The sequence below is a fragment of the Diplotaxodon limnothrissa genome, linkage group LG18 (assembly GCF_057381915.1).
Source record: "Diplotaxodon limnothrissa isolate DT_005_m linkage group LG18, D_limnothrissa_male_GT1.1, whole genome shotgun sequence".
In the NCBI taxonomy this organism is placed as follows: domain Eukaryota; kingdom Metazoa; phylum Chordata; class Actinopteri; order Cichliformes; family Cichlidae; genus Diplotaxodon; species Diplotaxodon limnothrissa.
Genome location: NC_140613.1, coordinates 17,465,522 through 17,609,700, shown reverse-complemented (window position 1 = coordinate 17,609,700; position 144,179 = coordinate 17,465,522). Strand labels below are relative to the sequence as shown.

Here is a 144,179-nt window from a genome sequence, read left to right as displayed (position 1 = left end):
GGCTGCATTATTCATCAAACAAGAATTGCCTCTGGTAAAATTCTCAACCCTGCAACTTTGAAAGTTGTTTTTGTTTGTGGAAAAACCTCTCTATCGCTTACAACCACATCCTCTCAGGCACTGCTTGCTTTGGGCCAATAACACAGTGTGTCAGATTCATAGTGTGTTTCATTGGATCAATTACAGCTCTTTGGGAAAAGAGTTGAACAAACCCGTATTGTATTAAAATCAGCATGTTGCCGTTATTGGTATATTGTTATTGGTAATTCTTATCATATAGAATGGGTATTTAAACTAATAAAGGTTTTTAGGGTTTACTTTCAGCTATCTCTCTTTTCTACTAGCTTCTACTCTCATAAACATATTCTCATGTACACACAGATATACACATTGTACTCATCAAATCAAGCCATGTCTCCATGGAAACTGGAGTTGAATAAAGAGATTGCCTTAATCACTTGATAAGTAGTACAAACTCTGCTCTCGTCTTGCCAAAGACATTCACTTTCCAATATAATTTCAAATTCACTGTGTGAAATATGTGGAGCCATTTCATTCTATTACCCAGAGTTATACATGGTGACATCTGGGACAGCTCTCCAATATGTTGTACTTGAGGTTAATTAAAAATGTAATGGTCAAGTCTGTATTTCTAATAGAGCTGACAGGAGCTCATAATTCATTCAGATTGATTAGATATTAAACCACTGATCTGTATAACAGTAGTTGCAGATTAGGATATATATATCCTAATCTGCAACTACTGTTATATATATATATATATATATATATATATATATATCCTAATTGTGCATTAGTATCTAGTTGTATATAACAAGATGCTTTTCAAGTAGTGCCTGCTCAGGATTTTTGCATAAACGATCACCTCCAGTTTAAACCACAAACAAAGGTACTTTGCATAAAATTGCTTCTTTGCATCTACTTTAGAAGCTACTTGATGTTGAACTTAGAGGCTAAAAACATACTGGTAAGCAATCAAGACAAATTTCTCCAAGGCCCCAGATGGCAAATTGCACTGTCAAATCTTTAGGTATAAAATAGTGGTTAATGATTTGTCACATTTCTATTGTGCTGAGCTGATAATTGAACAGAGCTCTCTGAATTTAACTGACTGTTACAAATGCTTATTATGAGAAATGACAACCTAGGTGCTGTTGACCCTTTTATTAGAATTGTTAATGTGCAAGTGTGTATTATGAGAAAGTAACAAACGTGATTTACTGCTTTTAGCAGGCAAAAAATAAAATAAAAATAAAAAAACACTGATTGATGTGCCAGTTTTTAAAGTCTTTCTACACATCACAAACAGAACTACACAGACTCTATCTGTGGTACCCATCTCCCTCCCCTGAGGCATTGCTCTGATGTGGATAAAGTGAAGAATTATCACTTGCCTGCTGTACCTGGGTTTCATTGCATATTTTCATTCCGGTGTGATTTATTGCATTAAAAGGAGAAAGAATGACAAGTAATGAAAAGGGAGGGCTGAATTTCTGGTTTGCACATTAACAAAATTTCGCAAATCCTTTTCAGACATAGATAACAACATTGGGGTAATCCTAAAACCAGTCTCAAAGATTTAGAAAGGCAATTCTGCAAGTGTCTTCACACTTGTTCACCATGTTTGCTTGTTTTTTTAACTATTATACATTTGAATATGGAGAATGCAGCAGAAGTCCATTTTTATTTTAATTTACCTTTTATTTGTAATCAAACTGTCAAAAGCCCACAGTAGTTTTTTTCATTCTTTATGCTTGTGAATGGTTATTGTTTATTCTGAAAACAGATTTAACACGACTTGATAAACCAAAGGATAAGATATGGAAGTTTGAAGGCTAAAATTAATTCCTCTTTGAAATGCTGTGCTTCTTTTCTTCTGAAAGGCAAAAGAGAAAATATCGTTTGTTTCATGTAAACACTGCAAGACACATTTCCTTCTTCGCCACTAAGATTTAGTCATGGAAGCTTGCACTTCTGAGCAGAGTGATTTCAGGCACAAGCTCATATTTTCTTCCGCTCATGCTTTGGCAAAAGACATTATACCTGTCCAAATATAAGTAAAACAACATTTTACGTGTATGGAAAAACTCATGAACAATAACAGGGAAAATACCTCCACTAAAATCCACTAAAAGCATAAATATCAGGCCACATTTCCAAAGTGATTATAGCATTGTAAAAATATGCCTTTTTCTTCATGCTAGTGGCAAACACTAGAATATTGTTAACGCTTCATTAAAATACTGTCCTGAGCATAGACCATTTAAAAGATGGATGTAGCTAGTATGAGTCACCCACTGGTTTGTGAAATCCCATTTCGAAGCATTGAGGTGAACGTCTTCACTGCTGCTGCTTTTGGTGTTTCGATGTGATGAGAAGGGGAAAGCCTGAGTGTAAAACTGCGTGCTCATTGGTTAAAGACTTGTTAATCACAAGTTGTTACCCAGTGGACATACCCCGGATAGTCCTCCTTTCCAAGACACAATATGACCAAAATTTTAAAATTAGACTTTTTATGACCTGAACTGAGCAACTGAACCCACAAACTCATTATAAGTGTTTACCACATGTATCACCCACTGGTGATCATTAAAAAGAATATAGGTTTAAGGCACATTCTTGTCAAGCGACCAGATCAGTTCCAGAGTTTGAACTTCCTGGGATTCTGATTAATAGATTTTACAGTCTTCATGTAAAGAGTGTAAGAAATGAAGTCCTGAGTAAAAGAAAAAGTAAACTAATTACTAACTAAAAGTATCATATTTGCGAAAATCAGGCTTATAGTTCATTGAAGCAAACTATAAATTCACCTCTAACTTCAGTCTGTAGGCAGCACTGCAAAATTTGAGGCACATACACCAAATTTTAATGGGTTCTTTCCCTTTCTCATCTCTCCATTAACTTCCATGTAAATAAGTTGAGTACTTTTTGTGTAATCCTACTAGAAGTCAATGTGGCAAACAAATAGTAATGCAAACATAACCTCCTTGGCAGAAGCAATAAAAACTCCCATTAAGTCAAGGAGTGAAATGGATCTGCAGCACTTAAGCTTAAACCCGAAAAAGACGGAAGACAAATCATGAATAACAAGTAATATCGTAAATAACATTTGGGAATGAATGAAGCTGTCCGTCTTCACTAAAAGTTAGATGAGCATAAAAACCAAAAATCTAAGCTGACAAGCTTGAACAGGTGACACATTTTACTTATGCAAAGTGTTCATTTAGTGGAATAATAGGCAGCGCCTTCTCAGTGATCTGATCCTGTATTCAGCATGTGTCTACAACAGCGTCACTTTGCAACCATGCAAAACATTTTTAGTTCTTCATCAATTTTTTCAAGTGTCTGCACCTCAAGCAGCCCAGTGACAACAATGGACTGAAATGAGAGGTAAGTAACCTTTTTAACTGTACATACCAGTTTTCTAAAACTGAGGTACTCTGTGATCAAACCAGGTTCAAAGAAATGTTAATCAGTCTTATCAAACACCTCAGTTATCTCAAATCATATTAAAATGTTCAGTGGCATTGTCACTGTCACTGTAATTTCATTATGCTTGTATAATGGCACTGTAAAGTCTTGATCATAATCTTTTTTTGTGAGTTTTTGCCATAATTAAAATGGGCACAAATGATCTATTACCATCTGCACGCCACTGTTGTCCCCTCTTTGTTCACAAAAACATGTCCGAGTTATCTGTTATTCCTAAAGCTAGCAAATTTTTTTCCCCTGAACAACACATTTGTTGCCAAATTGTTGTGGCCAAAATCATCTCCAAGATGCAAGGACAGCAAAAGTGTCTGCATGTTGTGTGCTTATCTTTTTATTTTATGTTGATGTGATTTTGCTTAGTTGTTTTTTGTGGCATGTACATATGTCAGGTGACTTATGTTGCAAGCCAATTTCCCCAAGAAGACAAATAACTGTAACCATCTATCTGATCGTCAGACCAAGATTAAAGAAATCTACTACTTCTTACAAGCTACACTCAAATTCAAATGCATGTATTGTGATACTGACTATTTTATTTATTAATAAATCTACGTAGAGTGCACACACACATGCATTCACAGCAAAAGATGCTAATGGTAATGACAGTAGTCTCTATATAATCCCACCTAGCTCACATTTTGTAACATGTCTATTGCTGCACTGACAAGATTTGCTTTTGAGAACACTGTGTTTGGAGCACTGCTACATTATTTTCAGACTTAGGGGTGCTTACAGATGCAAGGCAATCCCCAGTTTCCCACTCTCCTGCCCCCACCATTCATTTGAAAGACAAACAGACTTTCCATCTGTCTAAAAGAAGCTGTCCACTCTAATCAATGTCTATGTGACACCTTCTCCCTCTTCTTAGCTTAGTCTTAGCAAAGACAGGACATCTGTGAGAAAGAACAGGTGGAAGACACAGTAAATGCCCTCAGGGTGGAATCAAACCCCGGACTCTGCATTAGCTTCATGGCATATGGCTAATGGCCACTGGTATACTTCACCCCAGTGAGCTGTACCAGTGCCCATGAATATACATATTAGGCCATAAAACTATCCAATAACTTATTTATGCACATATTACAAAATGCAGCACCTTATCATTAAGGTTCTCTTAGGGAACTAAACCCAACTGTATAAAGTTAGTCACGCTAGGCTATCCTACTAGCTAAGTTAACTAAAGTAAACAAAATAAACAATGTGATGCTACTGGGAGTCACAAAGTTCGACCGTTTGGGAGTGATGGGAAAGAGAAGAGAGCAGGGAGAGACAGGACAAAATAGGAGAGAGACAGAGCCAGAGTTTCATAATTGCTAATGATTAAATACAGCAGTGGTGTGTAAACACACAGGGAGTGAAAAGAGGTAATGGCTTCACGAGAAGCCCTCCCAGCAGCCTATTGCAACATAACTAAGGTATGGTTAAGGGTCACCTGATCCAGCCCTACCTATAAGCTTTATCAAAAAGAGAAGTTTTAAGCTTAATCTCAACAGCACAGAGTGTTTGTCTCCTCAATCCAAACTGGGAGCTTGTTTCATAGTTAAGCCCCCTATAGTTAAAGGCTGGTTATTGAACTTTTACAAACTCCAGAAATCACCAGTAAGCCAGCACTGTGAGAGCGATTTGCTTTGTTTGGATTATTATAATGTACTGTGAGGTCTTTAAGATATGAAAGGGGCATTAATATTCAATCTTTTATATGTGAAGCTAAAGATATTAAATTGAAGTCTGAATGTAACGGGGAGCTAATAAAGGGAAGTTAACATGGGAGATGTATGATCTCTCTTTTTAGTCTGACATAATACTGTCAGTGTAGCATTCTGGATCAACCAAAAACTTTTCAGGAAACTAAATAACTAATCTTGACTGGTTTCTCTTTTTTTGTTTTACTGCAATCATACAATCAATTCCTTTTGAAGGGAAACCTCTTGCAGTGGCAGTTACAAAGTTTCAATAAAAAAATAAATAGCTATATTTAAACACATGGAGACACAAAAGTATATAGACACTCAGTCACACAAAGTTTCCCCTTTGTGTGAAAAATTATTCCATATTACTAAAAATGTAACTAGCTCCTGTGAGCTTTTCAAGGTTTTAAGGCATTCTGAAGATTTTAGGATCATTTTTGCCTTTTTCATCAGTCTAAAATTAAATCCAAGCGCAGTCAGCTGACTCATGCTTTCCTTTACAAATCACGCAAAGCAACTTCCAGCGTGTCACCATGCATGAGTACATCAGCAATGTACATTCTATATTTTCTAAATCACAAATGTTTAAAGTGCTTTAAAATTTGTTCAGTTTCAAACACAAATGTTTGACGCGAAGCTTCAGCATATAAATAACACCAACATAACACTCGCAGTCTGCTACGCAGCAGCTGTAGTAGCAACAGGACACAGCAATATAGCTGTAAGTTTAGACAGGTCATTTATCACATGTAACACAGCATGTGCTCGTCATCTGTATGTGGCTGGTAGAGTAATGGTTAGAAAAAGATATTGCAGCAATTAAGAGCTTCTTTTATGTAGCTGAAAATCACGCAAGCCTCAAGGCACGCTCACAATAAGTTCGGGTCTTCCAGTCAATTCCATGGCCACAGGTGTGAAAACCAAACACGTAGGCGTGCAGACTGCTTCTACAAACATTTGCAAATGAATGGGTCGCTCTCAGGAGCTCAGTGAATTCCAGCATGGTGCTCTGATAGGATGCCACCTGTGCAACAAGTCCAGTTGTGAAATTTCCTCGCTACTAAATATTTCACAGTCAGCTGTTAGTGGTATTACAACAAAGTGGAAAAGACTGGGCCAACTCAGCCACAAAGTCATAGGCCATGTAAATCACAGAGCGGGCTCAACGGATGCTGAGGTGCATAGTGTGCAAATTTGACCAACTTTTCCAAACTTCATGTGACCTTCACATTAGCTCAATAACAGTTTGTAGAGAAATTCATGGAATGGGTTTCCATGGCTGAGCAGCTGCATTCATGCCTTACATCACCAAGTGCAAGGATAGCGTCGGCTGCAGTGGTATAAAGCACTCTGCCAAGGGACACTAGAGCAGTGGAGACTTGTTCTATGGAAGGATAAATCATGCTTCTCCATCTACTCTAATCTGATGGCCGAGTCTGGGTTTGGTGGTTGCTAGGCAATGGCACTAGTCTGACTGTATTGTGCCAAGTGTAAAGTAAGGTGAAGGGAGATTTATGGGGTTGTTTTTTTAGGAGTTGGGCCCGGCCCCTTAGATACAGTGAAAGGAACTCTTAACGGTTCAGCATACCAAGAACTTTTGGACAATTTCATGGTCCAAACTTTGTGGGAATAGTTTGGGGATGGCCACTTCCTGTTCCAACATTACTGCGCACCAGTGCACAAAGTAAGATCCATAAAGACATGAATGAGAAGTTTAGTGTGGAAGAACTTGACTGGCCTGCACAGAGTCCTGATCGCAACCTGACAGAACAGCTTTGGGATGAATTAGAGCAGAAACTGAAAGTCAGGCCTTCTCGTCCAACATCAGTGACTCACCTCACAAATGTGCTTCTGGAAGAAAGACCTAAAATTCCCCTAAACACTCCAAAATCTTGTGGAAAGCTTTCCCAGAAAGGTTGAAGCTCTTATAGATGCAAAGCGTGGGCACACACCATATTAAACCCTATGGATTAAGAATGGAAGTTCATATACATGTAAAGGCAGACGTGTATATGAACATTTTTATTTATGTAATGTTTTCTGTGGGATAGCGTTCCTGTCTGAAGTGATGGGAAAATATTTTAATAACCTGTCTGAGAAATGTGGTGGTAAAAAAACGCTTAACTTGTAGTATGTGAGAAAATATCTGAGTAGCTTTATTCTGTGGAAATTCTGCCAAATTGAGTTTTCTTATAAGCTTTGGTATCACCTGGGAAACGAGGGCTATCTGTCGACTCAACAATTGGTTGTTTTAATTGGTATTCGCCCAACAGCGCTGTCAGACTCAAGGATTTAAAAGAGAATCACAAATCATAATCCTGCTTTTACAAGATTTTAAGTTGTTGAAAGCCCCGGTGATTCTTTCTGTACAAGCAGACACCTCAGTGGATGCATACTACGCAGGGCCTCGAGAGCCCTCGCCACAGGGCTTCGACAGCATGCGCTTTGATGTGTGGTTAGATGCATAGACACTGAGAGAAGAAGACAGGCAGAGAGAGGGAACAAGCAAGTATTAAGTTGAAGGCCATGTTAGTTTGAATCTACACTCCCAAGCCTGAGAAAAGCCTTTCAAGTAAAGGAGTACTGAAGAAAAGTCACTGGAGGAAAAACTGCACTATCAACAAAGTGTAATCGGGTCATCTTCATAATTAGTCATTTACTGATGTTTAGCAACCAACAGACAACAAGATGAGCCTTGCATAGCCCCTAATAATGTGTATGCTCTAAATAAAATGCTTTGCATTTTGGGGGGGGGGGGGGGGGGGGTGCTGCCAGAGATTCAGTGTATTAATAAGGAAGAGTTATTTTTTTAACTTGCAACATTTTTATTTTTAAAAATCTATGAACAGCTAATGTCTATTCTCTGTAAAAAAAAAACAACCAACCAACCAAACAAACAAACAAACAAACAAAAACAAAACCCCGAAAACTATTTAATAAATAAAAGTAATAAGTGAAGAAAAAAAAGCAGTAAAATATTTTGTGATTTGTAAACAATCGAGAATCCAAACGTGTCCTCTCTTCAATATGTGGCCTGAAATATATAAATATACTGTTTTTTGTTTTGCTTTTAATATATGATTTCTTAATATACAAACATCATATGAGTTTTAAGAGATGATGCATGAGCAGCATAGCTAAGCAATGACTCCCCTAATTTGTGAGACATATGTTCCACTCACTCACATTTATAGCAATATGTCACTGCTAGTAGGACAGGTCTTGCCAACCCTTCGAGATAAAAAATATGAGGAGGGTGATTTTATTTAAAAGCTCATTTAGCATTCATGTATAGTACCTTTAGCCCAGGTTCCTAATGGCCTGTATCCCCTTGGATTTGTAAGAAGATGTATGAAAATGCAAATATATCAGCAGGAAGTGCACTCAGCTGTCTTGGCATACAAAAAGATTTGATAGAATTGCATTAAAAACTCAGACTTCAGGGGGGAACCTTTAGCTTATTTTAAACATTTAACCACTGGTTGTGTGTAATGTTAGGAGAATTGAAAAATATGACTATTCAGTACTGTTTTGATTTTATTCTAACTGATCATGTCAAATTAAAATGCAACATTCTTCTCTGACAGTTCTTTACATATCGAAAACGCCTGCAGAAAAGCTATATAAGTGCACTTTTATTTGCAACAGTACCCTTTAGATAGGCATGCAATCTATCTATCTATAAGTATTCAAGGAGAAGCTAATGCTAACATGTGTATAATGATTGAGACAAAACTCTGGAATGGAGATGCTTGAATATGAGATCTCATTATCTAATTCCTATTTCAGGCTGTTTGCAAAGCTTCTTTGCTACATTTTTCAAATAGTTGCTGTGTGGCCAAAACACACCGATTATTCCTCCTTTTTCCCTTCTCAACATTTCAGTTACCTCTAAAGCACCTAGTGCACCACTACGATGTGTGCTGGGGTATTTAAAGAGAGAAATTAATTGTTTTTCTTTCATTTTGGTGAATTAATGAAGTTTGCAGGAAACAAAGAAACTCCAGAGAATATATGTTCACAGATTATGTTATTGGGTTGTAATATTCTTTCTGACATGGAGTTTTACAGAGACACACACATCCAAATGCACTGTTCCTCCACTTTCTGTGTTTACCCAATTCAATAATGAACCTCCAGTTATATGACAGATTAAAATTGTGGGTATACTTTGCTGTGCAAAACCAGTTTAACCCTTATATATTGTAAGTGATCCAAAATACACAAAAATGAAAATATGTTAAAGTTCTAGATTGCGCTGCACATAATACAATTTTTTGTACGTTGAGGGTGTTTTGCTTCGTATTTCACAAGTATCCATTCATATGGATTTTTGATCCCCCAGACCAGTGATGGTTTTTTGTGAATTCTGAAACACTGTACATGTCATATGTGTATTTTTATGAGACAGTGGAGACAGAATTCAAGGATGAACTTGGCACTATCAGAAGACAGTGTTTTTGTTCCCATGACATTTGCCCAGATTCCCACAGAGACAGGCACCTGCTGATCTTTGAAGGATCACGGAGGAAATTTGAAACAGTGAAAGAGTAAAACAGCATAAAGGATGCTTCACATGCAATGCAACAACAGTATCGCTGCACTCTGAAACCCATTATTTCCTACGGTTTGCCCCACCCATGCACAGTTTGCACTGAGCAAAGCATGGAGCAGTACAAGCATGCTGTCCAGAGAGCACTCACACATTCAGCGACTGTGGCACACTGTGATGCATGACCATTTAAAACCAAATGTGCAGAGGCCATAAGAGCGATTATATATGGTGCATCTGCACTTAAAAGAACCTGCAATTTAACAAAATAGCCTTAAAAAAGAATGAATTTATTCTGACCTAACTGAGATTAAACCAACTGAGAGCTAATTGAGATTAAAATAGACATCAAAAGAGGGGTTAGAGGGTCATGAGAGTATAAAGGCAGCTGAGAAGCCATTTCAATGAGTGTAGGAAACCAAGTCCCACACACACACACACACACAGTTTCCTACCACTGCTGCTGCACAAAACAAGTGTTTCATTAAGTATTATTTGTTTTCTAAGTGTTGATTATTACACATGATATTTATGATGATTTTTATGATATAGCAGTTAGAACATCACTGTAACGGTCATACATGATTGTATGAAAAGATCCAACAGCTTTAGAATTTGTTTGCCATTTTCTTTAAAATATATTTCAGTCATCGCGGCAATTATCTTTTCATGTCTTAAGTAAAACAGTACATGTATGATAATAGATGTTTTACCTCAAAAATGACCATTCCAAAGTCTAAAAAATAGACTCTCCCAGATCACTAATGCATTTATAGATTATAAATCAATATATAGTTTAAAATTTGGTATAGACACATGACCTAGACCTATACTGTGAAAGCATTGAGTACTTATCAGGGTTATAAATGGTACTAGTGTACTAGTGGCTTGTTAAGGATTTATCCCAGAGTACTCTCTGGCTTCATACTGCTAATTACTCCAACCCTAACCAGAGGTAATACAATCCCAAATGATTTCCTTTGGACAGCTGGGACCGAATGTAGGAAACACGCTTATCAGGTGCTGTAATGTGTCTTCGCTAAGAGTTGGTTCGTGAATGTGTGGAAGTCCACTGTCTCCTTGTCAGCAGATGTCAGCTGGACGTCTGCCAAGCCGGCCCAAGCAAGCCTTTTTGTTTTTTCCTCTTTTTCTTTCTTGTTCCTTTTCACAGCAATCTCACTGTAGAGCTATGCAGAGAGAAAAAATGCAGTATTATTTCAACATAAGTTAACTTTCTTTATTGAAACAAAGCTACAAGGAACCGCTATGCATATCCAGAGTGACAAACAGACACGGTCAATTGTTACAGTATATGACTCATGTCGGAAACTCACATATTTAATGTTTTCTTGTGAGTGGACTTAAGTTAGCAAAGTAAGAGTGAACATACACCACAGAGAGCCTAATATTTGCTTGAAGTCTAGAGTTTCCCACGGTTTTCACAAGCTGTCTGATAAATGAGAGCACGCTGTGGGAGGCATATTAATCACTAAAGCTCAACACTGAGACACAAAATCCTCTTTTGTTTTTATACTCAGCCCACCTAGCTAGGTTTTATAGTACTAAGGGTCAGTCTTTAGTAACACCAGGCACACTGTTTTTTGGGGATTTCTTTTTATTTACAGCACTCAAAGGATGAGCATGTGTGCATATGTGTCTGTGTTTGTGTAAAGTTCAGGCCTCGGGTTTGTGAGCTTAAACCTTTTTCTTCTTGCGCACATACTGTCAGAAACTCTGGTAAGATAAACACCTTCCATGCCTGGCATATATCACACCTTCTGCATCGCATCTGCACTTCTTAAAGTGGGAACTTGTAAGGAGAGATGAGCAGTGCAATAATGTATAATAACCCATTTAACACTGGTGTAAAGGATCATTTCCTTGTATTTAATTTGCTGGAAAGCTGCACCAGATAAAAAAAAAGATCAGAACCAATCACCACAGGCCAATACATTCAATTTGAGCACAACTCAGTTAGGGGCACGCTGATGTTAACTGCAGAGTTGAACCTTCACCACAGATGATGATTATGAGCTGTGATTACTTATAATTCTTCAGCGGCTGATTCGAGTGCTATAAACATATTTTCCGAGTTTCTCTAAAAATAACCGTGCACTTTCTTTTTCTTCCTCTTTTCCTTCCCTTGTTTTGTCAAGTAGGAGGACCTTTACTTTCTTTTTTTTTGATTGCTTGAGCATGGCCCCTGAGTTGGGAGCTTGCTCAACTTGATCCGCTTTTTTATTCTCACTGCTTGCCAATTTTCCTGACAACTGAAGCAGAATACAGACGGAGAGGGAGAAAAGGAGGTTTGAGGCTGACGCAAAAGCATGACAGTCTGTCTCTGCCCTTTGTGATGGCTGTGGTCACCCTTTAAGCAACACCCCCAACATCCCCTCCTTTTTTCCTCCCGCTAGCCTTACCAGAACAGGGTTTATCATCTGTGATGAAGTACCCGTGGTCTGGGAGGGATCAGCCCTGGATGCTTATTACATTAGGTCAGCATGTACTAATGGAGAAACTCCTGCAGACCATGTCATCATCACAGGGCAAAAACCGATACTAAGCAGTATTACCTCTTCCTCTTCTTGCCCTTTCTGTTCTTTTCTTTTTTCTTTTCAAAAGGTTAAAAAAAGCGCACACATACACACACACATTCACATTAACACAAGAAGGGTCATAAACAGAAACAATTTTTTTATATTACAGTGTTTACTTCTGTAAATGTTTCATTATATATGAATATATAGTCCCTTTCTCTCATATGCAGTATTGCACAAAGACTTTATTTCACTAATTCATATTTTGTTAGAATAATGATAAACAGGTTTTGTGTCATGGTCCTGGGCCATGTTGGCCCAGTATTCTTGGTTCCTTGTATTTTCGCTCCTTATTTAGGCCATGTTTTCTGAGGTGTCCTGTTGTGGTGTTCCCTAAGTGTTTTCCCTTTGTGACTCTTACCCCCTTTGTGCCCCTCTGTGTATTTATGAGCTCTCGTCTCTCTTTGTGTTTATTCCATGTTTCCCCCAGCCTGTTATGTCTGTGTTCTCCCCATGCTCTCTCTCCTCCTGTCTGAACCTCTGTGTACTTCCTGTTTTACTTTGACAGTCTCTCGTCAGTATGCGTCATGTTGTGTTCACTCCTGCCCTGTCTCGTTATGTTTATCAGTGTCACCTGTGTTCCCCACCTGTGTGTAATCTCCCTGTGTTCTCTGAGTGTATTTAAGTTGTGTCTTCTGTCATGGTAGTTGCTGGTTCGTCTGTGTTGTTTCCCCTCGGTCTCCCTGCGTCTCTCCATATGTTTTTCCCCGGACCTCCCTGCATCTTCGTTTCTGGTTTGTCTTATTAGTTTACCCAGTTTAGGTTTCTAGTTTCATGTTTTGCCACCCTTGCTGTTTGTATTGACCCACTATCATAAATAAACACTCACCTGCACCAGAACTGCCGCCCTTTTGGTCCTTACTACAAATCCACACGGCTTGCCCCGCAAACTGTGACATTTTGGGTCATTCTTATAAAAAAAATAATCATGATGCCAGTCAATCATTTTCCAGATTCTGTTGTGCAGTGGATCAAAATCTGCTCTGCATTCATCAGTTTTGATAAGATCCCCTCAAACAAGCCTCAGACCATGACAGAGCCTCCACCGTGCTTTATAGATGGCTGTAGACACTCACTGTTGTACCTCTCTCCTGACCTCCACACAGAGGGACAGCAATTTCAAATTTAGATTCATCACTCAATCTAAATTTCCATTCTCATCAGGCTTCAGCAAACAGTAGTTCTTAAGGATATAATTTTCAGATGCCGTTCATAAATAGTTCTCACTACTTCATTGGTCCTCCTTATCTGGTTTCCTTAGATTTTTTAACGACACAATGTACACCGTGCTGAGAAGTTTTTGTTAGGTGTCTTTTTATGCTAGAATGTTTCATAGGTCAGTGTTAAGTGGCATAACAAACAGAAAACATGATCAGGTACAAGGACTAGACTGAAAATAATATTTAAAAAGAAAAAAAAACACCTAATGTCTAGGTGAAAGTGCAACTAGTCAAGACCACGTCAAAAAAAAAAATTTACAAGAAAGTGCTTAGAAGTAACACATAAACTCTATATGGTCTACTATAGACTGTCTATTATAATTTTTCACAATACTCTAAGATTCTAAATATTTGGCATGAAGTAATGAAAGAATCAGGTAAAATATTTTAAAAATCTGTGTTTAGTATACTATTGTGTTTGTCTGCTTATGTTAAATGAGAATGCACCTGTATAAGATATGCATGTGCTTTGCTCCAGCAGTGACTTTACTCTGACTTGTGCTGTTCAGGTGTTTGACAAAGAATAAGCTGCCAACTCACCGGAGGCCCACAATTAGCGCTGAGCAGCTGCTAAGCTTTCTGTGCCATAACAATTCACACTCTGTGGACACAGACTGTCAGCCTTGCAAGATCAGCTGTACAGAGCCATAAGCTTACTTGTCTTCGTTCCTAGTTTCAGTCTCCTCTCCTAGATTTGTGAATGTATGCAAAAAGGCAGTACACCTTCTACTTTTATGCTGAATGCTAAGTGCCAGTGATCCATCCCGGAGCAGGCCACACATTAAAGTGACTTTCATTCATTTTCATCAGTGTGCCTTAGGATGGACACACTCCTTCAATTTCAACTGCTTGTTGACCCTCCGCAGAACTGGCCCATAGGTAACCCTGGCCAGTGCAACATCAATAGCCATGGTGGCACCATTAATGAGACACGCTAGCTGTGTGTGATGTGAATCATAGAGAGGGCTGTAGGGTGCCTGCGCTGTGCTAGGCACACCATGTTTAATGAATATTAGGAAAGTCAGAAAAAGCCTGGACAGATGGTATCTCTTGAGGCATTTCCTGTTGGGAGCAACTGTCACAAGCAAAACTAGTTACCTTAAATCATCCAGTCAGATACTGTGGATCTGCACCAACATCATTATAAAAGTGCACAGAAAGGCATATACAGTAGCCACATGATTTTTTCTCCTGCTTAATTTAGCTGTAGTCTTTATAATATCTGACATTCTTTCAAGACATTTAGAAAGCAGCACCTCAGTTAATACGTGTAGAGTCCAGCGCTGTGGCCAAGCTGTCTCCAGGGTTACAATTCTCTCTGTTAAGAGTCAAGTCAGAATAATCCTTGTCCATGTTTCAACCACTAATACCATAAAATAAAGTAATATATTTTAAGTAATAAACAGGAATGACACTGTTTCTTCTGAAAAAGATTTGAGATGCTTTGCAAGAAATGTTAACTAGCTTGTCCAGTCTGCTTTGGTGGATGAAAGTCTGCTCAAAAGAGCGAGCACACTGAGCAACATGTCTTTTTTTTTTTTTTTAAATATGCAGTCGGCTTCCACACAATCATCTACAATAGCAGAAGCTAAGTAATCCCAAAAGCAGCTGAATGACATTTAATCGCTGGTGAAGGTACGATGCAAAACATTTGAGCTTTAAATATGCCGAAATGTATTAACAAAGACTTTATATTCAAATACCGCTTACACACACAGACATTGGATTCTGTGACACACACCGGAATAACGTGTAGTACCAGTGAGCCCGACATCATGGAGCATGAGTTACAGTAGCAATTTATGCTGGCGCTGCCAGGTGTTACTGTATAAGCCAATGTTTACATAAGTGTGTGGTGTGGAAATATCTTCAAAGCAGAACAGATAAAGGAACGCGGAATGTGTTATGCACTGTATATTGCGGTGAAAAGTATTTCCTGGAAGCAGGACAAGTACCTGCCTCGACGCCTCTTATTTTCTGTGAATTTTCTCTCGAAGGTGTGAAGGTGCGTATCTGCTCAGAGAGAGAAAACATGTTGCTACCGTAGCAAAACAAACAGGATAAATCTCACCAGCAGAGGCAGTCGTGCAGAGACGAGCCTGACAACAGCCACAGGGCCCAGCGACTACTGCACTCTGCCTAATCAAGCAGTCATTTGAAAACGTTATCACTTGTAACATGGTAAAAAGAAGAGTGTGGAAATACAGTTTCGGGTGTCCTTGCAAACAATAGAAAGATATTTAAAAAAGAGTGAGGGCTTTGTTTGTTTCTTTGTTTTATGAGCAGCAGCAGAGCAGAGCTTAGAAAAGAGGAATACAAGCATGATTAGTAGAAAACTGGGCCCGATTCATTGCAATGAGCATTTCAAGAAAAACAAAGTGTGCAAAGTTTTGAATGTCGTCATGTGACCACTGAATAGCAGTTTTCAGGGCAATTAACAGCGCCTCTGCCAGTTAGTGTAGACTTACCCCGTCTCTTTATCTACTGTAAAATCTAAATGGCAACGAATGAGCATCGGAATATGCCAAATGTGGATTTAGACAAAAAAAAATGTTTAAAACCTTGAAAGCTAACCTTAGTGACCAAAAATCCTCAATATGGCTCCAAAAAGTATTCTTAAATGACTTTAAGATAAAAAAAAAAAAAAGAAGAACTTGTGATGAAGGACAGTCATTCTTTTCATTGACATGTCCTCTCTGTAGCCATGAGACGAGGTTCAACCTTTCATCTTCAACACAGAAATAATTCTCTACCTTGGGGAGATATTTTATTGTCGCTCCCAAACACATCACTGAGATGTTCATTGTAATGTTATGGGAAGATGACTGGTTCAGTCATGTGCTATTTTGTATATTATCACCGTTTAGAGACTATGAATTGGAAAAAGGTCCCATACTTGGCACAGAAATATATAATGAAGATTTTAAAATAGATCACATTGACTTTCCTGACGGTTTAAAAACAATACCACTGTTACAATTCTGCGTGAATTATTTCATTTCTTTTGGTACACCTGCATTCCTGTAAAGCATTTATTCCTTCAGTGTTTTTTTTTTCTAGTGTTGCATGATGCAGTGAGACAGCAATAGCAAATGACCTTCTACTTTTTTTCTTTCCCCTCAGTTAAGGGTCTCATAATTACTGGCCTTTACTGCCACTGCATTTCAATGACTCTCTTTCAAGTCAAAATAACTCAAGGTTTAAGTTTAATCATTTATTCTAAATAATTTCATTAAACCCATCATGGTGAAAAGTCCACAATTACATTAAAAGGAAGGAAATTCATTGAAAGAGAAAAAGAAATAGTAAAAGTGGGAACTGTGGAAGAATGTTCAGTACAGTCCACCTTCTTTGAATCTTAACAATAAAGCTTTAAAGTCTGTCTGCTTCATATTTTGCTACATTCCCTCTTAGCTGTAGTATTGAATCTATACACTTTCATAGTCTAAGACCAAGCCAAGAATTTTCTAACTTGTGCTAAAAAAAAAAAAAAGATAAATACAAAGAGGATAAGCTGGCTGTAAACCATTACTTAGCCAGCTGTCTAAGCCCCAGTCACACAGGCCTAGAGACCAGTCGGTGACCATCTGGTGGCCACTGGTTACGATGTTAAAAATGTTTATTCCCCAGCTGATTAGCGAGTGGTTGCTAGAAGTTGTTGGCAATTTCTAGGGTAAAATTGGTCAAAAAGAGGTACATAGTGCTGCACTGAAAAAATGTACAATTAATTTGGTTGCTAGCAGACAACTTGTATGTAAACTGAATCTGTGAAAAGTGTGATGCAAACCAGAAACAGACAACTGCTCTCAAAATAAAAGCTGAGCAACTAGCACTTTTAAAAAGGAGAGTGGTCTTTTAGTTTGTTAAGCTACTGCTCAGAGAATTAATGGCAAGCGTTTTGTAGACAAATAGGGGTCTTCCATCAGATGACCCTGAGCCACCTTTGGCTATGCTGCTATAGGCTAAGGCTGCTATGGGACTGCCCATGATGCGCAGATATTCTTCTTCAGTTAGGGATATTCAAACACTTGGGGAGTGAAAAGATCTATTGCCATTTTTTTTCCTTCTCGCTCCTGTTGTTTGTTTCTCCTTTATTTCTTTCCCCTCACTCCCCAAGCAGATAACTACCCCCTCACTGAGCCTAGTACTTGCTCACAGGGTTGTGCACCACTGTTGTTATTTGGTGCTACATTTTAGCATTTGTTATGCGAAGCACTTTGTGATATTTATCCTGAAGCCTATAATATTTTTTTCCCTCAATTACTTACTTTACTTGCTATGTAAATAAAAGTATAGGGGGCAGCCCACATCATATCCAAATAACACATTTATTTGGTTTAAAAGCAGGCACTGGGATATTTCAATCTCATTTGAATGCCATTCTCCTTGCCTATAACCAAAGCTAGCATCATAAGATAAATCATTCACACGATAAAATGTTGTCAAAAGAGCAGCGCTCAACTTGGGGACATGATGTTGCTGACACAATATATGAGGCCAAACCTCTGCATGTTGTACTCATTCATATCTTAATTATCCATTGAAGAGACCGTATTATACTTTTTTATTATTGTATTTTCTTCTCTTTCATGCAGCACACTCTCTTTGGAGTCAAGAGATTTCCCACTTCCTTTCTGCAATGTATCCTTGTGCTAAATGAAAAAGAAAATTACTTTAAATAACTATTAGCCATCATTAGCAATCAGCTAGTAAGTAATCCAAAGGAAACACGTCTGTTAGAATAACAGACATTGGGGAGAAAAAAAAAATCTTGCATGTGTAGATGCATTCGCCAAAGCTGAGGACTTAATGGAAACCATGTTTATAGCTCCCAGTTCTTGTGTCTGTGGTACCAGTGTTTCCATCAAGTACGCCTCTCTGCAGAAAATCCTTCAGCCTTACCAAGCTTTGTAGGGCAAATTAAACAATGTTCAAATTTAGCCTCTCCACCCTCCAGCTGAAGAAAGACGACTTTTGTTCTTCTCCCACCCGTGAAAAACGTAGAGCAACAAACTTGCTGTGAAAATTAAAATAAGGTTCATGTGAGGAGATGAAAGAAAAACTCGGGAACATCTGGCAAGCAGATGATGGCAGGTTAAGGTAAACAGAATGTCCTTTTATGGTAGTACTCCTACTCTCCTCAGAATCAGAGGTATGATGTGGAACACCTTCAAAGGAGCGAGGGGCCAGCACATCTTGTTTCAATTTTTCCTCTCACTGGCAGACATGCTCTTTGGCCATAATACACCCCTCTAAAGAGTACACTAGACATAGTCTCATACAACTGTGCACTTAATAGGGAGCCGTGCCTGCTTTTCCCCAAAACAAACGCTTTAGTCAAAATATGCATGTGATACAATGCAGACATTCCCAGCCTTGCATATTTTCAGTGTGACCTTCTGAGGGACCGGAGCGGGAGTAGATTAATTAGTTCACGGCCAGCCCTGGAAACCTCATGCCAGACCTGCATGTCAGCCTGTACAACATCTGGCAGCAGGCATCTGGTGCCATACATCAAACTAGCTCCTCCACGTTCCACGCCCAACACACTGAATGCTGGCCCGATCAAACTAACTTCTAAAACTAACATTTGTTTTACAGAGGAAAAGGGGCACTGAAGGGTCCAGAGGCAGAACAAGAATCTTTTTAAAGGTCGATGCCAGTCCAAGAAGTGCAAGTCTACTGCATCTGCCTGGTTTTAGGCGAAATATTGAAAAAGAGGAAATGTGTGCATAGGAATGCTTGTTCATCTAGTTTGCGTGTGTGCGTGCATGTGTAGGTGTGTATGCAACCAATTCCAAGCTAAGGCTCCCACCCCGATACCCCCAGCTGCTCCGTGTATCCCCCGTGCCAAAGCCTTTGATTTGACTAGCAGAAATGTCATGAACCTACAAGCACTCCAACCGCTTAGAAAGCTCTAATGAACAGAATAAAAACACAACCCCTAAATCAGTGAGCAGGCAGCAGCATCCCTGTAGCTGTCACACTGATATCAGAGCAGGTCTGCCCTCCATGCCGAAGCTGCAGGAGAAAAAACCCTTCCCCTGTGATAATAGGTAGCAGGCTTAGGGCTGTTAAACTGGGTCATTTAGTGGCACGTGTAACAGTAGAGTTCTCCTCTCCTTTGTCTCATTTTTCTCATTTTCGCTCTTCACCCCATAGTCCTTTTATTGCTTCAGCAGAGCAACACCACCCACTATCGCCCCCAACCCCTGATAAAATTAACTACATTCCTCTCCAGTGATACCACCAAGTATTGCTGCTGGTTATAGAGAACATGTCTGACTGCCGTGTTTTTTATCATCACGAAGCGCCGTGCTGAATGGAGCGGCCTGTCTGTCTCCTCGTGTGTGGTATTCCATTATCATATTCCATTGAGTTATGGCTTTCTTATTCTGTAATGGGGGAAAAAAGAGATTGTTACCTCTGCTGCTTTTTCCTGGTGTGCATGGTGCTATACTCAGCGGTGGAGTATAATTGAATGATTTTGTGAGGGGATCAATGAGATTAGGGATTGTGTTTATTCCTCTGTCACTCTGGATTAGTGGTCGTTTTATATCTGTCTTGAAGAATACTAGGTACAGTACACACATTTAACACACACATACACATATGTACAATGGTTGATAGCAATGAGGTGCTAAAGCTATACATGTGCTTTTCAAAGAGCAAAGGAATTTCTTTTTAAATTACAGCAAATTATGAGTCATCTTCATGTTTATGTAAGAAACCTATACATTTTTATTTTGGTTGTATTTGTACGTCGAGGCTTTCCGTATGCTTTGTTATTGTGCTTGTATGTACCTTGGTACACGTGTTAGCATTCTCCGGGGTATCAAAGCAGCTTTAGAGAGAGCGTTCTGGGAATTTTTCTCATGGACTGCATTCTAAAAGACTGGGGTAGGCTCAGACGTTTATAATGTAGGGAAAGCCCCGAGGCCGGTCTATCTGGTGTTATACGGGTAAAAGGAGAGTTTGCTATTATTAACCTTGCTATGAATCACTTTCCTTCTATCAATCCACCAGTAATCCTAATAATCCAAGCTTGTGCTCCCATCCCTGTGTAATAAGTGCCAGATGCCGATAGTACAGATAAACAGCAAACCTGTGTTTTTATCCAAGAAAAATAAAGCAGAGAGGCCCACTGGAATCCACATGCTGTGATGAAAGAATGTGAAAACAAAAGCACGCATAAGAGGAGAAAATCTCTCAATACTGAGAAAATAACCCTCATAACACTCATGTGGACAGATTTGTTTTTAAGTGGCACTAAATTATTTGAGAATATTTTGGTTTTTACAACCCCAGTTTCTGGGAACCAGTGATGTTAAAGATCATATCTTAGCAATAGGCATCAGCTCTTACTTAAATAGCATTCATTATGTTTAAGTAAGCAAGTTATGGCAAGTTAAGAGAGTTTAGCTGAAGTTGGACCAGCTAAACAAGGAAACCTAAAGGGAAAAAGAGAAAAAGAGGAAAAAAAGAGGGCACATTTGCACTTTAGGCAAAAAATGTGCGCATTAAGAAACATACTTGATGGTGCTTAAATATTATAGTGATTTGTGTGATTCTGTACTGCAGGCACTTGAACAGCTACTCAGAATCTACAATTTAAAGAGACAGTATTAGCCACAAATGTAACTGATTATCACCTGGGTCAAAAAAGTGTAGGTAATGTATTTGTGCAATTTTTGTGAATACGGACGCTGATTTTAGGGCATGTGGATTTCTGGCTTAGCAATCACTCACCTGCTATGTCCTTTGTCCTCTCCAGGGTCTGGGGAAATGTGTCCCTGGGGGTCTAACCTTATTTAAAGATCATGGGATAAACCAAGTAGGAAGTTGGGCGGGGGGAGTTGCTTGGCATTTCTAAGTGCTGTTTGAGATTTGTAGGATTATATTGTTTAAATGAAAATATAGGGTTTATGGGTGCTTTTGGCTGATTGTCTTAATTATAAATTATAATATACAAAATGGTTATATGGCTTAATTGCCTGTTTGGGAATTTTGGAAACACCCCTGGCATATTATGAGCAAAATGTTGCCCATCAGCAGCAGGGTATAAAAGGCTGCCAATTACAGCGGAATTTCTTTTTTGCTGCTGGTATAGGGCACCAGTGCTCCACAGAGCTGTCATGTTAAGCTTTGTAAATTAAAGCTTTGATAAATAAAATAGCAAACTTGGGCTGTATTAAATCCTGTCTTTGCCTGCAGTGATTATAGCCTGGCTGCTCAATGTGGGTGTAACACATCTAATGCTTACTATAATCACATTTTCCAACAATGCAAAAATGCATTACTGTACTAGATTTTAGTAATCACAATACATCTACACTTATGTCACTCCTGGCAGTACAAAGATTCTTCAGTTATATGCACAGTGGGTAGATAAAATACATAAAGAAATAAAAATAAAGAAACCAAACATGCCCTTCTCTTCCTTCTGACTTTCACTGCAAACAGCTGATTTCAGCTTGTGTGCAGGGAAGAGAAAAATAGTGCAGTGTCTAAAACTTTTGAGGACGGGAGATATGGGCAATGTTTTTTTGTTTTGTTTTGTTTTTATTGCAGGAAAAGATAAGAGCACAGGGGTTGACTGCAAAGTGCATCAAGTACAGAAAATTCAGTCGGAGCTGAGCATAAGCCCATCTCAGCTCAGCACCCAGAGCCTGATCGTCATCAGGTAACAAAGGCAATAATGAACAGCTTGTGGTATTGCGGCCTCCATTTCTCCCTGTAAATGTTGCTATGGTAGAAGCATCACTCTGAAGTCTCTTTGGGCTGGATTTCAGCTTTGCTGAGTGTTGTCAGCTTTGTCTTTAAACTAAAAGAAACACTACAAAAAAGACAGTTTTTATGTCCTCATTAGGATAGTGATTTGTGTAGGTGTGTGGGACTAAGGTTCATATTGTTAACTGGTAATTATGTGCAAGTGCATTTCAGCGCATGTTACAGAGTAATGCAAAAGTATTATAACAGGTAGCGTAACAAATTAACTTCTTCAGAGAGCATTTAAGTCCCATAATGCATTACTGCATAAAAATGTAATGTATTGCATTTTTTTTGAGTGATGACCAAAAAACCCCCAAAACATCTCAAAAAACGACTGACTTGTGCTAGCGTCAAAACCCTGGCACCAGCACAACACCATATAATTGTCAGGGCTAAATTTGGAAAGTTGGAACCGCTGACGTCAGTAGCAACGGGAGCTGCTACTGCAATAAATTCACCCGTAGTTAACAGATGCAGCCTGCAGTTTTTGTCTACCATGATGTTCTTTCCACGGCAATTATCCCAACATCTACTCTGTATGTAACATTTGCTTCAAGAAACTCCAAGTGAGAGTCTCTTGGTTCTCAAAAGGCACCAAAGCAGAACTAGTTCTGGTATGGGCACTGAGTCAGCGCAAAATAGGTAAGACAGAGCGTAAAGCAGTGGAGCATTTTTCAGAGGTCTTTTTGGATTGCCTGTACTGGAGTCCAGTGGGATAGAAGTTTAAAGAGAAGAGTACTTGGGGTGCAACAAAAAAAGAGGACTTTTCTGTTCATATAGCTCACAAACGCTCAACGAGGAATCCTGATGCACAGCTTGTAAAGACAGCGCTTTAGTTCAGTGGAATTCTTTTTGGTTTACACTGAAACAATGAAACATTTCAGTGGGAAAGAAAAAACGAAATGTTAGCTACTTTTATATGGGACCTACAACTAAGTGACACTTTTTCAAGTGAGCCAGTTAATTAAACTAATTCTCAGAAACGTCACTTCAGGAGCACGTCTCAGTAGATGTTATTGAATTGTTTCTTTTGTCTCTTCTGACAGTGATTCATTTTGGGAGGCGAAAGAGGCGAAAGAGTCCATCTGACCCACTTAGAGGAATGCTTTGTTTCCTTTTTCCTTACAGCTGAAAAATACTTTGGCCTTGACTAATACTCCCACACAGTAAGGTTTTTACATGGCCCGTGCTCACACACTGTTCAGCGCTGTCTTGTGATCTGAGACACGCCAACAATGCATTTCCAGCATTTTTTTTTCATCCTTCGTGAATTCAAGGCCCACTGTGTTTAAGGTGAAATATAAGAATTTTAAGTTGTAGAAAGTGCAGCACAATATGGGCGAATTTGCATAAAATAGCTACTTCAAAGTGGGTTGAAGACAAGTTTGATTGCAGTGATGAAGAGGGTAATAATGACATCCAAGCACTGATGTCTATGAAGATGAAATGCAGATGTCTTAATAGTCCCACCGCTGTTTTAATTCCAAATATATCTTTTTAACACAACAGAATGCTAAGTCGCGGTCTTCAGTTTGCATTGTTTAAGCATTAACTACGCCTTTGTTTACCACCTACCAGCCTATCAGCATCCTTCCTCCATAGACAGGAAAAACAAGAGAACGGATAGCGAGGAAGAATCGATCATAGTAATGGTTTTTCCCTGTGGCGAGTGAAGCCCGGGCAGGTGACATATCCACCCCCATCATACACATCACAGCACTCCATCACCTCTGTCAGCCACAACACCAGACTGCTCATTCTATCCAGTATATTGGCCCTTTACCTTATCTCTCTGACCAATCCTTTTTGGTCTTTATCCCACCCCCTCAACCAATTTAAATTCTCAAGCTTCACTTTAACCAAGTCAGAAGCCCTTTATCAAACCAAGCGGTCAAATTAATAGCCGCTACCTTTACATATAACATCAGAAGGATAAGCAAGGCAAGTGGGACAAAGGCATGCCTCCTGCTGCTGTTCTTCAATACCCTTCAAGCACAAGAATCATTTGCACGGTTAAAGAAACATGTAATATTATGGTGTTTTCTTGGTGGACATGGAGTCCACATTGCACTCATTAAAACTCTAAAGTAATTAATCTAGTTTCACATTTTCACACTTTTGCAGCGCTTGTTAACGCTCAGTCATCCTAATCAGCTGAAATAAATTACATTAGACTTGAAAAGAAGTTGTGCAATTAATTCAAGTCGCATTTGGTCCTTTTTATCACATAAGAAAAAATAATCAAAGCAACTTTCTGTCCCTTAAGACATATTTTCAAATAAAATATCAAGAGCTAAATAACTATACTCATTTATAAGATGTAACTTCTCTTTGATCTCACCATTCTGTTAAATAAAATGTATGAGTATGACCGAGCACCGTCTGCTTTGTTGAACGGATGATAATGGCGATGACTTGTTCACATGGTATCTTTATGTCTGGCTAATGGTGGCCCCCATTAGTCAGAAATGTGTAATTGCATGAGTCAGAAAGCTAACAGCTTCTTCATGTCTCCCTTCTTGTCAGTCTGTATATCACACAGACTACAGAAGAGGGCAGTCTGCCAGCTCAAACTGCAGAGTCCTGATTCTTTATCTGATCTGTGTGTGTGTTTGTGCGTGCGTGCGTGCGTGTGTGTATGTGTGAGGGCGCCTCTGTAATTGTGTGCATATGTGCTCATTTCATGCTCACTTCTTATTTATTGATCTTTTTGTCTCATTATTTGTATATTTGTCTTCAGTCCAGCATTATTGCTAATAATTGCCCTCTGGAATAAATCATCCAGGAGGCTATAAAGTAGTCAGCCCATGTACTGTACAATGAAGCATATCTCAGATACATATTAACTAAATTGTGATTAGCACAGTAAGGATAATTGTATAAGCAGCTGACCAATGAGATGAAACCAAACAGGTTCAAGCAGCCTCACAAAGACTGAAAGTGTGCTGAGATTATTTCTATAAGCAGCAGTTTTAGTGACTTTTCAACGGAAAACAAATGAGCTCATTTGTACTTGAAAGCCTCTCTCCAATATTACAAATTACTGGAGTAAAAATAGCATTTATTCATTTATCCCTTGTGAAGATGCGAGATATTACATAAACCTTTCTCAAAGCACATGTAACTGGAGAAGGAGAGCTGCACTCTGTGTTTGTTTGTTTTTTTAAGTTTAATTGTAATTTTAATCAAATGTAATCAGACATCATATAGTGAAAACAATTAGCATGAGTATAACTTTTGTATGCACTCATAATGTGAAATTTTGCTTTTCTAAAAAACATTACTTCATTGCTGCACATTAATCAGTCAGAAAAAGAAACTGTAAAGTTTAAAAGCTGCTCGGGTCCTTTTTGCTTGTTCAGCTTGTGAACGAGTGGCGTTCTCTCTTTTCATCTTTTCAAAGTCGTTTGCAGTTTTGGTCATGTCACGTTACATGTTATTTGGCACTCAGACACAATGGCACCAGTGTCTGCTTACCTTCAAAAATATAGAGGTTGGCATCTACGCCTACTACTTCATCTTATCCCTTCTTAACCCAGTGGTATTGTGAATACTCCTATTACAACCATGTCAGCTACACAAGGAAGCCACATCTGACAGGAGTCCCTATGCAGTTTGAAATAAAACTGTCCCTTAGCTAAAATATTGCTGCTTATAAATAATTAATGTGATGGCATTTCCTATTTTTTTCCTTGTTTTTCTTCCTTTTTTTTTTGAGGCATAATTAAAATCTCAGGAGCCCTCTGACTGTGCTGGGGATTAATCTCCCATGGCAGGTCTCCATCTGCAGACTGGATCATCAGCCATCCCTCTCTGCATTAGCCCCCAACTGTGCAACTGTCTGCCCATCCCTTTATCATCAGGCTTTAGGGTGATGCAGAGGGGCTCACTTGGGAAAGGAGTGGGAGATGCGAGAGAAGGTAATAAGAAGGCAACAGAAAGAAGGAGATGTTGATAGAGGTTGCTGTTGAACAGCAGCAATAAGTCATTATTTTTGAGCTTCATTTTCCCCTAAATGACCTTCTCCACAATGATAGCTTCCTAATAGTAGATACATTTTTTAATGCAAATAGTTGAGAGTGTGATTGTAAATTTCTCTTTCTTGTAATGTTACTCTTAGGGTGGTGAGGCTGGAAGCCTTTCAGAAAGTCCATCTGAACTTGCTATGAAGATATCAATACACCAATAGGGCAATTATTTATTTATCTTTTTTTTAATTGAAAAAAAAAAAAAGATAAAATGGAGCAAATTTTGAGTAAAATGCAAACTTTATCGGTTGAGCTAATTGAGCATAGCATTAGTTCAGGCAGACCACAATCTCAGTTCTTCGGCTGATATTCATGCTGGTGATTGGTACATTTGTGTATTTTTAGTGGCTGAGATAATATTTTTTCCCAGTCCACTGCCAATTCCTCTGCCGGGCAAATTCGGACTCGTTTGGCATCAAAATACACAACGACAGGTTTGCTACATTCAAAACATAGCTACACAATAGCAACAAGCAGTATGTAGGTTTGGTAAATATGTGTAAGTGGAACAGAAAGCATTCCTTAAATGAGCAATGCAATATGACAGCAGTCAGTCACAGGGACTCATGGGTTTATAATTCTCCCAGGCTTTGAATTGGAAACCGTCTCTTCATCTAAATAGCCAAGTATTTGGCTGCATCACAGTCCAGGCGATTTAGCAAGCCCTGGGCTCCAGCATGCAAGATATGGTTGATCCAATTTAGGCCATGCTCAATCAACCTAATTCTACAGGGGACACGGCGGCTGGATACTGCAGTGTGTGCAAGAATGGATTGCTCAACAAAGCAGCTTTTAAAGGTCATGTTTTCGCTGCAGCCATGCCTACAAGATCCTTATAGAAGGCACATTTTGGAAACCGAGTCCTGTATGTAAATTCATTTTAAGTCTCTGTATTAACAGTGATTTATGCTGCGAGCCTAAGGGGCCTCAGTTTTGACTCAGAAAGAAAGTGTGAAATGCTGTATGACATCAGCAAGGCCCCGTTTATGGAAGGCGCACGTCTCTGCGAATAACACTGACACTACAAGTATCCGAAGCACTTCTGAATAAATAAATAAAAGCAGCAAGCTCTTGTTTCCCTGTTTACTCTCGCTTTCTTTCTCCTGTTGACACAACGTAATTACTTGCTAATGCTGTAACTTGTCACAAACGTATGCATGTGCGCACGTCAACAAGGTTTCCACGTTTCTTCCTAAGATCGTCATCTTTCTCATGGGGAGAACGGTGTCATGCTTTTGCTTCTGCCATACAAGGAGCCAATTATATTATCAGCGTGGGACCTCGGCTTGACATCGCATGTCCTGATGGTATAATGAAATAAAAGAGGTTTCACATACATGCCCCCACTGCGTCCTTGACGTTTGGATATGTCTACTTTGCAGTTTCTGTAATTTGCGTGAAAGGTATGTTTTCAAAGATACCGTGGAGATGAGCGTTCTCCACAGGGGAGCGGCGACCCTGGCAACCAATTCGAGGGGCAGCTTGTGGAGGCAGAGAATGCTATACTCCACATTTTGAAATTCGCTTTTGTGGTCCATATTTTTTTTTTAAAGTTGAATTGGAAAGAATATTGTAGGAATGGAAGAGCTGCATGATCAGTATTGTCCTTAACTTGATCTGCTTATAAAACTTAAATAGTCAGTTTAAATAACAAATAAAGAAAGAAATACCTAACATGAACAACAACATATGACATATTACACTGTGTCACATAACAAATATCAAGCCATAATGCAAAAACAGCCTTTGAAAAAACCAAGTACACTCCTACTGCTCCATAGGAATTAAGAGTGTAAATAGCAGCCAGGTACTTCTAATCAGAAGCACTTGTTTAACTGATCATCAGCAAGTGTGAGCACGTCTATAATAGCAGATGTTTTGGCAGGTCTGGAACATTCAGGTGTGTGCCAACACAATGCTAAGGTTATTTACTCATTAAAGACATCAACAGTCGTAGATGGGTTATAAGCCTGTTTCCAAACAATTTCGAGTCCGTCATTCTAAATTGAGAACTATTATTCACAAGTAGAAAACATTTAAGACAGATGCCGATCTTCCTAGGAGTGGATGCTCCAGCAAATTCACCCAAATATCAGACCATAAGAAGAAAATGCAAAATACGAAAAAGCTACATATCAGACTCTACAGGTATGTTAAAATTTAAATTCTTTTAATTTCACAAAGTCTACATATTTGTGGCTTTTTTTGGAAGGTTTATAAGGAGAGTTGCAGCTGAATAAAAAAAAATAACAACTCATAAGATACATAAGATTCCAACTGTCAAGCACAGTGGAGGAGGGGGGATGATTTGGCCTTGTTTCCGAGCCACAGCCTTTGAGACGACTGTAAACCAACGTATTTTAGAGTCAAATGTGAGGCCATCTGTCCAACAGCTAAAGCCGGGCCCAAATTGAGGTCATGTTCTCAAGGACAGTGGTAAATCAAGAACAGAATGGCTAAAAAGGAAAATAATCAAGCTCTTGCAGTTGTCCAGTCAAAGTCCAGACCTCAACATAACTGAAATGCTATGGTTTTAATCTTTAAGACAGCTTATGTGCATAAACGAAAAACTTGAAAAACTCAATGAACTGAAGCGACACCGTAAGGAAAAGTGGGCTAAAGTTTCTCCACACTGATATAATAAGACATGACTAATAAGGTCATGCAGGAAATGATTACTTCGTTTTATTACTGATAAACATGGTCTACAAACTACCAGGCTATGGGTTATACCTAGATTTCCCCAAATAAATTCAGTTTGACTTTCTTAGTTAAATAAATGCCATGGTGTAATATGTCATTTGCTCATTTGAGGTTGTATTTACCTAATATTAAGACCTGGTAAGATACTGACTGGTACTTATGCCAGTCTATGTATTCTACTTTTCTACTGCAGGCTTCATTCACCCAATCACACGCACACAGTCCACAGTTACAGAAGTGCTTTCCTCTATGTCTAAGCACTTTTTTATCTAACATTCACACACACACGCACACACTCCGATGAACATATTCAGCCTTCATTTTCTTCCCCAAAGATACTTTGACATACAGACTATAGAAGAGGGGGATTGAGCCACTGATTGGTGGACGATCTGCTCAAGCTCCTGAACCACAGCTGCCCCTGAGCCAGAACCAGATGATGTTTCATTATGTCCTGATATGTAAAATCTTATTTTTACCATGATTATAATATAGTGCTCTAAATGTTATAAGTCAGTAGGAGTTTCCCAGTTCTGTCCTGCTTTCTGATACTCACTGTTGGATGTTTGTCTTCCTGCAAATTCATCCACTTCACATAGTTTCTGCATTTCTCTCAAAGGTGTCATTCCAAAATTGGTCAATCTCAGCTCTGGCCTTTTTATTTTCTGCCCTTTTTCCCCCCTTGCAGCTGGGAGTTCGCCCAAGATGTTTCTTCTTTTATTTTCTAGGCCCCAGCTTTTTGCATGTATTTTTTCAGCCTATGAGCCAGAGTATGGAGTGGGTTTTTGGCTGTTTCTAAAACATCACTGATAAACATCTTCCTGTAGTTCGTATCCATCCTGGAACCAAGAACATGTCTGTTTTCATCCCTAGTTTATTTACAGTTTCAATTTGTCACTTGCAGAGTACTTGGCTTGCATCTTTTCACAGACAAGTTGTATCTTATAAGGTAAAGTACTGCATAGCAAATCACATTGGCAATTTGAATTTGCAACGTGAAACAAAGGTTGACATCGAAATCATCGTCTTGATGACAAGGAGAATTTTACTGACTGTTGGAAGTCGTTTAATCTAACATACAAAGTTTTACCGCAGTCAGGAATGTTTGTTGTAAATGTTCAACATGCTGCTATAAAATGTGCCAAGCAGTGCTTGGTGCTGGCGCTTAAAACATGCTTGTTATAATGAGATCTCCCACCAACAAACAGATGTGGCGAACCAGCATTATGTGAAGTTAACATCTGTAGATAATTGGATGGTGTAGCTTTTTGTGGAAAACATATTGTGGGCCCCTGTTCCTCAGTGAGAAGTCATTATCAATGTTTATGTTAATAGCTTTGCCATACCAAAGCAGCATGTGTTCTTGGACTGAAGGGGGTTTGGACGACTATTTTTGTTTTCCATTTCTTAGTCATAGGTGCATTGCTGCTTAGATTTTCAAAAGTGCTGAATATCAAATTTCACTTCACTCACTAGATGGCTTGACTTCAAAACTAAACTTACAATTTTAAGTCTTTTTAAAACAGCTATATTAACCTATACTCAAAATGTATGAGGACAGAAACTATTTTAATGGACAGCATCACCCATCTTGTATCCTCTTTTTATGTCTTTCTCAATAAGGTTTGCACTCGACTGTAGTTTTATCACATTTACATTCAGCTTGATGGTAAATTCAATGCATCATTCATCCATTTCACATAATAAGAGTAACCAAGGACTAGGCATGAAACATGAATGCAGCACGATAGGCAATTGAAAATGTTTGCGGTTGAGCTTGGAATGAAGGTAATTTAACATTTCAAGCAATGAAAATGACTTGAAGTGATGAAGGCTGCAATAGGTAATCATTTGTTTTCAGTCTCCTCCTGAACACTAACAGCTCACACATCCATCCAGTCATTTCCTTGTAAATAAACCTCAAGTATAAAGCGTGCAGACAGCTGTGGCCAGTTCATTTCCTGCTTGACTAAATGTTAAGATGGGCAAGTTGTGATATACTGTAAATGATTCAAACTTGTGTTGTGTGTGTAGAGAGGTGGCCAATATGCCTCTAGCATCTCTGAATACTCTGTGACCTCAAGCACCCTTGGGGTTTTCATGCAGCAGATCTTTTAGAAAAACAGAAAAAGATGCCTGAGAGAGAAGTCCTGCTTTGGTGTAGGAAACAAGGGGGAACCGCAGGGCACATTTAAGCTAAACATAGGTAAATAGCTTCATACGCTGATGTTCACAGTGGCAATGTGGAGAAGCCAGAGTGTTATTTTGCTTGTAGACCAAATATGCAATTTTGTATTACTTCATTCAGTCAGTCTGGTAGTGTGTGCACATGCCATTAGCAATTTAGGAGCTTTGTTTCTACTATTAGCTTTAACAGAACTGACCTGTGTGTTGATCACAATGATATCTTGCTATACCGGTAAAATAGAAAGTCATACAACTCTTATTTCAATCAATCCAGCACTCTTAACAGAGGGAGGTAACATCGCAGATTTTACTCCTACTAAATATAAAGTTGGGATCTGGGTGCTTCCCAATCGTGTGTGAGCTAGAAATCCATCCTCAATGCCTCCTGTGTTTATGCAGAGACTAAACTGCTGTTCTTTTGCAGAGATCATTCTCAATCTATGCTGTCTGTGCACACACCCCGCCAGCAGAACTCTTCTGACCATTCAAGGTAAACTAACTGAAAATGGGCACACCACCAAACCCATAATTGTGGGACAAATAAAAAAATAATCTAAGCTGTGATTGAGAGCAGATGCTTTAGTCTACTCTGTGTTAAATATATACAATGGAAGGATAACGCATTAAAACAGGTTTCATCCAAACAGAGTTAAAGACCATGGCAGCAACTTTTGTTTACTCCTGCCCGGCTCACAATCTGAATCCATGCCCGGAAGATTTCAGCCTGTTTTGTAGACAAATGTTGGTTTACATCTTTACCATTCGAAGTAACAGGCGAGCTAATTAAAAGTGAGAACAAGAGACTCCTGAGCTTCAGTGGTTGCTGGCATACTTGAACATGCTTAGTACTCCATACAGCTGTAAAGTGTTATTTAATATGGTTCCATGTATTTCTGATAAATGAAATCAAAACCCTATTTTATGGATTGACAGGCAATTACAAAGATGTGAAGGACAGATTTTTTTTTAACTAGGTTCAAAGTAAACACATTTAACACTTTTAAAAAAGTGCTCCAAATTAATTAGATGTATTAGACAATATATTCACATCAGGTACCAGCCCATCTGGTACCAAGAACCATGCCATGTTCAAAGTCACAAATCACCTTTCTTCTCTATTCTGGTGCTCGGTTTGGACTTCAGTGGGTCATCTTGACTATGCTGACATGCATAAATGCATTGAGTTGCTGCCATGTGTTTGGCTGATTAGACATTTGCATTAACAAGCAGTTGAATAGGCGTACCTAACAAAGTGACTTGTGAGTGTGTGTAAGTATACTGAGTCCGAGTGTAGCTTTAGGTTTAAGTCAGTCTTTAAAGTCTTTCAACAAACTGATACAAAATGACTATATAAATAAAGCAATGAAGTCATATTTCAGTGTTTATCCGTGGTGTTTACACGTTTCATAGTAATGTCATAGAATACACTAAGAAAACAGAAAATTAACAATTTAACAAAAATAATAAATAAATAAAACATTAAGCAGTCACTCAGCCCAAAAGAAGGCAGTACTGAGGTAAAAAAAAAAAAAAAAGAAAGAAAGAAAGAAAGAAAGAAAGAAAGAAAGAAAGAAAGAAAAGAAAAAAAGGTAGTGTTTCTACTGAAGATGTGAATATCACTGGATGAAAATCTAGGTATGTTTAGCTTTTGTGTTCAAGGCAGCCTTTGTGTTTTGCCTAACTTATATTAGTTATATACAATAAATGACTTAAACTTAGTATTTTTTTATTGTAGTGAAAGTTTCTTCATAATCAGGAATGGGTCATATAGTCATCTGCTTTGACACCTATGATGCTGTAACTTGTTCTAAACAGGCAAAGTTTTAATTGTTTTCAACATGAATTATATTGACAGAAGTACCTGAAGAAATGTTTTGTAATGGCAATAGAGTGATAGAGCATGTAATTATCTCCCACTGTCTTGGGCTGATAAGGAAAAAAAAATGCCAAGTGTCAAAAATGTTAATCTGGGTATTAGACGAGAGGGAAGATGCATGTCTCAGTCTGGGAATTAATTTTCAAACACTTTCATTTGGGCGCTGCGATTGAAATAACTCCCTGACTGAAAAAAAGAAACTTTTCAACGAATTTCATTTGTTTTAATAGCAAAAAACACCCAAACAAACAAACTCAGCAGTGTTTGCACTGTAACTGTGTAACTTTATAGTGGTAAAAACTTGTTCAGATTGCAAAGAGTGCAGAGATTGCAGTTTTTGGATATAAACAGGCCATAACTGCTATCGTGGAATATCTGAGAAAATGTGTTGTTATCTGTTAAAGCTTTTAAGCCATTGTCTAAAGCCAATGTTTAATGGCCAAATAAAACTGGAAGGGCAGATTTGAATGTTTTCAGAATAATGTGGTATTACTGATGTATTAATCTTATTTGACAGCAGTTTGAAAAAATCTCAATTAGGCAACACAAAGTGCTTCTGTTAACAAAGAAAGACCACTGAACAATCTGAACAAGCATAAGAGCCTACAATTCAGCAAATGTATTCTATTTTATTCCAGATTTTCTCTCCATGATTATGACCTTTCTTTGGACTTTTCCTATAGCTAAGCAAATAAAAGTATATAGCAATATTTTCTGTGAAGTCTTGCAGTTTTTTTATGCAAGCTATACAAAGCGCATAAAAAAAAATTCTGGCCATAAAATTTATTATCGCAATCGATATCAAAGGGCAGTCCTGGGGGAATACAATGCCAACTGGGAACAAGTATGACTTATTGCCGGCAGCGTAGACCAAGCTCTCACTACAGTTGCACGGGGACTAAATAGCCAATAACAGCATTCCCAGTACTCCATACTCCCATGGCACTTACCACAGGACAACCAGAGTGATACGGTTGATGCTTTTTTCAAGACCACAAATCAGACGGGTTCAGTAAATCTATATATTCCCTCAAGTGTCCTTGAAAGGATAAAGAGTTGCTCCAGTGTTAAATTCAGAACCAGGTGATGATCAGCTGGCAGCTCACTTCCTTTCTTCACTGAGTGTCCAAGACATACAGCTACAGATGTGAAGATATGATTTCAAAATCAGTCATCAGCCTCTGACCTAGGGTGTCCTGGTGCCAACTCGAGACGGCACGATACCACTTTTTAATGTCCGATACCGATTCCGATATCATAAATTTGGATATCTGCCGATACCGATATGAATTCGATATTTTGTAATCAATAAAACAGTTTTTTATATATATCTTGCTGCATTTATATAAGTTTATTATCACGTTTTAAAAAACAAGAGACTGAAGCTATTCTGGCATACCTGTATGCAAAACATACACTGCACCCAAAACATTTTATAGTTCAGCAACACTGATCAATCTGATTGATTATCGTGGCTCAAGAGTTGGGAGTTCGCCTTGTAATCGGAAGGTTGCCGGTTCGAGCCCCGGCTTGGACAGTCTCGGTCGTTGTGTCCTTGGGCAAGACACTTCACCCGTTGCCTACTGGTGGTGGTCAGAGGGCCCGGTGGCGCCAGTGTCCGGCAGCCTCGCCTCTGTCAGTGCGCCCCTGGGTGGCTGTGGCTACAATGTAGCTTGCCATCACCAGTGTGTGAATGGGTGGATGACTGGATATGTAAAGTGCTTTGGGGTCCTTAGGGACTAGTAAAGCGCTATATAAATACAGGCCATTTACCATCAATCTACTAAATTTAAACCTACACCATTCCCCCTATTCTGGTATTTTTCTGGTATTTTAAAGAGTACTTAGTGAAAATATTAAGCAACCTATCTAATAGGGTTGCCAACTCCCAGCAAAAATATTAGGGAACCACCCCCCGCCCTCATCTCATGATGCTTAATCGATGTAATCAACTTTAATTTAATGCAAGTGTAAAACAAATGCACAGGAATGAATTATTTTTCTACAATAATTAAATATATTCAACATCTTTCTTCAACAGAATTGCAGACTACACAGATGGTACCTTCCCAAAGAAAATAGTACTATAGCTTACTGAGGTGTATATATGACTTATTCCTTACTATATACAATAATGGATTTCTATACATTTAATCAGATGACCACTTTTGTTGTAAGATTCAGATAATTATTTATTCAAAGTTTTTAAATGACATAACAAAGAAAAGTATTTCTTTGTGCCCCCCTTTCCCTGTTAATGTCCAACCTGGCCCCCCTGGCAAAACTTTGCTAGACCCGCCCCTGCACAGTTACCAGCTGTCAGGTTAGTGACTCCTGAGATTAGGCACAAAACAGGTTTTAATTTTCTAAAATATATTTTTGGGTTTTTCAAAAACATATTTATATATAATTGTTACACAAAGTTTTGGCTGTCTCACCATGTTTTGGTACAATCTCCCAGGTGTAACATTTTTTAATAATTTATGTTTTTGCTGGAGAAGAGCAAGGTTTTTTGTCAACACCGTCAGACACAAAGAAATGCAAAAATATATATTTTAAATTAAGTTGTTTCAGCTATTTTGGCTATTAGCAGCTTCTCTATTCTATTGTTTATGCACATATGTTTTCAAAGTAATTATACCACATTTAAAAGTAAGATTGTTTTGGGTTTTTATTATTAGAGTTACAGTCATACATATTTTCAGAAGCTTGTATTTAATCTCTATAAGAAACAATCATATTAAGCAGAATGGAAATTACACATTTATTGAGAAAATTACGTATTTTATTGGGAGATCATGAGGGAGGAAACTATATGGTTCTCCAAAAGAGAAAAATAAACCAAAACTCCATATTATGGAGTTGACAAGGTGCTGACGATGGTGACACACTAGTAGAAAACAAGATATTATTTCTTTCAAAATGACCATTAAACCTTAGCAACCTTTGTAATATCACAAGACATATAATAACAATTCTGTTTTTGCACATGTCAAGTTCTACACCTTAACAGTTCACCAGCAAGTAGCTACCTACTACTCCTTGATTCCTAAAGTACTCTGTGGTTGTGTGTTTAGACCCTGCTGGACTTTCTTTCCTTTTGTCTCTCTGTGCTTTCTTCCAAAACCTTCTCTTCTGCCTTTTTTCTCTTTCCTTCAGATCACTGATGTTCTTTATTTTTCTCTTTTTCACTCTATTTCTCCATCTTTCCCTTTCCTTTATGAGAAACTCTTTCTTCAACTTGGGCTGGCTGTTATTTTTTTCTCTCCTTCTTTTTTGATCATCCCTGTTCCTTCTCTTTTGTTCCTCTACTGACAGGTTCCCCTTTGCTATTCTAGCCTGAAATGTACCATTTTGTAATTACTATAATTTTTTGAACCTTATGCTTTTTTACAGATTAAGGATGAATATTCACAACACAATTATGCATTAAGCAATAGAGATGCTATCCGGTCTTTAAGTCTGATGTCATTAGCCGTTTCCAGGTCCAAACTCCGCTGCAGATCCCAAACTCAAAGGAACTCTGCGGCATCACTGAGAGTTACAATCTGTCTAAATTATTTCATCTTTAATAAAATGATCAGTGTGGCTGCTCTACCAGGTGTAACATCCAGGCATCCATGAAAACAGAATATATGAAATTTAACAGAGTTAGAAGGTAGATTGCTTGTTTCCACCTGAACATGATATACCAGCTCTGCTACCACTTCCAACATAAATGGAGACAGAAAACTAAACAGCAGTGACTATTGTCAGGTTACTGAAGTTGGGCTAACTGGTAGATAGTGATGTGCTAGATGATCGCTAGCGACACAGCTATGTTAGCATAATATAAACACAGTGAAGCTGGAGGATGAATGCTAACTTTTTTCCACTTGATAAAAGTTAACGTGAAGGTTCCCAATGGTTAGGCTGACAGTGATCGCTGACTGTTTTTAGGGGCTTGTTCAGATGTAATAGAACAAGATAAAAAGCATTAAAACATTTTAACAGCACAACAGGCTTGATAAACACATGTAGTTTAGGCCCGGAAGCAGGAAACATACATCATCACTTAAAGACCAACTATCGGGGCACAGCTAGCTCAGTAGATGCCACATGATCGGAAGGTTGGGCATTCAAATCCAACGAACAGCGGCTATCCTGGATTTGTAGCTGCCCACTGCATCACTGAGTGAATGGGTTAAATGCAGAGTACTAAGCATTTTCCTACAGGATTAATAATGTATACATAAACAATGAGATTCAAGATTAGACAAATTTGATAATATTTGACACATCTGTGAAGCAGAAATATCAGTAAAATACACAGGAAGTAATATGTCTGAAATATTAGTAAAAAATAACTTAATATAAATGGTGAATAGCACACTTTTGTGGCATTTGTCAACACCATTAGAAAAAGGGTCAACACCGTCAGACAAAAATCCTGATGGTGTTGACAAAATACCCTACTTTCTCTCATAACACATGTTTTTCTGACAGAAGCCATCTTGTTTTTCATCAGTTGCTTATGGCTTCTACAATCTACCTAAATTAAGCTCTTTTTACAAAAAAAATAATTAAATCTTGGATTACATCGACTTTGGTGTTGACGCACTATGGTTGTGACGCAGAGTTTTATCAGAAAGGTGTGCAATAAATGAAATTAAAATTTAAAAAAATTATCACAGCAGTGACCTCATGGCATGTGTATGAAACAGGAAGTGGTAAAGGGGTCCTCAGAGTGTAAGCTACCCACAATAATTCCTGATTTTTTTGTACTTTTAAAAAAATCTGATGGTGTTGACAAAAACTCTGGACACGATTTTAATCACTTAAAAAATATGTAAAAATAAATTTTCAATTGCATATTTTGATATTATATAAGGTATTGACTTAAATACTTAGTGACGAGAGCCATGATGTTTAATTTTACATTACTTTTAATTTTTTTTCTGTATTTTAATATTATCACACCTGCTTCTGGACAATGGATTTTTAAGGTACTGGTAATGTATTGTACCATTTAAAATAAATATATATGTAAAAAAAAAAAGCAAAATCATACTTTTGTTGTATAAAAATTGCCTTGGTTTGTCTTTTAGGCAGTTGGGTTAACACTTGTATGCATATTTTTAACCACAAAATTGGGTTTTATCTGCCGGACATGTTTTGTCCCTTATCTCAAGAATCACTGAGCTACACAGAAAAGGATCCTGGTGTTATTTGTCTCTCAGAAACAGTTCATAACTTCCCTTCAACTCATTCGTGTCACCTAAAAGGTAAACCTGTTTCTCCATCATTGTTCAGCTCTGATGATTCAGTAAGGACATCTCCTGGTTTCATCTTCATGTTTCCCTCTCATCACATATCCAAACCAATGTCATGACCAGCAGCTTTTACAGCCGTGGCTCCAGCAAACCTCAGCTGATACTAGGAAGTAATATTAAATACATTCTAACAACAGCTTATCAAGCTTAAACGTGCTGCTGTTGTTGTGCTGAAGTACGGGACAAAATCGCTTCCTTTTCACCTCAATATGGAACTCCGACAGCCAGTCCAGCTGTGGCTCAATATATCAGTTGTTAAGCTTAACATGGAAATACTGTGCAAACATTCAGGGATGAACTTACACACTTGCTTTACTTCTCTGGGACAGTTTTCGCCGAGATGAAATGCCGCGGTTAGGAAGTATGTAGCGAGGCTCCAAATGCTCCAAGAGACCGCCGACAGGTCACGCTCTATCACGTGACACATACTGCTCCGATGCGCCGAGCTGGGTTGCGCCGAGCTGGGTTACGCCAAGTAGCGCGTTTTGTGAGGTGATTTTGTGATACTTCAGATCGGATTATATTTTTGATTTCTCTCCAATATCCGATCCAGTAATTTAGGTCAGTATCGGACCGATACCGATACGTAATATCGGATCGGTCCATCTCTAGTGCCAACTGCACTTATGAACACCCTTGTGCTCAAACATGCTGTACAGGTAGGGGGCAATGAAGTCCTTACAAGGTGCAAGAGGTGGGAAGTAACAGAGAAGATATATATATATTTCATTTAAGCATTCTCTTAATATCTTTGAGCATTTCCTTTCTACGAAAGTAAACAACTGATCTATAAAGCACTCTTTAGCAAGATTCTTCAAGAGCTAATGAGCAGTTGTGAGGTACCAAATAATAGTATGGCACAGGCAAGAATTTAGACTAGTTGAACATAAATAGCAGTAATCTTATGCTGCCTTTAATTAGACTTAGACAATTTTATACCACCAGCAGTGCTAATAAGTGTTACCGTGGTAAGCGTCGATGTAGACTACATATTATCCACCTACGCACTCTTCATCAGCTCACCAGCACCCTCCACCTACTGATGAAGCTGTCACAGCCACTATCAGTGTTTTTCGTTTTGCAACAGTGAAGGACCTGTGGGAACAGCTGTGCATGCTCACGTGAAATAAAGGCAATATATATGTGCTTGTATGTGAGTGTGTGTGAATGAAAAAATCTAAAGCTCTGTGTTGGCGTGATGAATTAGAGTTGCATGATCTTATGTTTAAGACCTTAAGAAAATCCTGTCATACAACAACGCAGTCTTTTTTTTAATAATCTCCACACTAAGTCATGACAGAGAGATAAAATTAGAGATCCATTATGTGCGGATGTCTCTTTTAAATACTTCTATCTTACTGATGTGTACTCAGCCCGCACTATCGCCCCACTCACCCCGACCCTCCACTCGCACTGCTTCTCTCCGTCTCTTTATTAGACTTAATGCTGATAAATGAGCCGGTTCTTACCCATTTCTCATTCTGAGCAGCTTCGTTGGATTTACTTCACAATATCTTTTCCCTTCTTTAGTTATGTACTTGATCATAAAAGGTTTTCTTAATTTCACCAAAGGTCATGTGTTATACGCCTAACAAGACAAAAATTAGCCTTTTTATACTAGAAGCTGGTGCAAGACAAATCAGATCATTTTAAAAAATATTTTTATTACACAATAGTCTTTTTTTTTCCTGTATGTAACTGTATGGCATGATCATCAGAAAACATTTCAAAATGTTAAAAGGAAAAATACTGGAGTAGTTGCAGATTAGAAAAGAACACTACAATTGCTAATTTTTACCTTGGAGACCTAAACTCTTTAAAGCATTCCCATTTATGTAAATGAACACTATTATTCTCCCAACAGTTTTCGAGAACATTATTATAATTACCATAATTATATACTGTGGAAAAAAGGGGGGGGGGGACTGAAGAAGTGTCTCGACTGCCTCACTGTGCAGTGTACACTTGCACAATTTTCTTCAGATACACTAACTCTTTTCAAAAACTTCTTCTGTCTCTCTGCAGCGTTTTTCTCTGTAGCTCTACAGAAGGCGCAACGGTAACAGAAAGAACTTTGTTCAAGCAAGAGAGAGGTGACGTGCTTTACTGATGTTGCTGGCTGCTGCTGTGTGATGCTGGGATGCCATAACTAGGTCAGGCCTCCCAGCCTGATTTAGGCATCATGTGAGATTCCACGGAGAGTTCTCTTTAATACTAACATGGGTGAGAAGAAGATGGATTTGTGAGAACATCTTGTTCTGCGGGTGTGGCATGGTAGATAAACACTTCCTGGTGAGATAGCTGAGCAGAGATTCATCAGCAGCTCAGTGGGTCTAAGACATTCACAGTCCAGCTGGTATTCTCTCACAGCTAGTGATGCCACAGAATTACACTTGAAATCTTACCACTTGTGTCCACCTTGGTCGGTAGTTTGTTTCTAACACAGATAAAAGGCGGCAGTCTACAACCTTCACCCACCCTACAGCGCCTTGCCCTTGGGTTACCTCTGGGTTGCAGAGCTGTTCATGTACATAGTTTAATCAAACTGGCAGGGCAGCCACTGCTGACAGAGTTGGTTATTTGAGCACACTGTGTTCTGTTGCTGGGTATTCAACTCTCTTCGTTCCTTAACACTGGAATCAACGTTTAGGGTTACAAAGACAGATTAGCTACACCTTCGATCACAGAGTCAAGAGTACACGACAGGAACGTTCTCCTGCGCTTGTTGATCTAACATTTCAGGAAGGTTTCTGCTTCATTACAGTCATCAGACATAGGCGATAGTATAAGAATTTAAACTGCGGTCGCATGCAAGAATCTTCTTTGATTAAAGCTCCTAATAGCATTTTGTCTTCTGTCACTGAGTGAGAATATTTTAGACCTCAAGCACTTTAATTTAAAATGTCACGATTCCTCTCAGTGGTACCTCGAGCTTCTCGTGCATTCAAGTGGAAGCATTTGACTGTATTTGCAAGCAGGCACAGTTTCTGCGCATGATCTGGGTGCCTGCACAGTGGGGAGTGGAAATGTGGGAGAACACATTAACCTATCATGTGTTAGAGCTTCCTGCTGAAGCTCATTGGTAGCAGGTGAAAGGAAGCTGCTGATAACGCCACGTGTCACGTAAATAGCACATGATCGTCTATAGCTCTGCTACAATTACTGCAGGGCACGAGAGACGGAGCACACTTAGAGTGAAACTCTGTGAAGAAAACTGTTTTATTCCTCACTTGTGGGTTGACTGAATGCTGTAGCTTTCCATGTGTTGTTAATTAAAAAATTCTGCTTGACCTTGCCAAACAACAGATTTTGAGAGGAAAAACTATTTCAGAGGCATTGCTTTTTTTCCCCCTTTTTTCAGAAGGGAATGTGTGTGGGCCTTGATATTTATCTGAACTTTAGAAACAGAGGTCTAAAAATAAAGCTAAATGTACTTAGAGCAGAACTGTCATGCATTAACGTATACCCAGGAAGCAAGCTAGGCTATAACTCAGTGTAATCATGTTTGAGGATGTGTATATACAAGCATGTCTCTCCTCTGCCTTTGGGAAACTAGCTTTCTCAGCAAACTGCACAATAAAGGGAAGCTGCTGTTGCTAACAGTTAACACTACAGAATGAGTGGAATGCCTTTCAGTGAAGATGTAACATTTAGGACTAAAAGAATGCAGAAAACAGGCTACTTTAGCTGTCATCCTACCCACGTATTACCAACTGAGGTCCCCAATGTCAAAAAAAAAACAATTTACTGTAAGAAGCAATCATAATAACGAAATAATAGAATAGGAAAACGTATTTCTTCTCAAGCAATATTATTTATGAAGTTAATTCCATGTTAAAAAAAAAAGAAAGAAAGAAAGAGGCTACTGTTATTATTGCAAAGTTTAAATTAATTAAAATCTAGATTTTTCTGTAATAGAACAACCCACATTATTATTTTGCATTATATTTACGATTATTTAGCTCTAATATCACTTAGATTTCAAGTAATTTCAACTAAACATTATTTATCTTGCATTTAAATGATGAAACCAATCAGGGTGATTTTGACCTCAATATAAAATGACTGAAATAAACACACAGCCAGCCCAGAGATGTGTTCTCTCCAGCATGTTCTGGGTTTGCCCCAGGGTCTCTTAGGACATGGCTGAAACCCCTCAACTAAGAAGCACCCGCGAGGCATCCTGGTCACATACTCAACCATTTCAACTGGCTCCTTTTAATGTGGAAGAAAGGAGCCAATTCTGGCTCAATTCTGCGGCCTGGAGGAAGCTGATTTCAGACGCTTGTACCTGCAATCTCCTTCTTTCAGTCACAGTTCACAGCTCGTGGCCATAGGTAAGAGTAGGATCTTTAAATCAACAGCCTCACTCTCTCTTCATCACAACTGACTGGTACAGGGTCCACATTACTGGAGATGTTAAACCAATCCATCTGTCAATCTCCTCCTCCACTTTCTCCTCACAAGACGGAGACACTTAACTCCTCCTCTTGGGGCAGCAACTCGTTTCTGTTCCAAAGCGGCCACTCCGACTCTTTTAGTTGAGAACAGAGGTGTTCATTTTCATCCAAGCTGCTTCATACCACCCAGTGCCATCTGGAGGTCATTTATCAATGAAGCCAAGCAAACCAAATCATCTGCAAAAACCAGAGATGAGAAAGCCCAATTATCTATTTGCCACCCACTGGCAGTGCCTAAAAAATCTTTCAATACATATTATGAACAGAATCTGTTACAAAGGGCAGAGACCCTCAGCAGAGTTATTGACTTTGACTTATTGCTGGCAACGCAAACAAAGCTCTCACTATAATTGTATAGAGACTGGAATCAACTAACAGCTAAAGCTAAACACACACTACAGGCAATTATAGCACAGGATTCTCCTTATGCTATGGTCAGTCCGCGCTGGCATGTGACAGGAGGAGAAAACAGTCACTACCTTCCTATCAAGAGCAAAGGTAACACATCTTTTAAGTAGGTTTTTCCAACCAAGCCTTAGTCACAGCCAACTCACTCGTAGGAGAGTCATTGCTGTTCAGATTGGAGTTTGCAATGTAGCTCTCCTTTTCATATGTGGCATGACCAAGGAAAGCCCCAGCTTAGGTAGATGTCTCCAATGTCCTGATAACTTCCAAGTTCTCTATCTAGAAGGTGAAGGCAGCGATGGTATTTTTGCTTCTTTAAAATGACAACGTGCCCCTGCCATGTTTGATACACGGTTACTTTAATTTAGAAACCAAACATCAACAACATTATTAGTTAAAATTATTTGTGTATGTGCACTGGCTTTTCACTGGGATTCCCTGAGACTGCAAAACATTTCTATTTTTAAAAAAACATGGAAGCAGAAATAGAGAACAAAGGTGATATTATTGAATATTATTGAATTTAGAATTAAATTAACTGATACTGGTATCGGAACAGAATTTGCAGGCCCTGTTCTGTCTTATCTGCCTTGAAATGGCAGATTAGAGGGCCTATTTGAAATTATAAGATATTTTATTCTGCTGTATCATATAGGGCAATTATTTTCTCTATTGTTTTGCAGGTTATTTAGGTAGAACTGCAAAAGTGGCTTCCTTTTTTGCTATCACACCGAGGGGAATTCTACCACGCTGTAGATGAGCTTCTGTTTATTTTTCTATTTTAAGCATACGCTCCAATGTTGTGCAAGCTGGTGATCTCTGATAAACACTTTTCTTTGGCCAGACTATTAGCTCTGCTTTGTGCTTTAAACTAGTTTTAGCTCGTTTCCTGTTAGGATCATGAGTCACAAGGCCTGATCAATGAAGCCTCATACCGGGTAGTGCACAATCATTTCAATCAGATTCAGGGATGGTGGGTTGAGTGGACTGAAGAAAATCAGCACACTACCACCCACTATGGTCACCCTGCCTGGATAGCCTCTGGATGCTGGTAAATGGGCATGAGTGTGGACATCCACATGGTGAGTCAGCTTAATAAGCTTTGTAAGTGGGTAGGCAGCAGTTAGGTCATCTCAGCAGGGCTCAGATAAACATGCAGCAAACTCTGAGGACATTACTCCTTTGGCTCTGTAATCTAGTATCGTTTATCTATGTGTCGGTATTGTAAGAACAGACAGTACAGTGTCATCCAAAAGTTTCATTAGGCATAATCGTGAGAGATTATAATGTCAAGCAATAAAGGCAGTTCAGGGGTGCAGAGTCTCTCCCTCTCTCTCTCAGACACACACTCACACAAAGAAAGGGAAATGTGCATTACAAAGGTTTCATCATCTGGTTAGCTAAAGAAAATTCTTTGAACAGAAAGGTCATATAAAACATCAACAGTTTGTGCCTTCACTGGATTTTCAAATATAATACACCTCAATCAATACTCCAAACTCCTTCCTTCCTCCTGCCTTACTTCTCTTACTCTCTCTGTATCTTCCTAAATGTACCCACATTTACAGACATGCACGCATGCATGCTTGCTCATCCCTTTTCTCCAGGACTAATTACTTTAAATGAAAAAAGCTCTCCTTTGGGGCACCAATTTCACCCAGTGTCTGATGAGCAGAAATTACATGTCTAATGGAATGGAATAGTTGTTCAAATTGAAGAAATGAAACACACTTTTTTATCTTGGTGCCACCTTAAATTAGATTTTAATTTGGACCACACTCACGCATAATAGAGTGCTGCAAGCCTTCTTTGGCACCTCTCCTAATTGCTCATGGCTTTCTTATTTCTGCAGATCGCCTGCTGTATCCGTTATCAAGTCCACTGGCTGCCATGTTAAGCAAGATTGTGTGTGTGAGGCAGAAACGGGATGTCGAGACACTGGCTGAAGCAGAACCACTTCCTGTGTCCAAACCTTTCTTGAAAGTGGAACTGTGACTTAAACTGTAAGAGAAAAAAAATCACTTGGTATGACGAACAATCTGCTGATCAGAGAGATGCAGAAATATTTCCCTGCCTGTGAGGCAGAATCCTTCATCGTGGAGGAAATGCTGTATGGTCCTGCTTTTTGTTGAAGGGCCTGCCTGCTGGGTTGTACCCTGCCGACCAGAGCAATTTTGGCTTGTTTTTGACTGAATCTCTAGTTTTATGGGGAGGGGGGGGAGTTCACCAATTGATAGCGGCCGATTTCTGCACTGCAGTGTGATTCTGCATGTTCAGAAGTGGATAATATGGCCATTTTATATTTCTTTATTTTTGAGAAATTTAATTCGTGGACAGATGTGCTTTATACACATAATGAGCTGAGATAAGGAGTATTTTAAACTGATTGATTGTAATCTGCTTGTCACATAGGCACACAGCCAGTCTGTGGGAGACGGAATTCCATCTAAGTGCGCAAACTTACAAATTCAGCAGGTGATCAAATAATGATTCCCCCCACTGTAAATGTTGGACTTCACTTTGACTTATTGCAGCTTAATAATAATAAAGCTGTTGACACATATCAGCATGAGGTAAAACTCAATTATTTGCTGGGTTGCAGTCGTATAATTAGGCAAATAAAATGCAATAAAATGCATGGTCTGTACAGTGCTATTATTACTTACTATATGTACTATATATTGACTTGCATATACTGTCAACGTTGATTCTTCACAGCACAAACTCTCTTAGTCAAGCATTCTTGTAATTTCTTTAAATTATTTTCAAGAATAGTTCTGCGAGTGTCTTGAAAGACATTCACAGCTCTTCTTTCCATTCTCTGTCAAAATGATCCCACACTGCTTCAATAATATTGACACCTGGGCTCTGGGGAGGCTCATTATGACTGCTAGTATTCCACTGTGCGTAATTCTAACCAGGTATCCTTTTACTGCACTGGCACCGTGTTTGGGTTTATTGTCATGCTGAAAAATAAGATCAGATGTACAGTGGATCAAAATCTGTCTACACTTAGAAATCATAGCGAAATGTCACTTTTTTTTCAGCCAATGATTTCTACTGGATTTAACCAACAAAATTGGAATAAATTATATGCACTTAATATGATGATTTGGTAGGAAAAGGCTACTAACACAGTGCCTAAGGATACATTTTAAAACAGGTTCTTTCTTTTTTTTAAACTAAGTTGTGTGTTTCATTAATTTGGTTAAGTTACTTGTTTATGCTAGAATTAAGTTAACAAGCAAAGAAATATTCCTGTAATCATGGTTATATACAACAATTGGACACAAAAATAAGAAAATTTGCTTCCGTGGAAGAAAAACATAAAGAAATGACCTCTGCACAGTGCTCTATATAGAATATGTTATTAGCCACAAAGGGTGCATGTATCTAAGATAGTAGAGCAGGTCGACTACCTACCGGAAAATCAGTGGACTGATCCCTGACTCCTCCAGTCCACATGCCGAAGTATCCTTGGACAAGACACTGAACCCTGAGTTGCCCCCGATGCATCCATCAGAGTGTGAGTGTGTGTGCAAATGTTAGAAAGTGCTAGGCATCGATGAAAGCACCGTATTAATGTGTGCGTGTGATTGGGTGAATGAGGCTTGCAGTAGAAAGCGCTTTGAGTGCTCAACTAAGTAGAGGGACGCCATATAAGTACCAGTCCATTTACCATTCAAAGCTGTGAAGCCAGCCATTAGTTGGTGAAGTTTTGACTGAGAATAAATTTTAATGAGTCACTAAAATGCACGAACAACTAGCAGCAGGCATTGGTAAGACAGTTTTAAAGCCGTTATCTTTTACAAGTTAGCTTTTGCACCCATATGGTGGCCATGAAGTAGATTGCACATTTTGGCACCTTGGGGTTAAGTTTTCAGCCCCAGAGGCTCCCAATTATTCTAAAAACATTTTGCAAACCACAACATGACATATAATCTGCAATGCTTAATTATAGCAGGAAAGGTTTAGAATAAACTTTAATTAATTATTTATTTTGTAGAGGGGGGTGTTACTGTTGAGTGCTGGTCAGTAGTCATTTTACTGGATTTACTTGATTATCAGAGGTAGTGAGCCATCTGTTGGTCGCATTTCCTGACTCATGGGTCTAGTTAAGCAAAGAAGAGTGACCCACATTGTGTGACTATATTGGTAGTCTAATGCTTGGCTTGTAAATGCCTGCACTATTACCACTCGCAGCAGCACAGTGAAACACAAGGCTGTTAAATTTTAACAGGATTTCTTTTTTTCCTTGCTCTTTTGGGGGAGGAGTGGATGAAGCTGAGGAATGTTTGCTTTGCCTCCTCCATCTGAGCTTATCTGAAAACATGTCTGAGTTACAAAAAAGGGCGAAAGGAAAGACAAGATACAGCTGCCAAAGTTAAAAATAAACAGAAACTGCACTTACAGGAAGAGAGCTGGAGAGCTTTATAGAGGCAGCTTCAAGAGGCTCTGACCTCATGGCCTAGAGGTCGCACTGTGTGTGTGAGAGACAGAGACAGAAGAGAGATGATTTAGAAAGTCTGCAAATTTTGAAAGTTCTGAACAAACTTTTCCAGCACAAAAGGCTGCTAAAGACAGAGTTCTGATTGAATTCAACTCATATTTTTTTCATTCTTGTATGAAAATATACAACTTCCACATTAAACACATTCAAATAGTGTATTTTATATAATATGTGTTTAAAATACAGATGATGTGCATGTGAATAAACATCAAGTTACATGGAATAAAAACGCAACAATACAAAAACATTCATTCAGTTGAATTCTTCCCCATTTTTAATGTTCATCTCCACTCAGGATTGTGGGTAACCAATTTTAATACCAGCACACTTTCAATAATAGATGAAAAATGTCTTTATCTAGTCTTATTAAGATTCTGCTGCAACCCGCTATGGGCTGGTGTATTAAAAAAAAGATAGAGGGAGAAAAAAGCTTTTATGTCATACATGAGGGAATACTGGCAGCTGTCAAGATGCTTCTCTGATAATGTGAGCTGGGTAGACAAGGCAGATATGTTGAAAGAATTGCAGTAACAAAAGTAAGTTATCAACAGCACTATATCCTGGCTCTTTAGCTACACCACCTAACTGAATTAATGCCCCAGTGCTCTCTTTTGTACATTTTCTAGTTGAAGAAATGTGAAAAAATATCATACATATTGTGCAAGCAAATGAAAATTGAGTTATGTATAACTTTAACTTTAACTGTTTTGTGTTGTTTTGTGCATGTATGTGTGTCAAAATGTGATTACACAAGTCACTGAGAAAATATAATGGGACTATACTGGATAAATAGAAAGCATTCCTCTGACTCAAACACCTCCAGAAGCAAAAGTATATATTTTCGGCTTTGAGGAAAACCTCAATAGAAGGAAGATGAATTTTCTTATTTCTGATTTGGTGGTAACGTGACAGCTATATAGTGGAAAATTTGTCAACTCATTTTCATTAAAATTTATTCTGCCTCTCTTTTGGTTAATTAGTCCTCTCATTCACTTGAATTGGGAAGGTATATAATAATCAGGGAATCAGATGTATTATTATTGTTATTAATAGGAACAATTTATCCATACAACATATAGTCGGATTATTGTTTTTGGAACAATCCCAACAATTATCAAGACACCATTTTTACTAGAGGTGGGAATCACCATACATCCCACAATACGATATCATCACAATACTTAACGCACGATACGATATTATTGCAATTTTTTTTTTAATATTTTGCGATATTCAGATTCTGTACATAAAAGTAAACTTTATCAATATTCATTTTATCTAATATCAAAGTCTCGCACTCAGTCTTTCTCTCATTTCAGTCAGTTTTATTGTTGACAAACTGAACGGTTTGTATTACAGTCTAGTCCAACTTAACTGAATGCAACCATCTGGTACAATTATAGCTATTCTGAACTATGCAATTTATGAAAACTATGCAGCCCATTCAGCAACTGAAGAATTTGAAAGTAAATTAAAACAAAATATAATTTTACATTAAATAAAAAAGTTTTGAACTTAATTAAAATAAAACATGTCTTAAATTAAAATAAGTAAACTGTCATGTTTATTGCTGCCAAAAAAAAGTTAAACACATTTGGACAGTGAAGGAATGTCAGGATTCTTGCTCAGAAAAAGGATCAACATGCTCTGAAGTCAGTGGTGTGGACCCACACAGAACTTTTTTTGTAACAAAATATCGATTTCTGCTGTCCCTGTATCGATACATTATTAGCAAACAAAATATCACGATACTACACAGTATCGATTTTTTCCCCCACCCCTAATTTTTACTGTCATTATTATTATTTGTGTCCCATCTTCTGTATGAGGTTGGATGCTAGAAATTGTTTAGATCTTCACTGATTACTATAGTACATTTTACATAAAATTTGTGCGAATGTTAAAAGTATTTTTCAAACTCACCCATTCATAATGCAGCTGTCCACACGGACCATGTAATTTTACTGCATTAATTTCCAGTATTTATTTATTCTTTGTGGCTTAAGCTTGATTTTTCTTTTTTTCTTTTTTTTTTTTGCATGAGAATAAACAGATCTAACCAATCAGATTTCTTCTGCCTCCTCAGATGTGGACCGAACTCTGTCAACAAGAGCTCAAACTGCCCCGCCGACATTCTGAAATGTGTATGAAAGCAGTCGTGATACAGCTTCAACTCCTTCAACCATGAAATTCTCCCTGCTCTGCTTTCTCTTGAGAATGAGGTGGATGAACCCAGAATCTCGGTTTTCTCCTATTCTTCTTTAGAAACATCCGAACCAGCTCATCAACTCACTCAACGTAAATTTCTTTTTGCAGTGTGTTTTTTGAGTAGCAATTTTTTGCGTGTACGTATGTTACACAACACATTTGTAATTTCATGTTGTTTTTTCGCAACACATTCAGTGTCCGACTGCTGTACAATGCTTTTCTCTTCAAGTATCATCAGGAACAAAGCAAAAGGTAAACTCCTGCTAATAACATGTTATTTAAAACTTAAATCCCAAAATAATTCACCATTGTGTTAGTTTGTCATATTGGACCAAACATCAGCTATAGGATTGTAACCCTAGAAGCTGAAATGTTATTCTCAAAATAGAAGAATTAGGCTGGTGCAATATAAGCATGGGTGGAGAAGCAAACATCTTGTTGTGGTAGAGAGAGGTAAGCCACTGAGATATTGTTTCATGTGAGTTTTAATACCTATAAATAAAGTGCACATCAGGTTATTCTTTTTTTAAGTTTTGCTTCAGTTATGTGTTGGCTGTAACATGAGAATTTCATTTCCTTTATATCAACTGATTGTTTGCCCAGCTTACCTACACTCCTGTCTGCCTACATAATTTCCCCAGCACAGTGAAAAACGACTGGCATTTTCAGCCATATAATGCTTGCGGGATGAATGCAGATGCTACTCTAAACTATTTGGTTGAAGGACAAAAGAAGAAATGCATTACATTTACAAATACAGCATAAAGTGTGTTGCATGGAGAATTACCTGCAATAAATGAAAGTGCAAGCAGGAGAGGAAGAGATAAAGTGAGAGGGTAAAAATAGAGGAGTGCTCCCACCATTTGCAGATTTGTTGTGTGAAATAGCGGGCCATTATCTGGACAGCCAGGAAGGTTTAGCACAGTGTGAGGAATGCGAAGGTGAGTCCTGGTGTGTAATTAACAGATAAAACTGTTGGTTCATTAAATGCATATGCAGTGTCATGCATTTACTATGCCAGTATTGATCGTCCGGACATCTCCACGCACCTCCCTGCTCACCGGACTTCTGACACACTACATCCATCACGCCACCTACCTCCACCATATTTATAGAATTTTAATTAGCTCTGAGCTCAAGCCAACATCATTAGCTTTTCTGTCTTGTTTTCTTTTTTTTTCAGCAAACAGCCGTGCACGGTAATAATGGTGCTCTTAAGAAGTGGGTACAAGGACACAGCATCACAGAGATATAGCACAGGAAAAAAGGTTGACAGTTTAAAATGACTATGAAAAATGGAAGCTATAGAGGTTAAAAAAAAAAAAAAAAAAAAAAAAAAAACAGCATGTGGAATGCATTCAGTAATGTCACCTTGGAATAATTTCAGTATGATTAAATGAGTAGCTCAAACAATACCTGTGTGATGACAGCATCTAAAAAAAGTAAAGAAGCTGGGCGCGAAATTCTTCTATCTCCACCCTAAAAGACAAGACTGTCATGTTTAGCCTTCAAACATGACCTGACTTACATAAAAAGATGTTGGAAACAAACTATATTGTACAGAATACATCTTCTAAACAATACCAGTTCTACTAGTACACGTGTTATGCATTTTAAAATCCATTTTTGCACGTGAAAAAAAAGAAGACAGGAACACAGTCTTTGGTTTAAGTCAACTTTTTTACTGTAATCACGCTCAGCTATTGAGGTAATGCAATCAGAGACCACCAAAGAGACAATCACCAGAAATTTAAAATATAAACTTGCATGTTACAAAAAAAAAAAACCTTAGTCCTCAGTGTTCTATCATATGCACCACAAAACGATGAAAAACAGCTGTTGACTCATAACTAATTGTGTGCGTGAAAGCAGTCTCATTGTGTATGCTTTCCTAAATTTGCCCTTGGCCGTACAGAGAGGCACTTTTCAGCACCCCCACTGTACATTCACTCTGATCCTGTGATTCATGGATATGACCCCGTGGTCTGTTGGGAGATAGTTTTCACACACACACATTCACTCATGGCCATTATGAACGCATACTATCACACAATGCTCACTTAAGGGTGACCTAATTAAGCCCGCAGATAGGTGTAATTACTGGCAACCTTGATCTGCCCCATTTTCCATTGTTGTGGCTACTTGCTGGCAATGGACTGAGTCACTGCGTGCCATTGCAGCTTTCGCTCAGACTTCTTTTTTTGTCCATTAGATGCACGAGTCCACGGGCACACAAATAACAGCTATAGATAAATTTAGCCCTGCCATGCTGCCTTTCATTGACTGTTTCATAGAACTCTGTATAAGATTGCATGAGGGCCTCTTCACTTGATTTGATATTGAAAAAGTTCTGAAACAGTTATTCAAATAAATTAAGGTTCCCTTTTATTTGCGAGCAACTCTTGTTTCCCTCTTCTCTGAGCATGTGCATTATGTGCGTTTGAATTTAATATGCTGATATATTGTATGCACAGATTTGAAATAGGTACCAACCTAGAGCCTGGTATTGCATACTTGCTGTTTACACACAGTGGAGCTCTTCAAAGCTACATATCTTGCTCTGGCAACAACCTTGAATTTCACATTCTAGCAATGATTCCAGAGTGTGTACATAAAATACTGATATCAAGTCAAAACTGAATATTTGACTCTCCTTAAGATGCGGAGCTAAAAGTCAAATATCCAGTGGTTCTTATACAGAGCATTTCTACACTGAGCACTCGAAACACTTTATACAACTTGTTTCATTCACCAAAGCAGTTTTTTTCTAAGGTTTTTGCTTTCTATGTAATATTCATACACAGATGCATTTTTTACTCAAGGATATTTGGCATGCAGACAGGAGCAGCCAGAGATCAAACCACCAACCTTCTGATTAGTAGACTACCTGCTCTACCTCCTGAGCTACAGCCACCCCAGACAGACAGATGGATTTTTTTTTTAATAATCTGCAACTGATTGCAAGTAGTTGTTGCAACCAACTGATCACCCAGATGTTGAGTGTGCAGTCCCCCATCAACCTCTGGATGACCACTTTCAGATGCAAGGTAATTCCACAGGTCACTTGGTGGGAGGCAGCCTGATTCCAAGCAATCCCAGTCTAACATGGACTGCAGTCGTTCAGCGTCAGAGCCAGTCTGTACCAATGAGAGCAACTTATCTATGATGCGCCTCTTTTCAATGGGGGACTTGACTTGATTGTTAAGAGCGGACAGAAGGACGGACCCACACTGGACCCACACTGGAATGTTTTCACAAGTTTTCACTGCTATCTTGGCTTACAGGTCTCTGGATTTGTGAAGAGGTGTGGACAGAAAGAGTGATTAACCCAGGGCAAGATGAACAGACAGACAGAGCAGACTGAGGCCAAGCATGTTACCTGGCTTATGTAGCAACGTGGCAATGACCAAGTCTGTGCTTCACCCTTAAATAATCTGCTTCCAGAGCCACTGATGTGTTGCAGGTGAGTTCATTACTAAATGCTTACAGGTGAGTGACTTACTGGGAGGCGGTTAAAAAACAGGAAGGAGTCACTTCAAAGGTAAATAACACACACCCATTAAAACACATACACACACATACATTTAGACAGAGAGAGATAGAGAGAACAAGAATGAGCGAAAAACCAAGGGCACGAGGAAAAAGAAAAAAACAGACAGGACAACACGAGAGACCACAGGGACCATGACAACAATGGGTTGTTAGCTGGTTTAATTTGGGTTAGATCCCTGTATAAAAACAAGATCACCAAGCACCTGTGACATATAGCAGTGAAATTGCCATTCTGCAGCAACTATGTCACTATTTGCATCACAATTTCTGAATCTCTGTTTCAGATATATGAGGTTTTGGTTAGACTGAACAAACGCAGTTAATGTGAATTTCTATTTGAATTAAATTCATGTGAATTTAGACAAATTTGCAGTTTACCCCAGTTTATCACAATTAGTCACTGTAGGCATGTAATTGCTGACTTGACCTCATTCAGTCACAAACTAATAGCAGCCTGATAGGAGACTGACTCCATCATTTTGTCGTTTTCACGCAGTGCACAAAAGAAGATGGCATCTGACTGCGAGCGGTCACAGGGACGGCCTCTCCCTTTGAAGCAACCATTTCAAAGGCGACAAGACTGCAAGTTCATTCCACACAATCACATTAATTGTTGGTGTGTGCGATTTATGTAAATTGCGGATGGGCTGAGGGAGATCGCCAATATGAAAAGTTATCACACAAGCTGATATCTGTGGTACCTATTCGCTGTAGGCCCTGCAAGTAATTAATCACAGGCACCTGGTAATGTATTCATTCAGTGACAGTGACCCTCAAAAGGTGAAACTTCCCAAGGTGCCGGTCACTCTTTGAGATGTGTATTTGCACTATGCAATGAGTGCTCCTCACTCAGAACCACTTAATCAATATGTACATATTAAGAAGGTCCCTTGCAAGACTGAAATTTAATGCGCTTAAAAGAACCCTATTAATGTACAGAAATTATTCACTGGATAACTGGCAATCTACAACATTTAAAAGAAACTATTTACTTTCTTACCAATCTCTTATTTGCTTCTTATTTTTAAGCATTAAATGTTTTATTAAAATAGTTTTTCTAGTTTTGGAAAAGAGCCACATGCAGACACATTTCACACCACTGAGTAGAATTAAAGCAAAATGCTACATTCATTCCCTACTTGTTGGAACTGCTGATAGCGATGCTTTGATTTGACCTCTTGGTAGAGAGGATGAAAGGTTAGAGAAAAGGAATGACTGCCAAATGTACTTGCATTGATTTCTCCTCCTCCATTATTCGTCTACCTGCCACTCACAGTGGATGGAGTGATTTCTGGGATGTTGGTCTGGCAATCAATGAAAGAAGAAGAAGTACCTCTTCTTCTTGGTGTGCAGGAGAAAAGGGAAAAAAGGAACCTTGTCCCTGTTTAAAGGGAAAGGCACAGACAGAGAGGAACAGCAGGGGAACAGGTGATCCTGCATGTTAAGCAAATACAATAGGTCGAGGTTGCCTCTTTGCAGAATGAGATGTGTGTGGTGAGCAGATGTGGAAAGTGAAACATTGTGACAAAGGGTAATTACTAAGGCTGACAACAGCACTGCATTAGATTACCTTGCGGCCAGTGAGATGGAGGTTAAAATGACCAACCAGTAGCAGTGCAAAATCCCCACACCAACACAAATCTGTTCAATTCTGTTTATCCATATAAAAAACGATTTGCCATTTTCAGAGTTATGTCACAGACTGTTTCTGAGCAACTGCCAGACATCCTGTGGAGACTCCAGGAAATTACTGCATCCAGCCAAGAAAGAGTCCGGCACACAACCCCGTGCAAAATGGCAAATTGTCGTCCGTGCACAACCATTGAGATTTAGAGAGCTGCTGGTAGACAGATTTTGTTCTCTCTGCAACATCTATACAAAAGGCATAGCGTGTGTGTTTGTGTGCTTGTATGTGGTTGTCTACGTGTGTGTATATGTGCATGACTTCATAGTGGGGGATCACTCAGAGAACTGGGCTATAGGTCACCTACATTTTGGCATCACTGTACACACAATTTCTGTAAAGAAGTGAAGAAAATCGAGGGAAAACTGACTTAAAGCATAAAAATACACTTTTACATACATAAATCACAGATGAATTGTGAATCGTTATATACCACTCTATCGTTACCACTCTATGCGGCTGCAAGGATTTTAATATAGACACAGCTTTAAACAGAGCCTGAATAGCAGTTTTGCCCTATTTCTAATCTTTGTGCCAAGCCAAACTAATTGCCTGCCTTTTCTGCAGTTTACACACCACAGATGTGAGAGCAATTTCAATCTCATCATCAAATTCTGTAGCAGAAATAATTTTATTTGTCCATTTTTTAGTCAGTTTTTGACTTTTATTATGAACAGACCTCTTTTTTAAAATGCTATAAAGCAGCGGTATGGAGGGGAATGTTTGTGTACATAAATGGTTTCTGGATTTGATAAACATAGTTGTTAAAATTGATTAAAATGCACCAAACTGACCTTGCTGGAAGATGCTAAACTTTCCAGAAAAGAAGATGCATCTGTTGAAGTACAGTGCAATACTCTGATTCTTTTTTTTTTTTTTTTTATCAATTGATTATTCAATATAGCTATTCCGTTGAATCAGGTCTTCACAGACATCTATCACTTGGTTGTCAATCGTCTGGGAACGCAAGATGAGTGAACTCAATGGGGCACCGCAGATTTTAGTGATGTTACTACTTTTGAGTCACTTTAATGAGATATGGGGTCAAACCCTATGTTTTCCTCAGTAAACATCATCATTTTTCTCTATCTCTGCTCTGCTCCTTATCTGATGGCACTGCTGTTACATTAAAAGCCTTTGGATAGGAGGATGAAGGCTGACAGCAAATCAATAAATTGTATACTGTTGGAATCAGTGTTGGTGGATTTATATATATATATATATATTAAGAAAGTCTTTAGAGCTCAGTTTCAGAACATGAAAGGAATCAACATGTAAGGAGTGTTGGTGTGCTTTAACTTCTCCAGACTTTGGTATAAAGAAACAGCAAAGTGGTCACAGGGCTTAGTAGGAGATTTGCCGCTGTGCCATATTGGATTTTTTGCTACCATGGTGGATATATTTATTCAAAGATAATGAAGTTGCAAACTTATGCGTCCTTATATGCATGCTGTGTTTGCAGCTTTTACTTATTTTGTCCCACTGAGCCTTGTCAATAACCTCAGAAAGGGTCAGTCCCAGTTGATGCTCATGTTTGGCATGGTATTTTCAGAATAAGTGGAAAGGGATGCGTTTGTTTGAAAACACTAAACAAAAGGCAAATTCCTGAAATGGTTAATATTTTATATTTACCTCAGTAATCTTATTTATTTTTCTTTTTTTTAATTTGAGTAGTTACTTATGGCTTAAAACTTCCTCAAGTATCCTCATCAATATGTAAATTTTTTGTTATGGCCATTGAGCTTAGAGATTTGAGGGGGCTGAGATTTGGCTGCACGCTTTTTGCTCATCCTGTTTTGACACCTACGGTGTCAAAATACTCCCCGAGTAAAACGCGCAATGCACCAATTAAATTCCACATTAAAACTGTGTGGTTATCAGGGCATAACCCCTTGGCGAGATTATGTTTTGTAGTCAGCTGAAGTCTCTTTCTGCATCCAGCTAAGAGACAGGCGGTGAGGCAAGAAGTAGCAGCTCCCGCAGAAGGTGGTCTGATCAGCCTTATAGATCTTCACTGCAGGGGTTGCGCACTGAGCGCCTAGTTAGACGAGTCTTTGCACCAACTTAATGCCTAACATCAGTCCCCGAAATCAACTCACTCCCATGAAAATTGTCTCCCCTCTTCGGGTGCGTATGTCAGGCACTCTGCCTGTCTTCTTTATGCTCTTAATCTACCTGTTTATCCTCCCCTCCTCTGCCTGTCTGAACCACCTACATCTAATTCTTTCTACTCAGGCAACTTGCTCAGTGCTGATCCTTGCATGTTCAGCTGTTAAATTCTAGCAGTTTGTCAAACACGACACCAAGATTTTGCAGAGGGCTCACTTTGTTCGTGATAACTACACAAGAAAACACTTTGTCAGGTCCCCTTTTTTTCCATTTCATCAAAGCAAATGTATCGGGGCCACTGTACTAATATGCGGCGCTTTTGACGGGCAGCATCACACAGAGGCTTGGTTAGATGTTCCTTCTTTTCTGGAGTCTGCCTGCACTAATAATGCCCTACTGATATTACATTTATTGTCTGTGTTTTGTGTGTGTGCGGGGGCAATCATGAAACAGATTATGACGTGCTGACTTTTGAAAGACAAAAGTTGTGGAAATGATTTCAGCATCATACCAGCAAGACCAAAACAAGCTGTGAGTTTCCCTCAGAACATCGTTCAAAGCTTAACCACCTATCCCAAAGTGAGATGTGTGTATACCTCAGCTGGATGAACAGTAATGAACAGGAACCACACTTTATGATCATCATGCCTGCTGCTGCACTCTAGCATTCGACTTATTGTACTTCTGTATTGTGTTCAACAAAGGCCAACACAAGCAGGATCCTCAACCACAAATCTAAACAGTATTCTGAGTGTGGAGCTTAAGGTATCAGTTTGAGGCTTGTTGCTGTGATGGACACCTAAAACAGTTTATTCTCACTATCTTATTACTCACTATATTGTTGTGTCACTAACTGTTTTGAGGGGAAAACAATTTGTCACCAAGCTTAACTAATTACTTCACCATATTCCCAATACGAGTCAATGGCGTCCTTGTGTCCACTGATTACAACAAAGCAACAACCTGCCACAATGGAAAATTAAGCCAGCATGAAAATACCAGAAACTGCATCCCCTTTGGTGGCCACTTATGTGCGGCTCCAAAAAGTGAGTCAATTCCCACAGACCGCCCAGGCAGTTCAATAAGGAGAGATCATTTGGAAGAATTGAACATGATTTACTGAGATTCAGAATTCAATTAAGCTGCCTGGCTATTAGACTCCGATGACTCATCACAGCAGAACAGAATCGGCAATAGGAATTAGGACAGGACCCCTCCAGAGTCTAGACGCTGGTGGTGGTGAAGATGAAGATGGAGGCTTGGCGATGGGGAGGAAGTGAGTTGCACAAAGGAGAGTCTAAAAGGCAGAGTTACAGAAGAGCGATGAGATTTAAAGTACCCAGAACAGAAGCTGATTGACTCAGAGCAGGAAGGCAGGAAGATGGTTGACTAGAGCAATGATGTCAGCGCTGAATTTGAAAGCGTGGGAAAGGGGAAGTGCAGAACACCCAGGAAAGCAGGCAGGGGAGCTTCATTATTAAAGTTAAACTGAGCAACTTCATCATCGCCATCTTGGTATTTTGAAACTGGACTTTAACCAATCAGTATGCACTTTACAATGTTCTTTACCTGAAGTTTTATTTTGTATGGCATTAGTGTGTAAAATAGAGTAAGACCATAAACTCATAAGTATTTACTGAGATCATCCACACTCAATAGAACATAATGACAAAATCAAAACTAATTGATTAAAAATTAAAAACGAAAGTTTCCCATTGATCAGATCACCTGATCTAATGATTTGTAGCAGTCTCTATGGCAGATATTACAGCTTCGGGCCCTCTTGGGTAAGTCTCTATCAGTTTTGCAATCCTGCATTTTTGCACTTTTTCCCATCCTCCTGGAAGAACCTGTGAAGGTTCATAAGTTATGAAGTGAAGCATCTGCGAAGTGTTATCTTCAGGTCTCTTCACAGATATTCTGGAGCTTTCAAGTCTGCACTTGGCTGTGGTACTCAAAGACAGACAGTGACTTGTTCAGAAGACATTCCAGAATTGCCTTCACTGCACACTTTGGTTCACGATTGTGCACAGAAAGAATCTCAGGTCAGGGAGGGGGGGTTTTCATCAAAGACTTCTCTGTTTTTGGCTGCATTTATTCTTTCTTCGGTTTTCAGTAACTCAAATTGGCTGGCCTCTCATCTGAACAGGGAAGAGCCTTGGTGGTTCAAAGCCAGTGTGCTGCTGAGAACACCCAAAACTATATAAAACAAACAAGTTTTATATCTTTGTCATGATCTAATCCTTGCCCATTTCTATTACAGGGGTGTAAATAGAATTCCTTGGACTTATAATTACATTTTTGTCCTGGAATCTTTTATGAATAGCCTACAAAAATATGTTTCTCTGTTCTTTTTCCAGATAATTCAATTTACCACAGGTTTACTCCAAGCATGGATGCATCTCAGGGATATTTAAAGCCAACAAGATGCATTTAAGAGAAATTTTGTAGTTTTGTTATTTTGAGCTATTTAGTGTGGATTCATGAAAAAAGAATCCATATGGCACTGTTGCCTTCCACCAAGAAGATTCTGGGTTTGAATCTAGCAGCCAGCTGAGGCCTGTGTGGAATTTGCATGTGCTCCCTGTGCCTGCGTGGGTTCTTTCCAGTTATTCTGGCTTCCTCCCACAGTCCAAAGAGATGCAGGTGTGAAGGTGAACATGACTGGCGACTTGTCCATGTTGTACCCCGCCTCTCACTCTGTGACAGTTGGGATAAGCTCCAACACCCCCATGTGACCTTAAATTTCATGAGCAGTTAAAATATAGATGAATAGATGGATGGTGTTTCATACCTTAATTAACTGTGGAGAAAGTGAATGAATCTCAGTACTTTCTGAAGTAACTGTAATATTGTATTAATCACAGATTAATATCAGCACAGCAAATAAAAAGTAAAATAAAATAACTGATTTTGTCTTGCAATAAAACAAGAGAATGAATTCTGTGTAGGTACTCTACTGTCAGTAATTACAGGTTCATTTCAATTAATTAATATAGCATTTTTACATATATTCCTTAGACTGCTTTTTATTTTAACCTTTTTGACTAATTAAGACCAAGATATCTCACCGAGGCTTTCTGCTGCCGGGCAGAATTATCTAATTAATATGTAAGTCGCACAGTGCACTTGAGTTTCAGTGATACAGAACTCCAGGAAGAAAAACAATACCTCAAGCAAATAATGTAACAAGTGCTTTAGGGTCTATGAAAGTACAAGTTTAAATCAGCACATTCTGCTCAATTGTATTTTAAAATAAGAGTTAAGATGACAGTCAAACCCACACATAAAAATATTTAGTAAAAATATCTTCTCTAATTATCTTCTCTCTAGGAAAATCGATATAGTTATTAGAAATGTACATACATTAAAAAATAGCCATACACATTTTATGCCATGCCCACCATCCATACACCACTAACAGTGATAAAATGTCTGAATCAGTGAAACTACGAGCTTTAAATAGACTATAATTACTTTAGTCGCTTTCACTCACTCCATTGGCAGAGAATCTTGTTAGGTTAAGTGACACCAAATAACATTAAAGAGTGTATACAGTCTGGCGCATGCCACATCAGAGTATGATGAGGCTTCTGCCACAACTCCTCAAATCGTTTCCCTATCGAGACCTCAAAGACTAATTGAAGTGATTTCAGGTGTTCAGTAACACATGTGACAGACAGCGAGGAGTCTTTACAAAAATCAGCCATCTTCTATAAGTAGTCCCCAAAGCTGCCTCCTCAGGTGGTGCTTTACTCACATAAAGGGAAAGTGTGACATCTAGTGTCTCTCATAGTAATAACATCTTGGATTTGTGCAGCTAAATCATACATGGTTATTCTATGTGCACTGGGATGCACATTATTTCAGTCTGGTTCTAAATGATACAACCAAATCAGTACCTCAGGAAGTCTGTTTCTTTTCTTCACTTGAGAAGCTATGCATCTTCATGTCAGGCTCATGCATTCACAAATAGCTATATGTTCAGCAAGAAATATATAGATGCCCACCCAGAGAGCTTCACCCAAGCTTAGATGGTATGGAGGCCTTTTGCACAATATGATGGACAGGCTACTTACAGTGCTCCATGTTCTCGAAAATGCTGCTAATGGGAGAAGTGGGGAAAGGTCTGTGGAGGCTTGGGGACTACGTGCCCAAATTGATTTACCTTTCATTATGCTTCTAGCTACATTCCACAAACCTTTGGGCACCTCCAAGATTCTACTCAATTCCATTCAATGCCATTTTATTTATATAGCACCAGATCACAACAACAGAGATGCTTCAAGATGCTTAATATTGTAACATAAAGACCCTATAATAACACAAAGAAACCCCAACAATTAGACCACACCCTATAAGGAACCACTGGTGACTGTGGAAAGGAAAAACTCCCTTTTAACAGGAAGAAACCTCCAGCAGAGCCAGGCTCTGGGAAGGATAGTCATCTGCCGCAACCAGCAGGGGGCTATCTGACATACTTCAGTCACCATTACTGGATCTAGCTCTATCAAAAGCTGTTCAGCTTGTTGAAGTACTTCAGGACACATCTCAGAATTAAAAAGATGACTCAGTTTTTGATGAGTTATGGAGAGAGGTCTTAGGCAGCTCACAAACACAGTATTAGTATTGGAATAGTGGGGGCGGAAAGGCATCAGATGACCAGCACCAGACTAAAAGGCTCAGCTGTTGGTAAGCGTGACCAATAGGACAAAGATGGTTTAAGAAATTGCATCTTCAATCCAATCCTTGACTCTTTGACTGGTGACTTGCAGAAGCATTTCTTCAAGCCCAACTGCAATTTGAGAGGTGTTCAGACACTCCATCCTAACAGTGACAGCTTTTTATAAGAACTTCTGTTTTGTTTTCTTATTTGCAGAGATATATGACTTGGATGATCTCAAACATGAGCTGCACACAAGTCAAAAGGATTTTGCAAAAACTGACCAGGATACTGGAAATACTTTGTTTCTTGAACCTTTCAAAAAGGCGTAAGTTAATCATACAAGTAATTTGATGAGATTATGTGGTCTGTAGACTTTTAAATTATGCATATCTACTGAGCATTTGTATTTATGCACAACACAACAGAGGAACTATTAGCACTTTGAGCATTTACTCTTGCAGCCCTACACCTTTTTGAATGTACTGCGACAATACATACAAAATGTATGTACAGTGCCCCAGGAAGGCACTACTCCATATTGAACTCGGATTTAGCCAAGTGTCCTCAGACAGTCTGTTGGAAGGAGAAAACATCCTATCTGGAAAGATTGTTTTCACAGTATGACAAAAACTAATTACAAGCAATAAATTAATTTCACGCTACTGCTTTAAAATTAATTGCATCCTTACAGAAGTAACTGGAAGTGATGGTTCAAACGGGCCTGATAAGGGTGGACACACAAAATAGTCTATTGAATTTTGTGGCTTATCAGTGTCATTGCTTTGCGTAGGAAGGCATTTCATAGCAATTAAAGAAAATTATCTAAAATTCTCTTTGTTGTTATTTTAATTGCTGGTTGGGTATTTTTGTCATGCATTTCCAGCAGCACGTATTGCATTAGGGCGGCTGTGCATGCTGTTTTGTACAGCAGGCCCTTCTTATGTTTGTTATGGGGGTTTTTTGTTTTGTTTTTATATATAAAAATGTGTGAAAATAAAATCTTTGTAGTGAACTAGTAAGGCAGGATGAGGTCTTTTTCATTTTGATGAAACTGCCACGTCAATCTCTCCCACCCTGCTTCTCAGTTTAAACATACTTGAGACATATCACAGTCATTGAGTGGTCAGCACCTATAATTAAACTGTCAAATGATTTTGCTTATCAGCTATCTTTCACACCCTTGACCTCGGGGCTTAGTCATCACTGTGAGCAATTCCAGAGTCATGAGTTCATGACAGCAAAAGAGTTGCTATATTAGCAAGTTTTAAACATCTAAACTGCTTGAAAAGAAAAGAATCAGGGTTATGGCTTTAAAAATACTTAGGAATCTGAAATAAAGACACTTTTTATTGCAGATTACTACAAGATCAGTCATCAACAAAAGGGTTTTACCTTAGTAGAGAACAGTTCCTTTTTCAAATATGGGTAGAAGAGCTGCTATCTCTGCTTGGATCGAATTCTTCAGATTTTTGGGTTAAGCTTTTTTTTTGTGGAGGGGGGTCATTATTTTCAGTTAGGCGACTTATGTTCAAGATCACCTAATTAGTCCCTTTGGGATTTTGAGCAAAAACCCTTCATGTTCACATGTTGTTCACATCTTCCCATAATTGTGACAGTATTATTTTAATCTGTACAGATATTGTTGCGTTTCTAACAAGATTTCACTGTTTGATCGGGGTGACATTTTTTCCAGGAATTAATTTCACCATTTATTCTTCTCTCTGCCATCATATTTTATACTCATCATCACAATGTGACAGATGGCCCTTTCCAGAGCCTGCGATTGCATATTTCAAGCCTCAGGTGTCCTTTGTACATCATCATATTGATAAATTGCATCAGAGACTGGTGACTTGTTTATAACTTCAGTGCGTATTTACATTATCTATAAATTAATCCAAAGTGTTACGAGAACTCTGGGGAATTTCAGTTGAGGTTTCAATACATTTTTCATTGAATATTATTTATTTACAGAGGTTTTTGAATAACAAAGCAAAGTCTGTTATCTATACTATCTGACAATTTAAAACTAATTATTGATAATTGTTAAATTACACTAATTGGGCCATTGCATAAATTTCCTGTAACCGGAAACTTTATGTCTAAAGAAGTCATTTACTGTTTACAAAATAGAGTTTGTTACCATGATTACAGTTAGAACATTTTAACAATAGGGTAGAACAATGTTGCCATAATAACACCGTGCACCAACTGGATCTGCCAAAGACTGAAAGTAATTATTAGCCAAGGAGTTGGAACATTGAACTCATTGTATTACGCAAGCTATCTGTGCCCCACCCTGTAAAACATTCACCAGGGTGCACACAAAGCCCGAGCACAATATGCAACCAGACTGCGACCTTTCTGTACAACCAGAAAAAAGAATAAGGAACGTTTTTTTAAAAACAAACTAAAATTTAAATAAACAGTGAAGACTATAAGCACAAACAGTAGTGCTTATAGTTGTACAGCTACATAAATGCTTATTGCATGTGTGCTATGGTATTTTATAATCTTCATCTTGCACTTATAGTTCCTTTAAATGTAGAAAAAGAAAAAAAAACAACTGCTACTGTTGCAAAAATTAAACAACACTCTTTAATGTTAATGTCAAATTACAACTAAAACCACATAATATACATATAAGGTATACAGTTTTTGACTGGGTTTTTCCTGTGCAGCCAGTTATATTTAGTTTCGGGCAGTGTCAGTAACACCTTACGCCTCCGGTTCACACCCTTGTGCAGATTTAAACAGGACTACTGTTGGGAATGTTGCAATAACCTGACTGACAAGCGAGCTCAAACTGCACCCGTCTGACAGTCAGGGAGTTGAAGTAAATCATGGTTACACACAATTTCTGTGGCATTGGGAAATTGTTCAGAAGTAAATCAACACTTTTTAAAATACACCATTATAAATGTGTAGTTTTACATTGAATATTGTGAAATATTAGAAAAGATTATTTTGTTTCATTATTTGTTTTACTTCAAATATATCGACAAAGCCTGAAATTCAATAAGGATAAAAAAAAACAGCAACATGACTGAAATAGAAATGCATTCTTTTTTTACACCAGACAACGATTAATAAACAAAGTTTTTTTTTTTTAAAAATACCGAAGTTCCTACTAACAAACATGTTAATACTCAGTAGCCGCATTTCAACCCAAAATAACAAAAAGTTCTAGTCCCAAGAGCTTTTTTGTCTGTACTCCCACCAATGTATTCAGACCCACAAAGCTTAAGCAGACGTCGTGCAATTAAATATGAAAAAGCAACACCAGTTTTGTTGTTCTCCATCTCCCTTCACTGCTCTCTGATGTAAGTTTAAGTTAATGATTACCAACAATTTATGTGGTAAACCTTGAAGGCAGTGTGATTTTTATGAGAAGTTGCTTTCCAACCAGAAACAGTGCAATCCCTGGACCAAAGGCTCCTGAAGTGTCACAAAGTGCTACCCTCCAAAAATATAAAGATATGAAATCACTTTTCCAAGAACTTCATTTAGACCTTGGTTCCTGAGGTACAAACCTCCAAAAGACTGCAGTCCCTGTGGTGGAAACGCAGCTATTGACATACAACATAAAGTATGCACAACCAACAGCATCTACATCATTTTCAGTGCAAATGACTTTTACATAAAAAAAACTAAAATAACAACAACAAAGACATAAAGCAACTAAGAGCAATAGCATATACACACCAGCACCACCTGCCTGTTCTTTTTTTATATTCTTACCCCAGTAACAAGCCAAGCATTCAAGCCCAATCTGCATCTTTTACAGCTTAAAGTAAACAATATTATCTGGAGTGTCACTTTTCATGTCTTTCTGCAGACCTCTGCAAGAGTTTTGAACTTTGGTCCGAGTGTGTTCAGAAAGTCAAGGTTATCATTGTCATTATTATCACTGCAGCATCCGACAGAGCCAGCTACAGAGCCACGTCCCTCGAACCCGTAGGAGTGGATGATATCATCTGCGTATCGCCCATCCTCCACTGTTCCCATTTGGATCAATTTCTGGAAGACACAGGCAGTTTGTTATTACTCCTTGGACTAAGCCTGGATGATAGGAGCAAGCATACAACACTTTCAAAGCTGCTCGGGATATGACTGACGGACGGATATTACACATCGAGCAAACAGATCTCCAACAGGTTAGAGAAATAATATCTTTCACCAAAGGTGAGAAATATTGAGGTTTACACAAGATGCTATCACAGCTTAGAGAAGAAGATAATATTACAAATAGGAGTTAACTTATCTGTAACAGGTAACACATTATTAAACCGCAGAAAAAGAAACTTCTGCTGCTCTCTTTTTGACTTTTTATGCAAACTTCTGCCACTAAAACAAATAAATAATATGTTTGTAATCATAAAATAACAATACCTGATGTAGATAGCGGCCATTTGTTTCCCAATTATACAGAAGAGCTGGGTCCATATTGTGTTGTCTGTAGTCAAAGTCTACACCACTACCAACAAGCTGACCATAGGATTGACGATCTATGGTCATGTCATACTGGCCGGTATAGTAATCCTGCATATTAGCTGCAGAAATATCAGTCCTTTCATGCATCCCATTCTCGTGAACACCAAGGGTTCCAATAGTGCTTCCACTCTTGTTCCCGATCCATGAAGGATTCATCATTACACCCTTGACAGAACCCTTTACTGCTTGGTCAATCTCAAATGGGGGACCATTGATGAGACTTGCATCCTGTCAATCAAAGCAAACGTGGCAATTAAATAAATGAAGCAGAAGGGGAAAAGAAAAGAAGCAAATATGGTTTCCTTGTGAGTAACGGTAAGCCAAGGCAATGCTTCCGCATTACTGTCCTTACCACTTCGTCCCCTGGGGCCTCCGTGTTGGATTTGAGTAGGATTCCTCCAGTGTCTGCTGAGTCGTCAAGTTGCAACTTCTCTCTCTTTGTTAGACAGAAAAATGCAAGGAGCAGGACTGCAATGACAAAGCACGCGTGTTCAAAATGACAGCTCACAGAGTACTTTTATGTGCGGTAAGCGTCACAAGAATGAGCATAGCAGCATTATACACTACACTATTGTATGCAAAATTGCTTTTTGCATATTGGAAACTGAACAAACTACGAAAGAACCTCCAGCTAACCCTTACTACTTATAATTACAGTGGAAGACTCACAGAGCAGTAGGAGGAGGGCCACAGGCAACAGCATAGTCAGTATTCCCAGCGGTCCGAGCGACACGGACCTGTCCTTGCCAGGGCAGACGCCATTCTTGCACTTGCAGACTCTCAGATTCACTGTCTGTGTTTTGCCACTACCCTGAAGATCTGTAACAGTCAGGTCAACGGTGTGCATCCCCAAATAAAGCGGTTTGAGCTGCTCCAATGTAGCTGCAGTGTCTAAGAAGGAAACACGTGATAATTATAAAGAGACTCAAGCTTAACCAAGAAAAGCACCAAAAAAAGACTGAAGAATATCGTTTCAGGCTACATCATGTGACTTTAACATATACTTAATACTAAGATTTGTAATAAAATATTTATGCTTCATAAAACAGAGTATTACTGTGTGAATGTATGTGATTTATGATTTTACTGTCCATGCAGTAAAACCCATGTCCACATTTTTAGCCCCCAACATATACTAATCTACTCGTTTTAAAAAGTGCACAAACAAAACAAAAGATGCGTCGACAAGTTCACGCAGTTCCAAGTCTTTTTCTCAACTACATTTGTTCTTCATTACATATTTACTTCTGAAAACCGAGTATTCACAGAGTTGTGAAACAAAACAGCTCCACAACACCCTCACATATTTGTTTCTTTTCTCACCACTGGAATGATACCATGTCACTTTTTGGATCATGCTGTACATAGGGTACTACAAACATTTGTAAAAAAAAATCTTTTCGTTCACATTTGATTAAAAAGATACACTTTGCGCTTCATCGTGTACAAAGACAGCCACTTACCATTAAGACTTTTCACAGACCATGTGCCATCATTGTTATTTGGTAAACTGAAGGTGAATGGGGAAGAAAAGGGACTCTGATCTTTGTCTTCGGCCACCACCACCACAGAGCCGAGCACTCCATCCTCCTGACAAAACGTGAGCTCACTAGGAATCGTAGGAATGTTGTCGTTTTCATCCTCCACCCAAATGACAACTGTTCCTGTTGCTGACTTGGAGCCTGAAACACAACAGCATTACTGGTTCTCACGTAGTCGTGTGGACATGTTGGCACACAGGAACAATGGAATACACCATTTTCATTACAATAACGCGGTGTCACCTAAGTGCAAGTTTTAAGTTCTGCCAAGCACTGGGATATGTGCCCAATTTCCACAAAACACTCAAAGGAACATGAGTCATTGTAAACGACTAGTCACTTGATTTTTTTTCCAACAGATTTTATCTTGTCAACAGGTGTTCTCATGAAAAATAAAGCCGCTCAGACAAACAGCTCAAGGTGGAGCTTGTACTTTTAACAACTTTCGGATTGTTTGACACACCGCAAGAAGAAATGAAGGAACGGCAATAAGGTTTATTTAGTCACACAAGGCACTACCTCAAATGATCTGGCAAATATCCATCAGGTAATATAGAATTGAGTACAGAAAGGACCACTTGTGTATTGTTGAAGGTTGTGTTTTCTTCATCAGTACTGAAGTGCCTACAAAAAACTTACTAGCATCAACAGCCCTCACTGTGATGTTGTAAAACCCATCGTGAACAAGCGGTGACTCTCTGTCAATTGTGTTTGCCACCCTCAGCTCTCCCGTGTCTCTGTCAACATTGATCCAGGAGCCCGGGTCTGTGATCTTGAAATACCTAAGAGACAAAAAAGTACTTGTGCATTACTCGCATGTTCACTCTTGTAGTCCAAGTCACGAGAACAAGTGTTATTGGGGCAAATTGAAGTCCTTACTTGATGCCTTTGCTGCTCTTGGTCTCAGGGTCTGTAGCTGTATAAGTTCCTATCACTGTGCCATTTGGTGTGTTCTCTTTGACACTGAAGCGGATCGAAGGAGCAGAGAATTCTGGGCCTTCATCGACATCGGTGACACTGACCTTCACAGGGATGGAGTTCCAACTGGCGCTGCTGCCACTCAGCGGTGCTTGATTTTGTGCCGTGATCTGAAGCTGTACACTGTTCGTCTTCTCATAATCTAATGGCTGAAAAAAAAAGAAAGACATTTAAAAGTTTATGACTATAAATCAGTTTTATAAAGGCGGACTTTCCGTTAGATGTGATCCATGTAAAATGCTACTACCAACATTACTAAATGATAATAACGAATTTAATAAGAAGTCAGTCTCACCTTTGAGACGTACAGAAGCCCTTCATTTGTTTGGGGGTCAGTAACAATCCTGAAATTTCCATTTTCATTTCCTTGAGTAATGACAAACTTTGATATCCAGTTTGGTGTGTTTATCAAATCTTTATCTTGAACTGGAATCCGAAGTAGAAGTTTTTCACTTTCATTCTCTTGCACAGCGACATCATACTAAAAGAAAAAACACGTTTTTTGGGGGGAGGGTAGATTACTAAACAACCAATGTTCATGGAAAATAAGTATGACAAATGTAAGTATTAGTTATTCAGCCAGATTACATACTGACAGTTTTTTCAAACACTTACAGATGTTTCCATGAAGGTTGGCGGGTTGTCATTGATGTCACTCAGAACAATTGTTGCTGTTGATGTGGCAACCAGACCACTTGGTGCACCATTCATATCCTGGATTTGTACAACCACCAAATGGTTGTCTTTTAACTTAAAAAGAAATGTTGCAAAATATCATAAGGAAAATATGTTGGAAAGCACTTGTATCATCTTCTTCAAAGCTATTTTCATTTAAATAAATTTCACAGGTATCACTGATGCAGAAGCAGTGCTCACCTCTCTGTCTAGGGTGTTGGTTTTTGTTGTGATGACACCTGTTTCCGCATGAATGGCAAACATGTCTGTTCCAGTTAGGAGTGTATACCTAATCTTCACATGGTCGGTGCCAATTTGGTCTTTGTCGGTTGTATTCACCTTTCCCACCACAGTCCCTGTATTGGAAACCACGATCATTTAGAGCAACTGCACTGAGGCCAAACACCACAGATTTATCTGTTACTCTATTTTGCTTTTCTCACCTACACTACAGTGCTCAGGAACCATAAACTGTAGAGGACCTACAAACTCCGGTGGATTGTCATTTACATCATCTACAACCACTTTCAATGGCAGATTCTCATCTGTCTCCTTGTTTGTGACCGTGTCCCAAGAACGCACCACAAACTATAAACAAAAAAGACAAACGTGTAAGCAAAGTTAAAGGCAAAAACATTATAAGACATATATAAATTGTGTCACTTCCAGGTTTGAGTGAACAATATAAAAAAAATGCGTAATAGAAAATCAAAACTCAAAACTAACAAGTTGACAATCTGTCATTATTTTATTTAATGATAAATCGTTCTTTTTGAATGACTGCTGAACAATAATGCAACTGACTAAAAACCTTAAATCATTTTCATGTTCACACTCACACTATATACTGGGAACGCCTCACGGTCCACTGCTTTGAGCAAGAACAGATCCCCTGTGTCTCTGTTCAGGTTGAACACTCCAGTTGGATACTTATCGAATCCTTCTCCTTCGACAGTGTAGAACAATTTATATCTGGCTGAGGTATCTGACACCAGCTACAGGAAAAACCAAATAAAACACACATATTAAAGAAAACAAAAACAACAAAAATTCTGTTATTCAATTTTCATAAAGCAGCCTACTGTGAGCTCTTTCAGCTCGTAGCGTTATTAAATAGATCAAAACTGTAGACAGTTCCCAATCTGACATGCTGGTAATGTAACTTAAAAAAGAACATCAAAGGAAATAATCACTGAATTTAATTAACAGGTGTGACTCCTGAAATAATCAGATAATTTGAGGGGGGAAGTGAGAAAAGAGAACAATGTGTACTGAAAATAAACATTTGAATAGCACAGTGCTTATAAATGATATGAATTATACATTTAATTTACCCTTTCAATTAGTTTTGGATAGGGTCCTACGTAATTCTCCACTACGGTGAGGTTCGGAGGTGCCCAGCGTCTTTTAGACCGAATCAGGAATCCTTGGCCTCGTTGCTGTGACATTCCAACAAGTCAGGATATGTTAGAAAAAAACGCATCGTGCTTTCTGAGCTGTATAAACGGCTCACAATATGCAGTTGTCTTACATGTTTTGTCGGCATTGTACTGCGGACAAGGTGAACTTTCATCTTACTTTCCGGTCTACTATTGTCCTGAGCGCACACAAAAAATGTCCGTCCTCTTTCTGCCACTGAGACAGACGTTAAAGCTACCACTGCTCCATTACTGTTTATTGTAAAACTCGGGTCCTTCACAGTTAACAGCGTTGATTTGGCATCACAGCCGACGGTTTCAACTGAAAACCGAGAAAGGGGAAGTTAAAAAGAGCCATAAAACACAAAACAGTCGGCCTACAACACTTTTTCACACAGACGGAATGAAAAAAAGTAAGCAGAGCAGCACCTTTTGCTACTTGGTATTCAGGTGGAATTGTTTCAGGTACAATTACGTAGAGAGACCTCGGGAGAGAGCATGACTCCACACAGGACAGGATCTGAAGGTGAAAGTGAGTTTCAAACGGGCTTGTCGCGTTTAAATGTTGCTATAGCAAACAGCATTGACAGAAGTAACAGACAGCAAAGCGTATTGGTGATGTAGGAGTGCTTTAAAACCAAACTAGAAGCACTTACCAGCATTAGGCAGATGGTGGAAATTAAAACTCTCCCCATCTTTGGAAGAAAAAAACAGTAAAAGGCTGACTTTGTCCTGGGTCCAAGTGGGGAGAGTCCGGTTAGTGTTTCAGAGAGTAATAGAAAACAAATGCGTCTAGTCTACTCGAGAGTTTCGTCTCTTGTCTGTTGCTTCACTTCTCTGTTAATGCGAAAAGGCAGGCGTTTCTCAGACGGCTCTATCTGTCGCTGTTGGGTGAGTCAGCGGACACACCTTTGCTGACACACCCAAGTGAAATTTCAAACAAGCGAAGTACCTTTGGGCTGTGCTCGCTGGTGTCTGCTGAGAAAGCCAACTCCCTTAAAGCTGCTGATATTCGCGTTTTTCCCGCCAGCAGGGGGAAACATTACTCTTTTACTGGAAGACATTAAACCGCTCTTTTATTTCCAATTAAAGAGTTTTAGCAGGAGCATAAGAGCTAAAATACATGTAATTAAAGCTTTAAGCACTATTTGTATAAATCCATGCATATAACGCAAAAACAATAGTCGTATAACACTAGCGCATGCTGCAGGTACACTTATTTGAAGAAATACTGGTCTGTCTGCCTTTTGTCAAGACTTGTCCCAGGTCTACACAGAAAATTGACCCCTACGTCCTCCTCTCTCCTTTAGCTCTCCGCTGTAGGAGGAGCACATTTGAGCTCCTCTCTGCACACCACAGGAATTTGAGCCGAATGAAACCCTGGTGTGGGAGAGGCTGTGGTTCCCACAGCAAAACGCTCACAATCTTTATAAACTGCTGATAAAAGTGAAGAGACAAAAACGATGGACCTACGTTTTTTTAAAGTATGTCCATCTGGATATACTTTAATAGTTAGATTGTTATTAAAGGAGCTTTTTGAAAGCAGGGTATATGGGTCTGTAACAGGAAAGGTGAGAAAAATGTCAGGAAGACAGTGGGAGTCATGGGCGTAACCTTTCTCTGTAAGACATTTTCTTTTTTTTAGCTTCAAATGAAATTCCTAAGATGTCTTGGTGTCATTGCCATATGACCTCATGCATTTTACTCCCAAAGTGCAGTTTTCTGTTAGTTTGAACTCATCTGTTATGAAATGGTGTGTTTTGCCAAGACTCCACGTAAATGCTGGGGAGCTAAGACAGGATGTTGTGAGATGCAGTGTTTTAAAGGAAGTGAAAATCTTACAGAGGGAGTATAAAGGTATCTGAGCTGCCACTTCACTGGGTGTGGACAACACATGTTCAAGTCCCACACATGCAAGGTTTCCTGCCACTGCTTTGAAAGCACACACCAGTATGCATTAAGCAGGTTTTGTGTTCTAAGTGCTTATTAATGTTGCATTAATGCTGATAATTAGATGCCAGTTATGAGGATTCTTCAATGAAATTGAATATTTTTATTTCATTTGTTAACATTTAATCCCAAAAAATACTCTTGCCATGCAACCCTGCTTTAATTAAAGATTAATCTTGTGTTTATTAATGTCAGATAGGCTTGCTATATATTCTAAATAGTTCTATAGTTCAGAATTTAATATAAAAACTTAATATCAGCAAATTATTGACTTGAGTCAAGTTTGATCCTGAACATACTGCGAGGACATGAAATATGAACAGTACACAAGGGTTAATTCAGCGGCTCGGTTTATGACTGTGACACACGTGCTTGACATTACAAAGTTTCTGGATCCACCCAAAGCAGCTACAACACCCAGCTTTCTCCACCCTTTGCATGAGTATCAAATACAGTACTCGCGTCATCACGTGTACGAGAGTAGTATTCTACTGAAACCATTTGAGGATTAATTCACTGATGCCAAAGTCATTATTACTAATACCTTTGTGATTTGTAGCGTGTACTCTGTAATCTAGACTGGTCATTCTGAAACGTGAAATGATTTCCTCAAAGATTTTCCTCTAGAGCAGTCATGCGTGTCTACATAGACATGTTGAATTAGTCTGTGTTCATAAGGACTAATGCATCAACCAGTTATTTGATCAGTGCATAAGCAAATATCCTTCTTTATGTATTCCTGAATGTGTACTGCACTCAAATCGGCCAAAGAAGTTTCAGTGTTGTTGTTTTTCTCAGAGTTTCAGTGTTGTCAGCTTACTTCTGCTGCATTTCAAAACTCAGTTTTAGTTTGGCACCGCATAATTTGAGAGCCTCGTTTTTTTCTGTCTCCTGCTTTTCATGGTGTTATAAATAATCTGTCATAAATCATGTGACACCATCAAAACCACTCTCTGTTTTATTTAAATGCTAAGAAAACCATGAAATGAATGATTGATTGCTTATAAAAATTAAAACAAAACAGCAATTGCATAATTCCCCCATATTATGTGATATATTGCCTCCGTGGTGCTCCCTACCACCCAAAAGTCATTGGGAATTCTTGGTAACAGCCAATGGTTTTTCAGTCTGCTGCTACAGATCTATCAGCATTCAGAGTTGTGGCCAACCAGCACTTGTATCACCACCAAGATTTCACTTAGACTCCACCAAGAATTTCCGATCTATTCACAAACTAAGACATTTAAAAAAAAAAAAGTCAGTTATAATATTTCTCATTGCAAATAATACCAGCATAAGCTATGTTTGCTACTTGTGATACCATATATCACAACCTATTGTATAGCTTGTTGCAAAAAATATGCATATATGGCACAAAACATCAGGACCGACATAACAAGGTGGTCATGACTAGATATAAATGGTGATAATATAATATACACAGGTGGCTCAAGCCAAATTCTTGGAAGTTTTCTTTTTTTTCTGGCATTTCTTTCTCACCATTATGGTTGTGAATCTTACTTCATGGGATAGGTAGTCTAAATCGAAATCAAGCAAGGTTAGAGAGAGCAATGAAGGAACGCCATGGCCATAATCCATGATGCCAGAGAGAACCCTGAATAGCATAAAAATGTGTGAAAATGAAAAGAAGAAGACCACAGATTCATGCATATAGTGTAGTGAAGGAGGACATGCAGAGGGTGTCATGGTCCTGGGTCGTGTGACCCAGTGTTTTATGTATCTTTTGTATTCATTTATGCTTTAGCTTAGTTAATTTCTAGGGTGCTGTTTAGCCTTTTGTTTCTTAGTTGTTTATGTCATCTCCCTGTACTCAGTCTCCCTGGTTCGTGCGTCTACCTGTCATGCGTCATGTCTGCGTGGTTATGTTTAGTTCATGTCATGTCTAATCTCCATGTTTGCTGTTTTAGTTTGAAAGTCTGTATTCAATGTCAGTGTATTTAGTTTCACTTCTCCTGTCCTGTATTTAGGTTCATGTGTGTCAGCAGTGCTCCCATGTGTGGCCACTTCCCCTGATCATCCCTCATATGTATTTAGTCTCTGTGTTTCATGCAGTCTGTGTCGCGTCGTCTGTGTTCCCGCCCTCCATGGGCTCACAGCCAGTCTTTACAGTCATCGTCATGGTTTTCTGAGTCTTCATAGCTTATCTGCTTCCAGTTTAGTTTAAGTTCAGTTTAGTCACGGTATTTCTGCTTTGTTTGAAACCTGTCATCAGCCATAATAAAGGCTCGCTTTCAGTTTAAGTTTACTCCGGTCTACTCTCTTGTGTTCGCACCTGGGTCCACCACACACACCACCACATGGTCTGTCTCCTCAGATCGTGACAGAGGGCTTGTGTGTGAGAGGAGGATAACAGGGATAATGTGAGATGGAGGCAGATGATCCATAGTGGCGACCCTTAAGGGTACAGTCAAAAAAGAAGATTATTATTTCAACCTGAGATTCCTTGCCCTTGGCCCATTTTGTGTGAAGAACATATAAAATATTTTAAGTGGCTTCAAACTCTCACCGACCCACCCAGCCCTCACATGTTTGAGTCCACTGAACCGAAGGGTCATACAAGGCTAGAAGCACTTTCACCCTGTCCTCCTCCTAGATCACCTGCTATTAGCATTTCTGTGTAAATTTGGTCCGTGTGTCTGTGTGAGTGTGTGTGTTTATTGTTCTAAGGTGAATCTACCTTCACATCTCACCTACTATTGTTAAGTTGTTGCCATGGTTTAACTGTTGTAAATTTTAAGATGGTAAACAATACTGAGATATATAATCACAGCCCTAAATACACTCCATTTACTTTATATACAAACTAGTGTGGCTTCAGGGCAGTAACCAGCTAAAATAAACAAAACAGCAATGAACCAGTTAAACCTACTGTGCAATCCTACGACTGACTCCTTATCAAAGTGAAACTGGAAAAATGACAAAACAAACAAAGTCTACACAATCTCTTAGGGCAGCAGATCAGCACGTCCCTGTAAAAAATAAAAAGTAAATGAAAATTGCTGTATGGCAGTTGTAAACCTGAGTTAAGACTTGTATTGATAATAGCAATAACAAATTGAAATTTGGGTAACTGTCAATATTAGAGATATTTTTACCCAGAATCCATTTTGCAGAATATCGACTGCTGGATTTTTATTTGTGTTCTCGATCTTTATTGTCACAGTGTTAATGCCTTTGTGGATGTTTGGTTCTCCAAGCTCACCACTTTTACACTTTAAGAATTTAACGGGCAGTTTCTCAAAACATATTACCTGGAACCCTCCAAACCTCTTCGTTTTGCACAGTCTTTGTTTTTAATAAAATGCTGACTGGACTCGTATGATTCTCCACCAGAAGGACGACAGTTCCTGTTGTTGTCATGGAGCCTGCAATATAACAGTAATGTAGAAAATGTGTACATGTTGGCACACAGGAACAATTGCAATTACGAAGTGTCACCTACAGTGCCTCCTTCTTGATTCCATATTTTTTGCACACATGTCACAATTCCATGTTTCAGATCATCAATGTTGATTTAATGTTCGACAAAGATAATCTGAGTAAATACAATATCCTGTATTTTTTTTTGTTTTGTCTTGTATGTTGTTTTTCATTTATTAAGTGAAATATGTTATCCAAACCTGTCTGGCCCTGTGTGAAAAGGTAATTGCTCCTAAACAAAATAATTGGTTGGGGCAATTATCTTAGCACCAAGAACTGCATGCAGTCAAGCAACTAGAATAACTGGGATTGAGTCTTTCACATCACTGCGGAGAAATTTTGTCCCACTGTTCTTTGCAAAATTGTTTTGATTCAACCACATTCGAGGGTTTTCAGGCATGAATGGCCAATTTCAGTTGAGAAAGCTAAGACTTTGACTAGGTCACTCCAGTCAGAGATGGACTTGTTGATGCGTTTCAGATCATTGTCGTGCTACATAATACAAATGCACTTGAACTTTATGCAACAAAGTGACAAACGGACATTCTCCTTCAGGATTTTCTAGTACAAAGCAGAATTCATGGTTCCATCAATTACAAGAAGGCATCCGGGTCCTGAAGCAGCAAAGGAGCCCCAGACCATCACAGCATGGTCTCACCATATTTGACTGCTGGTATCATGGTTTTTCTGGTTTTTCTTAATTGTGTGTTTGATGCTAGATGTAAAAGAACTTAAACCTTCCAAAAGATACTTTTGTCTCGTCAGTCCATGGAATATTTTCCCCAATGTCTTTCCAGAAGATGTTTTTGGAAAATATGAGATGAGCCTTTGTGATCTTTTTGGTCAGCACTGAGTTTACCTTGGAACTTTCTCATGGATGCCATTTTTACTCAGTCTCTTTCTTATTGTTGACTCATGAACTCTGACCTTAACTGAGGCAAGTGAGGCCTTCGGTTCTTTAATGTTGTTCTGGGTTCTTTTGGGACCTCCTGGATGAGTAGTCGATGGACTCTTGGAGTAATTTTGGTCGGCCAGCAATTCCTGGGAAGATTCACCACTATTCCAGGATTTCTCCAATTGTGAATAACGGCTCTCACCGTGGTTCTCTGGAGTCCCAAAGCCATAGAAATGGCATTGTAAGACTTGCTGCTTCTTTAGGTGGTGAAACAATGTGTAGATTTTTGAGGTTTTTAGCATGCTTTACTTTGTCAGAGAGGGTTCCATTTAACTCTTTAAGACCTACCATAGAACCAAGTCCGTCAGAGCTTATATTATATTTTTACATGTTGTAGAGCCATTTTGGGGAGCATTTCAAGTTGATATACATCAATACAACCATTATAGCCCACATTTTAATAATATGTCTGCATTAAGTGCATAGTAATTACATAAATTGCAAAAATTTAAGAGGCTTATCCCTCAAAACTTTAAATACAAAAAAGTTGCACAAAATAGTTTCCCACCACAGGAAATTTATTTTAAGTGTCTTCATAGTTTTATTTTTGAAATACACCAATTTTTATATACTGCAGGAAAAACGAAAATGAATATTATAATGCAAATTTGCAAAAAAAAATAAACAGCATATGCATCAAAATAAACTGTTTCCAGCAGTGCAATATGAGTCCTCAGCATCCCAGAAACGACACAGAAAGTCATAAAGTCAAACATAACTTAAAAACACCAGTATAGGCTCATAAGGCCCTGATGAGTAAAAAGCTACATTTCTGCAAAATGATGTCACTTTTGGTTTCGGGCAGGTCATGGCGGACATGCGATAGTTTGCGCTGATGGACGTAGGAAGTGTTACGAACAGCTGATCGGCTCGGCAAAGCGTGTTTCTGGAATATTATGTTTTTGTTGCTGCCAGTGCTTTTTATGCAGTTTTTGCAAAGCTATATGTGGAAGGAAACTGTGACCTAGGACAAGCTGATGGCATAAGATGTAAGTACAACTCCTCCGGTTTCATATGCAAAAAAAATTATTGCGCTAGCTTACGTGGTTGCAGTGCTACCGGGATTTAAAAATAGTTAGCAAAACGGAGCGTGCCCGCTCCAACCGGCTTTAAAGGGTTAAGGGATTTGCTGCTCTTCGTCTCAGGATCCGTAGCTATATAAGTTCATATCACTGTGCCATTTGGTGTGTTCTCTTTGACAATGAAGCGGATCGAAGGAGCAGAGAATTCTGGGCCTTCATTGGTGACACTGACATTCACAGGGATGGATTGCCAACTGGCACTGCTGCCATTCAGCGGTGCTTGATTTTGTGCTGTGATCTGAAGCTGCACATTGTTCGTCTTCTCATAATCTAATGGCTGAAAAAAAGAAAGACATTTAAAAGTTCATGAATATAAATTAGTTTTATAAAGGCGGACTTTCCGTTAAATGTGATCCATGATCCATGTAAAATGCTACTACCAACATTACTACAACCATTCGCACTCACATTCACACCTATTGGCAATTTGGATTATCCAATCAACCCATCCCCACAACTTGCATGTCTTTGGACGGTGGGAGGAAGCCGGAGTACCCGGAGAGAACCCACGCAAACATGGGGAGAACATGCAAACTCCACACAGAAAGGCCCCGGCCTGATGGTGGAATTGAACTCAGGACCTTTTTGCTGTGCAGCAACAGTGCTAACCACCTTGCCACCGTGCTGCCCCGTACTAAAACATTTGACAGATTTTCGAGCGCCGTGTACCGCATAAAATCGTTTCGAGGTCAGTAAACACAACCAGAATTCATACATAAGTCCCACAGGATTATAAGGGGCACTGTCGATTTTCAGAAAAATCAAAGGATTGATTTTAAGTGTCCCGTATTTTCCAAAAAACACGGTAATAACGACAGACCAAAAATAGTGCTTTGTTGTGTCTCGGATGGACGAAAGCTAAACCAGTTCCACACCACTGAAGTTGCAGCATTTTTACAAACCAATTCTGGTTCATCCGTTTCATTCAACGATTTGCTTTCGCCGCCATGCTTTTTCCGACGTGTGCGTATGAAAACAAAGGCACTGCGCATGCGCGTTTTACCCATATTCTATCGCGATATTTCATTTTTCTATCGTTGCCCAAAATTATACCGGTATTACCGTGAAGGGTATGATATAGCCCAGCCCTAGCGCCAAATCACAACAACAGTCGCCTCAAGGCGCTTTATATTGTACCGTACAATAATATAAGATTGTTATAATGATAATAACAAATTTAATAAGAAGTCAGTCTCACCTTTGAGACGTACAGAAGCCCTTCATTTGTTTGGGGGTCAGTAACAATCCTGAAATTTCCATTTTCATTTCCTTGAGTAATGACAAACTTTGATATCCAGTTTGGTGTGTTTATCAAATCTTTATCTTGAACTGGAATTCGAAGTAGAAGTTTTTCACTTTCATTCTCTTGCACAGCGACATCATACTAAAACAGTGAGGATGTTATGTTATCAGACAACAAATGTTCTTGAAAATTAAGTACAAAAAAGTCCTTAAAACGATTATTGTTCAACAAATATGATTTCACTTATTCAGCCAGATTACATACTGACAGTTTTTTCAAACACTTACAGATGTTTTCATGAAGGTTGGCGGGTTGTCATTGATGTCACTCAGAACAATTGTTGCTGTTGATGTGGCAACCAGACCACTTGGTGCACCATTCATATCCTGGATTTGTACAACCACCAAATGGTTGTCTGTTAACTTAAAAAGAAATGTTGCAAAATATAATAAGGAGAACATGTCAATGCTATTGTCATTTAAATAAAGTTCACAGGTTTCACTGATGCAGAAGCAGTGCTCACCTCTCTGTCTAGGGTGTTGTTTGTTGTTGTGATGACACCTGTTTCCGCATGAATGGCAAACATGTCTGTTCCAGTTAGGAGTGTATACCTAATCTTCACATGGTCGGTGCCAATTTGGTCTTTGTCGGTTGTATTCACCTTTCCCACCACAGTCCCTGTATTGGAAACCACGATCATTTAGAGCAACTGCACTGAGGCCAAACACCACAGATTTATCTGTTACTCTATTTTGCTTTTCTCACCTACACTACAGTGCTCAGGAACCATAAACTGTAGAAGACCTACAAACTCCGGTGGATTGTCATTTACATCATCTACAACCACTTTCAATGGCAGATTCTCATCTGTCTCCTTGTTTGTGACCGTGTCCCAAGAACGCACCACAAACTATAAACGAAAAAGACAAACGTGTAAGCAAAGTTAAAGGCAAAAACATTATAAGACATATATAAATTGTGTCACTTCCAGGTTTGAGTGAACAATATAAAAAAATGCGTAATAGAGAATCAAAACTCAAAACTAACAAGTTGACAATCTGTCATTATTTTATTTAATGATAAATCGTTCTTTTTGAATGACTGCTGAACAATAATGCAACTGACTAAAAACCTTAAATCATTTTCATGTTCACACTCACACTATATACTGGGAACGCCTCACGGTCCACTGCTTTGAGCAAGAACAGATCCCCTGTGTCTCTGTTCAGGTTGAACACTCCAGTTGGATACTTATCGAATCCTTCTCCTTCGACAGTGTAGAACAATTTATATCTGGCTGAGGTATCTGACACCAGCTACAGGAAAAACCAAATAAAACACACATATTAAAGAAAACAAAAACAACAAAAATTCTGTTATTCAATTTTCATAAAGCAGCCTACTGTGAGCTCTTTCAGCTCGTAGCGTTTTTAAATAGATCAAAACTGTAGACAGTTCCCAATCTGACATGCTGGTAATGTAACTTAAAAAAGAACATCAAAGGAAATAATCACTGAATTTAATTAACAGGTGTGACTCCTGAAATAATCAGATAATTTGAGGGGGGAAGTGAGAAAAGAGAACAATGTGTACTGAAAATAAACATTTGAATAGCACAGTGCTTATAAATGATATGAATTATACATTTAATTTACCCTTTCAATTAGTTTTGGATAGGGTCCTACGTAATTCTCCACTACGGTGAGGTTCGGAGGTGCCCAGCGTCTTTTAGACCGAATCAGGAATCCTTGGCCTCGTTGCTGTGACATTCCAACAAGTCAGGATATGTTAGAAAAAAACGCATCGTGCTTTCTGAGCTGTATAAACGGCTCACAATATGCAGTTGTCTTACATGTTTTGTCGGCATTGTACTGCGGACAAGGTGAACTTTCATCTTACTTTCCGGTCTACTATTGTCCTGAGCGCACACAAAAAATGTCCGTCCTCTTTCTGCCACTGAGACAGACGTTAAAGCTACCACTGCTCCATTACTGTTTATTGTAAAACTCGGGTCCTTCACAGTTAACAGCGTTGATTTGGCATCACAGCCGACGGTTTCAACTGAAAACCGAGAAAGGGAAAGTTAAAAAGAGCCATAAAACACAAAACAGTCGGCCTACAACACTTTTTCAAAAAAAAAAAAAAAAAAAAAAGTAAGCAGAGCAGCACCTTTTGCTACTTGGTATTCAGGTGGAATTGTTTCAGGTACAATTACGTAGAGAGACCTCGGGAGAGAGCACGACTCCACACAGGACAGGATCTGAAGGTGAAAGTGAGTTTCAAACTGGCTTGTCGCATTTAAATGTTGTTAATGCTTCTGGGCATTAACATTTTTGCTATAGCAAACAGCACTGACAGAAGTAACAGACAGCAAGCATTAAGAGAAATGTATTGTAGGCGAGACTGAGGATGACTGCAGCCCTTTGTGTATATGCAATTACAGCTCACAGAATATTTGTGCTGGGATTGTTACATATTGACATTAAAAATAGCCTTGTGTATCAACTACAAATTGGCAATATTTATCAGTATATCACAATTATAATTCAGTTCATTTCCCTCTCACAGCGATAATGCTTTTATCACCGACTGTCTTGAAAAGCTGAAAAATGAGTAGTACAGGGAAAATGTAGTTATTTGTTATCCGTAGGATAGCTTTAACACTTTTTAATATGATTTTACAATCCTCCCTACCCCAGTCATGCATACTTAAAACTAGTTGTAGCAGTATAGTGGTTTAAAGTTAGCATAGTTGGAATGCCTTAAATTTTACCTAAGACGTGGCTCTTTAAAAGAATACAGGTTACACGACTTAACAAGTATCAGTACTAATCAAAGTAGACAAGTGATGAAATAAAATACTGGAAATCATCGATTTTACTGTAAACTCTGAATTCTTCTTCACACAGCTTTGCAATTTCACTTGCAAGGTCAGAGTGAGTTTTCGTACATGGAACTAATTACATGTTAGGTAATCCCTACTTACTTAGCTTTTGCGTTGAACCTTTGTTATAATACCCATGGTCATCCCTAACAGTGGAATAAAGAAAACTAGAAACACTTACCAACATTAGGCAGGTGCTGGAAATAAAACATTTTGCCATTTTTGAATAAAAAACAAGGAGCTTTGTCACTTGTCTGTGCCCCCGCTTCTAACAGGTGGTCATTTATCAGCTGCAGTATCTGTTGCAACAAGTGAAATTTCAAACAAGCACAGTACCTTTGGACTGTGCTCCTCATTGCCAACTGTGAAAAACAACTCCTCCCAAAAGTTCCAAATATTTTTACGATATATATATATATATAGTTTTTTCCCTGAAACATTACTCTTTTACTGCAATACACAACTAAAAATGTAATTTTCCCTTGCTACAAAAACACGTGAGACATGTTGCATTTATCAAAGTGACCAGGTCTCCAAAAAAGTAAATGTGAGCCAAACACTGTATTTGTGTCTGCCAATGTGGGACATGTCAGAAATGACAGGGGGTGGACAGTTTGGTGTCCAAATTAAAAAATAAAAAGGATATATATAAATGTACCAGTATACCAGATTTGTATTTAGCATGTAAAGGTCAAATAAACGATGGTCAACTCCTTTGCTAAGTAAGGGTAAAGTGAATTTGTTCTTGTGGTCTCATTTGATACTCTTTATATACCCCTCTATTTTTTTCTAGTTGCTTAACTGTCTGGGAACCATCATTGGACTTCAATATGCATCCATAGACTATCAGTGTACTTCTTTTCTTGGTCTCATCCTCCCCACATGCTGTTTAAACCAGTGTTCTGTGTTTCCCCTTTAATTTCCCAGTTTGGTGTCTTTGTTTCATATTTTCTGTAAGCTCCAGCAGTAAAGCTGTGTTTTTTTAGTTTAGTTCTGCTTCTGAGTCTTGCATTTGGATCCATATTATACAAAGCAGGACACTGTTGACAGTGCAGTTACATCAGATCACCCCATGCATTTTGCATATGAATGCATCAGTACAAAGCAATAGTAATGGTCTTATAACACTATGGCATGCTACAAGTATAGGCGCTTGAAGAAATACTGGTCTGTCTGCTTGTTTGTGGTGGCTTATCTCAGGTCTACACAGAGACTGACCCCTGCTTGCTCCTCCTCTCTTGACTGCAGCTCTACTGTGTAGGAGGAACAAACTTGAGCTCCACTCTGAACACCACAGGAATTTGATCTGAATGAAGCCTGGTGTGGGGGAGACTGTGTAACCACAGCGAAACACTCATTATCTCTATAAACTGTTGATAAAAGTAAAGCAGCAGAAACACTGGCCCTACGTCATTTAAAATACGTCCAGTTCAGAAATACTCTACTGGCTTGACCTTGTTTATGAAAGCATTTTGAAGGCAGGATATATGGGCCTGCAACAGGAAAGGTGAGAAAAATGTCAGGAAGACTTTTGGTGGGAGTCATGGGCGTGGACATAATGAAAGTGCTTACCGCTTTAACGCTTTACCAGCAAATGCAAAACAGACACAGCAAAATACCATGTGATTTTATTATATAAAAAAAAAGGTTAATTATCACTGTGCTCAGGCTTCTGTGTGTTTACAGAATTTAGAGTCTAAGCGAGCCTGTGTGGAAGAAACCTATTGTACTTTTGGTTATTCAGCCGGTCTCCCTATTTCTGACTACTTTTTCCCTACAGTATCCTGGTAAGATTAGTCATAACAGATGTTTTTACATTCTAAAATAACCAACTTTTTGCTTTTGCTGAGTTGTGCAGTTTGGAGAAACCGAAAATGTGAACTTTCTCTGAAATATTTTCAGCCATTTTTCTCACTTCCGATTAAATTCACCCAGTGTCTTTTCTGTCATTAAAACATGTCTTCATCCAGTTAGCTCTTCTAGTTTGAACACGTCAATTGCAAAATGATGACGAAGAAATCTCCTTGTTTGTTTGCCAGGATTCCACCCAAATGCTGCAGGGCTGAGACCAAATGTTTTGAGAAGCAAAGTTTTAAAGGTACCGAGTGCTAGCACTAATTGAACAGCTCACTTTGCAACAGTGACACACATGTCCCCGAGGTAAGAAAGTTCTTCAATCCACCTAAAACACCTACCACACCCAGCTTTCATCACCCTTTGGATGAGTGCCAAATGAGGCATTCACGTCATGTGTAGGAGAGAAGTATTCAGGTGAAACTAGGTGGAGGATTGAATCACTAATACTAGTGTATTATTACTAACAACTGTTTGGGAGTGTGTGCTGGACAAACTGAAGAATGTGAGGTGTCATAATCAAAAATGTTCCTCAAAGACTGTCACATGTGTCTGCTTAAAAAGTTGAACTAGCCTTTGTTCATAAGGACTACTAAATTAAACAATTATTTGGTCATTATCTAAGATAGAACCTTTATTAGCAGGTATTAGCACCCTCAGACTTTTTATGATGTTTTTTGTCATAAATCATGACACAATCGAAACCATCCACCTCTGTGTTGTGTTTTTAAATGCTCACCAAGAAAGGTATTACATAAATTTTAGTCTTAATTAAAAGAAAGAAAGAAAGATTTTTGTAATTTTTGTTTTGTAATTCCAGTATTATCAGAAACATGTCTGATTCATTCGTTAATGCAAAATAAGTAATCCGATTAAATTCCCATTGTACTGTCGCAACACGCCTTGACCATTCAGGATAAACCTTGCGTGTAGCCTGGCAACCAAACTGTGAGTGTGCCAACAGCTAGTCGAGCTGGGAACCCAGAAACTAGCGGTGCACTCTTTAGGAATTTCACGGGCACTGGTAAAGTTTTTCATATAAGTGGGAAAGCACGATAGCCAAAAGGACTGTGATACATTTTTAGGTGCACAAAAAAGGAAAGAAAATAAAAAAGAATGTAGTGTGGAAGTGGAAATGTAAAATTGCAGTTTTAGATGGTCAAACGTGAATAGTTTGGATTCACGCGGTCCATTTTGGAGACTTTCATATTGTTTTTCATAACAAACAATGGGCTGCTCGGAGATATTACAGACCAGAACAAAATGGACATAGGACTCCACCTTTCTCCGCCTGCTATCAGCAGTCATGAGCAGAGGCGGAGCCAGACATTTGAAACACCCGGGGCTTAGCCCTGAAGGGTAGTATGCATGTGGATTTTTTTTCTTTTTTCTTTTTTTGGGGGAGGGGGGGGGGGGGGGGTGTAGAAATGACTGAAAGATTAATTGGCTCTGTTTTGAGTTTTGTTCAAAAAAGAATGACTTCATATAGGGAAAAAAAGATATCACATATACAGGACACCTTAAACTAGTTTTTTAATTAAGCAGCAAGGCAGAACAAGGTCAGGGCTGCATCAAGACACGAGGACTAAACCCCAATTCAACCAGACCCAGAACTGATCTGGAATTAAAACAGGACTACAAGAGTTCAAAATCAGGACTACTTAGGATTTAACCAAGACAGAACCAGAATCAGAACTAGATGATAGTAGCACTAAAAATCATCATAGACCTGCACTACACTTATTTTTTAATTCTACCAAAGTACACTATGTAGATTCACAAAAGTTTATATAATTATTTAGCCTTGTTGTGCAAACAAGCCTGCATAACTTAATAAATATAGAATTTGAAAAATAACAAACCTAAAAAGAAACACTAGGTACGAGATACATGAGTACCTATGATACGGTGATACTTTTGGTAAACAACCATTTGACTAACATGTGTGTCTCACCTGCTCTTGTTCATCTCTGTTCTGTCCTGTCTCCTCTCTCTCCCTCTCTGTTCCTCTCTCTCCCTCTTTGTGCTGACAATCATCAAATATACAGTTGAAACCAGATATTTACAAACTCTTCAGATAAAAACACAACACTTTTATAATTGTAACATCAAATCAGACTAAATGTTTATTTTTTTAGATTGATAAATATAAAAAACATATTTGTTAACTTTAAGAGTAAAGAGAGAAACTATCTGTATTTCTTAATTGCAAATGGCACCAAATTGTATTCAAACTGAGCCACACTTATGGAGCTCCACAATTCTTTTCCTGGTGTTTTGGTTGATATCTCTTAATTTTCCCATTTCAAAGAAACAGGCTCTGTGTTTTGCCTTATATGCATCCACAGCTGTGCCACCAGTTTACTCACATGGACTCTACTAACCTATCAGAAGCTTCTTCAGCTCAGAATGGAATCATCTGGTTTTCTTATTAATTAACAAACTTAGTGTATATGTACTCTTAAATTTGATGAAAGTGATAAAAAATAGAAGCTCTGTCTCTCTTTATTCTGACATTTAACTAATTCAAAAGATATTTCAATATTTATCTAAAACAAAAGTTTACTCTAAATTGATGTTGTACAGAAAAAATGTTTTATGTTTTCTCCCTAAAGTGTATGTAAATATCTGGTTACAAATGTGAATATCCTGCTGTGTACTGAAATCCCTCTTGTTTTGCATAGAAATATACTGAACAACATACAAAGCATAATATATAAAATAACATTTACCTGAGTTTTTTCTTTGAAAGAAGCCTCTAATGTCCATTCTTATATTTCAGTACATAACTGAAACTGATTTAGTCGGGGAGGGTAAGAACTGAAAATATGAAATAAACACACGTAAGATAAGACTCTATTAAAAAAAAAAAAAGCATTTGTTCGGCTTTTCATTTCGCCATTTGTTGATTCACTTGAAGAGCAAGTAACGTAATATTGGTCAAGTGATCAGTTTGATATCAATCTTTCGTGATTCACCGTCATTTGTACGGTATGAATGGTTTGCTTTGGTACCTGGTCAAACTTAAGCTCTCCTTAGTATGGCTGGCTCCGTTACTCCAACAGCGCACTCACAGGCACAAGAGCACCTGGCTGCAGCCCCGCCCCCTCGCTCAGTTGCTTAGTGCCTGAGCTCGGATCATACCAATATCAGGGGGGATTCACGCACAGTCGTAAATTCCCACTGTGTGCATTATGTGCTTCGAATATTGTGTGTACTTTTTGTTTTATACAGTTGTCAGCCAGGCATCTAACTATGAAAAAATTACACTCCAAAAGACCCCGGGCTTCTGACAAAACAACCCGGGCTTAAGCCCAGTAAGCCACCCCCACGCTCCGCCCCTGGTCATGAGTAACCTGAGTGGGGGGGGGAAGAACCGCCCAGCGCTGTAAAACTTCGTCCTACCCCTCGGACGGTCAAAGTGTAAACGCAGTTAACAATAGGCTGCAGATGCAGTCAAACTGAAGCCGAACTCTTACTCGAGGATTGACAACGTTTTGTTTTATTTCTAGACGCGATGGGATCACTACTGAAAAGCAGCATTTTTATTCTCCTGGCGTTCTTTCAAGCTGTAAGTAACACATTCAGTACGTGCAATGTATTGCTACGCATTTAGTGTCGAATGGAGAAAAGCGGATCTATACAGGTGTGGCTCTGGCTTGTGGTGTGTATGTGAGCGCTAAAGATGCCGAAGATGATATGTCCTTAATCTTCCTGTTAAAAAAGAGAAAGAAAAAAAGAGAAGCGTTTTCATCACTTTTATCACTTTTATTCGAAAGTCACAGGACAGTTCATTTGGTTTATTTCGCCATACGGGACGTGGGAGGAAAGTTTCGGGGAACAAAGTCTTAATCAGGTCCACTTGTAAGGCAGACGTAATGATTACATTATTAGATATTCTGCTACATCATAACACAGTGGGAATAATGTGCAGCAAGTGGGGTGGACTTCACATTAGATAGATAGATAGATAGATAGATAGATAGATTTGTATAATAATGTCCCTTTTCCTCGCTTTTTGTTCATTTGCAGCTTGTTCCTGTGGGAGCAGAAGGAAATGGACGACTGCTGCACAGGCAGAAGAGACACTGGATCGCACCGCCCCGAAAGCTAATTGAGAACTATGATTACACCGGCCTTGATTGCATTGCTAGAGTGTGTATTTATTTTCTGAAGAATTCCATTGTAAAATTAATGTTTTTCATCTTACAAATATAAATATACATATTTATATGTATATTATTTTCCACAGTCATACAAATATATTTTTTTATGCTGGCAAAGCAACAGTTTAATGTGTTTTAATGTATTTTACTGTGTGAAACAAATCATTTTCAAAAGCTGCATGTCCTTCAGCCACCTTTGCTTTTCACTTACTTGCCTTTAACAAGCATATGTGAGAGTTGCTTCAGAGGCAGACACTGGCAGACTGCCATGTTCATAATGAGTCAGTTCAGACACAGAGACAAATGACAGATACTGCTTTGTGTGCTGCTTTTTTTTACACAACCCTGTTTATTGTTCTAAAGTGTATTAATCTTCATAACTCACCTACTAATGTTAAGTAACGGCAGAGTTTAACTGATGTATGCACAGATGGTCTCAAAGCAGTCTGAATGAGAACCTGCAATATTTGTCATGCTTATATTTATCATAAATATATTCTACTATAATTATGATTTTAAAAATACAACTTTTTAAATATATGGTATAATATGTTCAGTAAATGTTTTCTTACGTTGTTAACTGAAGGTTTTGGCCTTCCAGATGGATTCATTCTGTTTGTGTATCTGAATTTCAGATTCGCTCTGATAAGGACGAGTATGCGAAGATGCTCTACTATATAACAGGGCCTGGCGCTGACCAGGACCCTATTGGTAGATTTCGTATTAACCATAGCACCGGCTGTTTGAGAGTCTATTCCATTCTGGATCGAGAGGAGATTGCCTTCTATCGTGTAAGAGTCAAATCCTCTTTATAAAGAGCCATGAGTTACAAAGTGAATCAGTTTTTAATACAGTTGTGCTTTATAGTTAAGAGGTGTGGCAAGATACACCAATGGGACCCAGGCTGAAAACTACATTGACCTTAATATCACCGTTGATGATGAGAATGACAACGCGCCAGTCATTCAATTACAGCAATTTGGATATGTCAATGAATCTAGTCGATCAGGTATGTTAAGATTTGTTTGTGTCTTTTTTTATTTGATGGATCACAAAAACAATCCTGTCCTTAACTGAATTCATTTACCGGAGTTGCTATTTTTCATTTACCTTCGATTTCCTAGGTGTTGTTATCATGAAAATAATCGCTACTGATGCCGATGATGAGAGAACAGAGAATGCCCAGCTCTCATACAGCATTGTTGAGCAGGCTAACACAGCTGGGTTGTTCTGGATGAACTCTCGCACTGGAGAGCTCATGGTTCAAAGTACCTCACTGGATCGGGAGGTGAGCTCATTTATGACCTTTTAGGTATTGTGAAAATCATCTTGTGCCTCTACAATTATTTAATGGAAAAGCTTGCAACTCACAAGACTGTAGTCAAATCAGTAACAGTATGTAGATTTTGTCACAGCCCCCAAGTTCATCGTTATAGTACGACCTCATATTATAAACGTAATTTGTAAGAAATTAGTCAAATTTTATTCACCACACTGCATGTACATATTCCAACATATTCATCTGTGAAATAATCATTTCTAACTTTTGTTTTTAGAAACAAGATACATATAAGTTAATGATTAAAGTCTGTGATTTAAATGGACGCCCAGGAGGACTAACGTCAACTGGAGAAGTTGAGATCCGACTTCTCGACATAAATGACAACATTCCAACGCTGGAAAAAGAAATAGTAGGTCTTCCACCTTTACCACATCCAGCCCATCTATTCTTGTGTAAAGTTTTTCTTGTTTTTTGTTTTCATAGTGGTCAACAGTAAGCTTTTTTCAAAAACAGTTGTTGTTCATGTGCACTTTATTTGCAGTATGAAGGGCGTATTGAAGAGAACACTGTCGGTGTGGAAGTTATGAGGATAAAAGCCATTGATATGGACCTAATTCACACAGACAACTGGCTGGCTGCTTTCCAAATTGTTTCAGGCAATGAGGGAGGTTATTTCGATATCACTACGGATGAAAAAACCAATGAGGGAATTATCATGGTTCGGAAGGTAAAGAGTGCTGTGTAAATTAGAGGTAAAAGGAAAAATGTGTTTCGACCAGAAGAGTCAAAATTCATGGATTACCCTTTTATATACAGGCTCTCGACTATGAGGAACTGAAGGTGATGAACTTGCGTGTCATGGTTTCCAACAAAGCAGCGTATAATTTTGGCAGCAGTCAGTCTGTGACAGGGGCAACAGGTATCAAAACCTACCCAGTCACAATTAATGTGGTCAATCAGAAGGAGGGACCTCGTTTCCAACCAAGTGTAAAAGTGGTGACTGTCTCAGAGGAGTACACATCCACCTCCCTCAGCAAAATCATAACTAATTACGCTGCTATTGACACTGACACACAAAAGATTGCCACCAACGTGAGGTACAGTTAAACTGAAAGTGTCGCCTGCGCATATATCAACCGATTCTTACACTGAATATGAAAAGTTTATTTTTGTTCTTACATTAATTTACGTGTGTTCTTCAAGGTATGCCAAACACCGTGACATTGACAACTGGTTGATTATCGATGAAAAGACAGCAGACATCAGGCTGAGTAAACTCCCTGACCGAGAGTCCGTGCACTTGATCAATGGAACATATTACGCAGAAATTATATGCATCAGCAATGGTGAGTTCTGTTAACACGGCAGCAAACATCAGTCTAATCAGGAGTAATATCGTACCCAACAGATTAATATTGATCTTACATTCCACTGGCTTTCAGATCTGCCCTCAAAAACTGCTACGGGGACCATAGCTATTCAGGTGGAGGACTTCAATGATCACTGCCCAAGACTGACCTCTAAAACTCAGACCATGTGCCTTCAGGATAGCGTGATCTATGTCACTGCTGTAGATGAAGACCACTTCCCCAATTCATCACCATTTGAATTTACTGTGGTTGAAGAGAGCACCACAGGGAAGTGGAGAGTGGAGCATTTTAATGGTAATGCCATGTAAACAATCACTGTACGGCAAAATCCAGCAAACGCTTGTTAGATCAACCGTCTGAGCTTCCTTTGAGAGTAAAGGCATTTATGGACAAATTGTATATTGTGTTTTAGAAAAAAAATTGTTTCTTGCTATTTTTTTAAGCATTTATTTTGAGTGTTATCCATGTGCACTTCCTTACACATTGCAAGACAAAAACTAAACACTTTGTGCAGTATTTTTTTCTTAATTTACTAATTTATTTCTTCAGAAACTACAGTCATTCTGCGAGAAGAAAACTATGTGTGGCCTGGCGTCCACAAAGTGACACTGAAGATCACAGACCAGCAGGGAAAGTCATGTGCTGATGCTCAGATAATAGATTTGACTGTATGTACCTGCAATAAAAACACCAAATCCTGTGTGTCGCGCTCTACGTCGACTGCAACTTTTGGAGCTGCGGGTATTCTGCTGATGTTGCTGGGACTGCTGCTGCTGCTTTGTGAGTAGAGCCCTTGTTTGAGGATTTTACTCTTCCTATTTTATGGGGGGGGGGGTGTTCTCCATACTTTCACTTAAAAGGTTGCCTAATCGTACATGTTGTAGCAGGCCTAGAGAGACTGACTAATGTGAGTAGTTGTGTCACGCACAGATGCCGGTTTTTTCATAAATACATTCCTTTCCTGTTAAATCTGTTTATTCAGTTAAAGTAATTCATTGATTATTGGACTTAATTTGACCTAATCAGTCGAGCCTATTTTGATCTAGTGGAAAATGTGCCTGTTTTTCAGTGGTGCCTCTCCTGTTGCTCTTCTGCCTGTGTGGGAGTACAGCGGCTATCGGCGATTTCAAGTCTATTCCATACGACACAAAGCAACAGCTGATCTCATATCACACTGAGGGACAGGGAGAAGACAAGGTATTACTGTAGTTTTGATGTGTGCAGGCACCTTCAACTCTGAACGTTTGATAATCAAATTTATCTGACTGGATCCCACACTTCTCTTGCAGGAGGTTCCTCTTATGCATGTCCCAGTGGAGGTTGATGGTGGTGCAGTGACTAAGGATGTCAACATGTTTGAGGGACATGGATACTTTGGAGGGCTGGCTGAGTTAGGAGGAGGAGCAGGTGGAAGAGGGCCCTATAAAGGCAGTGCTATATACACATCCAATATGACAGCTGACAACATGAACCTGTACAACCAGTACAAATACTCCAGTGGACAGAATATGGACTTCCTGAATACAGGAACGATGGCCAGACAAGATATGAATTTCTCTCAATACAGAGGTGGGGCATGGGATGGCATAGCTCTATCTGAGGAATTTCTATGGGACTACTATTCAAGAGTAAGTGATCCCTAAGTTAAGTTGAAATTGCAGTCTTTCAGGTCAGATAAAGACATTATGTCTGAAGCTGTAATATATTCTTTTTCATCCCCACTTCTTTGCAGAAATCCGATCATGCTGCACAGCAACCTCAGGTGAAGGACAGTATGCTGATCTACAACTATGAGGGACAAGAGTCGCTGGCAGGTTCTGTAGGCTGCTGCAGCCTTCTTGAAAATGATGATGATCTTGCATTCCTTAATGACCTCGGGCCTAAATTCAAAACCCTGGCTGAGATTTGCCAGGGGTCAACCATGGTCACTGAATCTGTAGATGTGGCAGTTTCTTCCACTCCAGTCAGACCCGTCTCTCCTTTCAGGCCTTCCACATCCACACACACACATGTCCGTAGTCACACAGAAACCATCAGGGACAGGGATCGCGTCAATATTAACACCCTAAATACCTCCAATGTATCATCCGGCTCTTCTACCGTTATCCAGGAGGAACGTATCACTGGGAGAGCACAGAGTTCAGCAACTCTTCCCAATGTACACGTCCAGGACAACATAGTGATTCCCAGTCAGACACTGCTCATACAGCAACCTGCTATGTACTATGCTGCTACGCCCATGTACGTAGTCGAGTCCAAGCCCCAAGTAATGCTTGTGGCAGGAGGCACGCAGCAGGCAGTGGGTTCAGTAGGCCAAGCTGGGCTAGGTCATGGGCTGGTGCAAGTTGGTGGCCTCCAAAGTTCCCAGGGTGTGGTACTTGTCGATAGACAGGGAGGAATGGGTGAAGCAACAGGGCAGGCAGCACAAGGACTTTCACGAGGAACCATCTCCAGGTCTAGACAACTATTAGTGGTGGAGAATGGATCCTCAGGAGGGGAGCAAGGTGTGCATTTAGCGCAGGGCGTTGTGCAGACTGGACAAAGGTCTGCAGAGCAGGGCTTTGAAGTCCGAAGTGTGCCAGTGAAAGCTCAGGGTTTTTCAGTGGGGTCGCACAGTTCTCTAGGGTCAAATGAGGAAGCTAAGCTGACAGTCACACCCAAGTCACATGGGACCAAGAGAGTGGTTGTGCAGCAGAAAAAGGTCTTGGTGACAGAGAGAAATTTGGAGTCTAGTTCAAGAGCTTAGAGCAACCATTTTCTGTAGCCTCGCTACAAATATTACTCCTGTTTTGACATGTAATGATATACTGACTGGACTGGAATGTACTACAGTACATCAACATGCTGTATTTCTATTAATGCAGATTATTAATTGCGTTATAAACTGGAGTTTGGTCTGCTTGACCTAAAGTCTTATACTGTAGGTTCTCATCCACCGACCTGAGAAGTTAGTATGTAATACAGACTGTAAGGTGCACTTAGCCATCAGAGGCTGGAATTTCAAACTGAAACTAGTTAAAATAACATCTCCTCTTTTTCTATACCAAGCTTGTATTTGTTTTGAATGATATGTCAAAATTCAGTTCTGTCAACAGCAGGGGAATACAATACAGTGTTGACTATAGAGAGGAAAAAAAAAGGGTAACATTTCTACACAGTCTTACATGACTTGTGTTATTAGAACCCAACCGAGGGAAAAAAAAACAAAACACTGAGTGCACTTAACAGACCTATATGTGCTACATTTTTTCAGGTACAAAACGAATATGGCTTCGGGGCAGTAAAACAACTAGTCCTAAACCAGTTTTACGTAAACTTTACTTTCTCTTTTTAAAGGACACAAAGTAAAAACAAGTCTACACCCTTACCTTGGGCAGCAATAGCTGTCAGATCATTGCATCTCCTGTCTATTCAGCCTGCCAAGCTGCTATAGGAGCAGGAACTGCTGCACTGTTTTTAAGTGGTTACGGTACTGAATTAGTCAATAGCCAGAAATCACATGCATGAACTTGATATTCAATTAAAGCGCAACAGATAGGTCTAAACAGATACGTCCACACCAAAAAAAACACAACGTGAGCGCTATAAATCATAGTAAAGCCTTTTTGCAATGAAAATTCCCACACAAGAGTGTTCTCTGCTTAGCGATAATTTTTTAACATATAATGTATATATAATTAGTCTTCAAACGAACACGGTTTTTCGCAGAGGGAGAGGCTGTAGATTTTTCATTTATCTTTAAAGGCTGTCAATATTAGATTTATTGCACAGACTGATGTATTATTTTAGTGTGTTGTGATTTTTAAGGTGCTTAATTTGTACATTGGTATATTTGTTTAGCCATGACTAAAGTTGTCGTGCTAACTGTTAGATCGTTCGCCTACTTCATAATGTGTTCAGAAGCTGTACAGAAACTAGATAAATACTGAGTGTGCTCAAATAACACATCCTCTATTTGAATTGTTGCACTATTTTTATATTTTTCCTGAAAGTATGCATTTTATATATATATATATATATATATAAGTATTAATTCCATGAGATCTAAGTGCCAAAGCTGAAGAAATGTGTTTTGTGGGATCATTACCAGATTGATTTTGTGTGTGTGTGGCTGTGTGTGTGTGTAATGGGATGGGATGAGCTTGCCAGTTTAATGCTGCTGTTCTTGCTACTGACCTGTATTTTTAAACCTGCTTTCTAAAATGCTGTAAGAATATAGCAGTGCAGTGCTAATCCACGGGGATAATGAAGATGTTTTTATTTTAAGGGGTTTTTCAACTTGTATCACAATAAACTCAAACAGAAAAGAATCTGCTTGACACTTTTTACTTTCTGATTTCACACATGACACGATTTATCGTACATCTTTGAGTTAAAAAAAAGTTAAGAACTATGTTTCAGAAATTACTTGCATATCACCCTAACTGTTCTTTTTACAACATTATAAGCTTTTGGATGTCATGTGATATGCAAAATTATACTATTTGCCAGATAGAATGAAAATGAGCATTAATTGGTATTTCATTGTTATTGTTAAGTTATTTATATAAACATATTTGTAATATATTTTATTATATATTTCATATATAAACAATTTAGTTTCAGATTCTTTGGTTACATTTGAAAATGTTTATACAATAGTAAACATAAATGGAAGTCCTTATTTAAATCTGACCATAAGCTGATATAATATTTCTACATAGTTTGTTAATTGAAAGAGACAGTGTATGTAAAGCAATTCTTCAAAGTTAAAAACTTTTTTTTCCCAATAATGTGTTTTAAGCATATGGCTTGGTGATCACCAACAAATTAACTGCATATTTGCATGTCAACTAAAACATGCCACAGGTAGAGACGTTAAACTGTCTATCTCCACCCACCACCACTTCCCCTGCCGGTGGCGGACTCCCTCAGGTGTCGGTGCGTTGGTGGTTCTTTGTGTCTGGGGGTGGGCGTCCGGGTACACACCGGCTCACTCCTTGGCGGCCGCTTGTCGGGGCCTGGGGCCTGGGGCTCGCTCGGGCCCCTTTGGAGGTGGGGTGCCCCCGGCCTCTCGGCCTGGGGCTCGGTCACTCAGGCACAGCTGGGGGCCGGCGGAGCTCACGGGCGCGTCACTGCAACTCCCCCTGACTTCTGCTCCGCGGCTGCTGGGCGAGCCCTCACCTGGGACTCTCCTCAGCTCTTACTGGAACAGTGGCGCGGCTGCCCCTCTGTTGGTCTTCCATGGTCTCTTGTGTTCTGGGGGCCTCTGGATGTCTGGAGTTTTGATCTCCTCCATACCCGCTTCACACCCTGGAGGACGGGGCTGTGGCCCCCCCACACTCCCTAGCAGATCATCACATGGAGAAACCTTTGGAATGCAAGCATGCTGATCCACACAGGTATGCACACATGGGTATTCACAGACGCGGACTAAAGCTTTCTTGGCTGCTACCTCAAAGCACACTGTGCGCTGTCTATCTTGCATGCTGCACAATATCGTTTATTATTTAGTAAATATTGATATCTATGACTAGCTAGTTTATTGTGATGGTGCTTTGTTTTCTCTATTATTATGTTGCTCTTTTTTGTTTGCTGTCTCCTCTGTTTGTTTTTTTTGTTTGTTTGTTTTTTTTCTCCATACAGGTGACCCAGGAGGTCTTTTTTTTTTTCTCTCTCTTCCCCCCCCTTCTCACCGTCTCTTCTCCCCTTTGGTTTTCTTTCTTTCTCTCCCCCTCTTTCTCTCATTCATTCCCCCTGTCCTATTTATTAAAAAAAAAAAAAAAAAGACAAAGGATGAACTGAAGCTCTGCCATCACGTAATGTCGCATACTGCTGTTTCTGATGTCATTTAGAAAAGAAAAAAAAAAAAAAAAAAAAAAAAAAAAAGAGACGTTAAACTGTAAGCATTAGCTTCAGGGTTTTCCAACCCGACAGGAGTGTTTCTGCATAGAAGGGATACAACAGGTTTCTCTGTGGTTGACTGACAAAGGTTCATTCATGCTTCACATAAACAGAGGAGAAAGTAAAGTAGAAACTCAGGTTTCAGTTACTGATAATGCAGGAACAGCGCTTTCCTTTTTTTGTGTCTTTTTTTCCCTTGGAGAAACAAAGTAAGCATTATATGCTCGCTATCTGTGAAGTGCACAAAGTAAGAGGGTGTTCTGCCTTTAGCTCAAATTTCAGATAGCAGTCTGTCCGCATAGGGTGTCTGGGTGTTAATGCTTGACCGACTGAGCTAGTGTGTGGTATGGAAACAAACAAACAGTAGTTACAACTTCAAATGTGTCATTAAATGTCAGGAATAGTAATCAAATTAAGAAAACAGTACTGTTCAATAACTTCAAGTGCTAGAGAATACATTAGCATCACAGAGGCTGCTCAGCTGCACAGGGGACAGATCACAGCCTGTCAAGTATGTGTATTTGAGAAGCCGAGGCTCAGTTTATCCATATTGAATGTGGGGAAGCATTGTTTCGAGCTCTCAGAGGGTTCTTGACGTATGGCCTTTTTGATGTGGAAGAAGGCAGCTCTTGTTGCCACTGAAATCCAAAATTGGCATTAACGTTATAATCATTAAACATGTTTTTTAAAATTATCGGGGGTTGTTTTGTTTACTTCCCAAAATAAAATGTAGTTGTGATACATAGTTTATTCAACAGTTCCAACCGTCTTTTTTAAACCCATTTAATGTTTTGTTTCTGGCGACAATGTGCTGCTTTGTTTCTTTGCTCCTCTGTGGACAGAAGTGGATCACTTGCAAAGTTTTTCTTTTCAAACCTCAGTCTGAGCTGTCAACATACAAAGCATTAAAGTAGACACAGCTCTGAGCAACTTTGCTAATCAACTTTTCTTCTTTTGTGACATACAAGAAAAAGGTGGCTCAATTTATGACCTGTAATTTGTAATTTGGCCCCATGTAAGGTAATCTGACTAAAAGCTTGTAACGAGCCAGATCTGTTTCTCAGTCATAAAAACAACTTCCTTGTTTTCTTTCCTTTGGGATAACTGGTTCAGAGTAGTATTCTGTGTTATTCCCTGGATGATTTACCCAAAATAAAAATTTTATTTATTGACATTCTGTCTGTCTCCTTTTTTTCTCTCTCTCCCCAATGGAAAATTTTGGATTCACAGTTCAGACTAGGGTGTGTCAAGAAGCATAAAATATTTTAAAAGTTTAAAAAACTTTTCACGCACTTTGAAAGGTGTGTGTGTGAAAGTCACAACCCTGACATGTTCCTTTGATATTACGCATTATAGTGTGAGATTATCAGCGATCACTGTGTGCTTTGAAATTATTTTTTAACCTTTCCTTTGTGCACTGTACAGGCTGTTTATTCGCTGTTGCTGGGAACCTTCCTACTTGGGCTGGGCTTCTTTGTCGTTGATTGGATGGGTGACAATCTGATACCTGCTTGCAAAACAAGGCAATAGATCAAGATGTCATGAGCTATGTGGGTTGTACATATTTCGACGTAGCTTTTGCACATTATGTACCTTTGAAAAAAGAAACCTGACAAGACGTACAGACTGGATCTTTTATTAGAGACATGAGGAAAAGAATGCACATTTGAGTTATTGTTACAAAACTGTACTTGCTTGTTGACACTGACATAGCATGACTTGGATAACTTTAGATTCTAACACCATTCACTGTCGTTGTCAGTAAAGGCTATATTTATATTCAGCGCAATATAGGCTAAACAACTATAGTTGACCATAATCTGCACACCACAACATTTATTGAAATCAGCATCCCTAGTGTACATCTTGTGGTCTCATTGCACTCCAACAGCTGTTATTATTAGGAACTGGCTCGTTGTGTTTTAGAATCAGTGGTGAACATCATGGCGGACTTCTTCATCATCCTCCATTTCATCTTCTTCGTATTCACCCATTTCATCAGCGGTGGCATCCTGGTACTGCTGATACTCAGACACAAGGTCATTCATGTTGCTCTCGGCCTCAGTGAACTCCATCTCATCCATTCCCTCCCCTGTGTACCAGTGGAGGAAAGCCTTGCGGCGGAACATGGCGGTGAACTGCTCTGAGATCCTCCTGAACAGCTCCTGGATGGCGGTGCTGTTGCCAATGAAGGTGGCGGACATCTTGAGGCCACGGGGCGGAATGTCGCAAACTGCAGTCTTGACATTATTTGGAATCCATTCCACAAAGTAGCTGCTGTTTTTGTTTTGCACACTCAGCATCTGCTCATCCACTTCTTTCATTGACATACGGCCACGGAAGATGGCTGCCACGGTGAGGTAGCGTCCGTGACGGGGGTCACACGCTGCCATCATGTTCTTGGCATCGAACATTTGCTGTGTGAGCTCTGGCACGGAGAGGGCACGATACTGCTGACTGCCCCTGCTTGTCAGAGGTGCAAAGCCCGGCATGAAGAAATGCAAGCGGGGGAAGGGCACCATGTTGACAGCTAGCTTACGGAGGTCAGCGTTGAGCTGTCCAGGGAAGCGGAGACACGTTGTCACACCACTCATGGTGGCTGATACCAGGTGGTTAAGATCTCCATAGGTGGGTGTGGTTAGCTTTAAAGTGCGGAAGCAGATATCATACAAAGCTTCGTTATCAATGCTAAAGGTCTCATCTGTATTTTCCACTAGCTGGTGTACAGAGAGAGTGGCATTGTAGGGCTCCACCACAGTGTCAGACACTTTCGGGGAAGGCATGACACTGAAGGTGTTCATAATGCGATCAGGATACTCCTCACGGATTTTGCTGATGAGCAGTGTGCCCATTCCTGAACCTGTGCCTCCACCCAGGGAGTGGGTGAGCTGAAAGCCCTGAAGGCAGTCACAGTTTTCGGACTCCTTTCTCACCACATCTAGCACAGAGTCCACCAGCTCAGCTCCTTCGGTGTAGTGACCTTTAGCCCAGTTATTTCCTGCTCCACTTTGACCTGCATGAAATAATTTTTAAAGACAATTGATGTTGAAAAATATTGTTTTAGTTAATACATCTAGGTTTTACACATAAAGGTTTTACATTTGTGACCAAAGAATGAATTGACTGACACGAAGTCTTGCACAGACAATAGTGATACGCAATGGATCATAATAAATTAGTGATTATATAACTTTTTATCTGGCATCAAGATGAAGTTGATAGTTTTGATATGTCTTGTCAGTTGTTGGATACAAAATATGTTACAGTTATTCATAATTATAGCCCAACAATTTATCGATACGTTGATACTATCAGCTGATATTTTCTATTTGCCAGTCTATCGGTATCAGCATTAATAAAAGAGACAGGAGAAACACCCTTCAACCATGTTATGAGTGTTGTGGCTGCATAGTTTGTCCACCAGAGGGCACTCTTCAACTTCCCTGTACGCAGTAGATATTCACAGCACTACAAAGATCATAGAATATCGGTATCTATATTGGTCTTGAAAATCATCGACTGGATGGTTCGCCATGAAATTAAGACCAGTGGTCAACACCTGCCATAATTTTGTCAAACGTTGCCAAATGAAACTGGCAAGATAATAAAGGTTCCCACTTGTCTGATATGTATCGACAAGCTAAGAAAACAGCAGCTGTTGTGAAATTTTAGATCTTCTAAGTAACAACATCAGCATTGCCATCTTAATAATATTTCCATGTGTGCACTACCAGTTCACTCAAAACAAAAGTGAGCCTTGGTGTAGTTTTACAAAACTTCTTAGAAAGCTGATTAAAACTTGGCAACCAATTTGTAATTCAAAATAACTTATTTCTCTGGAAAGCATCAGTAAGTGATTTATCTGCCATTTTCAACTTGTTAGCACTTGTTATCCAGTGACAAAATAGATTGTCATCTTGGGATAAATGTTTTTGGCCCTCTTATTATTTGCTTTGTGTTCTGCTGCAGAATCTCCACATAGACTGTATTTTTGCTAAGTCACCACAAGAGCTGTCTCAGTCGACACATGGGCAATGCATCACCGAGGGACTGCAGGAGCTGTGTGCTCAGAATATATAGTACTGTGCAGTGCAGTGGAAACGAAGTGCAGCTTCATTGTCTGTGACAGTAGGTCAGACACATGCTGCACACATGCACGGATGACTCACACATGTGGAGTCGGTTCAGGATGAATGGTCTGATCCAGATTTATTGTCAACTCACCGAAAACAAAGTTGTCAGGCCTGAATAGCTGCCCAAATGGACCAGAGCGAACTGAATCCATGGTTCCTGGTTCCAGGTCCACCAGAATGGCTCGGGGCACAAATTTGCTGCCTTTGAATACGAGGACAGGGAGGGATGTGGAGGGGTAATGGATGGAAATATCAACAGTCTCAGTAACCTCAGCAACACCGGCAGTAAACCATGAAGAAAAACCTCAGCATATTTCAAAAGATTCGCAAGCAGCATTTCCTTAAAGATACAAGCCTCTCAATTAAGCTGGGAATTCAAAGCGTCTTCTGTTCTTTTCTTGCTTTTTGTCTTGCCCCACCCTTTCTGCCTGTCACCCTTCTTGCAAAACTGGTGCAGCGTGCTGCACAGCTTAATCTAAACCAGTGGGGTTTTCAAAGTGCTGAGTCTTGCAGGATGTATTCAGACACAGAAGCAGTCTTCCTTGACTTTGCCTCGTTTCACTTTCTTGCTCAGTGCTGAAGTTTTAATGTTGCTTATGAATCTGCACTTTTTATTTTAAGGACAATTTGTTTTGTTCAGTCTGCATTAGGTAGTTACCCCCTGTGACACTGAAGCAGGCATGCAACGTGGAAACAAAGAATCAATAATGCATGCTGCTGGGAAATAGGATATGGGTAGATTGTTGTCCTTTATTGCCAATGCAGATGAGTAAAAGGTTGGATCAACCCTGGGTGCATGTGGATTGAGATGTTGACCGAAAACATGAGGCCTAATGATGAAACACAAATACTAATTCTTTATTATCCCTGCGCCTTTATTTACCAGGCACTGATTGGCTGCTTGATGTACGACAGCTGTGAGCAACAAAGCAGGTTGTAATTAGAAGGACCTGCAACACAGGCACCAGTAAAATCAGATACTGAGCATGAGTTCAGCTATACTGAGACTGCAGATACCTGTGCTCCCTATAGAGAGACAGAGGGGGAGGGGTGAGACAAGGACACAGAAAAAGAGATTTTTAGCAGGTGCACTGTCCTCATTTGTGTCCCTTCACTCATAGCAGAACCCAGTTTCCACTGCAGCTAAATTAGTGACATGAGCAAACTGTGACAGTCAAATGAGGTCTGTGTAGCATAAGGCCATGCAAGAATAATGATCAGTGGTTAAAAAAGCTGCTTTGTGTATAGTGGAAAATTCAAGCATGTGGTTTATATTAAAGCAACATTTTCCTTCTCACCTGATGCCTCATTGTAGTAGACATTTATCCTCTCCAACTGCAGCTCACTGTCACCTTGGTAACTACCGGTTGGATCGATGCCATGTTCATCACTTATCACCTCCCAGAACTAAGACAAAGCCATTACTATTCATTAGCATTTTAAAAAAATCATTAATTTACTTATTTTTTTAGAGTAACACAGCAAAAACGAAAACATGAAGCAAGTTTGACGTGTGTGCGTCAGGCCTTGTTTTAGTTTTTGCGCATCTGGTGGCACAATGACGCGCAGCAGCGCAGGCCACATCACCTGAAAGATCAACCAGACTGAACCGCTCCATATAGGTATGTTAATCCGTGATTGATCGATATTAAACTCTTAAAGACAGATTTGTAATCACTTCGATTTAAATGTGCCGAACTAACAGCGCTTTGTAAACTATTAAGGCACACAAACGCGGTGACGTTCCACATTTAAATGAAAATTACTCCTTTAGATCCCTTCTTCAGAGATTAAATGAAGACATTTATACCTTGGCCCCAATCTGATTTCCGCACTGACCAGCCTGGATGTGAACGATTTCCCTCATGGTGAACTGCGGATGCGTGCAGGCAGCGTCCTTTCTCGACTTTAACTGGCGTCCACTCTTCAGCGTCTTGCCGCGGTGTTTCTCAAAATCAGGACTTGCCTTATTTCTCGGGTGAGTGTTGAGCCGGCGAGATAGATAAACGTGCTGCTGGTCAGATGACGTTATACACAACGCAGCATCCTCAGCATCCCTGTTAGCCAATGGGAGCGCCCCGGTTTGATGCAGTGGACCAGCGGATCATGCCGCATCATGGCCCTGACATCACCCTGTCCCATACAGGCAAGCATAAAAAAAAAGGGCTGCTTTCTCACTCGAATGGGGATGTTTTAAAAGATCCACATAATTAATTTCGCTATTAGAAGATGTCAGACTTTACCAGTTTAATGCTCCAGACTGCAGCTGCTGATTCATCCCAGTCGTCTTTTAAGCAGCTACCTGTAGAAACGAGCCCAGTTTTTAAGGCTTTTGTGGGTTTTAAGACTTAGCTAAGGCTAGTAGCGAACCTTTCCTTAGAAGGCACAGATTCTCCAGCTAGTTGTGCCACTGTATGTTACCTAAATGTATTAAATAACCGACTCTATGTAGGACTGGTCCTCAAGAGATAAGAGGTAAAAGTCAACCCTAGGGAACTTTCCATGTGACTATACCTCCATTACTTTGATGCAGGCTAAAAAGGAAAATATCTTAACATTCAGGAAACGTGAGGAGTTATAAATCCTACTTTCTGATGCCATTGATTGCGAAATGTCTCAGCTTGTCTATAACGACTTGAAGCCTAAGGGCTTCGAGTCATAATAGACTGCATTCAAGTTCGCCCATTCCCCCCTTCTTCATCTTCTTTGAACGCCATTATTAGAATACTTGAATAGACTTTAACTTTAAAATGATTTTTTAAAAAGACACAGAGAAGTCATAAATGTCATAAAAACACATCAATATCAACAGTTGATCAATAAATAGTGGTTTATTTTAACAACAGGTATGGCTTATATACAAGTGCATGATGACTGTTAAACTGAAAACAATATGAAACCAAACAACTGGAATTTATAAATGGTACAATCCATGTTTTTGTTTTTTTTGTTATCATTTTATTTATTTATTTTACATTCATTTAAATCTCCCCTTTAAAGAGATCTTAAGTCGCATGGTTAAGAGAAGCAACACCTGAAATGTGTATACTGGGGCCGTCCTATGTGAGACTTTCATCTGCCGGGTTCAAAACAAGTCCTTGCTAAGATCCAGGATCCTTCATCTTATTTAAGCTCGATGTTTCCACACATTTACCGTATTTACAAAAGACATAATCTTCTTCTTCCTCCTCTTTTTTGCTTGCTTTTCCAACAATTAAAAAATCCTATTCTATCGCTGGTGCTAACATTGCTTTGGATTACTTTCACTAAACTTTCATTTTGCTTCAAACAGAGTCAAATAAAAGGATTATTAACAAAAAGTGTAGTTACTCCCATCTGCATGGGAGAAAAGTGAGGAAGCAACATATCTCAGAAGACACTGGTTGCATCGTGCTGTGTCATTAACGTTACAGATGTCGCGTGGGATTTAGTTGATACACACTTCAATTTTTGCAATACACACTGAAATAGAGAGAGATCAACATTCACCGAGGAGGATTCCGAGTAAAATGAAGCTACTGACCACTGCAGCCCACCCACTCTCAACTGCAGATGCCAAGATTTCCTTATTAAATCTAGTGTCAACACCCTTTTCAACATTGTAGACTGCATGCTGATCTATTGCGTGCAGTCTACAATGTTGAAAAGTGTGTTGTCAACCCCAACAAAATCTGACATCACACGATTGCAGGTCATTGTGCTTTCACGTGTAGCAGCACAGCATACACAGGTTTAAATGATCTCAAGAAATATTTAAACAATATTAATGACTAGATGGTCGTCGTTCACAGCCACCCTAGATCAATCAAAAAGTGGAGCCATCGTGGTGCGATTTAAGCTGCATTTGAGTAAAACAACCACAGGTAGGCTTTCGCAATCATTCAAATAAATATCAAAGGATATGCAGAATTTAGTCAGTGCAAAGTTGAGTTTGATAAAAGCAAAACTTAATTCTAGTGACTGAAGTAGCTGTAAGGTTTACGGAAAATCTTCCGTCAAGTCGGCTGTTGCGTTTGACTCCTGAATGACACCTTAATAGAACTCCAAATACTCCCTGGATATAAGTAATTATGATACACTGTGATCATTTTAGCACATTTGAAATGACAACACATCACTCAGTTGGCTCTAAAGTTTTACAGTACAGTGTAATTATTATTATTATTAATAATAATGATCATTATTACGAGGATTGTTGTAAACAGTGGATTATCTGTAATCACACATCCTTCCTTAGACAAATATTACAACCTCCAAAGCACAAAGTACTACAACAACTGTCAAGTTTCACACACATTTAAGTCAAGTATAATGTTGTCCGCAGACGGACATGGGCTTTGGAAGGAAAAGTGCCTCCTCAAGCAAAAGTCTATCAATTTAAGAATATCAGTCGGTTAATCTGACTGAACGGTTGTGACCTGTATTTTTAAAATGTCGTTTTGACAAATGTAAGAAGTATTGCATTTTTTTTTCCTTCTTTTAAGGTAAACTTAGTTGTGCATGTGAAAGTATGAACACCCCGACGTTAGTAAGCTCTTAATGTCGGACCACGATTCGGAAAACACAAGGTTAGTGGTGCTGCGACATTTGGCAATCGCGTCAAACATTTTCGGGTTTAGGTTCAAAAATAATTTTTTTTTTTAGGAAATGATTTTTTTTTTCTTCTTCTTCTTTTTTTTAAGCTTTTTTGTTTGTTGCCGACACATTCACAATAAATTTTCATGCTTAGTCCCCACTTCGAAAGATAAAGTGCCACCACACCGAGGTGCCACAAATACTGTAAGAATGAAGTATAGCTCTGTACAATAAGGGCACGCCATGAGAGATTATTCAAAACAATACTTTGAATTTAAAAAAAAACAAAACAATCAAGCGTAACAAGTAATTATCAATATACTTACATTAATACATTTACAAAAAAAAATCAAAAAACATTTGCATACCATAAATTTCATTGGCTTGAATGATTGGAAAAATAAAAGTTTCTTCTGACCGACAAAATGTGGGTCATTCTTTTTCACCAGTATCACTGCTCATATGCATCACAGATATGCTTTCTGTCAATTTTAATTCATCAAATGGTGATAAATTGTTCATTCTTCTTCTTTACTTCCTAGTTTTGGAATAGGTATCCACATATAGCCTATAGCAGGAGAGAGCACTTAACAGTATTCTCCCAAACAGGCAAATACTATATCACTAAAGTTTTGGCACTATTTCTACACTTTATTTTGGTCAGGGTAGTTTTTTGGCATTTTCTTTTTAAGAAAAAAAAAAAACTATTCCAATTCTGATTGCTTACCTCTATAGCAACAAAAAGCACTTTGTAACATTCAGATTTACTTGTCCATACATATAAAGCAACCTTTTTGTACAAATATCTTGACATTACCTTTGAGCACAAGTACCAGTGATTTTTGTTTGTTTGCTATTAGTACCATTGCATTTCTTCCCCAGTGCTGATGACACGTCTCAGTAATTATGGGAATTGCTTTAAGTCTCTTACATTTACGTCAGAGTAGTTAAAACGCTGGTGATTTCCAGTGACATTCAACGAAGCGCAGAAGTTACTGTCACATTGTCACATACCAGCCTGTGGCATTCTCCCGCTTGCATGGTCTCATTAGGTGGCTAAATGCACAGAAGGGTGCAGCAGCACTGAAAAAACTAAATACAAAAACACCCAAAACAAAACAAAACCAAAAAAAAATGAAACTTTGCAAACATGTTAACTCAACTCCAGGTGGGGAACAGTCTTCATTAAGTGCCTGCAGTCTAAGCAGGCCAGTTCCTGTTCCCATTGATGCAATGTTCATGTGGGTGGCTGCCTCCTGGTGAGACAATTAAAGCTTCAATTCCTGGCTGAAGAAGTGGATCACGATGATGCCATGCCGTTGACAGTGCTGTTTTCTGTGCTGGCACTGTCCCTGTCCCTGATCGAGAGAACACCCGAGTCTATGGGGGAGGACACCGTCCAGTCCATTAGAGAGGAGGGAGTTGCGTCTGTGGAGGCTGAATCTGTGATGGAAGATGGTACTGAATCTAAGACGAGGCGAGCGGCTGATCGTGGTTCAGTGTCTGTGACAGTCAGAGTGGTTGATTCTAGAGTGGAGCTACGTGCAATGTCTGTGACGGGGAGAATGGAAGGAGACTGTGCTGCATTGTTGACTGTATTTATGACAGCGCGAGTGGAAGAGTCCTCTGAGTCAATGCATGGAGGAGGTGTGTTTGGAGGTAAAACGTATTTTTCTTCAACGCAGGGAGAGGTAGAATCTAACTGAGGTGGCCGGGAGTCTATGAGAAGGAGGGTGGGTTGATCTCTTACGGAAGGAGGAGATAAATCCTCATCTCCTCCATCCATAGAAGAAGGAGGACTGTCTCTTATGGAAGGGGGAGAAGGAGAACCCGCTGAAGTGGCGTGAGTATCCTTGAGCAAAGGCGGGTCAGATGTTGTGCTTATATTTTCGATGTCATTATCCAGCGGGTTCGGAGATTTTAAAGTGGAGCTCGGTGGGGGCTCGATGATGGGCGTGGTGCAGATCAGCAAAGAGGAGGGTACAGTTTGAGGGACGGGGGGAGTGGAAGAATCCAATGAAGCAGCAGGTGTAATTTCTGCTTCTCTTGTTGGGGATTCACCACTGTCATTCATTTCAGGTAGGGATGAATCTAACAGTGGTTCCACAGACTCCAGGACGATTGCAGGAGGTTCTTCTGCAGCAGCTAAAAGTGGGTCTGTGACACATGGGGCTTTGTGTAAAGGAGTGGAAGACAGCAGGTGCTCTTTACTGCCCTGTGTGACGGCGTCTTTACCCAGTGTCATCATGTTGCCCGCAGATGAAGATGAAACCGAGTGACCGTTGGGATCTTTAGGGCCAGCCACAAAGGAGTGCATCTCGATTAACTGCATACCTCCAGTCAAATCAATAGCTGAAGAGGCAGTAGAGTCCATGATGATGATGGGCGCTTCATGAAGTGGTGTGTCACGCACTCTTGTGTAGTCCCTGGTGCTGTCAGACGTGTGCAGCAATCCAGGTTTCCTCGGGGGAAGCAGGGGTGGACGGGTGTAGTTCTCGACATCAGCCAGGGTCTCGGGGAGTGGCTGATTGCGCGTTTCAGGCAACAGGAGAATGCAGATGATACAGATGAGAGTGCAGCAGGCAAAAATTATGTGATGAAGGAAATAGCCCTTCTGATTGTGGAGTTCCATGATGGGTTCAGTAAGCATGCCAAAGCCAGCGCTGGCCAGGACCAAGCCTAAACCACCACCCCTATGGGAAGACAGAATATTTATTAGCTTGTAATATCAATAGAAAATTGGGATGACCTCACAAACCTTTAAAACCTCTCACAAATATTGAAATTACTGCAATTTAAGTGAATCACAACCTGCACGTTGTTCTGGAAAGCTAAATCTGGTATTTAAAAGCAGTTTTGTTTTACCCTCCTCTTCTTTTCTGCCTTTTTCCCGAGGAGCAGCAGAGAGTGCTGCAGCACCGTCTACACCCTCTACCCCATGTTCAAATTCGCTTTCCTGTCATTGCCAAAGTTGGCCACTAGATGGTGCACTTCACACATTGTTAGCAGAGCAATGCTTTAAAAAAAAACTATATTTTTATACATCAAGTGCTGTGTCACACATCCTCAAAAGGCTAGATAATTTGTGCAAGTTGTGGATTACATTTGATACGGAGTTGTGAGTCTGTCTTTTCTAGCAGTTCAGGAATTTCATACCGATATTAAACAGGAGGAGGAGCAGAATGGATGGTCACGATTAAAAACAAAAACAACAGCTACACTAAAAAATGAATTATAAGTTCTCCAGAACAATGAAACAGATTTTTAAAACAAAGATTTTGAATTGTGAAACACTTGTCAGCCTGAATATTGTTTTACTCCTCTGCAAAATAAGAACACATTTTCCACATTATCTCCCCTCCTCTGGTGGTACGGTCTTGCTCTTGCAGTGGGTTTACCTGATCACAGTGGGAGTGATCTCAGCACAGAAGAAGATGCTCAGGGCGCTGACTGCGTGGGAGGAGAACATACCGATAGCGGAGAAGCCAATGGTGAAATGCGTATTCATTGTACTTGTGGTATCTGCAAAAGAATCAGGAGACACAAACATGGAGATTCTTCACTCAGTATGCTGTGTAATCAGTGAAAGGACAACAGTGGTTTATATGTAAAAATGTGTTAAATTTACTTTTCAGGGAAAATGATTGCAAGTATTTGCCAAAATTAGTATTTTCAAAAATTATAATGTTACAACAATTCTGGTAAATTCAATGGAGTTAGATCAGGCAATGCAATGACAACAAAGGCTATTATTTTAGCTTTTGTTTTGATGTAAATTCAACAAAAAGAGATATAGAATGAGGAGCTGTTGAGAAATGAATCTGCAAACAATGAGCCAATTTAGCCCAAAGACGGTTTAAATAGGGTGTTTTACAAATAAGACATACTAAAGATGGCATAATGGCATAAAGAGGTGTAGAGGAGAACTACCCTGAAATCAGCTCTCGCTTACCACAGGGGGATTAGTGTGGAGAGATTACAGGCGATGGATAAACAGAAGAGAAAAGTAAAGGAAGGCTGGTGGTGAGTTCATGGTTCTGTAACAAAGAGGCTCGCCCTCTTTAACATAAGGGGATAAATAAATAAATAAAAAGAGAGCCTAGAACTTCATCATGAGTCTCCACAAGGCTTGCATAGGCCTGACAAAATGCTGGGTATCTGCATGAAGCATATTTTCCTAAACCTCAAGGAATGCAACAGTCTGAGTTATGAGATTGAGATATATATATATAAAACATAAGCTAATATTTTTACAAAATGCAACACTTATGAATATATATGAATATATGAGTATATATGAACAGATAGACTTACTTATTTTCAGGTGTTCACTGTATTTCCCCAACACTAGAAAAATATTGAAAATATGAGGAATCATTAGAAAAGAGTGACAAATAGTGAGAATTAACACATGTTGAGCTAAGCCTTTCAGCACAGCGTAACAAAGGGAAAATAGAACATGAGCATAACCTTGATGTGTTGACTCAGGTTAAACATTAAGTGTAACTCGTTTGTAACTGAATAAACTGTTGCTGGCTGTTTTGATCATCTGAGGCACTTCTGGTACTCACTGACAATGTAATCAAGTTCAGGGACTGAACAGGGACAAAACAACTAAAGGTAGCAAATCTCGTAACAACCATCATGTTTAATGTGTCCATGAATAGCAAAAATGTAGGACTTTTTTTTTTTTTTAGATGTATGCACTTGTAAGCATGTGTCATTTACACAACATTTGTAAAAATGTTAGAATTGGGAGAAGGAATAGCTCAGTATTAGGTAGCATGACAGAATTACATTTATTACTCACAGTTGTTCTTTAAAAATATCTGTGAAGTATACACATTTCTATGGGTTCTGTTTTTGTTGCTGTTGTTACTTTTGCTTTGTTTATATTGAGTAAATTACCTTATAGTTACCACTGTAGTTATTGATACAAGCATAACAATGTGCTCTCCATGTGGCCTTTTTTCATTTACACAGCCAGGCTGGCTGGTTGGCCTTGCTTTTTGCTAACTCTGTTGAGTTGAGACTGCATTTTAACTAACAGATCTCAGATTTTGCTGATTTTGATCTAACTTTATTTCCCAAAATGTTAAACTATTGCTTCGATTTATGTGACTAAGAGTTCTTTTTGGGGGGGTTTATATTGTGGACTTTAGACCATAGTCAATCTCAATAAACTGCATGAGAGTGGCCTCCTCAAGAACCGCTAGAGCTTTTTCATGTTATAGGAGTTCCTATGTAATACTCACAGTTAAGTAGACCCAACTGCAGCAGAGATGCGAGGGCAGTGATGATCATAAACAGAAGAAGGCCACCGCGACGGCCCATCAGGCAGACCGCTGGACATAGTGCAATGCATGATGCAACCGCGATGCCTGCCATTGTGTAATAGTGTGTATAGAAGTCAGGGAATATGGTGGTTCCCTGAGCTTCAGGATCCATCATGCTGCGGGCAAAGCAGTGGTGGATCCCATAACCAGTTAACCTGAATAAAAAAAACAGAGAAAAGAGAAAAGCAAGTCAAAAAAAGCGACATCTCAAGCAATACAACGGCTACATCAGGAGACACTGAACTACATCTTTCGTAAGGGTACTAAGTAAACTGTGTAAAGCAGTGAAGAGCCGCTTTATTTCATGCTTTCTCTAATCTCAGTGTATTTTGAAAAAAAAAAAACCAAAAACCTCACATGTGTAAACATGGATTTATTGGCACACAGAAACACACCCTATGTACACACAAAAAAAACAAACAAAAGCAAGCCCTCACACCCTCCTTCCGAGTTGTCTAATGTTTCATAAGGACAAAGCTCATGTAAAATTTATGCAAACAGGGAATCAGGGACACTGTGCACCAAAGCAGAGGTAGAGCTCGGTCTGCCAGACAAGAGATGAGGTCTCAGATCGAAGGAAGAGTCCATTGGAGATGAAAAGAGAGAGCAGCACAAATATGGAAGGACAAAAGAAGAAACAGCTAAAGATCAATCCTCTATCCAGCCCGCAGGTTAATAGTGGCATCTTGACTCCACAAAATGGCAGGTCTGAGTGGCATTGCACTCCAAGTACCTGTATTATATACATCTTTTCAAGTCCTGACACACTCACAAACACACACACACCCTCGTTAGCACACTGACACATATAACCCTGTTCTCAAAAAGGCAGAATAGACTGGAAAAAGCAAAAAGCAGACCCTTTATTGGATCCTATGTTGGACTGAAAATGAACTTTATGTACATTAGACTACATGTGTTAGAAACAGGAAATGATGTTTCTGTGTGTCTTGGGTTAAAGAGGAGGGTGATTGGCTTGTTACCAGTATACACGTCTGTGTTTTTTTTCCTTTTTAAATCAATCACTATTGCGCCAAACTTCAAAAGCAATTATCTAAAAGGCTTTAAGAGGGCATTAGTGCACTTGGCATGGAAAACAAACACATCTGCAAAGGCACTGTTAGCGCTGTATATTATTACAGTACATGGGTTTTGGAGAGATGATTGTCCCCATTCACATGTTTTTTAGCGAAATACTTGCTCATTACACAGTACACATGTATTACAACTGCATAAGTCTGCAGTACAAGAGTCCAGAGGCTAAACCAGCGTGCCTGTAGTCGAGTACTGTGACCGACTGAAAAATGTGAATCATTACATTATAAAACTAAAAATATGACAGAAAAGAGTCTGCAAACTGCAGCAGAAATCCTATATCAAGGAAGCAAAGCATTATGCTTTCATAACCACACACTTGGCTTCATGCTTACAGAGTGTTAAAATGCATTAAAATAAGAACTCTCTTTTTAAATGATCCTAGCATCAAATTCAAGGTGAACAATTATCAGAAAAAGTTAGAGACACAAATAAAGATACAGCTTCTTGATTTATGTCACTGATCTACCATTTCAAATAATTACATGATTTAAATGATTTGCATTCTTTAACACAGAATTATTTTTACATTTTAAGACAGCCACTTACGAGGTGACACAGAGCACAACGATATTCTTCCAAAGGGTCCTCGTCCCAACCATTTTCACAATGCATGTTTTCTTGGGTCTCTGTTGAAGAGATCTTTGTAGTTCTGGGAACAGGAAAACACAGATATTATTAAAGCTTTGCCAAAAATAAAAAATAAAAAATCATAAAAATTATAGAACTCACATTTGTTTCTTTTCCCCCCCTATTTACTGTTTCACATATACAACCGGGCTGGTTCTTATTTCCCCACTGAGGGACATTAAATAAAGGATACTTCTATTCGATTCTATTCTATTCTATTCTTATATAACACTATTCTACTCCTCTTGAGCACTCAAAGCATTTTATACAAGTTGCCTCATTCACCAAGTGCTTCCTATCTAACATTAGAGAAATTAACAAACTGTTATTTATTTAATAAATACATTGAAAAAGGAATGAAATGAAAGTGAAAGTGGTAGAATATTTCTTTTTTTTTTCCTGGCATTTCGATTGAAAAGTCAACATCCATCTGTTGTTGCAGTGCAGTACAGTAGTACACAAACCTGAATAATAAACTAAGTAGAATTACCTTAAAGTGTAGGCAAAATTCAAATGTTTCAAACCCTTCTAAAGAATAGGGTTCTGGAAAGTTTTGTATTTGAATGACAGTACTGTAAATATAATGAGTAAAAGTTGGACAGTTATCTGGGTTTGAAACCACAGAAACTCTATGTTTTGGTGAGCTCATTCATTCCACACAGGTACCATCCCACAGCTTTGTCAAACAGGTATGGTAACACTAACAGGAGAGCAGCTACCAGCGGGCAACACCCCTGAGCTGCTCGTGATACATGATATAACACACTTAATGTTTTGGTATCAGTCTGCAGGTTGCCACAGTAACACACCTCTGCCTCATGCTAGTTCATTTTTCACATTGACTCAGGCATGCGAAGGTTATCTCTGGCTAACCACTCAGGTTTTCCAGTGATCCCCTGAGTAAGATCAACTGTGCTCAGAGCTGTGCAAATCATTCCACTTTTTCAAAGGGGATCAAGTAAATTGTTCTACATGAATAAGACATGCTTCAGTCTGCTTCTATAGCATAATTTAGTGCTGAGCAATTGAAAGTAGAGAAATAGCTCATGCTTCTCTACCGTATGGGGAAGTTTGTACATAAAAAAAAAAGATAAATCTACGTCTATGGTAATGCACGTATGTCCCTAAATGCTAAGAGTCAGCACAGAGACTCCGACTTCTAAAAATATGCAGTCAATTTCACACTGTGGCTCCTCTTAAAGCCTTTTATCTCATAGTGGCACTTCCCTTCCATCATTTTTCAAAAAGGAGTGATAACTACGCAATGGCAGGACAAAAACAGGGAAACAAAGTATATATAATAAACAAACACTTATACAAATCTGCTATTGATTTTCACAACAACACAATCCAAACTGCTTTGTTCTGGCTGGTCTGAGTACAGTTAACATGGGGTCAAATGCCTGACCTACAACCATCTGCCATCTGCCCACTATTGTGTCAGCTCATGTCCACCCATCCAAGCTATAATGATATTAATGAACATTTGAGAGTGCCATAATCCAATGTTCAACACCCAATGCTACCTTTGTAGTGGATTATTTCTGTGTTAGCAAGATGGGAAATGTATATAACCTTGTCAATCTGTCTCATTTGGATAAGCGATGCTGGGAATAACAATGCAGACCACGCCATTCAAAATAAAGGCCTAGCAGACACCTTTGCAGGGAAGCAGTATGTCGCGCAAAACATATCAAAATATAAAATGCAGACATTGAGTCTGATATCTTTAAATTACTGTTGAAGGATTCATTACCTGTGAGGATGTTCTCTGGGTCAAGCTCCACGTTCACTTGATTTTTCTCTACTATGTGTCCCATGATCCACTTGGAGCGACTGTACTGCTGAGTGGCGAGCAGCCAACGCAGTGACTCAGGGAAGATCCTGTCAAAAAGATGGGGGATGTCCTTGTTAATATGACATGAAAAATGAGTCAGGGGAAAAAATGAGTCAAGGTATCAGCTTGCAGAAAGAGTACATGTGTATATGAAGACAGTCAATAACATAACGACTGGTGCTGCATTTGGATGAACCTCTGTCTACAAAGTAGATGTGCAGGTTTCATCATTTTCCACATGTGTGGTTTGCAACTATCCCTCTCCCCCCCCTCACCCAACGTCATTAGATCACCTGCAGCGTTTAAATTTTCAACCTAATCATGTCATGGTCCTGGGCCGTGTTGGCCCAGTATTCTTAGTTCTCTTGTATTTTTGTATTCAGTTCCCTGTTTAGGTTCTGTTTCCTGAGTTGCCCTGTTATGTTGTTCCCTGTGTGCTTTCCCTTTGTGACTTTCACCCCCTGTGTGCCCCTCTATGTATTCATGAGCCCTTGCCCCCTTTCGTGTTTTATTCCATGTTTCCCCCAGCCTGTTATGTCTGTGTTCTCCCCGTGCTCTCTCCTCCTGTCTGAACCTCTGTGTACTTCCTGTTTTACTTTGACAGTCTCTCGTCAGTATGCGTCATGTTGTGTTCACTCCTGCCCTGTCTCGTTATGATTATCTGTGTCAGCTGTGTTCCCCGTGTGCTCCCACTTCCCTCGTTAACCCTCTGTGTATTTATGTCTGCGTCTCCCTCAGTTCTGTGTCGTAGTCTCCCTCATAGCTGCGTGGATTTCCCTGTGTCTCTCTGCAAGTGTTAGTTATTGTTCCCGGTTTAAGTTTTGTATTTCTTGTGATCTGCCTTCCAGCATTAAAGCTGTGATTTTGAGTTTATCCCCTGAGTCCGTGAGTTTGCATTTTGGGTCCTCATCCTGCCTGCCACACAGCTATCATGACAAATCAGCTGTATTCCAGATGTTTGCAGAGTCAGCCACAGTTAATCAGGAAAGTTAACACAGCTTTGGAAATTACCTTAAAGGCTCTTGCCAACTTTTGTGTGCTAAAAAAATGTGTGCTGTGTGACAGAGACATCACACTTTGATGACACAGTATCACATGACAGATTGTTAGATTGCTGGATTGATAATAAAAGTTTACAGAGAACCTCTCGGGCTGAGTTCACCGTGCAATGTCCAAACTTGTGATATCAACAGAAGTTCCACAAGTTTCACAACCTGCTTCATGTCCTTGAATTGTGTAGTCTTTAGCAAACAAAGCCATGATTGCGTCACAGCATACAACTGTTGCAAATCCCATTCAACAGCTGAGCCATCAAAATGCTGAGTGATAATGAATGCTGTATTTTTTTTTTTTATGATCAGAACAATGGAACTGAGGACATATCAACATTTTCTTATTTACCAAATCACAATGACTAACCTGACATGTGCCCGAGGTGTATTTCCATCCCTTCTCCACACTGTTTCTTATGCTAATGAAAGTGTATTGCATGACAAAGACTGATGTTTGACAAGATGTTTGCTTTGGATTACTTCTGACTGTTACTGAACAGAACCCCCTTTGTTTTGCAGGGACATCAAAGATACCAAGGCCTTTGAAACTCTGGCAAAATCTATATTATATATAAAGAACCTTGAACCTATTCCTGCCATCTTTGTAGACATCAGCAGTATTACAGAACTGTGTTCAGTGAGGTAGAATAAATGGTGTATTTATTGCTTATGCTTTGGAAAAAGTCAAAGCAGAGGTTTAAGTGTAAAAGATACCTCAGCTTGGACTTTAGTACTATTTTTAAGCTTGTAAAAATAATAATAATAAGAAAAACCTCTGCAAGTGTATCTTTTGTTAAACAGTGCTTAATTTACTGAAAGGAAAATCAATAAATCAAGTCACACCTGATCGCCGTGGATGCATCTATGTGTCTTTTTTAAACTGTTGTGTAACTGAAAAAAATATTTTAAGTTTAACAGAATATTAAAATCAAGATAAGATAACCCGGTACCAAAGTGCAGCGAATGCTAAGGTCTTTTCCTTACCAAATGTAGGACAGCATAAGCAGCAGGGGACAGATGATGACAGCTTGAAGTACCTGCCAGTTGCGACAGAGGTACGCCACTCCAGGCATCAAGAGCCGACCACCCAAAACCACAAAGCTGGCCACCATGGTCATGGAAAATCGCCATCCTGGCAGGCACAGCTCAATCCCTGGCAAAGAGAACGACGAAAAGGGAAAAAAGTACAATGTGTTTTTTTTCTAGTCGAGACATATTTAGAAAAATGATATAAAACGAGTGGAAATACCAGAATTTCAAAATTTCTTGGGAAGATGACACATGGGACTGACACTAGTTTTTGTATGTTCAAACTAGCTAAAATCTTTGGAAATTTTGGAGCACAAAATAAAATGAAGTTGCTTCAAATAAAAGGGTTCCCATAAATGAGTTGTTCTGAGATGTTTGTACCCATTCATATGCAGTTGAATTACCTGGCAAATGTAACATTATAATGATGATATTTACCTTTTTGCAATGAAGAAAAATATTTTCAATCACTTTAGAGAAAACTGAGAACAGCATAATGCGTTCATTGACTTTTGGGGGAATGAAATGTGCAATCTAGAGCAAAGTTGATGAGTAAACGGGAAAAAAAAAACAGAGCAACAACTCTGACTAGGCGAGGCAGGCAGGTCAGAACAGGGATCCTGGCACTGTCATCAGCAAATGAGGTTTATTGTTTCAATGCAACACATCCTAAAATCCAGAAATTACTGCTGTTGCAGCGTGGCTTTTTACACAGAGTAAAACTAAGTTGACACCAAAAACACTCACACATCCGAGAAAATTGTTATCTTTTTAATAAGTCTGGAATATTCCTAGTTTCTCAAAACAGGAGGATGGAAGCTACGTTATTGTGCTAATCTTAGTTTTTGAGATTTAATTAATGAAACGCTTAAGTCATCAGTCAGAAAATTATATAACTCCAGTGCTTACTGTGTACAGTTTTTTTTTTTATTCTGAGACAGTACAGAGATGAAGACAGTAGGCTGCTGAACAAACAAGAAAGGGGTTCCTTGTGCTTCTTTCCCCTCGATCAGAATGGCACTGATTTATTCACTCGGTCATTAGCATGCACACCCCACTGGCAGCAAGCAACCACAGACAGTTCAGCCCTTTAGTTACTGCAGTACAGAGGAGAAGTTCACACCACACCATAGAAAGCCAATGCTGCTGTAATGCCGCTTCTCTCATACAACCAGAATCTTTTGTCTTGCTTCATTGGTCCCTTTTGTTATACATCACTTTTCTTCTACCCAGGAATTTTAACCGTCTCCAGTGGGCCTTTCAAGGTGACAGGCCCAGGATAATACAGTGGATGTCGGCTGCTTCACTTCATTCCAGTGGAAAAGACTGGAATTTCAATTAGGACTTGCCCCCCTCTGAGGACATGAATAATGCTCTCTGTTCACAGACACTATCGCAGCTGGTATGACAAAGCCAATGAGTGGAGAGCAGGGCGATGGGTGCAAGACCTGCTGAGTTTGAACCAACTAACCTCAAGACTCCTTCACTGTGTGCCTGTGGGAGAATAGCACCGGCTCACTGGTTAAGGACCGCATGGGATTTGAATTCTTTGGTTTTGTATTTATGTACGCAAGGCATGAGGCACTGAGACTCATGCACTCTGACCAGAAAAGTACATCCCGTGGTGAGGTGTGGAAAAGCGTTAGGCAAAGCGGCACAAACTTCATTAAGATATCAATTATGACAATAAGGATATTTAATTAAACTAAATGCAGAATAAGAAGCAGAAGCTGTGGAAAAGAGGCCTGAGCTTCTTACTCATGTTGACCCTAATCCTCCACAACCTGCTAGATCAGCATTCCCATAATGCTCTGTGGCAGAGTCTGTCCTACTGACATAAATCTACCAATTACAAATCTAAGAAATTGACTAAACTTGGAAACCAAAGGCCTCCCGAGGGTGGCGGAAAAGTGACACATAAAAGATAATAGGAAAAAAAAAACATTTAAATGTATTTGTACCACTCCCATTAGTAAAAATAGAAATTACATCATCAATGATTAGGCTAAAAATCCAATTAATGACAATGATAATCCCCAAAGAAGATTTGGCTGGTTTGCTGACTTTGGCAATGTGAGAATGTGAATCACACTCAAGCACAAAGTGCAGCAGCTCACCAGTAGCTCATGAGTCCCTCTTTGTAACAGGGATTTAAATGCGTCTTCTGAGATCTGGTCACAACTCAGACTGCAGAATGAGCGAGAACGTAACCAAGATACATTGAGGATACATTAAGATGTGACCACTCAGAACACCTCAGAGTGGTCCAGGCCACATATGGCTTTATCCTTTTAGCGGCACGCGTGCATGTTTCCTGTTCCACATTACAGTACAATACTACACTGATATGTGTGTGTGTGCCACTGCTGAAGAACAATAGATTTGGCAGTCTTGCACCCTCAGCTGTTATTTCACAACTGCCTTGCATAAAGCTGCTAGCTAATTGCATAAATAAAAGTAAAACCCTTTAAGAAGATTGACTGTGTAGCCTATGTGTTTAATCATCAGCTCATCAAAGTTATTAATGGGGTGAAGCAGATCCGGCATTTGTCTTTTAGCCCTCTTGCAGGCATCACAAGGCACAAGGCTGCCATTGATCAATTACGCCCTTCTTCTCATCACGTTTCCCACACTTTGCTCTGAATACCTACGCTTCAGCATCAATATATTTTGATTTTGAATCACCAAGGAGTTCTCGGATTCACTCAGCAATTAAAACACATCTCGCGTCTGCTCATTAAATATCATTTCCCCCCGACTAAAGAAACAATGAATCAATTACAGCGCTCCTGGTGGGTTAAAAAGGGACAAAAAAAAAAAAAAAAGTCATATACTTGTAAAGCAAGCTATAGTCACATACAGCAGTGAAAGGAAATAATCACAGTGAAATCAGGAATGGGATCAACTCAGCTGTACATCTGTCACACAGCTGAAATCTGCATATTTCTTTGCTAATTGTTTTAAAAGAAGGCACCAAAAATAGTTGTCGCCACAGCTTCCGCATCAAGTGAAAAGGAAATAGGCAGGGTGTGCATATCCCTTTGCTACTAATTCCTTACTAAACACAAATAACATCCCACACAGAAATGAGTTAAAATGAACAGACTATGAGGCTGTGTCAGTGCCTCCAGCAGTTCCAATCAATCCTGGACCGTAACGTTTATAGCTTGCAGATTCTAACCAATATCCTGAAGAATCTCTTAACATTTTAGTTAAACAGTATTTCCAAATGGAATTCCTTCAGTGTGTGTAGTGATAATAGTTGGAGCACACTCTCTGGAGATTGTGGTATGCTTAAAGTGGTTTACAGAGTGCATTGTCTGATTACATGGTAAGGCAAAAAAAGGTTACAGATAGTCTGAGTGACCACATTAAAAAGTAAGGTAAGAAACCTACAATAAACATTTGATACTTTGCCTTTGGCAACACCATAAATGCTGTCAAAGTTAAAAAAAAAAAAAATCTAAATTAAAAAGCACAGTGCAGCCTAGGCGGAGTAGTCGAACGCAGATTCACTGAGCGCAGGGCAAGCTAGCGAGACAGAAGTTAAGCTCTCCTTGCAACATGGCAAATTGAACCTCCCCCACCCTCATTCAGATCTGCCGTTTGGAACCATTTTGGTTTTCATGTGACATATGACCCTGAAGGTAAGCGCGTAATGGACAAAAGTAAAACAATATGTTGGATGTGCCACGCAATGCTCAATTACATTGATGGGTACTAGTGCGTTAGCGCAGTTAGCTCGTTAACGTGTTGGCCGTCCAGTCCCACGCACGGGGTGATCCGCGGTGTGTGTGTGTGTGTGTGTGTGTGTGTGTGTGTGTATATATATATATATATATATATATATATATATATATATATATATATATATATATATATATATATATATATATATATATATATATATATATATATATATATATATATATATATATATATATATATACACACACACACACACACACACACACACACACACACACACACACACACACAGTGGGGCAAAAAAGTATTTAGTCAGCCACCGATTGTGCAAGTTCCCCCACTTAAAATGATGACAGAGGTCAGTAATTTGCACCAGAGGTACACTTCAACTGTGAGAGACAGAATGTGAAAAAAAAAATCCATGAATTCACATGGTAGGATTTGTAAAGTATTTATTCGTAAATTAGGGTGGAAAATAAGTATTTGGTCACCTCAAACAAGGAAAATCTCTGGCTCTCACAGACCTGTAACGTCTTCTGTAAGAAGCTTTTCTGTCCCCCACTCGTTACCTGTATGGATGGCACCTGTTTGAACTCATCATCTGTATAAAAGACACCTGTCCACAGCCTCAAACAGTCAGACTCCAAACTCCGCCATGGCCAAGACCAAAGAGCTTTTGAAGGACACCAGGTAAAGTATTGTAGACCTGCACCAGACTGGGAAGAGTGAATCTACAATAGGCAAGCAGCTTGGTGTGAAAAAATCAACTGTGGGAGCAATCATCAGAAAATGGAAGACATACAAGACCACTGATAATCTCCCTCGATCTGGGGCTCCACGCAAGATCTCATCCCGTGGGGTCAAAATGATCATGAGAACGGTGAGCAAAGATCCCAGAACCACACGGGGGGACCTGGTGAATGACCTGCAGAGAGCTGGGACCAAAGTAACAAAGGTCACCATCAGTAACACACTACAACGGCAGGGAATCAAATCCCGCAGTGCCAGACGTGTTCCGCTGCTGAAGCCAGTGCACGTCCAGGCCCGTCTGAAGTTTGCCAGAGAGCACATGGATGATACAGCAGAGGATTGGGAGAATGTCATGTGGTCAGATGAAACCAAAGTAGAACTTTTTGGTATAAACTCAACTCGTCGTGTTTGGAGGAAGAAGAATACTGAGTTGCATCCCAAGAACACCATACCTACTGTGAAGCATGGGGGTGGAAACATCATGCTATGGGGCTGTTTTTCTGCCAAGGGGACAGGACGACTGATCCGTGTTAAGGACAGAATGAATGGGGCCATGTATCGTGAGATTTTGAGCCAAAACCTCCTTCCATCAGTGAGAACTTTGAAGATGAAACGAGGCTGGGTCTTCCAACTTGACAATGATCCAAAACACACCGCCCGGGCAACAAAGGAGTGGCTCCGTAAGAAGCATTTGAAAGTCCTGGAGTGGCCTAGCCAGTCTCCAGACCTCAACCCCATAGAAAATCTGTGGCGGGAGTTGAAAGTCCGTGTTGCTCGGCGACAGCCCCAAAACATCACTGCTCTCGAGAAGATCTGCATGGAGGAATGGGCCAAAATACCAGCTACTGTGTGTGCAAACCTGGTAAAGACCTATAGTAAACGTTTGACCTCTGTTATTGCCAACAAAGGTTATGTTACAAAGTATTGAGTTGTATTTTTGTTATTGACCAAATACTTATTTTCCACCCTGATTTATGAATAAATTCTTTACAAATCCTACCATGTGGATTCATGGATTTTTTTTTTCACATTCTGTCTCTCACAGTTGAAGTGTACCTCTGGTGCAAATTACTGACCTCTGTCATCATTTTAGGTGGGGGAACTTGCACAATCGGTGGCTGACTAAATACTTTTTTGCCCCACTGTATATATATATGAATGATCAGCCCCTGCGCCACCAGGCTGATCCAAACCTTACTGGGCAGGTATGCCATTCACTGCATGATCAATACACCATTAAAGTTCAAAGGATGGATGGTCACAGATGGAAATGCCTAGTGAGGCTAAACTCAAATCAGGCATGTTTAAAGTTTCTGATGAACGTCTGAAGCATTTCTTCTGAGTGGCAGACCAGTGAAGCATTGTCAGCAAACAGCATTTCCCTGATTAGGGTGAACTGGCTGGCATTACTATAGATCAAATAAGGTGTTTTTCCCCCAATAGGGGTAAACTCTATCCTTTGTGGAGGACATCTAGAAGAAATAAAATATTACTGGCATAGATGTACAAGCTGTTTGCCATGCAGTTAGCCATGAAAGTCTGTGAGAAAAAAGGAATGTCGCTCTTAAGATATCCTTCATATTTTAGTACAACATAATCACCTAAGAAGACATGGCAGAAAGCCAGTTCTCTAACAGAGCATGAAAACATTTATCTTGACAAGGTTAAAGGCCTGGGTCAATTAAAGGGCAAAGTAAAACTATCTTGTCTCTCTCTCCTGTGGCCTTTCTTTAGAATTAGTGCAGTTAGACAATTGTACTAATTGTACTACCGTAATTCTGGGTATAAATGAACAAGAGCAAACTGATAAGTCATTCTGGTAAATAACCTTGATACTTTATTTTTTCTGCCTGCTGTGTATTTTTATACACACAAAAATGTTGATGTCTCCTCTCTCCCTTTTTTCAAGCTCCAAATAGGGGCTATTGACTAAGAATAAGGTCATGCTTATTGATTAGTCTCAGGAGCCGAGCAGAATGTCAAACAATTCCAGCTATCCACAAGCCCTTTCCTTTGATTCATGTCCTCAAATTCTCAGTAATCAGGACAGTAAATCCCCACCTGGAGAGTATATTCTTGTGTTAGTGTGCTGTGTTGGCGCACAGCATATTCCAAAACCACTCCATTAAAGAAAGATCAACACAAAACAACCTCCTGGCTGTTCAGAAGACACTGTTTGTGAGTGACTGAGCTTACATTTGTCACAGTCCTAGATTTGCTTAACTAAACACAACTTCAGCCTAACCAAAGAAGAACTGAAACTGCATTGATTTTTTTTTTCTTCCACTCATCAAAAGAAAGTGCAAAGGTTGCCAGTAAAGATTTTACCAGTTACTGGACTTCACTCAGGAATTTGTGGTTTGAGATAGTTTGAGGTTATGTCATGCAACAAAGGTTTAAAATTATTTCCACTCCGGGCCAATTAGAACATGACCCTTAGGTCAGTACTACTGCTTTAAAACTTAAAAATAAATGCAGCCTAACGTTTTAGCAAAGTGCATTTGCTGAGCCACCAAAAATGTAATCTTAGCACAAAAGGGAACTTTAACCCTGCTCAGAGTTTAACCCTCCACTCATTTATCAGCAGACAGCTAAAGTGGATCATGAGGAAGACTGTGGTCAGTGTTTCATCAGCAACAATTGTTTTTTGTTTGTTTTTTGAGTGAAAGAATTTCCACTCAATACCCGGACTGCCTCTTTAGGGTATTTCACCGTTCAGTTTCTTTAATTCATTCTAAGCATACAGAATGAAAAGACAGTTGAATTAGCATGGTCTGCCAAATGTTGGTAAACTATATTAGCAGTGGTGTGAGGCAGACCTAGCTGTGATTTTAGGGAACATACTTGGTGCTTAACGAAAAAGTTCTGTTTTTAATAGTCCAGATCTTGCCCACACTGAGCAATAATTACATGAACAGTAAGGAGAATAAGCAGACCAACAAAGAACGCCGTCTGTCAAAGCAGGAATTCGCCCCAGACACAAAGGAAATCACTGAGGATAAATGAATTTGCAGAGACCTGTTTGTTTTTGTTTTTTTTGTGCCTTGAGTATCTTTATGAGTGAAAGAGATAAATGTTTGCTGTAAGTGGAGGGTGCCACTGACAGGAAGCACCTTATATCAGCTAACAGAGGAGAGAGATGAGAAAAGGGTTAGCCTGGCCTGGCTAAACTGACAAAAGGCAGCAGAGCACTGCAGCAGGAAGTGTAAAAGACCGATCATCCAGCCTGACCAGAAGAGCATTGCCACTCTGTTGAAAGAAGGAAAAAAATCCCAGCAGAGAACTAAAGGGACACTGTGCAACATCAAATCTCACAATGGCATGTTATAAAAATATCAACCAATTTTTTTGCTCTGGGCATTTAAAAAAGAAAATTCCTCTGACACCCTATTTCTGAATTTTTTCCACACCGTATGACTTTTAAAAAAATGTGCTGAAGAGTGCTATGATACAGTTCATATCATGCAGTTTGTACTTCCCCTTTCTGTCCATCTAGATAATTTCCAGTTGCACCTGTGTACTTACCAGCTACACATATAAGCCCAGTGCATATACCAAAGGTGTGACAGTAAAAACAATATCCACACAGCGAGTCTCTCGGCATGTCAGCAGCAATATTTCCACACTGATGCAAATAAAAACAATGCCCCTTTTCCCCAAAGTAACCACTGCTGCTGAAATTTATAGCTAAACAAAAGCCAAGTCTTTTTGGGACAACACAGTGTGTAGTGCGCATTTTATCTAAGAGCAAATATGAAAGAAAAAAAAAAAACTTTCAGTGCAGAACTTAATAATAATTTTTTCTGTCAAAGTCCCACTTTAACATAAGATATACTACGTAACCAAGCAAAGTGTGTGTGTTGTTTTTTTCATCTGGTGAGGCTGTAACCAGTAATTTATTTTTTAAATGGTAGCAACCATTTTCATACACTAGACTTTGGAGGTGCCAGATCCCAGCTGAAGTGAACATGAGTGAACAGTGATTTCAGGATTGATGTGTTTGACAGTACTCGCCATCAAAATGAGGGGATATCTTTTTCTGGAGCAATGGTTTTCCACTCTTCTGATAGAGACTCAATGCTGTAATGCATTTGTAGACTTATTCTGGCAGCATATGTTGGCTCAAACCCTTAGAGACACTTTGTGCTGGTTTTTAGTTTGCAAATCTGTAAATATACAAAAAGGTGGACTAGCAAATCAAGCTAACAAACAATGCGCTAAAAACTAGTTAGCTGCGCCAGCTAACAACTGTGAGTTCTCCATTATCCCCCAAACCACACGAGTCATGAAGACTACAACATTCAGATGGGCTCTACGTGGAAAACAGATAAACGTCTGTCATTTTTTTTCTCCGTCGCTTTTCATTTCTCTCTCTATTAAGGCATCTAGGCTCTTATACACACATCCATGACATGATTAGACATGCAAATAATTCAGAAAGTGAGCAAGCATTCTTCTTCATAAGGTAAGCTTGATGCAAACTAGTCCTTCTTTCATAACAGTAAGATGAAAAACATTGAGCACAGTTATACATACAAAAACATTTAATCTGGCAGTGTTTTGTAACAGAGAGAAACTACTTTAACTCATAAATGTTTCACACAGTCATAAGGGCTGTGGACTACTGCCCTAGATCAGAATCACTGTGCTCTCAACCTGATCACAAAATTCCCCAGCAGCCTGTGCAGTCTGCTACCATGACTCAGCTAGCTGAAGCCTGTTTGTAAGTGGGGGGGCGGGGGTTGGAAACTGTGTGGCAGGGGTAAGGGAGGGGTTTGATGTTTACTGTAAAAATGCATTAGTGCGCAGCACCACAAAGCTATAAGCACAATGAGGCCTGTGGCGTGATGCTAAAAAGACTAGCTTACACTGATGGAGCAGTGGGGTATAAATAGCAGCGCTGCATCAGATGACTTTCTATAGCCATTGGCCTTTCTTTTGTGCTCGTTATATTTCGAATCAGTGAAGTAGAGAGATGCATCAACTTGGTTGATATATGAAAGAGGCTAATGTTAATATACAAAACACTTCACTTGTGGCGTTGCTGTAATTGCATCACACTATCTCTTAGTCAAGCATTCTTCAGATGTGAAAAATGCTACTCTAGCAGCTGTGCAACTTCCACAAATCTCTCAATCTTCTTGATCGGTTTATTTTATTTTAGCCTAATCAACCTTTCCCACAACCTGCCTTATTCCACACAACCAGAAAATGCTCCTTTTAAATTTATTGTGTCTCTTTTGTAAGAGTCATATAGCTGTCACTCTGCATCTGCTATGTTGGACCATGCAGTGAGACGGAGTTTGACTGGGAACCCTAGCACAACAGAGAAGATATGTACAGTGGGGCAAAAAAGTATTTAGTCAGCCACCGATTGTGCAAGTTCCCCCACCTAAAATGATGACAGAGGTCAGTAATTTGCACCAGAGGTACACTTCAACTGTGAGAGACAGAATGTGAAAAAAAAATCCATGAATTCACATGGTAGGATTTGTAAAGAATTTATTCGTAAATCAGGGTGGAAAATAAGTATTTGGTCAATAACAAAAATACAACTCAATACTTTGTAACATAACCTTTGTTGGCAATAACAGAGGTCAAACGTTTACTATAGGTCTTTACCAGGTTTGCACACACAGTAGCTGGTATTTTGGCCCAGTCCTCCATGCAGATCTTCTCGAGAGCAGTGATGTTTTGGGGCTGTCGCCGAGCAACACGGACTTTCAACTCCCGCCACAGATTTTCTATGGGGTTGAGGTCTGGAGACTGGCTAGGCCACTCCAGGACTTTCAAATGCTTCTTACGGAGCCACTCCTTTGTTGCCCGGGCGGTGTGTTTTGGATCATTGTCATGTTGGAAGACCCAGCCTCGTTTCATCTTCAAAGTTCTCACTGATGGAAGGAGGTTCTGGCTCAAAATCTCACGATACATGGCCCCATTCATTCTGTCCTTAACACGGATCAGTCGTCCTGTCCCCTTGGCAGAAAAACAGCCCCATAGCATGAGGTTTCCACCCCCATGCTTCACAGTAGGTATGGTGTTCTTGGGATGCAACTCAGTATTCTTCTTCCTCCAAACACGACGAGTTGAGTTTATACCAAAAAGTTCTACTTTGGTTTCATCTGACCACATGACATTCTCCCAATCCTCTGCTGTATCATCCACGTGCTCTCTGGCAAACTTCAGACGGGCCTGGACATGCACTGGCTTCAGCAGCGGAACACGTCTGGCACTGCGGGATTTGATTCCCTGCCGTTGTAGTGTGTTACTGATGGTGACCTTTGTTACTTTGGTCCCAGCTCTCTGCAGGTCATTCACCAGGTCCCCCCCGTGTGGTTCTGGGATCTTTGCTCACCGTTCTCATGATCATTGTGACCCCACGGGATGAGATCTTGCGTGGAGCCCCAGATCGAGGGAGATTATCAGTGGTCTTGTATGTCTTCCATTTTCTGATGATTGCTCCCACAGTTGATTTTTTCACACCAAGCTGCTTGCCTATTGTAGATTCACTCTTCCCAGTCTGGTGCAGGTCTACAATACTTTTCCTGGTGTCCTTCGAAAGCTCTTTGGTCTTGGCCATGGCGGAGTTTGGAGTCTGACTGTTTGAGGCTGTGGACAGGTGTCTTTTATACAGATGATGAGTTCAAACAGGTGCCATTCATACAGGTAACGAGTGGGGGACAGAAAAGCTTCTTACAGAAGACGTTACAGGTCTGTGAGAGCCAGAGATTTTCCTTGTTTGAGGTGACCAAATACTTATTTTCCACCCTAATTTACGTATAAATTCTTTACAAATCCTACCATGTGGATTCATGGATTTTTTTTTTTCACATTCTGTCTCTCACAGTTGAAGTGTACCTCTGGTGCAAATTACTGACCTCTGTCATCATTTTAAGTGGGGGAACTTGCACAATCGGTGGCTGACTAAATACTTTTTTGCCCCACTGTATCAGTCGCTCCACAGTCTTACAACAGTCAAAGACTAATGGATGTCCTGAATGATGCCTCAAAGGCACAAGGAAATAATATACACGGGTGGGTGGGAAGGAGCTGTATTCTATTAACTCCATTAGCATATACTAGCTAAATAAAGATGATTAAAACTTTCAGTCAAATTAAACAGGAAGATTGCAATCATCATAAGATTTTCTAGATCAAAATTATTGCACATGATGTTTCTCACTCTCCATGGTGCATATAATGAAACTAGCACATGGATGGATGAGAAATGGGGGATTAGTGTAATGTCTCCAGTGCAAACACAGCTGAACTTGGGATTTGACTCTGGCTTCCTGTTGAAAGCAGGATAAAACAAAGCAAGCCACAAACGAAGGTCATGTGGTTTACAATGCTGCATGTGATATGACTGAGTGTCAAGACTACAATGTTTCCTAAACTTTTAAATATGTGACACACTTGCGAAGGCAATGCATGTTTTCCACAAAATAAAATGATCCATTCTCTCTAACAACATGTTACTGCATGACCGTGTTCCTACTCTTCGAGCAGCTGTAGAGCAGTTTTGTCAATACAGAGTGGCTGCAGGGAAAATATCACGTGACAGGGGCCGAACATTATTAGAAATAAGGGCGGCAGTATGGCAACACAAAACCTGCACAAAGATCAAACATACAGCTGTCCAGCTAATCCCTGCGCAACCTGAGTGTATTACATCTTACAGTGCAGCAGGACTACAAAGATCTGTAGTATAAAAGGATAATCATAACGATGTTAGAAAGATACAAATCCTACTGAAACTGATTTGTTGTTTTTTTGCTAAGGAATGTGTTTTTAATAAGTATGGAATGAAATGGGAAACCCTGCACCATCATGGAAGGATTATTATATAATACTGTAAGACTGCTGTTTGGGTTTAACTGCCTCATTTTTATATGTAAATGAGGAACTAGTAATCTTTATTCTAATGACAGACTGAAGCAAGTTAACTGAGAAGATTCTCTGTTTACAGTTAATGCAAATGGATCAACATCAATGATTGCGTTATCCACCTCCAGTCCTGGCCCTGGGGATTTATGATGAACCCAACTACCTCTAGGGTTAGTTTTCTATCAAGCTATAAAGACTCTAAATATAATGTTTGATATATTATTGGCAAACACTAGACCTTCCAGAAAGGAGAAGGAACACATCAAATTACAGCATGTTTATGACAACTTTATTCACTTTACTACCATTTAGATTGCAATAAAGTTAAGCCAAAGTTAAGTTATATTAGATCAAATACGAAAAAGTATTGAATGCGATTAAAGTGGAAAACATCTAACAGTAATCTGTGTGCATATTTTATGCTGTAGGTTATGTAGAATGTGCGCTACGTCTTATAGCGCCTCTGCAAAAAACTAAAATTTCCTCTCTTGATCAGAATAGCTACTTCAACGAGGAAGTGTATAACTAATTTTTATGCACTTGTGTGTTCACTGGAACCAGGGGAACAAATGTTATCTTGGTCTCTGACTAGAGATGATTCATTAAAATGGTTCTGGAATGTTGCAATGAAGCTTTTGAGATGATCCCATTTTATTTACAAATGACTAGCTCAACTATTCAATAATTACTCTTCTTGTTTTGTTTGACTCTCCGTTTTGCAGTCTGTTTAATGATGACAAATATAACAAAAAAAAAGAATGTAAAAAAGAGAGCGAGAGGGGAGGAAAAAACATAAAAAAATAAATATGATGACTCCAAAACTCTCCAACCACTCTACTGAGGATGATTAAACCACAAACTTGTTGAAAACGATGACTAAATGTCAGGTTAATTTAAATTTGATGGGTTCAAGTCTACCCCTTTGCCTCTTTCCATCTCACCCCTTTGTACTGGGAGCAGACAAAAACAGTCCCACCATTCTGGGTGTGCTGTAAAGCTTTTCAAGGTACGCAGCGTGGATTAAATTAGAATGACAAGGATGCTGAGGGCCCCGTCCTTCATCATCTCGTCCTTGCTCCCTCTCTCTCATTTGTCCTTTTTCCCTTGCCTCTGCACTGGTCAATTACTGTAGCCAAAGAGGCTCTTAAGGATCCACCGCTGAGCCGAGAACGTTCATCAACTGCATCGCCAATTACTAGGACGCAGCACAGCACAACATATTCACAAACTATTACTTTACCGTTCAGATTGAAGGTCACATTAAGAGAGATGATTTATCTCCAGAAATATTACAGTGTCTACAGACTCTTCCTGCAGTGATGGGAAAGTGTAGTGAAGACAACCACTTTTGTCCTTATTAGATTATTGATTAGAAGTAACAAAGATTAAAGGAGGAAAAAAATGGTGGTTCACGTAAATGAAAATGAAAGAGTTCAATTTAGAGCTAAGCAGGTTGGTAGTTTGTAAGTAATGAGAATTTATGCCCGCATAGGCATTCAGTTTAATAGATGTTAATAGGTTAGTGCAACATAATTACTCTTCTTTCAGCTGATCACTATCCTCGGCTACAGGCAAGTATTAAAGTGGAATACCTTCAATTCAATTCAATTTTATTTATATAGCGCCAAATCACAACAACAGTTGCCTCAAGGTGCTTTATATTGTACAGTAGATCGTACAATAATAGATACAGAGAAAAACCCAACAATCATATGACCCCCTATGGGCAAGCACTTTGGAGACAGTGGGAAGGAAAAACTTCCTTTTAACAGGAAGAAACCACCGGCAAATCTGCTGCGACCAATTGGGATGAGAGAAGGAAAACAGGATAAAGACATAATGTGGAAGAGAGAAAGATTTATAACAGATATGATTCAATGCAGAGAGGTCTATTAACACATAGTAAGTGAGAAAGGTGACTAGAAAGGAAAAACTCAATGCATCATGGGAATCCCCCGGCAGCCTACGTCTATTGCAGCATAACTAAGGGAGATTCAGGGTCACCTGGTCCAGCCCTAACTATATGCTTTATCACATAGGAAAGTTTTAAGCCTAATCTTAAAAGTAGAGATAGTGTTTGTCTCCCGAATCCAAACTGGAAACTGGTTCCACAGAAGAGGGGCCTGAAAACTGAAGGCTCTGACACCCACTCTACTTTTAAATACTCTAGGAACAACAAGTAGGCCTGCAGTGCGAGAGCGAAGTGCTCTAATAGGGTGGTATGGTACTACAAGGTCATTAAGATAAGATGGGGCCTGATTATTTAAGACCTTGTATGTGAGGAGCAGGATTTTGAATTCAATTCTGGATTTAACAGGAAGCCAATGAAGGGAAGCCAAAACAGGAGAAATCTGCTCTCTCTTTCGGGTCCCTGTCAGTACCTCTTGCAATTTGGATTAACCGAAGGCTTTTCAGGGAATAATTTTTTATTTATTTTTTTTTTTTGGAGGGGGGGGGCAAGCATGTAAGCTTGTTAGTAAAAACAGTGACAGTGTCGCAAAGAGGGAACAGATAGACAGAGACACCGAAGCAAACACGTATTTGTATGACGTATATAGACTTAATACACCTGATTCGCACAGTATCAACAAGGAACTCTGATCATGATGTGTAAACAAACTGGCTCTTACTTCCTCTGCAAGCAGCCAAACCGAAAACAAACCAGTTTAACTAAACCACCAAGACCAACAAGTAACCAATATGTTATTTAGGAATGAACAGAGGAGTGAAAGGGAAGATTTTGATTTGTTAACAAGCAGTTCTTGCATTGGACACTGTGAATAACTGTTGAGTGATCTACTGCTTTTTTACATTAATGTTTTTACTTTATCATTATTAAAAAACAAAAACAAGTACTATGAATACACTGGTTTTCATATGCAGTAAGCATTTGCATGAGCAGTTAAGTAATTTGGCACCTAGTAAAAGTTCAAATCCAGGTACACACTGTAAACAAATTATCTTTGTAGCACATTTAATTAAGTATGGTGATGGCACTGGGTCGTGCCCTTAACATGATTTACAGAAGTTTAATTACAGTCCAGCCAAAAAGCGCTTTTAATCAGCAGACTCTTTTCAAGGCAACATTCTTATAAAATTATGAGCTCTTTCAGAAAGCTGTTAGCTTAAACCTATTTCCATTAACATTACTTAGCTACAGTCACATGAAAAAGAAAGTACTCCAGAAAGGACTACACAGTCATGTGAAAAATCAAGTACACCCTTACTGCTTCCATAGGAATTAAGAGGGTACGCAGCAAGCAGCCAGATGCTGCTAATCAAGCCCACTTGATTAACTCATCATTAATAAGTGTGACCACTTCAATGAAAGCAGAGGTTTGGGCAGTTCGCTGGTATGGGGTATTCAGATAAGTGTTAACACAACCACAGTCTTTCCTGGAAATGTACCCGAAGACTGTGCACTGCTCAGAAACCTGCAAAAGGTCTGTAGAACCTGAGCTACATACCAGATTATACAGATTTAGAATCTGTAGAACACTGAGAAAAAGAGTGAATCAGTATAGGTTAGGCTCAGCCTAGTTTTTAAAGTTGCATCTGAACAAACCATAAAATGTCTGGAATAATGTCCTTTGGACAGATGAGACTAAAGACGCCAGTGTTTGGCCATGACGCACAGTGCCATGTTTGGTGAAAAGCAAACAAAAGATATCAGACCTCAAGACCTCATACTGACTGTCAAGCACGGAGGTGGAGGGGTGATGAATTGGCATTTTCTTTGCAGCCACAGGACATGTGCACCCTGCAGTCATTAGGCTGACCATGAACTCTTCTGTTTACCAAAGTAATCTAGAGTCAAATGCCTGACATCTAAACCTTGACCAAAAGGGAACAGGACAACGCTCCTCATTTACTAGTATGTGTGTGGAAACATTCTTACCCTTAGCCAAAAATACGTGCGTACAAAATAAATTACTGTCAGATTTATGAAGCATGCGCACCAACCTATTTTCTTTCTTATGTGTATGGTAGTAAATCAGAATCATTCCAGACCAACAGCCTGGTGCAATCTGCATACCAACTGCCACACTCAAATTTCTCTATAAGGAAGGTGTTTAGGAAGGCAGAAAAGGCACAGCGTTCCAGAGAGTCATCACTCCCATGGAAAAAAAAAAGTGAGCCTCAGGCTTAAATATTGGTCTTTGAAATGACTTTTGGCCTAAGACATTCAATTTGGCCTAAGTGGGGGCATCAAATAAGAAAATAAATAAATAAATCAGCAGTCACTTAGTCAAAAAATTAGACTAACTGATGACATCCAACAATGGTAGAAGTCACTGTTGATAAGATGATATAGGAGAATAATGTAATATATTTAAACCAAAGGATTAAAGCCTGTTTTTTTAAATGGTGGAGTCCAAGTATTTTGTGTGAAAATTATAAATAATGACCAAAAGCTAGCAATCATATTATTAGTATTAGTAGCATTAATATTAGTAACAATAGTAGCAGTAGTAGTAATAGTATTCAACCTGAATTTATTCTAATTTACCTACTACTAGTACTAACAAATAAACTCGGGTAAGAAAATTTTGGTAAATCACAGATTTATGTGTGACACTTTTGTACGTGCAAATTGTGCACAGATTTTTTTGTAAGTACTTTTAGTGAATGAGGGCCTAAGGTCCCAAGCACAGCCTAAAATCTGCAGATTTTCTACAAAAAAAAAAAAAAAAAAAAAAAAAAAGAATTAAGGTGTTGCAATCAATGGCCCACTCAAGTCCAGGCCTCATCCTGCAAGAAATGTTGTGGCAGAACGTCAGGAGAGCTGTGCATAATTGAATGCCTACAAACCTCAAAGAAATGAAGCAATACAGTGAGCCAAAATTCCTCCACAAGCAAGTGAGGGACTGATTAAGTCAAGCAGAAATCCATTACTTCAAGTTATTGCTCCTAAAGGTGGCCGTACAAGATACTGATTCATGACGTGTACTTAGTTCTTTATGACTGTGTATAACCATCATATGAATATTTAAACAGCTGTATGAAGTTGGACTTGTGAAAAAGAGCAACTTGGAGGTTGAAATTTTCAAATAACACAACAGAGTGTAAGTTAGCCAACTAACAAGCTACCTACAGGTAAGATTTTCTAACAATGTGTTTATATATCAGTCTACATTTAATCATAGATTATTATTAATGTCTGGCTCTCTTTCACAGCGTGCCTTTTGTCCTGTCTTTGTTCCTTCACCTCCAACTGGCAGGCAGCTGAGTGCATCTCCCTAACCCTGTTTCTGCAGGGAGAAATTTCTCTCCTGAGATTTCTTTCCACTAAAAGAGTTTCTCCTTCCCACTGTCGCCAAAGCGCTTGCTGATAGGGGGTCATCTGATTGTTGGGGTTTCTCTGCTCTCTCTGTATTATTGTAGGGTCTTTACTTGACACTGTAAAGCTTGGGGTGACTTCTGTGGCGATTTTGCGCTATATAAATAAAACCCGAATTGAATTGAAAAGCTGCCGTTTCATGTAACAAAACTGTTATTGTGTTTTTCTAGGAAACCTTCCATTGTTTTCTTTCATGTAATGAACAAACAACCTTAGCAACTACCTGAGGATATAAGGTGTTTGACAAAGGAACCCAAGGGACTTTTAGTAGGGAGTAACTGAATTACTTACTAAGGACGTAGAGAGAAAGGGTGATTCCTGCCAGGCAGAAGCCCTCAAAGAAACGCAATGTGCTGAACATGGGGGCGTTCCTAGAAAAGGCCACAGTAAAACCAAACACCAACATGAACAGTACTGATATGATCAGCACTGGGTGGCGGCCAAACCTACAGAATAAGGTAAGAGCAAAAATGACACTTGTAATAAGCATAAAACACCTTTAAGGTTTGCATGATCTTTCAATTAAGGATGGTGTGAAAGTCTTACCAGTCTGCTAATATTCCAAACACCAGATATCCAAAGATGGATCCAACCAACAGAGAAAACTTTGCAATATGGACTTTCCATGCTGACTCACCAATCAGACTCCACTGTAGAGACAAATAAACAGGTATTAGTTTCAAGAAAATGATGCTGTGTAGATAATGTAGAGGACAAAGATCAATATTATTTTTTGAGTATGCTGCATTTTTATCTCTTGATTAACATTCACCTCTAAGTTTGTCTAATTCATTGACAAATATCATCACTCATAACGCTTTGATATGTAAGAAGGATATACCCTGCAACAGAAGAGCTTCTTGGTATTTAGTCTATAGCAACACTGACACAATATCAACATATTTTTTTTTCTGTTATTTAATCCCGACAAGACACCAATGCTCCAAAACAGAGCATCTTGCCAAACATGATATTTCGCTATAGTTCACTTATGATTACTTATTTAAGCACAAATTCTTCAATTACATTCTGCCTGGTTCAAAAGCAATGCAATATATATATGATGAATTACACATTAGGCGTTTTCCTTTATTAGTTGGAGAACCTTACTTAAGTCGATAATCAAGGTTAACTCCACATAAGCAAACACTTTCTTATTACATCATTTATTTTTGTTTCTATGTAGGCTGTCAAGATGGTGACCTATAATACAGTAACTCTACTTTTACTTTGTGACTGAATCCCTGCAAAAAAAAAAAAAGAAAAAAAAAGTGATTCCTAGAATATGACAACGATGTGGTGTAGACTTGTCTCTGCATGTAGGTACACCCTGTTTTTTTCTCTCCAGCAAGAGGTTGTGACAAGCAGACTCAACACGCACGTTTTAGATTTGAACTTACAGCTTTGACTATCACTGGCATTGTAATGATTATGCATCTGAGGAAGGGGTAAAAGTTGGCACGTTTACAAAAAATGTACTAATGTGTGTGTAAGCATATGTGGAAATGCGGTATATAAAGGCAAAAACTGAATTTGTATAATCTATGAAAAGTTATTATTTAGTCTGCCCATCTTTATTCTTTAACAGCGTTTATTCAAAAGCCTGAACTCTCTTAAGTGTGATTTAGAGATACAATGTAGATTTTTTTTTTTTTGTGTGTGTAACTTGTGTTGTAACCAGAAACCCCTTTTAACCTTTCACCTTAACCTTCCAAGCCATTCAGTCATTGTGGGCTGTGTCATCCCGACGTGTAGTTATACTTTTCAGGAGCTGCATGTCAGGTCACATGGAAGGTTAGGTTGTAGGGTTAAAAGGAGTTTCCAGTTACCTTAGGCATGCTTTCTTGTAAATTCTTTTAAGCAGTCTTCAGGAGTCCCCAGGCTGCTTGAAGTACATTCAAATGGACGTGGGCTGCCTTTTGTTTCCTTTTCTGTGATGATAATTTGCAACCGCTTCAATAATGTTGAGGTTCTGGGGAGGTCAATCCATGAGTGGAAGTGTTACATTGTACGCTTTTCTGTACAAGTTTTGACAAGATCCCCAACACCACTGGCTGAAATACAGCCCCACTTCTTGTGTAATTTGGCATATCACAGCCTTTTCCCCCCAGTTTTGCTTCTTTAAGAATGGCTTCTTGATAGCCACTGAGACCATTTATAATAAAGCATTAGTGAAGAGTATATGGCCCAGCTGAAGGATTAGATGTATCTCCCAGGTCCTGTGTCAGGTCTTAGCAGTTTTTATTTTTTAGATCTCTGAAGGACATTACTTTAAGATCATCTGCTGTAGCAGTAGTAGTTTGGATGGGGGGAGGGGCTTTTTTCAAATTTACATAAAGGTTGGCTCAGGCAAGTCTATGTATGTAGTAAGTCTACCATACGCTCAAGTACAAAGTGAAATTAGCAAAAGGCTTTTTGTTTCTTTTACTTTTGTATTTGGGTTGTTTCTGAAGGGTCATAACCTATCGTAAACTCTACCATAGTGACGTGCTCAAAATGGAATGCCCCAGGAATTACACAGAGCCACCAAGCAGTCACATGACTCACACATGCCACTCATGCATGGTTTCAGTATCGATGTCAGACACAGAAAAACGCAGAGGAGAAAACAAGTTTCTTTTGCGCAACCACAAGACAGCAAAGACTATAAAAAACAGAAACTGGAAGCTGGAGAGACTACCAAAATAAAACTCGCATTTCAATCTACAGTAAAACACACTATGACGACATGTATCAGCAGAGCTGGAAGACTGGTGACTGAGCAGAACTGACATATGTAGGCGACCACAGACAGATGACCAGTGTTATAAAACACGAACATCAGCATTCCCCAAATCACACGCTACAGACAAAGCAGCAATGTCTTACGTGTGTTAAAGGCATTTAAACTGTCTGTGGCTTCATTTAGATTGCTTGGCATTGGCATCATTAATGTGCTTTATTTCAAAGCCTTCATTAACTTTAACGGTAATTAAAAGTTTTGGAAAAGAGAATCCTACAAATTACAAAAAGCGGGGTTACATACTTTGCTCAATGCTTTTAATATACCAGGCTGTTTTATGCAACCTTTATAAAAGTGACCAAACCAGTCTAGAATATGAATGTTAGTTAAAAAATAAAATTAAAAAATTAAAAAATGGAATTTACAAAAAGAATATAACTTACTAGTCAGGAAATGGACTGACTAATAAATAAGCTCACCCTGCTGTCTGCTCATATTTTTACTTTAACCATTGCCTTCATTTGGACAAAGTCAGCCTAAAAATGAAACAGGGATCATTTTTAAAGGTTGGTAATAGAGCAGCACTCAACATGAGGAAGTAACCACTGCAGACAGAGTTACACAACAACCACTTGGATCATTTCAATATAACAAATTATCTTTATTTATAGAGCATTTTTCTAAAGACTCAGTGCAAGTACACACAAGGCAACAAATTTATAGGAGCATATAAAAACATTCATAATGTATCTGTAGATTTAATGTAAAGAAGAAGAAAAAACAGCTCACACACTGTGGAATTCCTATTTTGCCCATTTATTTTGCATGTGAATTAAAAAAAAAAAAAAAACCTGCTGAATGTCAAAAATATCTGCATTTTAACACGCTTTAACAGAAGCAGGAAAACACGGGTGTAATTTGCATGATGGCTTCTGTCACTTATCAGTTGTATTACATGCTTGTTCCCAGGGAGAGTCAGCTAACATGTCTCTTTGAATTGTTGGACCGTATTATCGGCCTTCCTTTCATAAAGTATGTGTCCCTGTATCCTGTGTTCATAAAGGACCTTTCTACAGTAGAAGGCTTGACCAGCTGTTATTAAGGTTACTTCTAGATCATTTAACTCTGTTTCGAACTTTGACTAAAACCTTGTTCTTTATCTGTGCAACAGCCATTACTGGGCATACGGTTTTTAGAAAAGCCAGGGAGACATGGGATGACAAATATTTAAGCCATAACAGAAAAATAGCATCTTTAAAATTTAGATTCATCATCACCTTGAGTCAGATCCATGCTTTTTGTCAGGTTTGATTTGTCACTTGTTTCCTTGCTATTGTCTTGCTCATTTTGTGAGTAATGAATAGAAGTCAGTGAGAGAGACTGCTTCTGTACACATGAATCACTTAGCTGAGATAAGATGCAAACCATGAAAGGGCTAAGATCAAATCAGTCAAAATCTCAAGGAAATCTGTTGATCTCTTACAAAAGAACGACCACCAGTGATCAGTCTAGACCATCGAGTCCACTGAGATGAAGATGCTCAACCACAGCTGCACATTTTTGCACTCGCTGAACTACACAGTGGTGGGTGGGGGTTTCAAAGGAGAGGGAGCAGGCCACAGAGGAGGGAGGGGGGGAGAGAGAGATGAAGGCAAGCACAGGGGGAAGGAGGCATAATTGTACAATGTAACCACAGAACATACAAAGATATGGAGGGAGAAGCAAAAAAATAAAGCAGGGAACACATTTATGCAAAAGATAACTGGATAGAAAGAGACAGAGAGAGAGAGAGAGACAGAGAGAGGGAAAGAAATGCTCAAAAGCAGTTGTGAGGAGACAGCAGAAAACACAGGGAGAGACTGCTGCATAGTTACTGCCTAGCAACAGACCATCACTGAGGTTATCTGACTCTGTCTGCTTCCAAGTGCAAGTTTTACCACCGCTGGAGGGGTGAAACCCTATATTGTGGTGGTAGCTGGGTGAGGATATAACAAACTATTGTATAAGGAGGGTGAGTTCTTGGAAAAACATAGACCTATAGTATGCGTCCCATAACACACTGAAAATATGGGGTAAAAGAAGTCAAAAAAGGGAACATTACACATGTGATGCTGGATCTGCAGCCTTAGGGACTGAACCTGATGTCACATTATCAGTGTGAACATGTTTCAGATGCAGGCTATGCTAAACATTACATAAGATACCATACCATGTTTGACAAGTTGGCTGATGGCAGTGTTATTTTACTGTGATCAACAGTGACAGCTTGTGAAACAACAAACCTTTGCCTGACCATGTATTATTCATGCCCTCCTGTTGTTGATAGTTAGCACAACTACATATATCTGTCAACAGTCAGACTTCATATGTATTGAAAAGCCATTACTCCTATTACCCAAATTCCATCACACCATCCATAGAAAACACAAACTTAAACCATAGCAAAGGGTCACAGCTTTCACCCCTCCCTGTTCCAAAACAGCACTTATCAGAAAAGAGCGGCACAGCACACATTCTTGTCACACACACACAGCGCCTCAGCAGAGTTTTATCATCTGGTCACACAAGCATCTTTCCTCCCAGCTGACACTGTGAGAGGCTGTCATTGTGTGCTGACTGGGTATCTGCAGCGGGGTCGTCGCCTTTCGACAGCTGAGGCTATTTCAAAGTGTCCCGCACTGATCCAGAGTCTGTGGAAGGAGCCAACCAGCTGGGTAAACAGCATGAAGGGACACAGAGCAGAGGGGCCTGCATGGGTGTTCAGCTACAGTATCATCTTTCAGATCTATGGGTGTGCAGCCTCGAGTTAGAGATACCGTGTCTGGGTGTACCCACCAAGGCTTTTAAAACATAGCGTCCTTATCACATTCATAAGAACCTAACCTACACTACGAGGAGAACAACATGAAGATGGCACAGTTGTATGAGTGCAGTACGGGCACAGCTAAACAGTTGTTTGATTGGTTAATCAATCCGTCTGCTCCTAACAGTTATTCTAATGTTCTCAATTATATTTCTCAATTATTAAATAAAGCGCGGGGCTCCAATTAACTAACTGATTAACTGGCTAACCATTTCAGCTCAGCAATTAGCAGTTCTTTATTTAATCATTTAGGTCATTTATTATTTAAAAATGCCATTTCTTGTTGATTTCAGTGCGAGGAATACACAACTGGTTTACAATGCAATGCAGTGCAATTTAGAGACACATCAGGAGATACTTCATCTTTTTTTTTTTTTTTTTTTAGTTTTTGACAATGAAAAAGTAATTCTTTTTTAAAGTGTCATGATAGTCCAATTCCCAAGAGGAGAATCCATCATGTAAATATTACATCATCATCAGTCCTTTACTGCCCGGTGCATCCGATTATCATACAACAACCAAATTGATAAAGCATGAGTTAGAGAGGTTAATCTGTCATTTGAAGAGGTTCTCAGGCCACTATTTCAGGCAGTATGTGCAGCTGCTGCCCATCCCAAAGCAAGATGAGTAGGGTAGGTCGCACAGAGACTGTGTCTGAGTAATGGTATATTCTGATTTCAAAGGCTCGGTTCAATTAAGAAGGACCCTGAGGAGAGCTTTGACTCAATTAGGATGGGTCTCCACATTAACCACTTTGGATCTTTCAACGCTGTCTTCTTTCTGTGTCACCCTGAGAAAGCACTGTGTGAGCAGTGGCACCTCATCACGTGTCAAGTTCGGAAAAATGGCACAGAGTTTGAATATCTACAAGTATTTAAGTGCCGACCTCGTGCAGAGCAGTGTGGGATTAGATTGTCTTCAGACAGTGTGTAAGAGACACTAAGGCGTTTCGTCAGAATTGGCACTCTGTTCTGCTTTTTAGGGATAGTGTGTCATGGATAGCTCAGACCCAGGCATGTGCAGTTTTTCTGTGGCAATCCAAACACAGGGATAAAAGCCAAGTCATCACTTCCTATTCGAGTGCTACATTCTATAGTTTGTGTTCTATGGTGGGGGAGCAAAAAAGGAGGCCTGGAAGACTGAGGGACAGTGTCAAAATAGAAAAAGAAAATGACAAGTACAAGCACAAGAGATATTTTTGCTTCAATTTCGGATTTTGACAGCGTGCCATTCGATTCAGCTTCTCCTCACCGTGACCTTGTCTGAATGTGGACAGCCAGGAGTTAGAGAAGACGAGCATTACCAGACACTTTTAGCAACTGTCCAGGCCCGTTACTGATCTGCAGAGGTGGTAGTGTCAACACAAATCTTAGCATGTACAAAATTGCAACGGCAGCGTGAGCAGAGAGCAATGACTGTTTTCAAATCATCAGCCTTCATATGGGAAACCTGTTTTCAGCTTTAGCCACAGGGAAACTGAAATGTTCTGATTATTAGTAATTTGCATCCACCCAGTCAAATTCTTTCACGTATGACTTTATATTCAGCTGCACTTGTGAGAATCCCCTAGTGCGTGAGAACAGTTTATCACGCTGGCCTTTTATGCAGCCCCGGCCCTCAAATTACCCTGTGGACAGCAAATGAAATCAAGATTTCAACTGCCCCAGCTCCCACAGCTAAATTAAAATGCCACAGCTGCATTTTATTTGCTTTATTGTAATAAGGGACATTATCAATGAAAAGCAGACACCACAATGGAGGCGAGCAGTGTGCAATACAGTGAAGCTTCCAAGCTCATCCTTTTTTTAAAAACCCTTGAAAAGGTACAGCTGCTGCCAGCTAGAATGTGACTTGCTGTGCTCTTCAACTGAGTGTGTGTGTGACAGCAATAGTGGACATTAAAGGTTTTAAACAAACTGATTATACAACATTTAGATTATTTCTAAGGTTTAATTGCACCTTGTTCTAAGAATTAATAAGTATTATTTTTTGCATATTTCCAATAATGAAAAAGGTCTGCTCTTCTTTTTTCTTGTACAAAAATAATAATGTTTGTATCCTCATATGCACATGCAGCATCTGCAGCTGGAGACAAGCAGACTGGCAAAAGGAGATATAAAATGTTCCTCCTGCAGCTTGCAGTCCAACTACAAAGACTGCAGGCACAGATGTTGGAATGCAAAGGCCTCAATCCTGAGTCACAAACAACCCGAAAGTGTCCAATATGAGAGCCATAAGATTATCTTACTGCTGTTTGGTTAGGACAGCAATTGGCCGAGTGATGCTTGATCAGGGATGGGGTTGCATTATTCTAGAGAGTACAGTGATGACCTTTGCTCCAAATCAAATGCTCCCTGTCTATTATATCCATTACGACAACCGACCGGCAAATTCCACTAGCCCTGGCAGTTTGCCCCATGTGCCAATGGTGGCTTGTTTCTGTGAAAGGTCACCCATTGTGTCAGATGGTGCGATGACTCACTGTCAGCACCATGCATGCCCTCACCTGAATCCTACTACTTTTAGGTCCAACGTGAGCCAATTCGTGGCTGTGTAAATCCGCACTGGAGATGACGGTGCTAGACGCCCCAAAGTGGAGAGAAGACTGCAACAATGGAGGCATAACCACAACCACTACCGAGGTGCTTTCACAACACAATCAGACAGAATTTTAACCTGGCCGTTTAAGGCTAACTGTTTTGTTTTTTCACTGTAACTGCAGCGTTAATAAGCGCATCTTACTAATGTAATATCGACCCTATTATTAGGATGCATAACAAATTATACAAAGGACCCCCCACCCTATCCTCAAGATGGATAGCTTACCTTAGTAACCACATTTTCCTTAAGTCCTGTGTGCAGCTCGAATGTCAACTCATTGTTGTTACAAGACATTCTGGTCGTGATGTTGTTTGTGGAACTTCCATTGACATAAATTGGATCCGGTCGCTCACTAATGTTTTTTGGCCTGCCTAACAGCGAGGAATGAGCTCTACTATGGTTAGTCAGATTTGCCAAAGGCTGGATACAAGTGCTGTTTGGCTGGGCGAGGAGGAAATTATCAGAGAACTGACTGAATCCAATAAATAACGCCGGAATCCATGTCAGCACAATCAGCTGTTTCTGGTACTTCCCAAATCCACCTAGAAATGGCAGAACAGAGCTGTCGATGCGTGTCAGCAAATCCGGCGACGTGGTTTCGGGTGACACGAAGCCGTTCTCAGGTTGATGGTCCCCCGTTTCGAGCTGCACCACGGCCATCGCGGTTTCCCCTACAGATGCCTCCGTTGTGTAGCGAAGCCGGGGTTGCAGTGCTACCCCCTGTCGACTCCACAATGCGTCAATACCTCCAGTTCCGGCGGTGAAAGCCGTGCGCAGTCAATCACTGGAATGGAAATAAGACGCACCTCCTTATTATCAGGAAGCACTTCCCTCCGTCTGACACCAAAACCCGTGCGGGAGTGACTGCAGACACGCGTCCTGAAACAAAAGGCGGATTGCGATGAATTGGGAAACGACGACATAAACTATCCCACGCTTTTTTCTGTCGGCTGATTCTGTTTGTGTAGGTGAGCTGTAGCACCAGAGCGAAAGAATTGCTTCCTGGGAAAGCCACAGGTAACGCACCTGCCCATGTAGGATGTGGCTAATCACTTTAACCTAACGTGGCCACTTGTAACCAGTGGTAACTACCACTTTCTCTTGCAGTCAGACAATGAACCGTAATGTAATCACATAGGTTAAAATAGGCCCTGCATAAAGAAAAAAAAAGGAATTAGTACAAAGTTTGTCTGAGTGATGCTATATATTTTTGATAAACGGCCACATTGCTGTCTCGGTGTTCTTTGTAGCCTATTTATATATTTCTATAATTTAAGGATTGGGTATAATAAAGTAGTCTAAGCGTAAACCATAGATAAAAACCACATATTCTCAGATTTAAAACATCAACAACAGGTAAGA

General features: G+C 39.4%; 5 protein-coding genes across 8 annotated transcripts; 1 reads left to right on the top strand and 4 right to left on the bottom strand.

The window, feature by feature from the left end:
- Window positions 1-64,685: 64,685 nt before the first annotated feature.
- On the bottom strand, window positions 64,686-72,240 carry LOC146613395 (desmocollin 2-like protein). 2 transcript variants are annotated; one of them, XM_085377224.1, is made up of 16 exons: window positions 71,805-72,240; window positions 71,578-71,668; window positions 71,262-71,470; window positions 71,065-71,169; window positions 70,570-70,725; window positions 70,174-70,318; window positions 69,932-70,086; window positions 69,671-69,805; window positions 69,351-69,536; window positions 68,957-69,204; window positions 68,717-68,859; window positions 68,000-68,218; window positions 67,206-67,427; window positions 66,889-67,004; window positions 66,435-66,764; window positions 64,686-66,062 (listed from the first exon to the last, which is right to left on the bottom strand). In XM_085377224.1, the coding sequence occupies exons 1-16, from the start codon at window positions 71,841-71,843 to the stop codon at window positions 65,865-65,867; spliced, it is 2,697 nt and encodes an 898-aa protein (XP_085233350.1). In that variant the 5' UTR covers window positions 71,844-72,240; the 3' UTR covers window positions 64,686-65,864. The 2 variants fall into 2 exon arrangements, with proteins under 2 accessions (XP_085233350.1, XP_085233351.1); XM_085377225.1 differs by lacking the exon at window positions 69,351-69,536 and having other exon boundaries at window positions 71,805-72,239.
- Window positions 72,241-78,003: 5,763 nt separating this feature from the next.
- On the bottom strand, window positions 78,004-83,009 carry LOC146613394 (desmocollin 2-like protein). 2 transcript variants are annotated; one of them, XM_085377904.1, is made up of 10 exons: window positions 82,885-83,009; window positions 81,989-82,079; window positions 81,672-81,880; window positions 81,475-81,579; window positions 80,980-81,135; window positions 80,585-80,729; window positions 80,343-80,497; window positions 80,107-80,241; window positions 79,775-79,960; window positions 78,004-78,853 (listed from the first exon to the last, which is right to left on the bottom strand). In XM_085377904.1, exons 1-10 carry the CDS (start codon window positions 82,921-82,923, stop codon window positions 78,659-78,661), a joined length of 1,416 nt encoding a protein of 471 aa, XP_085234030.1. In that variant the 5' UTR covers window positions 82,924-83,009; the 3' UTR covers window positions 78,004-78,658. The 2 variants fall into 2 exon arrangements, with proteins under 2 accessions (XP_085234030.1, XP_085234031.1); XM_085377905.1 differs by lacking the exon at window positions 79,775-79,960.
- Window positions 83,010-87,980: 4,971 nt separating this feature from the next.
- Window positions 87,981-95,670, top strand: dsg2l (desmoglein 2 like). The gene is made up of 14 exons (XM_085378148.1): window positions 87,981-88,128; window positions 88,590-88,712; window positions 89,359-89,514; window positions 89,591-89,732; window positions 89,848-90,011; window positions 90,280-90,414; window positions 90,547-90,732; window positions 90,822-91,102; window positions 91,209-91,351; window positions 91,448-91,669; window positions 91,925-92,155; window positions 92,445-92,572; window positions 92,665-93,003; window positions 93,108-95,670. The coding sequence occupies exons 1-14, from the start codon at window positions 88,075-88,077 to the stop codon at window positions 94,119-94,121; spliced, it is 3,318 nt and encodes a 1,105-aa protein (XP_085234274.1). The 5' UTR covers window positions 87,981-88,074; the 3' UTR covers window positions 94,122-95,670.
- A 3,516-nt stretch (window positions 95,671-99,186) lies between these two features.
- Window positions 99,187-103,258, bottom strand: LOC146613392 (tubulin beta-2A chain). Of its 2 annotated transcripts, XM_085378680.1 has the most exons (5): window positions 103,202-103,258; window positions 102,690-102,798; window positions 102,409-102,417; window positions 101,483-101,593; window positions 99,187-100,271 (listed from the first exon to the last, which is right to left on the bottom strand). In XM_085378680.1, the coding sequence occupies exons 1-5, from the start codon at window positions 103,256-103,258 to the stop codon at window positions 99,187-99,189; spliced, it is 1,371 nt and encodes a 456-aa protein (XP_085234806.1). The 2 variants fall into 2 exon arrangements, with proteins under 2 accessions (XP_085234806.1, XP_085234807.1); XM_085378681.1 differs by lacking the exon at window positions 102,409-102,417.
- Window positions 103,259-106,415: 3,157 nt separating this feature from the next.
- On the bottom strand, window positions 106,416-143,787 carry LOC146613391 (solute carrier family 22 member 23-like). Its single transcript, XM_085377966.1, has 10 exons — window positions 143,043-143,787; window positions 135,178-135,281; window positions 134,923-135,077; window positions 116,901-117,069; window positions 114,784-114,911; window positions 112,947-113,049; window positions 111,222-111,457; window positions 110,281-110,313; window positions 109,365-109,488; window positions 106,416-108,659 (listed from the first exon to the last, which is right to left on the bottom strand). The coding sequence occupies exons 1-10, from the start codon at window positions 143,475-143,477 to the stop codon at window positions 107,267-107,269; spliced, it is 2,880 nt and encodes a 959-aa protein (XP_085234092.1). The 5' UTR covers window positions 143,478-143,787; the 3' UTR covers window positions 106,416-107,266.
- Between the last annotated feature and the right edge of the window lie 392 nt (window positions 143,788-144,179).

Coding starts and splice junctions, on each gene's coding strand:
- LOC146613395 (XM_085377224.1), bottom strand. CDS start 71,843: ATGGGGAGAGTTTTAATTTCCACCATCTGCCTAATGCTG. Junction 70,087..70,173: donor TCCTGAGCACTGTAGTGTAG/GTGAGAAAAGCA, acceptor TTTCCAATACAG/GGACTGTGGTGGGAAAGGTG. Junction 69,205..69,350: donor GGCTTCTGTACGTCTCAAAG/GTGAGACTGACT, acceptor TTTTTTTTTCAG/CCATTAGATTATGAGAAGAC.
- LOC146613394 (XM_085377904.1), bottom strand. CDS start 82,923: ATGGCAAAATGTTTTATTTCCAGCACCTGCCTAATGTTG. Junction 80,498..80,584: donor TCCTGAGCACTGTAGTGTAG/GTGAGAAAAGCA, acceptor TTTCCAATACAG/GGACTGTGGTGGGAAAGGTG. Junction 78,854..79,774: donor GGCTTCTGTACGTCTCAAAG/GTGAGACTGACT, acceptor TCTTTTTTTCAG/CCATTAGATTATGAGAAGAC.
- dsg2l (XM_085378148.1), top strand. CDS start 88,075: ATGGGATCACTACTGAAAAGCAGCATTTTTATTCTCCTGGCGTTCTTT. Junction 88,129..88,589: donor TCCTGGCGTTCTTTCAAGCT/GTAAGTAACACA, acceptor GTTCATTTGCAG/CTTGTTCCTGTGGGAGCAGA. Junction 90,415..90,546: donor CAACGCTGGAAAAAGAAATA/GTAGGTCTTCCA, acceptor CTTTATTTGCAG/TATGAAGGGCGTATTGAAGA.
- LOC146613392 (XM_085378680.1), bottom strand. CDS start 103,258: ATGAGGGAAATCGTTCACATCCAGGCTGGTCAGTGCGGAAATCAGATT. Junction 102,799..103,201: donor GAAATCAGATTGGGGCCAAG/GTATAAATGTCT, acceptor GCTTTGTCTTAG/TTCTGGGAGGTGATAAGTGA. Junction 100,272..101,482: donor GCCTGACAACTTTGTTTTCG/GTGAGTTGACAA, acceptor TATTTCATGCAG/GTCAAAGTGGAGCAGGAAAT.
- LOC146613391 (XM_085377966.1), bottom strand. CDS start 143,477: ATGGCCGTGGTGCAGCTCGAAACGGGGGACCATCAACCTGAGAACGGC. Junction 114,912..116,900: donor CTTATGCTGTCCTACATTTG/GTAAGGAAAAGA, acceptor TCTTTTTGACAG/GATCTTCCCTGAGTCACTGC. Junction 109,489..110,280: donor CAGTGAACACCTGAAAATAA/GTAAGTCTATCT, acceptor ATTCTTTTGCAG/ATACCACAAGTACAATGAAT.